This window comes from Chionomys nivalis, chromosome 2, assembly GCF_950005125.1.
Source record: "Chionomys nivalis chromosome 2, mChiNiv1.1, whole genome shotgun sequence".
In the NCBI taxonomy this organism is placed as follows: domain Eukaryota; kingdom Metazoa; phylum Chordata; class Mammalia; order Rodentia; family Cricetidae; genus Chionomys; species Chionomys nivalis.
Window position 1 is genome coordinate 72,691,315 of NC_080087.1, and position 115,791 is coordinate 72,807,105.

At 48.1% G+C, this 115,791-nt stretch overlaps 3 protein-coding genes and 1 pseudogene across 7 annotated transcripts; 2 read left to right on the forward strand and 2 right to left on the reverse strand.

Moving 5' to 3' along the window:
* Positions 1–974: 974 nt before the first annotated feature.
* Positions 975–24,962, forward strand: Znf787 (zinc finger protein 787). Of its 4 annotated transcripts, none has more exons than XM_057761857.1 (3): positions 975–1,181; positions 14,479–14,567; positions 23,285–24,962. In XM_057761857.1, exons 2-3 carry the CDS (start codon positions 14,489–14,491, stop codon positions 24,349–24,351), a joined length of 1,146 nt encoding a protein of 381 aa, XP_057617840.1. In that variant the 5' UTR covers positions 975–1,181; positions 14,479–14,488; the 3' UTR covers positions 24,352–24,962. The 4 variants fall into 4 exon arrangements, with proteins under 4 accessions (XP_057617840.1, XP_057617843.1, XP_057617842.1 ...); XM_057761860.1 differs by lacking the exon at positions 975–1,181 and adding an exon at positions 1,208–1,227; XM_057761859.1 differs by lacking the exon at positions 975–1,181 and adding an exon at positions 1,591–1,690.
* Positions 24,963–34,961: 9,999 nt separating this feature from the next.
* Positions 34,962–74,846, reverse strand: Nlrp5 (NLR family pyrin domain containing 5). 2 transcript variants are annotated; one of them, XM_057761796.1, is made up of 12 exons: positions 74,788–74,846; positions 60,981–61,058; positions 58,371–58,421; positions 56,365–57,931; positions 54,157–54,327; positions 49,790–49,957; positions 48,316–48,486; positions 45,762–45,932; positions 43,114–43,284; positions 41,813–41,983; positions 39,481–39,651; positions 34,962–35,184 (listed from the first exon to the last, which is right to left on the reverse strand). In XM_057761796.1, exons 1-12 carry the CDS (start codon positions 74,804–74,806, stop codon positions 35,052–35,054), a joined length of 3,042 nt encoding a protein of 1,013 aa, XP_057617779.1. In that variant the 5' UTR covers positions 74,807–74,846; the 3' UTR covers positions 34,962–35,051. The 2 variants fall into 2 exon arrangements, with proteins under 2 accessions (XP_057617779.1, XP_057617780.1); XM_057761797.1 differs by lacking the exon at positions 58,371–58,421.
* LOC130869588 (GTP-binding nuclear protein Ran-like) lies at positions 67,115–67,928 on the forward strand (annotated as a pseudogene).
* A 5,706-nt stretch (positions 74,847–80,552) lies between the features above and the next one.
* On the reverse strand, positions 80,553–108,894 carry Nlrp8 (NLR family pyrin domain containing 8). Its single transcript, XM_057760719.1, is given in 10 exon segments — positions 80,553–80,670; positions 85,683–85,853; positions 86,406–86,576; positions 89,136–89,306; positions 92,449–92,601; positions 93,607–93,771; positions 99,310–99,480; positions 101,911–103,501; positions 105,711–105,785; positions 108,525–108,894. Coding segments are annotated over 10 exon segments (3,156 nt in total).
* Positions 108,895–115,791: the final 6,897 nt, after the last annotated feature.

A 115,791-nucleotide genomic window follows, 5' to 3' on the forward strand; every position in this document is an offset into this window, starting at 1 on the left:
GATTTTCCGTTTCAGCGCTCGGCACAGGCCTCCTCCTGAATTTCCTAGTTCTCTACTCAGCTCAACAGACCCAGCAGCGAAGGCTGGGTGCTGCTTCTGGGGCACACAAAGTTGGCATCTTGCTAAGGGGACAGTTACGCTTTCCATTTTCTTAGTTTGTCCTCAGGTGTCATCTATCTTTTTGCCTTTGGGCTTTGTTTCTTTACGCTGTACAGGATTTTCTCTGGTGTGGGAGGGGTTGTTTCAAAAATGGTCCATCTCCCACTTAGTTTAAATTAAATACGGGCAGCACAGACGTCTGCTTTTTGTAAAGTTATAGAGCACTGATTATGCCATTTGTCTCAGAGAAGCTAACATTGACATTTTATGCTTCAAACTGTGCCTTGAAAGCACTAGCTACAGAGGATTCTTTCATTCCGTTTCTCCATCATCAGCATCCTTGCAAAGTTTAAGTCATAGAGAAACACTTAATTGGGTGGCATACTCCGCAGGTTCGAGCCCAGGCTCCGTCATTCTTGCTATGTCACTTAATCTGTATAACGGGGGCAGACCTCAAGATGAGGTAGTCTCAAAGTGCAACTCTCAATCGAGAAGATTCAGGATAGCAGATCTCAGGAACCGAGCTTTTCAAAAGACCAGAGTTGGCCTGGAGGCATCCCGGAGCGGAAGGGGTTACGATGATAGAGACGCCAGGAGGACCGGAGTGGCGGGAGCGTCCCCGCGAGCAGCTCACCACGCAGGCGCGAGTGGCGAGGCTGGGTTGGGGGGCCGCCCCGACACCCGGAAGTGTGCTCCTAACGGGTCGAGCCCGGCCTTCTGTCCTGGGAGGGGGCGGGGCCGGAGCCCCTCGGAGAGAGGCGCCATAGAGCAGGACGGAGGACCCGGGTCCTAGACACATCCGGAAGTGGCGTCCTAAGGCGCCTCTCTGTAACCAGAGAGCCGGAGGGGGGTGGCGGCCAGGGGTCGCGGAGTTTGCCTGCCTAGAGCGGCGAGGAAGCGGTGGCAGCCGGGCGGGGGAGGAGAGGGAGAGGCGCGAGCGGAAGCGGCCGGGAAGGTCACTTCCGGCCTGGGCGCCCGTCCCCCTGACCCCAGGGTCTGAGTCGCCGCTGCCGCTGCTGCCACCGTCCGCGAGGCAGGCGAGAGGGGGAAGAGTGCAGCGCGGCGGCCCCGGGGCCGAGGAGGTGAGGGCAGCTGCGGACTCAGGGGGGCGTGCGCCGAGGGGCTGAGGTGGGCGCGCGTCGGGAAGCCGGGCTTCGGACGGGGGTGGGTGGGGAGGCGGGAGGGCGAGCGCGGCAGAGCGGGCGAGTGCGCGTGCGCGTCGCGTTAGAGGTGGGGGTGGGCGTGAGCGGGCGCGCGGCCCGGGAGCGCGGGGGGAATGGGCGCCGCGAGCTGGGGCAGTGCGCGTGCGCGACGCAGGCGGCTCTGCGGGCTGACAGGCATCTCCGCTAGGCGGGCGGTGGGGTCCGGGACCCTCGGTCCGTGCTTGCCGCCGGCCATGGCCGGAAGTGCCGGGGACTTTGGGTGGGGGGGCAGATGGGGAAAGGAGCCCAGCCGCCTGGACCGGGCTGACCGGAAACGGCGGCCCAGGGACAGTTTAGGCCTCAGTTCTCTCATGCCCTTCCTTCCCCATTTCAAGTCGGCCTGGTCCGTTGCTGCCCCGGGCGCCATGCGCCGGTCTTTGATCCGGCGGGTAATTACGGGGATGCAGGCGGCGGGAGGCCCATTCATCTCTTTCCCCCGCGCGTGCTGACGGGCGGCAGGAAACAGGTCCCGGGAGAGGAAGCACCAGGCCAAGGTCAGCGCCGCGTGGGCCGTGCGGCCCAGCCTGGACAGTTGCCTTCCTCCCCCAGGGCGGCTTCGGGGCTGGGTCTCGCGCGGAGCCCCGCCCCTCAACAGCCCTCCCGCCTCCACCCCCAATCTGCACCAGAGCAGGTCACAGGGTGACCCCCAAATCCTAGGCATGAGTGCCCTAGCACCTGCAGAGGTCAGTCGGAAAAGTGATCTACAGATACAGAAGCGAGCGCGGAGCGTGAACCAACGCCTGTCTTAGTGCCAGGCCGGTGCTGGGCTCCAGGGTAGGAAGGTGAACGTAGGGGGTGGAAAGCAGAAGCTGAGAGCTGACCCAGCACAGGCCCAGGGAATTTTGTTCAGGGCGTTATTAAAAAGGCAGCGACTCGGGTTTTTGTTTGTTTTGTTTTCTTTTTTTTCCTTCTGTGTAGTGTGTGGTTCAGACTCCATGTCGGGCATTGTTGAGGTGTATAGCCTCAGCTCTGCTGAAAGCACAGGTGGGCCCTCAGCCTCTTGAGTCATGTGCAGTCAGCCTTCCCTGCCTGTCTCTCTGGGGTATTTGAGTGCTGTGCTGCCATAGCCCAGAGAACTTTCACATTGGGTTCTGATTCCGCTTATCTCATGTGTTTTCCCTCTAAGAGCTGATGATGGGATGGGAAGGGCATATCCTCCAGCTTGGCCCGTGGTGAAGTTTAAGACTGAGTTGCAGCCACTGGGAATATTCATCCCGATGGGCTTTGTAGCTCAAATCCGTGTTTCAGCTTCCTAAATTCTGTGGTAGAGAAGAAACTTCACTCTGTTCCCTTGAGGACATGATGGAGGTGATAACAGTATCCTCCCCAGTACAAGGCCTGTTGTACTTTCCTTTCAGTCAAAAGTTACTCAAAAGGTCTTTGAAGCCAGTGCCCCTGAGTCCCAGCTTTGGTTCTTTTACAGATCTGTGACCTTGCATGTGTAGCACTTCCCCTTTCCCAGGTGTTTCCTCCACAGTCTCCTTAAGTGGGGAGCATTGTTACAGTTCCCTGAGTAAGCCTAGCCCATCAAGACTACAGACACGGCTAACCCCAGGACATTGTTCTCTGGTGGGGACACCTCCTAGGTTGGAGAGAAGTTCTGAAGGTTTCTGTGGGCCAGACCTGCTGTTGGGTGACACTGGTCATCTTGACAATCTTGTAGTCCCTTTTTGGAGTTGTTCAGACCAAGAGGGAGATATGCCAGAGTGGCCATGGGCCTAGGGGCCTACAGGGAAAGGGACAGTGGCATTAGCATGGTGGGTCTTGGACAAAGCAACCCCAGGGCTTACGGGAGATGGCAGGATGCAGAGCTCAAGGCCACCAACAACTACGTAGTCACTGATGGGCACCCATTATTCTCGTGGTGGTGGTGGTGTGCCCAGATCCACTTCACAGGCTTTCCAAATCCATACTGGCGTTCTCTGACAACAGACTGTACCGGTTGTTGGGCCCCATATTTAGGAGAGACTGCAAATTTGATGACGAGCTTTGAGATCTTGGCAGGCACCTGGTGCTGACTTCTTTGAGGCCCTGGGACCAAGGTGGTCACCTCGGTTTGGGCAGACTAGGACAGATGCTTGTGCTAGTGCTCATGCTCCCTAGGCCCTAAAGTAGCTTCAGAGTATGGTCTCTGTAGGAGCCCAGAGCTGGCCCTGATTGTAGTGCCATCCCTACTGTTGGAACATTTCTTCTGGGCAAGCCTGGGTCTGGGATTACAGGCCTATTCTTAGGTGCTAGCCATTGGGTTGAGGTTCCTGGTTTCCCATTCTGTGGGTAAACTGTCAGGAAGACTCCTACATACAGGACTGCTGGCCAGAAGACTCTTGAGACCTAGTCTCTTATAGGGGACTTATAGCTTAGTGGGATAAGCAGAGGTGACTTCTACTGGTGACTGGGAAGGGTGGTGAGACTTGAGATCCCTGTCAGCTGTGGTGGAGGCCTCACTAGCCAGCAGGGTGAGTAGGAAGCTGAGCTGTCATGGTCTTAGTATCAATGGCCCTAAGGTGGAGTGCAAAGAACTGTAGAGGGATCATCTCAGCCCCTGTCCAGTGGGCTGGGTGACCCAGGTTGCTCGTGCCTCTGCTCCTCTGCCTTGGCCTCTTAGGCTCTCTTTTTGTGCTCCCAGAACAGTGGCTTTTCTGCTGTGCCCATGCTGGAGAGTGCCTGCCCTGACGTGGATAATGCTGGGAACTAGACATCCGATAAAATCTCAGTCTCAGGGCCAGGCTGCTCAGAGCATCGCTTTGTCTCTGTGTGCAGGGTCAGATGGTCAGAATAGTTCCTGGCCTCCTTTGAGGACTCAACCTGCTGGACATTACCAGTGATGTTAGGGGATGGGAAACCCATAGGAGGAGCTTTAGGGTTCGGATAGGAATCTCCCAGAGGACTGAGGACTCGGCCACAGGAACAGACATTAATTGAGAGCAGTGCCAGTGTCCTGAGGGGAAGTCTGGCCGACCCAGATTGGACCTGGAGTTTGCTCTGTGGCTGTATGACATTGTATTAGCCTCACAGTTGTCTAGATCTTGGCTTTCTCATCTCTGAACAGGAACAGCAGTTATAGAGTGCAGCAAAGGCTTCATTGCCTTGTCTGATGGCATAAAGTGCCTGCAGCTTGCTTGTTCAATACTAGGCTTGTATTATGATTTACTATTGACACAGGGTGGGATGAGGCACCTTGCCTCGGTCACATGGTTGGTCAGCAGCGGGGTAGGTTCTGACCCTGGCAGCTTGCCTGTAGGGATTGCCCTCTGGCCTCTCCCAGGGAGTTCAGGGGATCAGGATCTAAGTTTATGCTCTTAGAGCACCATGCACCCCACGGCTTGGGGTTTAATCTCCACTTGGTGAATGTGATGTTACTGTTGGCTAAGGAGGACAGTCGCGCAGAGGGAAGGCTTCCTGAGGGAGGACCTGTTGATGCTGGGCTTGGCAAATGGGCATGTTAACCTCAGCATATCTAGAAAGACATAAGACCAGGTGGTATCTGCACCTAGAAAACAGCCCAGTCCAGAGGGTGGGTCTGAGATGGCTCATGGGTCTTTCGTCTGTCTGTAATGCAAGATCTAGTTTTTAGAGAGTTTTAGGGTCACAGAAAAGTTGAGTAGGAGGCACACTTCCCTTGTGCCCCTCCTACCAATCCCAGGCTCCCCACTGTTGGAATCCCACTCCACCCCCATCCTGGGTTAACTTGCGGTTATTGATAAACCTGCACAGTGTATTCTTGAAGAGGATTTTGCTTTTGGCAGTTTGCAGTTATTTGCCAATGGTTAGGAGTCAGGTGCTTAGGAGTGACCCTGGAGATCTGTAGACATACTGAGTCTGAGAGCTAATGCTGCAGGTCCCCGTCTGACTTGGCTCCTACTTCCTGGCTGTGCTTGGCTAGGGTTGAGGAGGGTGCCCCTCAGGGACTGCTCCAGCTGAGTGCCAAGTGTGTCACAGATTTACAGTGGATTTAGAATCTAGAGGGCTCTCCTGCGGTAGGTGGGGTCAAGGTCCTTCTCTATCCTGACCTTGTTTACTTCTTTTCCTTGACCGTCAGGCCCTGCTAGCCCGGGTTGACAGTGTCCATGCCTGCTGAAGAGACTAGAGCCCACAGGAAGTGAGTGTACTAGACCAGTTAGGAGGCAGAGGCAGCTCATCAGCTAAAACACTGGAGAGGAGAGCATGAGGACCAGAAAGTTCTGCCTGGCTCCATGCCATGTCTAAATACACCCTCAGTTCCGGATGAGGTACAGACGGTGGTCTCAGATTGTCACTACTAAAACTGACTGGATGAGATGGAGTAGTCCCCACGAGTTCACCCCCGAAGGACAAGTGTAAGAGCCCAGTGGTGGCAAACAGTGGGATGCATCCCCTGGATGGTCAGGCCTTGTCCTAGGGCTGAGGAGATGAGGGTTTAGCTTTGGTCTGGTGTTGGATGCAGGGCTTGGTTAGAGAGGAAGCCAGAGGGCCTGGAGTGAGGGGAGAGGCCAGTCACAGACAGGAAAGCCAGAAGGGAGCTGCTAGGGAGGGAGAGCAGAGAGGTTGCTCTGTGGAACACCCTACTGAAGGACAGCAGGGCAGTGGGCTGATGACCACCTGCAGCAAGCATACTGTGGAATGGTAGGTACCTGGCACACTTAGTGATTGCCCTCAGGGAGCACAGAAGGAAATAGAAAGATGATTAGAGATAATGACACAGCTGGCATGTGATAGGAGGTGGGGCCCTGGCCATGGGGGCGGGGAGGCACTTGAGTCAGCTCTTGAGGAGCTGGAAGATCTGGGGCAGGATTCTCCAGAAGGGCCTGGTAGGGTAGATAGACTGGGGCTCTGGGAGAAAATGGGAGTTTGCAGAGCCTGGGCCAGACTGGGGTCCTGTGGGGGCTGGACGAATTTTGGTTTTGTGGCTACAGCATGGAACTGTGATGGGCTGTGTTAGGCAGGGTAATGTTTCTTGCCCGTGGAAGTTTTACTGAATTAGGGAATCCTTTCCATAAGGTACAGTTCACCCACAGAAAGCACACAAGTTTGCTGACTTTCAGTGTATTCACTGCTTTGTGTGTGCAAAACCACACAAGATTTTAGAAAATTTCCTTGTTACAAAAAGAAACTAATCCTCATGGTGATTCCCCCACCATAAAATTATTTTCCTTACTACTTAATAACTGTAATTTTGCTGCTATTATAAATCGTAATGTAAATATCTGATGTGTTATATATCTGCAACACCTGTGAAAGGGTTGCTCTCCCCTAAGGAATCACAGCACACAGGTTGAGAACTGCTCTTCTATGGGTTTGCTTATTTTAGGTGTCTTATATAGAACGCAGCAGTATGTGCGTCCCCAAATTAGGCTTGATTTACAAGCAGGAAGCCTTCGAGGTTCAACTTTGTTGTGTGTGTTAGTGCCTCACCGATTGTGGCTGAGTGCCATGCTTCTCTAGATGACCATTTTTATTGGCTCTTTTTTGTTTCTTGTTTTTCAAAACAGAGTTTCTCTGTGTAACGGCTGTCCTGGAACTCACTGTGTAGACCAGGCTGTCTTTGAACTCACAGAGATCTGCCTGCCTCTGCCTCGCAAGTGCTGGGATTAAAGGCGTGTGCTACCACCACTGCCTGGCTATATTGACTTTTTGGTTTTTGTGATTATATTTTCAGAACATTCACATCTAAATTTCCGTGTGGCAGAAGTTTTTCCCATGCACTGCTCTAGGGTATAGTCTGGAGTGGAATTGCTGCATTGATGACGATTGTTTGCTCAACCTTGAGGGACTGCCAGGTGTTTTCCAAAACAGGTGCACCCACCTTGCCCTCTCATTAGCCAGGCCTGAGGCTTTCTTTCTCGGCCTCATCACCAGCACTTATGAGAGTGGCCTGTAATGTGAAGTGGATCCTCTTTGTGACTGTGCTTGAATTTCTCCAGGGCAAGCATCATTTCATGTGCCCACTAGCCATCTGGATGTCTTCTTTGGAGAAAAGGGTATTTAGGCCTGATGCTTACAGCGGGGTTTGTGTGTGTGTGCTCTGACTGCACGTGTGCAGATACTAATGAGTGTGAGCACTCTTTTATTTGTTAGTTTTGGTTTTTTCGAGACAGGGTTTCTCTATGTAGCCTTGGCTGTCCTGGAACTAGCTCTTGTAGACCAGGCTGGTCTGGAACTCATTGATCCTCCTGCCTCTGCCTCCCAAGTGCTGGGAGGTGTGCACCACTTAATTTAAAGATTTATTTACTTATTTAACACGTATGTTCCTGTTTATATGTGCCATGTACATGCAAGTACTTGAGGCCAGAAGAGCATCAGCTCCTTTGAAACTGGATTTATAGGCAGTTGTGAACTGCCATATGGGTGCAGAGGACCAGATTTATGTTCTCTATAGCATCTCTCTAGCCTCTTTACCTTGGGTTTTGAGATGGGGGTCACACTGAGCTTGGAGCTCACTCTTTTGGGTAGATGAGTTAGTTGGCCTTGCAAATCCCCCTCCCCAAACTGTAATGGCGTAAATGAATGGCAGACAGAAATTATAGTAAAATATTCAGCTTTAATAAGGAAAAGACTTATAGAACCGAGGTTCCAGCGGAGAACAGGAAAGCAGAAGGGAAGGGGGGGACACACGCAATATTTATTAGTAAAAAATATCCTCAGGGGGACCCCATCCTACAAGCAAGGTGATTGGCTGGGGCTTCCCCTACACCAAACAGGCCTGGCTCTGCTTCCTGGCGCTGGGATTGCAGGTGTGGAGTGCTTTCCCTAGTGTTTTTTTTTTTTTTTTTTTTTTAAAGATTTTATTTATTTTTACAGTGTTCTGTCTGCATGTATGCCCACAGGCCAGAAGAGGGCACCAGATTTCATTATAGATGGTTGTGAGCCACCATGTGGTTGTTGGGAATTGAACTCAGGACCTCTGGAAGAGCAATCAGTGCTTTTAACCTCTGAGCCATCTCTCCAGCCCTCCCTAGTGTTTTTATGTGGGTGCTGGGGACGTGTACTTGGTTCTCACACTGTGCAGCCACTGAGCCATGTCTCAGCTTGTTTGCTCAGTTTTTATTTAGGTTATTTGAAATAAGTAACTTTTTTACAAAGACTAATTGGTTGTGGAGTGGAGAGGGGTCTTGAGAGGCACAGGCTGCATCCAGAACTGGAGTGCCAGTGAGGGAAGATACGCAGGAGCAGGTCCTGAGGTAGGTGGGTGGGTGGAGGGAGTAGAGGGAACAAACAGAGGAGGCAATGGCTTGCTTGGCGCCTTTGAAAAAAGAAGGGATGATAGTGGTGTTGGTATCTCTGCTGGTGACCCAGGGATTTGGGGAGGTGGGGGTAGGAGTGTTTGAGACTCAAAAGCAAATGTGGGCACTTGGTGACAGAAAAGTCAGAGAGTGTAGTTTGCTAATGAAAACAGAAGAGGACAGGTGGTTTGGAGATGAATGACAGGTAAGGTGCGTTGGGATGTCACCACTCTTGCCTGCTCCTGGGAGGAAAGGAGCAAAGAATGCTAGGCTGGAACAGGGAAGCAAGTGAGGGAGAGAGGATGAGGGGCAGGAGGGGCTGCTTCTGCACCCATTTCCAGCAGGCAGGGGGAGGAGGAGGTGAGATTGGCAGCAGAAGAAAGCAAGGGGATAATTGGTGGGCAGGCATCCAGAGGGGGTGGGTGGGACCTAATAACAACAATAATAACAATAATTTGTCTGGGCTTAATAGCCCTGTCAGATCCACACGCTAATTGAATTGCTTAAGGGCCCTGCTGGGAGGGGTGGGGGCCGAGGGGGTGCTCACTTGTCTACTTCTGCAAGGAGGCGGGGTGAACATCAGAAGCTGGAAGTACTGGCTGAGAAGGGGGAGGAGGAGGGAAGGCAGGAGTGGCCTACACCTGCAGGGCTCCTGGTCAGAAGCATCGTGTTGCTTGGACTGTTCGCTCCTATTTCTTCAGCGGTGCTGGAGCCTGACCCTATGACCCTCTGCCATATGCTGGGCATAAACTCCGCCACTGAACACCCTTGCACATCTTGGAGTTTTCTTGTGTTTAGGTGGGGCTCTTTTCCATGGATCTGGGCTTGTGGCTCCTAAGGTTCTCCTGGTTCCTCTGTGCCTCCCCTGCAGACGCAGCATCCTACTCCCCAGACTGAGATCTCAGGTGGGCCCTGCGCCTCAAGACCTAGAACAAGAGAGCCAGTAGCTAGCTCCATGAATGGGGGACCCAGTGGATAGAAGAGAACTGAATGACCTTCTTAAACCCTTTGCAAGAATCCCTGATTTATCCCTACAAGCTTGGTGCCACTGGGGGTGTCCCACAGCTCTGTGACTCGCTTGTCCTGAAACGACACAGCTGAGCCCTAAGAGCTTTTACTTGCTCAGGGTTACAGCATGAAGCTGTGGTAACACGTGGGTTGAGCTTCCAGACTGGGATTTGCCTGGCGAAGAGAGGTGTGTGCCCGACTGGTACTAGACCTGCTTCCAGCTTGTTTGCCGATGTCTGCCTGGTGTTTCAGCTCCTGGAGAGCACAGTGGACTGCCCCAGGCAGCCATCTAGATGCCCTGTAGCTCTGCTAACTAGAGGAGTCGGGACGTGAGAGTGGTGGGCACCTGTGAGGCTCGCTGAAGATCTGCCTTACCCCACACAGAAATTTAGGCTCTTGTGCCCAGGGGCCTGGGGCAAAACAAAAAGACTACAGCGAGGCAGGAAGAACAGAATGCTTTCCCTTCTGAAGTCTAAATCTTTCAGGACATTTTGTGTGGGTGTGGAGGCCAGGTTTTGATTGATGATGGCAAGTCTTTCCCAGTCATTTTCTTATTTTTTAAAATTGTCTTTCACTGAACCTGGAGTTCATCATTTTCCTAGACTACCTGGCCAGCAAGCCTCAGGAATCCTTGTGTGTCCCTTTCTCCAGCAGTGGGGCACATGTGCACTGTCAAATCCATCTTTTACGTAGGCGCTGGGATTGAACTCACTCTGTGTGCTAGTGTGGCAGGCGTCTATGAACCGGGCTATCCCATCTCCTCAAACCCTTCCGGGACATTCTGTGTGTTATTTCACCCGTGGGATAGGAGCCAACCCTTCCCGTACCCTGGGCCCAGCAGTGCTGTGGACTTGTGTGCTCCCTTGGTAAGGGGAACGTCCACATACAACTCGGCTTCACAGAGAGAAATCAACACAGCAGCACATGGCCTGAAACCTAAGTGAGGCTGCCTCCTGTCTATGCCCCCAACCCTCGCTCTCCCATAGCTCCCACGGTCCTTGGATTTGAAAGCTGTCCTTATTTTTGTATCTCTTGCTCTTTAACATTAGGAGTCAATGAAACTCTTTATTTGGCCAGGTATTAAATATGTTAGACTTTATGGATCACAGTGTGAACCAAAACTGTCATTCTTAATAGGTGACTAGGAACATATAAAATGTGGCCATTTGAGGGAAGTCATCGTGGTGTCAGTGTCAGGAGGAGGAATTTGGCTAGTCTGGCAAACATTTTCCAACTAGCACAGGTCACCCTGCCAATCCCCTTGAGGGTTGCCTCCCTGCCTGGTCAGAATAGCAAGGCTTCCTGGCTTTCAGGCGGTGGAGTCTGTCCTCGCCTGACCAGGGAAGGCCTGCCGCAGGGGTGAGGTGAGTAGAGAGCAGGCAGGAGTGCCCTGCCTCCCCTCCTGCCTGCAGGAAGTAGGCTGGAGACGGAATTCCCGGCTGCTTGAGCTCTGAGCTTCTTATTTAAGTGAGAACACAGTATCACACTGGCAGCAGCCTCTCGTAGGACAGCCCTCTTTCCACCTCTTTGACCCCTGCCAGTGCCTGTAGTTTGTCTGTTTTTTCTCCCCTTAGGTCCTTGTAATGTTGACAGTTTTATGGTCATTAGGCTTGTGTAGTTTTTAAAATTTTTCTTTGTATTAAAGATATTTGTGTGCTGATAATGCGCTGTTTTAAAGCACACGCTTGGGCTAGTTGCTCTGTCCAGAATTGCAGGGCAGTCGCTGCTGTCTGGTCCCACGTGTTTCACTCCGTGTCAGGAGCCCATGTCTTCGGTCATTTCCAACACTGTCACAGCACTGCAGTCACTAGTCTGCTGCTGCCTTGTTTGTTTTTAAACTATTTTTTCAAGACAGGGTTTCTCTGTGTAGCCCTGGCTGTCCTAGAATTTACTCTGTAGACCAGGCTGGCTTCGAACTCAGATCCACTTGCCTCTGCCTCCTGAGTGTTGGGATTAAAGGCGTGCACCACTTCCTCGCCTAGTCTTTTTGTCTGTGGGCTTCTCTAGAGAGCCCATACCCATGGAATCCTATGCCACGTGGCCATGGACTTAGTGACCTTGAGTAGTTCGTGAACACAGAATCTTACACCCTTCCACCACGTGACCCTGGCTTATTTGACCCAGAGTTTGGTGACCTTGGGCAGTTCACACACAAACCTACTCCTAGTGCCCTGGACTTTGTGACCTTGGCCAGCTTATTCACTGGAGCCACATACCTTGTAGCTCTGGGCTTAGTGACCTTGGCAGTTCATGCAACCATGTGGCCCTGCTCTCAGTGGGTCCATGACCTTGGGAAGTCCATGTTAGGCTTAGGCCTGTTTCTTTCCCTGGTATTTGCTGTCTGCTTTCTAGCTGGCATGCACAGCACTGCATGCTGTTCACTCACGCTGTCGTGCAGGTGCGTGTTTCTTCTCTGGTATATGCCAACAGTGCAACTGTAGGGCAACTCGGACACTCCTTCTGTTTGAGAAGTGGCTTGTTTTCCATGTGACAGTTCACCTGACACTTTCCCAGTGGACTTGCAAGTTCTCCTTGGAGTTGTTGGCTCACTTTTCCATCCTGAGACAAGATCTCACGTAACCCGGGATGGTCTTGGATGCCTTCTGTAGATAATGCTGGCCTGGAACTTTTGATCCTCCTGCCTCCACCTCTCAGTGCTGTTATTAACACATGGTCACCACCACACCTGGCTTCCTTTGGAGTTTTGGTGTGCATAGCGTGCCATCCGAGAACCCCGTAGTGTGTGTCCTGTGTAGGCGGGACAGAGCTTCCTCTCTCTCCGAGCTTTCCGCTCTGTCTGAGAAATAAGCTGCCACAAAGCCGATTACCCAGCAGAAAGTGCAGGTGCCTCCTTGTGTGTGGGATCATGTAAGAACAGTGCCCTTTGGGGCTTGTGTGCTGCTGAGAGAGTTGTGCCTGGGGAAGCTTGTTTGTTCCCAGATCCCTTGGCCTTGGCTCCCAGCCTTGATAAGGTAGTTTCCTCCCCTGGAACAGGGAGAGCCTGTCTCAAGAGGAAGCTGTGCTCTGGCTTTCAGGAGCGAAAGGGAGTCACTGATGTCCACACAGACCTTGGGGTGTGTGTTCTGATGTGTTTGTGCCCTCACCCCTGCCTGTTCTGTGTTATAGTCCTGAAGGTTTTCAGATGAGGGGAATGAAGAGAACAGAAGAGATTTGGACTCACTTCTGAGAGCTGGAGGACCCATTAGTGTCACAGCCCGTGACCCATGGCTCTTCCCGACCGTGCATGTGCTTGCCTGCAGCTGTTTGATGCCATTCTGTCCTGTCCATAGGCTGATGTCCTTCCAGGTTTCCCAGTTTAAACCTTGCTGCTCTTTTGAGACGCATCCTCAGGGTTTTGAGTTTTCTTTCAGTAGCTTCTGGAGAGGTCCTCACCCAGGGTTCCTATAGGCATTGCACCTAGCTCTTGGGCCACTTGGCCGCCTTGTGCAGTCACGGAACTGTTCAGACCTGGCTCCAGCGACTGGGGCCCTCTTGGGTCTTTGTGTCTGTTTCATGTGGTTCCCCCTCCTGAGCCAGACCTGGGGCAGGACCAAGTACTAGAATTCATTGGGTTTTTCTTTTAAACCTTTCCTTGGCCCAGTTTCATTCACCTATGTATTCATACTGTTGTTCTCTGAGGTACTTGGGCTGCCTGGCACTGTTGTAGGTGCTGGGATTCCTATGGGTAGTGCTGGCTTAGGAGTGGATGAATGAAGACAGACTAACCGGGTAACATGAAGGAGCCCTAGTGTGTAGCACGAATTCTAATTGGTATTAATAATAAAAACTCAGAGTCAGATACAGGGGTTAATGCTGAAGATCAGAAAAGCAGAACCGGCCACTAGAGTGTTCTTACCTCTACTGAATCCTCAGACCAAAGGGGTGATCCTGTTCTCAGACTGCTTTGAGCTCCTCTCTCTTCCTGTCTTACAGTCCTCTCTCCACCTAGCCCAGTCATAGTCACTCCTATCTCCACCTCCCTAGGGCTGAGATTAAAAGTGTGCGATCTTATGTGCTGGGTTCACCTTTGTGTGAGCTCTGTTTCTCTTTTAGACTGGATCAATTTCATGTAGCCCAGGGTGGTCATGAACTCACAAATATCTGTTTGCCTGTCTCCTGAGATTAAAGGTGTGCGCCACCACTGCCTGGCCTCTAGTTTAGCTCTGCACTCTGATCTACAGACAAACTTTATTTGTTAAGATAAAAACAAAATATTACTACAAGGGTGAGACGGAGAAAAGGCCGGGTGGGGGTAGAGGTGGGTAAACAGTTCTTCCAAGGAGGTGACTCTCACTTCAAACACAGCCTGGCAGGGACAATGACCATAGCAGTCATCACTTGCTCAAAGGCTTTCCAGAGCCAGGAGGAACACCACCTGAAGGGTCCCAGGTGGCTGTACTGGTAGGGGACCTGTGGTCCAGGGTTTTCCTGAGAGCTGGACCTAGCCCAGGCTTTCTATTGCCTGGCCTAGAAGACCCACGTGTTAGTGTTGTCTTGTGGAGCAGGCTTGTTGCTATGGTTCTAAACTTGGGCAGCCAATCGGTCCATGTTTGATACAGGAGGTACAGGCTTTCTGCCTCTGAAATTTCTTTTTGTTGCTCTTATCTTGATGTAGAAATTGACAGCATCTGTCACTGCTCTCTCCTCTCAGTTGTACCTGAATGTCACTGCCACAGTCTGGAGGCATATGAGTCTCTTCTACTAAATGTCAAATCTGCATGGTTGTGTAACCCCATGCACCTCTGCCCTCCATCTCGCCCATGAGGAAACTGAGTCATGGAGATGGGAAGGTGGCTGTGGCCTGTGTAGCTATGGGGACTGAAAGTCTTACCGCCTGAGTCAGGGTGCTGCAGCTTTAGCCTCCACTGTTTCAGTGCAGGCTCCCGTCTGCGGTGACTATGCCTGCCGTGCAGAGTCGTCAATTCCGTTCACATCTGTAATCTGTCTTCCTGTGTTATCCCTTCCTGCAGGGACCCTGATATGGAGCTGCGGGAAGAAGCTTGGTCTCCGGGGCCGCTGGATTCTGAGGATCAGCAGATGGCCAGTCATGAGAACCCAGGTGAGGTGGCCTCGGTGATTCTTCAGACAACCCCACTGCCTTACCACCAGGCCTGGGAACCATCCTTTTGACTTTGTGGTAGCCGAACCCCTGCCCCTTTCCCTCCAAGAGCCCCACACCCACAGCTAGAGTGAGAGGCTGATGTTCCAGTCCCTAAGGGTTCTTTTAACAGGCCCCTCCAGATCCATGGGGTCCACCTTTTGTCTCATGTCTCCAGCTGGCTATTGTTGAGCACCCCCTTTTGTGCCCTATGCTCTGTTCTGGTTCTAGGAGCACTATGGCTGCTTTACGGGCACTCCTCACATCAGGAGTGGCCCCCAAACTCATGTTCTGGAAGTTGTAATGAATGAGTGAAGTTCTAGGAAGGGGAATCTAGTCATGTGGTAAGATTGGGAAGGGCGGGCTGGGCTAAATATGAAGTCATTAATTTTTAAGTGTTGGCAACATGTGTTTTGTTTGTTTAATAAAGGATTATTGGGTGAATCAAAACTCCCCTGTGGGGTACGTGGTGCCTAGGTTTGTTGGGTAAGACCCATCCTGGCCTACGGTACCCTCGTCCCTCTCCTTGGTGACACCAGCGTGATGACAAGAAAGCTCATGATTCGGCACAGTGAACACTGCCGCTTGTGGCAGATGCGTTGGCTCCCTCCATTTTAATAAATCGGTGCTTACAACACATTGCTTCAGTGTTCCTTAGACTTTGCTGTCATGACCCAAGGTGGCTTGTCTCGTCACCTGCACCTGTACACAACCACAGATCCATGGGGGGAGGTGCGTTACAATAAAAGTTTGGCCCGACCCTGAGCGCCTGAAGTGCATGTAGACTGTCCCAGTTTCCTTTCTGTTGCAGTGATAAAATCACTCACCATGGAAACGTAGGGGAGAAAGGGCTGATCTGAACTTCTAATTCCAGGTTACAGTTCATCATGGCGTGAAGTCACAGGGGCAGGAGCTTGAAACATCTAGTCACAGACATCCACATTCGACAGCTGAGAGAAATAAATGCATGTTTGCTTGCGCGGGCCCAGTTTGCTTTCTTTTCCCTCATGTCAGTTTTGGATTCCCTGAGCAGTGACCTCCTCATAATGGGCTGGCTCTTCCCACGTCAGTTAGCGATGACAGCTCCCAACAGACATGCCCACAGGACAGCCAGTGTAGATGACCTTTACTGAGACCTCCCAGGTCATTCTGGCTTGTGTCAAGTTGACAGTTAAAGCTCTGCCTTGTCCAGGTGCTGGCCCGTTCATCACAGGCTTGACTCGTCTCTAAAGGTGGTCCTCAGTAGAGCCCTGGCTCTGGACAGCGGAAGCCATGTTGCCTCATTCTGCTGAGTGGTTGGCTGAGAAAATAAGAGGCATTCCAGAGAATTAGATCTCAGGGCTTTTTTTTTTTTTTTTTGGACTCTTGCATATCTCTGGGAAGCCTGTTCAAAGAGGCACTAATGCTGTTACTGAAAATGGCACTGCAGTCTGTCCACCATCATTGCCATCTCAGTGAGCATGCATAGAGCCTGGGAAGGTCAGGCTGCCTGCTGTTGATCTACCTTATTTCTGAAAGGTGGTGGGTGGGAGCCGAATTTGGGCGGAGATCCAAGCAGCTTGCTCAGGCATGGGGTGCACAGGTGAGCTAGAGCTCCCTAGGACTGAAGCGGTTTCACAGTCCCTGAAGCTCCTTTTCTCCTGATTGCTCCAGCTGCCATATGAGATGGGCAGTGGCCATGACGAGAGTGAGCCTTCTAGATTGTCTTAGTTCTTAGCCTGGCAACAGGATTTCCAGACAAAAAGTAGAGTAGTCCCAGTCGAAAGGGCTTTCATCCAGTATTGCAGTAGACTCCCACTGGGTGATGAGGCTCTATCCTCCCTGTGGAACATAGCGCTCACCCTGCCATGCACCTCCGTCACCTGGGAGAGCTCACTTCAACTGGAATGGTCCTTTAATTTTCCCAGGTCCCTATGTAGTAGTATACCAACACAGCCAAACCCCAAGCCATTAGACCACACTGGCAAGTGTCAGGCCTTGAGCATACCTGCTAGCTCTAGTAGACATTAAATGGGCTAAGCCACCTCAGCCTTGGTGTGTAGGGATGTCTTAGGGAAAGGAAGCAGAGGATATGGCTTTTGGGTGTTCATTGGGAAGCTTGGGGACAAGGACACACTTGAGGACTCATAGCTATAAAGTAGGTGTTGTATGCAGAACTGTGTGAGACATGAGAGGCCAGGGAGGCCAATGAGGAGCAGCCTGGGGTCTTGAACCAATGAACCTAGTCTTGTGTGGCATGGTCTAGGGAGCTAATTGTGAGCAGGGAGGGAGGAAAGAGAGAATGTTCTGATGGAAACGGGTGGCCATTTGTGTGACCACAGTATGAAAACAGCGGAGAATTCCATCCTATTGCTTCATGAGCCAGGACACCTGCCTGTACAAGTAGCCGTGGCCCGTGCCCTAGAAGGCTGTTAGGTTAATAAGGAAACAGGGCAGCCTCTTCACAGCCAGGTGACTGGGAATCCTCCCCTCCCCCCCAAAGTCCAGATTGCTTAGGTGTATTGAAAGAACACGGCGCACAGAAAAACCGTGTGATCATAGAACTCTTATATGGGGCAAACCATCTCAGAAAGGAAAGACTAGAAGGAACTCAAGTCAATAAGCACATTGTTCCCAGAGTATTAAAGGTGAGGGGCTAGAGATGACTCAGTGGTTAAGAGCGTGTATTTGCAGAAGAACCATCTGTAACTGCAGCTCCAGAGGGCCTGATAATTGGACTCTGGGCACCTGCGCCCACATACACAGCCCCTCAATAGTACATATAATTAAAATTATTTAAGAAGATGAGAAACAAGATACTTGTTAAAATGAAAACAAGTTATTTTTGTTTGTTTCAAGATGATTTCTTGGTAGTGCTGGCTGTCTTGGAACTGTAGACCAGGATGGCCTCAAACTCAGATCCATCTGCCTCCTGAGTGCTGGGATTAAAGGTATGTGCCACCGTCTCCCAGCAAAAATGAAATTTTAAAAAAAGATTACAATGAAGTAAAGAATATTGAAGTTAGACAAAGAAGGTGTGATACACATTTAGACTGAATCCTCGATACATGCAAAGCAAAGAAGTAAGATATATGGCAAAACTAATTCATGGGCTACATGGCACTTGCTGCTCTTGCTGTGGACCCAGATTCCGTTCCCAGCACCCATGTCTGGCAGCTCAACAACTGCCTGTAACTCCAGCTTCAGGGAATCCAATGCCTTCTTCTGACCTCTCCATTATCGTACACTTGTGGCACGCATTTACACAGACGCATGTGCACACAAACACAGATACATCCTAACAACTAATTCAAGTGAGAATCCCCACTATTGAGCTCTGTTGAGAACAAGTCACAAACACTGAGAGTAGCTGTTTGGAGCTGAGGGCCAGGATGTGGCTCAGTGTAGCGCACTCATTTCCCATGCCTGGACTTCAGCGCTTGATCCCACTTGTTACAAAACCAAAATCCAGCTTCCTGGCAGAAAGAATGAATAGCTTATAAGGAAAAATAAAGGGAAAAAGTAAAGTTAGACTTCCTGTCAGCAACATTTCAGCTCAACAAAACAATAGTGACGTAACCTTGACAACCAGGATGAGGGGTGAGCCGAGGTTTTGAAGGGTCTTGACAGAACTTGAGCCCATTTAAGCCCCTTAGCTGTGGTCCTTTCCCCAAAAATGTGATGGTGAATAAGCTTTGGACAACGCCAGTGACCAGAGAGAGGTAGCCACCCAGACACCTGCCTATGAAAATACCGTGAAAATGGAAAGGGACCCCTTATGGCACTTAGTGTGGCTGTCCTCAGAAGGCGGCATGGGTCACACCAGTAAGTGATTCCTGTGTTCTGCTTCCATCGTTGCCCACAGTGATGATGGGAGCCATCTCAAGTGGGAGGTACTAAATAGTTGAAATAAAAACTTTGGGTTGCTGAGAGTGCACGTGGCAGTTGCCAGTATGGATTCACAAGTTACTTGAAAACAAAACCCCAAACGGGCACTTTCGATTCTGCTCCTGAGTCCTGCTTTGGAAAGCTGTCCGTGGTGGGTGTGGGTAAGCAGCATATAGAACAAACGGGATGCTGTCCTGGACCCAGGGAGGACAGCAGCATTGAGGAGGCTCGCTCACACTGGAGATGGGCAGTTCCAGCCTGAGTGAATATAACAGAGTGCCTGTTTTTGCTGTGGTACTGGGGACCCAAGGGCCCTGCCTCAGAGCGACATTCCCAGCCCTGTTCTACTTTTTATGTGGTTACAAGATCTTGCTGAGTTGCCCATACTGACCTTGAGCAGGCCTTAGCCTCCCAGAAAGCAGATACTGCAGACCCTGCACCACCAGGACCAGCCTGTAGTCCTTGCATTTTATGGTGTTGGGAAGGGGGAAGACTCAGTTGGTCACTTTGGTGAAGAATAGGAAACCAACCTACACTCAAAAACTGGGCCAGTGTCCTGCCTACAACCTCCTGAAGTGGGCTCTTGAAGCACCAAGAGCTTACTTCTAATGTGTTGTCTTGAGATCATCACAGCTGCTATCCCACAAACAGAACAAATAGCTGCCCCTTCTGTGGCCAGTTGGTCCATGATCTGAATATCATCCCAGGAGCCTTTCTCTGGGGAGAGGACAGGACGGCATCTCGAGACTGTCTTTGGCAAGGCTGGGCTACAAAGGGGTGGTCTGTCAGTGCACTAGAGGTGGTGAGTGGACTGTAGCCAGCAGAGGCATGTGGGCCTGCCTCTTATATTTTTAAATTTTATGTGTTTTGCCTATATGCATGTCTGTATACCATGTGCCTGCCTGGTGCCTGTGGAGGCCAGGAGGGTGCCAGAGCCCCTGGAACTGGAGTTACAGGTGATTTTGAGGCACTGTGGGTGCTGGGAATCGAACCTGAGTTCTCTGCAAGGGCAACAATTGCCCTTAACAACTGAGTTAGCCCTGGAACTTCTACTTAATCACTTAACAGCCTGCCCGTTTATAAAACAGGCACACTTAACTGAATAATCAGACAACTTAGAAAAAGTTGGAGCCCCAGGAAGGAACACACATGACCAGAGTTCTTGTCCCTACTGCTTATCCACTTCCCTGGCTTGTCACTTAGCCTGTGATGGCCCTGAAGGGAGGTGGATGCATTTCCGCCCCCTGCAGGTCTCTGTCCTGAGCTCTCAGACTTCCTGCTGTATTCAACATTCAGATTCCATGTCATGGCTGCGAATACTGCTCAGAGATGCACAGACACGGTACACTGGCACTTTGAATCTTTAATGTTTTAAATTGTGTTTTGTATGTGCACAGGTGCAAATACGCCACCACACACATGTGGAGGCCAGAGGGAAACCTGAGGGGTTGGTGTTCTCCTTCCACCATGTGGGCATTGTGACTGAACTCAGATTGTCAGACTTAGGGCAAGCACATTTCCTTGCTGAGCCATCTCCCAGGCCCCATTAGGACACTTGAATACGTACGTGTCACTATTTTGTTTCTGCTTTCTTCTCTCATGTATTCCATTATTCTTGCATTTTGCCTGCCCATCTGCCCCCTTTAGACCTCTTCCTCCCCAGTCTCCTTTCTACCTCCCACATGTATGTTTGTGTGTTTATGTGTAGAGTGTGCATACATGTGTCTGCCCACTGTGTGTGCCCATCCACTAGTGTGCATAGGCTAGAGGCACATGCAGATTGTTTTAGCGTATTGATCTTCACACAGACCCTGAAGCTGCATGTGTTTGTTGCTAGGTCGCCTTGCCAGGGAGTCCATTTGTCTCTATCCACCAGCCAGCATTGGAGATTCAGGCCTGCACTTCCATGCCTGGCTTTTATATGGGTGCTAAGGATTTGAACTTGGGACCTCTTGCTTTCACAGCAAGTATTTTTACCCAGTAAGTCACACACCACCCAGCTCTATACATATATTTAAATCTTGCTGCTGTGTTTTTGTTTGTTTTTTTTTTGTTTTTTTTTTTTTTTGTGTGTGTGTGTGTTTCAAGACAGGGTTTCTCTGTAGCTTTGGCTGTTCTAGAACTCACTCTGTAGACTAGGCTGGACTCGAACTCACAGAGATCCACCTGCTTCTGCCTCCTGAATGCTGGGGTTAAAGGCTGTGCCACCACTCCCTGGCTTAAATCTAGCTTCTTAATATGAGGAAAAGTGATATTGTTGGAATCTGGCTTGTTTCATGTAATAATCTAGTTGCATCTATTTTCCTGCACATTTCATTCTTTACCACTGAATAAAATTGCATTGGATGCATGCATGATGTTTCCTTATCCATTCTTCTGGGGACGGGCTTCTCGGCTGCCTTAATTTCTAGACTGGCAGTGAGTATCTCTGTCCACTATGTGCCTGGATTTGCTCTCCACCCAGGCGATTCTCAAAGTCTTTAGATTAGTGTGTTACAGCCTTGAACCTGGAGAGTCACCTTGCTGGCCTTGTGACGGTACAGGTGAAGTTGGGGAATACAGTGAAGCTGGAAGGTGCTAGGGCTTCGGTGGGAGAGTGCCCTTGGCTACTCTAAGCTTGGAACTGCTGCAGGTGTGTTGGGCAGTGACCATTGGTGTGGCTGTTCAGATCTTGGCTTGGTCGATTTCTGGTTCTGTCACCACGAACTCTTACTTTAGTCCCTCATACCTGGAACTAGGAACATTTCTTCCAAGCAAAGAAGCGTAGCTGGGGCACTGAGCCTCCCTCCGCCCCCAAGGTTCTTGTTCTTGATCAAAGCATTCCCAGATGCCGAAGGGGACTTGAGGACAGACAGTTCGATCCATGCCAGAGGGAGAGAGATTACTGTGAGCATAAGGGTCACAGTATTGGGAGAAGGTAAAGAAGGGAGATAGCCACACCTGCAGTAGAGGTTCTTTTCTTTTAAATAGAGTTTGCGAGACACGAGGAAGACTAGGGCCAGAGGCCTGGTTCCTGGTTGAGGATGCACACTGTTTTCCCAGGGTGGTGTGGGTATTAGGTGAAAGAGCAGCTCTATTCTTTGGATCCACCGAGGAGGAAGTATTTAATCTTTATAGTCTTTGCCCTGATCTTTTGGCCAGCTAAGAGTTGCTTGTGTGGCCTGGAACTTGCCCTCGGAGGAAGCTCCACTTATCTTTTAGCTTTGGGCCCTGGCAGAATAGCCATGTTTACTCTCACCTGTCCAGCTTCACTAGTGGGGCCACTTTGAAGCATCTGTCCATTGCTTCCGCTTTAACCCCTTATCAGCCACCACAGCCTGTGATCGTTATCTCCTGAGTTTATTTTTTATCTAGCCCCTGAGAGACAGCGCCTGAACGGGAGCTCTGGGCTGCTTGGAGAGTTCTCTGTAACCTTTGACATAGAACACACGCACACACCCATGCACGCACACACCTACACACCTGTAGAGGTCTGCAGGCAGACATGGGCCCCTGGAGCATATGAAGTCCGTCTCTCTACTACAGAGACTGCATTTTCTTACCTCGTCTCCCTGTTTCCATCTGACTTTAGGCCACCTCCTTAGGTTATGACACTGGAAGCGTTTTCTTCAGTGTAGAAGTAGAAGGGACCTTGCCTCGAGTCCACTCTCCCCCAGTCCTGATGGGGGACAGGGGCTTCACACACCTGTCAGAGAGCTGACCTTGACAGTCATGTGTCCTTCCCTCCTACCTAGCTCTCATTACAAAGAAGCAGGTTGCACTGCAGCCACCAGATGTGGGTTTGACAGGCCTCAAGTGTGTCTTCTGGCCTAGTGGGCCAGTTACTCATTGCCAGCAGCGCCTCCGAGGCCGCATTTATGAGCACTTGGAGCTGGTGAGAGGAAGAGATCTTCAGTGGGCTGTGAGCCTGATTTTGAAGAGACTTCAGGGTGTTGCCTGAGCTGGTTGGCAGGATGTACCTGGTGAGGCCCTGGCATATGACCGTGGGCCTCGGCTCTGCTGTAAAGGGGTGGGGGGCTGGAGGAGTTTAAGAAGTGGGTAGACCCCTGGAGAAAGTGTAGTCCGCCTCAAGAGCAGGACAAGTTAGATTTGGACAGGAGGCAGGCTTCGAGGCAGCTGGATGTACGTGGAGTGAGTTGGGGCTACCCTGGGTGTTTTCAGTTGTTCAGAGCAAGACCCCTAGACTGTAGTTGTCCTTGATAGGTGGGGGTGTAATAGGCTAACTGTGGGGCTTGCATGCCCAGGCTAGTGCACATCACAAGCTGGTGTTTCATCCTGTTTGTCCAACTCCCTCCCCTGTTTGTTTCCTGCCCTGCAGCTAGGATTGTCCACATGTGACACCACTATGTCCTAGCTTGCAGACCTTCTGAGACCTATCTTTCCAGCGGCGTCAGGTCTGGCCCTCCCACCCACATTGATACTCAGGTGCCATTTGTGCTGGGGTTTCTCTTAGCATCTTTACCCTTGACCCTCTATAGCTCTGGTTGGTAGACCTTTATGGGAGCCCTGGTAGCCTTAGCCATTGGTCTACAGGTCCAGAGAAAGGCTAGCAGAGAAGTCCTCTCTGAGGGAAGAAGAGCAGGTCTTAGGGAGATGGGTTATGAATACCTCGAGTGATCAGTGCTCCATGGGATAAGGAGTGCGGGCTGCGAGCTGGCACAACCTAGCTGGCCCTGGGTTGTCGGAACCCTGAAAGGATGGGCCGCCCCCGGTTGCTCACTAAACTGAAATCAATCCATTGGCCACCTGCACGTGGATAGTCACTATGGGCTTGCCACCTCTGACTTGCCTCCTTCCCTCTTGCCTTATAGTGGACATCCTCATCATGGATGACGACGACGTCCCCAGCTGGCCCCCGACCAAGCTGTCCCCACCCCAGTCAGCGCCTCCGCCTGGGCCCCCGCCCCGGCCGCGGCCACCCGCACCCTACATCTGCAACGAGTGCGGCAAGAGCTTCAGCCACTGGTCGAAGCTGACCCGACACCAGCGCACGCACACAGGCGAGCGGCCCAACGCCTGTAGCGACTGCGGCAAGACCTTCTCGCAGAGCTCGCATCTGGTGCAACATCGGCGCATACACACAGGCGAGAAGCCGTACGCCTGCTCCGAGTGCGGCAAGCGCTTCAGTTGGAGCTCCAACCTCATGCAGCACCAGCGCATCCACACGGGCGAGAAGCCCTACACCTGCCCCGACTGCGGCCGCAGCTTCACACAGAGCAAGAGCCTGGCCAAGCACCGGCGCTCACACAGTGGCCTCAAGCCCTTCGTGTGCCCGCGCTGCGGCCGCGGCTTCAGCCAGCCCAAGAGCCTGGCGCGCCACCTGCGGCTGCACCCAGAGCTGTCAGGGCCCGGTGTGGCGGCCAAGGTGCTGGCGGCTAGTGTGCGGCGCGCCAAAGCGCCCGAGGAGGCTGCGGCGGTGGACGGCGAGATCGCCATCCCAGTGGGTGACGGCGAGGGCATCATCGTGGTGGGCGCACCGGGGGACGGTGCTGCCGCAGCCGCAGCCCTGGCCGGAGCAGGGCAGCGCGCAGCGGGGCCGCGGTCGCGGAGGGCTCCGGCGCCCAAGCCGTACGTGTGCATGGAGTGCGGGAAGGGCTTTGGGCACGGGGCCGGGCTGCTGGCCCACCAATGCGCGCAGCACGGGGACGGGCTGGGGGCAGCGGGTGGCGAGGAGCCTGCACACATCTGCGTGGAGTGTGGCGAGGGCTTCGTGCAGGGCGCTGCCCTGCGGAGACACAAGAAGATCCACGTGGTTGGGGCGCCGTCGGTCTGCAGCAGCTGCGGACAGAGTTTCTATCGGGCAGGTGGGGAGGACGATGGCGAGGATCAGTCGTCCGGTGCGCGGTGTGCGGAGTGTCGTGGTGGGGAGGCCCGGTAGGGACGGGGGTGCCCGAGGGGTGGGCAGGGCCCCTCGGGCTCAGTGGGGACTATCAGCGAGCAAGACCACGAGGCCCAGGGAGAACTGGACCGGGAGGAGCAGCAGCCTCCCTTCTTCCTTGGCCCATGCTGACCTGGGTGTGAGAGGTCCCGCAGTCATCAGGGCAGGTTCTCAGGACTGCCCACAGCCTCTCTGCTGACTCGCACCGGCCCTGTAGGTTCCCAGCCTGGGAATCAGAGACTGTGTGAGAGAACTGTGTAGATCAATCGGCACTAGACCCTCAATAGAGAGGCCATCCCCCACTGCAGGTGTGGGGCTGCGGTGTCCTAAGGAATGGAGGGATCCTGGCCTTGTGCACCAAGAGCGTCTTTCTTCCCTTCTAGAATTTTCTTTTAATCATACCTTTTTGGCCCCTCCCATTCATTAATTTTTCTGCCCCATGGGTCCTTGTCGATTTTCTAGCCCAAGTCGTTCCTCTCCCTCCTGGATTCGCAGTAGCAGAGGAGTGAAGTAGCCTCCTGTTCCCATCACGGTCTCATTGAGAGGACAGAGTCCTGTGTGCTCCCTGTCCTGACGGTGGAGAAGGGATGTGGGGGCAATAAATGGCACTATTCAATTGATCCAGCACTGCCTGGTTCTTGAGTTTGGGACGGAGAAGGGAAAGAGGTTAAATACAAGTGACAAGCGCCAGACCAGGGGTGACCATACTGGGCCAGACTGCCCTCACCCGGTTCCAGGAAAGAGGCCTGCTTGCTGAGGAGCTCCTGACTGACCTGGTGCAGGGTCACTGAAGGTCACTGAAGACGCTGACATCTCCATAGAAGGGTGCAGCTCCCAGAGACCCCCAGTGCTGTGACTCACCCAAGTGCTGGTTACTAGTAAGCCGTGTGTCTGCGCTCTCTGCAGAGCAAGCTATATCGTCATGACTGCTGCTGTCCAGGGAAGGGGATCTCAACGGAGGAAGATGAGTTTGGGGTAGACTGTCTCTGGATCCAGCACCCAAGTGAGGACAGGATGTTGGCATGTTCTGTTCAGGTTCTGCTCAGTGTCAGTCCAAGGCATCTCTCGGAACACTACACCCGCAGCATTAGAAGGCACCTTTAGTGTTAGGGTGTAGTTTCCTGGGCCCACAGTCCTCAGCTTAATGTCGCCTGTTCCTGAGCCTTGGAAGGCCGTATTGTGGACCCTGCCAGGGAGTCCTTTCAGCCTAGTCTGGGGAAGTGGGGGATGAGCTGCAGATTTCCTCCAGCTATCCCAAGGAGCAGAGAGGCTTCTTGTTAACGGGTGTTGGAAGAAGTATGAGTCCTGAGTGTGCCCATCTGTATCTGTCCATCCTGTCCCATCTGAAGGTTGAGAAGGTCAAAACCCAAGGTCACAGTGTACAACTGTCCTTTGGAAGATTTGTAGTTGTAGGTCAGGAAGATGCTCAGGTGTTCACTGCCTGGCTTGGGTGAGCGGCACTAGAATAGCTTATCTAGTAGGTACTATCACAAGGGAGAGCTAGGTGTGGAGCGGCCACAGGTTCCTAAAGACCACAGAAATGTTGCTTAAAAACCCTTCAGTTCTTTCTGCCAAATGCTGACCTAGGACGTTGTTGGAGGCCAGAGAGGGGAGACTCTGTCTTGAAGATGTAAGCCACCGCCAGGACATGGACATGTTCTGCTTCTTATAGGCTGTGCTACTCTGGGCAGGTGAACCAACCTCTCTGGTCCTTGACTGGCTTTCTTTTCTATAGAAGGAAAAGCTAGGCTGTCTCATGAACTGTTGAAGGTGATCTAAGCCAGATGTGGGGTCACGGGCCTCTGCACCTCTCCCAAGCAGGAGCTGAACACAATGGTGAGGAGCTGGTGCTTAAATTCTGACTCCACACTATGCATTTGGGCCTCAGGTGCTTAATGTAACTCAGTTAATAGGGAATTCACTGAGCAAATGTGTCTGTGCACTTAGGGCAGGGTGTCATGTCCCCTCTCCCCCAGTGCCAGGCCAGCCTCAGTCTTGTGAGGCATGCCTTCCCCTGGGAGTCACCACCTAGTCCTCAGCCTGAGGTGCAGCTGTTCCAGTGGACGAGTGGACGGATGGACAGACAAGGCTGGACAACCTTGACTTTGGGAAGACAGAGGTGGTGACAGCGGAAACACCATTTGCTGTTTGCTTCTGTGCACGCCATGCCACTCGGTGGCTCCGCATCCATGATGCTATCCATTCCTCTAACATTCTTTTATGTTGTATGTGTGCGTGCATATGGAGGACAAGCTACAACAGTCTGCTCACTTTCCACCACCTGGGTCCCGGGGATCGGAATCTGGTTGTGGCATGCTTAGCAGCAAGCATCTTTACCCACTGAACCACCTAAGTTCCCAGCTCTGCTTCCATGAGGAGCTGCTGCTGTTACAGCCAACATGGATAGTCTGACCCCGATCCCTGTGCAGATTGGAATACCCCTCTCCCAACCCACAGCTCCAACCCCACACTCTCCCGGTTGTATTTACTGAGCATGTGCTATACACAGGGGGCTCACCTGAGTTCCAGGAACATGGTGGTGACCTTGACAGCCACAGTCTGTGCCCTTGTGAGGCTTGTCCTCTGGGGTGAAGGGAGACACACCAGCAAGGCACGGTACAGTTGCTTAGAGAGGGTGCCAAGGGCGTATGGGACAGCCAGACACAGCAGAGAGGAAAGCACCCCCTTGGCCTCCTCCCATCCCTGAGTGCAGTGCACATCATCCGCTTCCCAGTGTGTCCTGGAAGGTGGCTGGGGGGACAGTGATGTGTGGAGAAAACTGGGCTCTCTGCGCCAGTAATTTGGGAGCGTGTCAGATTCAGTGGATGGCATGTGTCATGATGTCAGGTACCCTTCCCCCAAGCTTGCATCTCTTGGAAGACCTGAAAATGGCACACCCCTTCCCTGCCTGAACCCATTCCCAGCTAGTCATGAAGCCACATTCTCTGCAGAGCAGGCTGTAAGGGGTAGGCTGCTCCTGTCCAGTGATGAAGGGGGCCATGGGAGAAGAGGAAGAACAGGAGCAGGTACTGCTTGGGATGTCGTATCCAGTGTCTTCTGAACTTGATCAGTCAGGAAACCTTCCATTCATAGAGCATCTCGGGGCTGGGTGGTATGTTAAATCCCACCATGGTGTGATGTCAGCACCATGGACAGAGAGCCTGAGAGTGCCCGGCCCTAGGTTCTCCGGCACATGCCCGCCCCCCCAACCCCCCCAGTCCACAGCATCCTGGTCTGAGGGGAATAGATCGAATAGGGGAACAGTGTCGCATTTTCCAGCAAAGGAAACAGGTCCATGGAGGCCGAGTGCTGTGCTCCCTGTAGATGAATAGTGGAGGCTAGCCATCCAGACTCTAAGTCCATATACCATGCTTCACTGAAGCAGTCAATAGATTTCTTTAGCATCGATTCGATTGTGCGCACTCACTCACACGTGGCAGCCAGAGGCCAACTTGTAGGAGTCGTTTCTCTACTTCTGCCTGTGGGTTCTGGGCGTCAGACTCAGGCTATTGGTCTTGGAGGTAGGTGCCTCGGCTTGCGGAGCCTCCTCCTCAGCCTAGACTGTCTTGACAGGTATCATTATTTGGGCAGGCTGATGGGAACTACGCTGGAGGAGTTTGGGCAAGGAATTCATGTTTGGAAACAGATCTTTTGTTTTGGTTTTTGTTTTTTTACGAAACAGGGTTTCTCTGTGTATCTCAGACTGTCCTGAAACTCCCTCTGTAGACCAGGTTGACCTCAAACTCACAGAGATCCACCTGCCTCAGCCTCCCAAGTGCTGGGATTAAAGGTGTGCGCCACCACTACCTGGTGATTTTATTTTTTAAAGTCATGGATACTTGGAGGAAATACTAAGTCCCTCCTATACCATTTTCAAGACTCCTTACTCCATGTGTCATCCATAGGCAATACTTAGTACAAAACTAGGGCATATTTTTAGAGTTAACATAATGTATGTATGTATGTATGTATGTATGTATGTATGTATGTATGTATACACACACGCACACATGCACACTATATGGTGTCTTGTGGTCCAGGCTAACCTGGAAGCTGCTGTGTGAAGACGACCGTCAACCCATCCTCCTACCTCCACCTCCCCGTGTTGAGGCTGCAGATGTCTGCTGCCTCACACAGCTAAAAAATGATGTATTTCTGGGACCACAGAGATGGCTCCGTGGTTAAATGCACCTCTTGCTCTTGCGGAGGACCTGCGTTCAATTCCCAGCATCCACATCATGCAACTCACAATTGCTTGTAACTGCATGCCCTGTTATAGTCTCTGCAGGTGCCTGCACACACATTCACAATTTTAAACTACAACAAATGTGTTTATATGGTGCTCATGTCTGCCCCTCCCCCTACCTCCCTTCACCTCGCTCGTTAGTTCCTATGGCCCTATAAACACCCCCCCCCTTCTGCTTTTATGCCATATGCTCAGAGGAACACATCTGGTTTCTGCACCTGGGAAAATGTGCACTAGAGGGTTTAAAGAATTGCCTTTTCAGGGCCAGTGAGCTAACCCAGCGGGTGGAAGCGGTCGCCATAGAAGCCCGACAACCTTACTTTACTCCCTGGTTTCACGAGGTGGAAGGAGAGAACTGACTGCTCAAAGGTGTCCCTTGACTTCCACACATGTGCTGCACATACATGTGCCTGTGCCCACACCTTCACACTCGCAGAGATAAAATTCCTTTTACCGTGAGCATGCCCTGCACACCACCCTCCATTTACACACCTGTCAGCCACTAGCACCATCACCTCCTGTTAATAGATGACTTGTCATCAACAGGAACCACGTATCTCCCATCCACCTCTCTGTCACCCTCTCCCGATCACTGAGGATCCAACCCAGGGCCTTGTGCACACGCAGCAAGCACTCTGCCGCTGAGCTAGCCCCCCGGCTCCCGTTTGTCTCCATCAACTGTGTCTTTATCTGGGGTTCTCTCCCACTCACTCCTTTCCTCACCCTCTCTCTCCCTCTCTCCCTCTTTCCACTGGATCTCTCTTCCTCTCTTTCTCCCTGCCTTTCCCTTCCCCATCCCAACCTGGCCTCAAACTTGCTACACAGCCGAGAATAAGCTTGAACTTGTGATCATCCTGCCCGCTCCTCCGGATCACAAGCGTATGCCGCTATGATGGGTTACAAGTGCTGCTGGGGCTCAGATCCAGAGCTTCAAGCATGCTAGGCAAGTACTCTGTCAACTAAGCCACAGGCTTGGCCCCGTCTGTTTCTTTGAAGAGCAGCCACACATCTCCCTGCATGGACACAAGGGCTCCAGTTCATTCTTGACGGATGCAGTTTGTTTCTGGATCCCTGCTGGTCACCAATACCCCTGCAGGAATCTATGCTCATGAAAAAGGTGTGTGCACACATGTGCGTGCGTGCATACGTGTGTGTGGTGTGTGTGCACGCGTGCGTGCATGCACTCAAGTGTGTGTGAGCATGTGCATTTGCTCGATTCCGATGGCTACAGCTCTTTTGTGCATGTGTGTATGCATACGTGTGTGTAGTGTGTGCATGTGACCATGTGTGCGTGTGTGTGCATGTGAACATGTGTGCGTGTGTGTGCATGCATACGTGTGTGTGGTGTGTGCACGTGTGCGTGCATTCACTCGAGTGTGTGTGAGCATGCGCATTTGCTCTATTCCAACGGCTACAGCTGTTTCACTCCTGAGACATGAGACTAACTTAAGTACTCTTTAGCAAGTGGCGCACACGGTGGCTGCTGACCCCCACGGCCCACCTTCTCCAGTCAAGGCACTGTCATGGTGGATGCTTGATTCTAGGAAGGGGAGTTTAATGTCCACCAGCTTGGATCATTGTAGATGTCACTTCCCTTAGATGGAGAAGGCAGACCCAGAGAACTGAGGGACTGATCAGGGGCTTCTGAGGTGGCACAATAAGTCTAGCCTTGGCCAACAGTTTCCACTGTACTCTAAAGACCTGGCTGGGGCCAGCGAGGTGGCTCAGTAAGCAAAGGTGCCTGTCTCCAAACCTGGCAACCAAAGTTCCATCCCCAGGACTCACATGGTGGAAGGAGAGTCCTATGCTCAAAAATACTCCTCTTGATTTCATTTTCTCCCCCCCCCCCACCGACAGGATTTTTCTATGTAGCCTTGGCTGTTCTGAAATTTGCTCTCTGACCTTGAACTCAGAGATCTGCCCACCTCCCTAGTGCCATCATTAAAGTCACGTGCCACCACCACCCTGGCTAGTCCTCTCACTTTCGCATGTGCCTGTCATCCCTGCCCCCCAAAACAAAAACCAAAGATGTTAGAAAAAAGTCCTGGCTGCATCGTGTTCATCGCGGACCCAGCCCTGCTCAGAGAGGTCGTCTATCCTCACGTGATGGAATATCGTGAAACATACAACTTAGAGCATGGGTCAGCTTTGCTAAGGACAGGCACCCCAAAGGACTGTGACTTCCCCATCACAGAATCAGAAATTAGCAGACACCTTGGGACAGACCATGTCTTAATCAGTGTTTTGCAAGGGTAACGGGAAAGCCATTGGGTGCTACTGCGATTTCCATGAATAATGTAAGCCCCTGGCTCTCCAACCCTGGTCAGGGAGATTTGCCCCCTGCAACATCTAGTGACAATTCTGGTTGCTGCTCCTGGAGCGGGTGAGTCTTCCTGGCATGTGGTGTGTTGAAGACAGGCAGCTTTCCTGCATCCCGCAGTGTACAGGAAGTCCCTCAACACAGAAGTAGGCAGCCCCAATGTCAGGAGATGTACCAGGAAGGAAAGAGAGCCGTCCTTTCCTCCCGCTCCCGTTGAGACATGGTGCTCTACTGCCATCTGGTGTTCACTGAGAGAACATCAAGCGCTCAAGGGCCTTAGCGGCACACACCACAACTAAGGGTTCCCACCCGATGGCGGTGCTGCACGCCTTTAATCCCAGCATTCAGGGAGGCGGAAGCAGAGGCAGGCGGATCTCTGTGAGTTTCAGGACAGACTCCAAAGCTACAGCATAACCCTTTCTTGAAAGAAAAAACCAAACCAAACCAAATAAGGGCTGCCCACCTCGAGTCAGCCAAGACAAACTGAAATGTTGAAGGTTCTCAGCTGATAAATATTCATACTTGAGTAAGCCCCAAACGCTGTTTGTGAGGGTGGTTTTCGTTTCCAAGACCAAGCAACCTGAACTTGGGGGCTTTTCTGCTGAACCCCTCACTGCTCTCCACAGACAGGTGTGGGAGGAGCTCGGGTGCTGGACTCCTTGGCTGTCAGACTTATCTTACACAGCGGCTCTGTTGATCTTCCATTGTGTTTATATGTGTAGGCATTTTACCTCCATGCATGTCTGTGCACATGTACATGCCTGGTGCCCCTGCAGGCCAGAAAAGGGCAGCGGATCCCCTGGAACAGGAGTTGTAGACGCTTGTGCTGGGAATCAAACTCAGGTCCACTAGAAGAGCAGCTGGTGCTCCTGACCACTGAGCCATCTTTCTACCCCTGGAGGCTATTTTTGCATCCATCCTTGCAGGAGGGACAAGCTATAAAAGCTGCGACAGTTCAGGGCCTCCGCCTGCCCATGTAATGCATAGCTGTGGGGCTCATATGGATCAATCACTACCATATCATCTTCTACTTTCGGATTATTTTTTCAGATTTCTCATGTATCCCAGGCTGGCTTTGAACACCACACAACTGAAGTGCCCTTGACCTGATTCTCCTGCCTTTCCTGCTGGACGCTGAGATTCCAGGGCCTACCCCTGGCTAATAAGTGTTACTATTCAACACAAGCATGCATGGCCGCTGTGTACCCTATATCTGCACATCAGATGGTCGAGGTGGTCAACAGTGTTCTGAAGGACGGGCGCTTCCCAGGCCTGTGGGGAACTGCTATGGTCCCTTATACCCCCACCTATCCTCGCAGATCATGTGACACTGGCTAAATGCCGGGTGTTACATGATGCAAACTCTCCCAGGATGGGGGAAGCATTCTTGCAAAGACGCTCACATAGAGTCAATGCTAACGATATCAGCACAGAATAACTGCGTACTTCTGGAAAAATAAAAATACACGCGTGACCAGATGCGCTCATGTCAGAGTGCACGTGTGCAGCTCGGAGGGCAACTTGGGGACTCAGCTCCCGCTTTCCCTCGTTGAGTCTTAGGGATCTAACTCAGGTTGTCTTGGTGACAAGTGCCTGTGCCCACCGGGCCATCTTGCTCCCCCCTCCCAGAAATAAGCTTTTCATTTGTTCAAAGGGTTGGCGCGGGAGTCAGGCCAATCACCTTTTAGGCTTTTATTTTTCCTGTTCAAGACAGGGTCTCGTCGTTACGTAGCTGTCCTAGTCCTAGAACTCTGTAGACCAGGCTGGCTTCAAACCCACAGAGATCCGCCTGCCTCTGCCTCCTAAATACGGGGATTAGTGACATGCGTCACCATACCTGGCGACTTTAGGCTTTTTACAAGGAACAAGCCTAGACCATCGTCAGGCTTCAGAAATACTGCTTGAATAATGGGGCTACAAGCAAAGCAGTCTGAGGCACGTGGAAGGCTCTGAATGCTTCCTGAACGCTCCGGGTTTGACGATGGTGCCCAGTAGATTTACTGGTTTGAGTGACAGCTCTACCATCCACTCCACGGGAAGGATGGCACTGGTGTCTAAGGCACTGTGAAGGTCTGCAGAGAGATGAGATGTATATACACATCACGGGAGAGCAGCAGGGAGATCATCTAGGGGCAGCAGTTCTCAACCTGTGGTTCTCGACCCCTTTGGGGTCACACATCAGGTATCCTGCATGCCAGGTATTTACAATGTATAACATTAGCAAACTTAGTTAAGTGGCAGCGACAAAATGATGTTATGGTTGGGGACCTGTATTAAAGGATTGCACCATCAGGAAGGTTGGGAATCCCTGGTCACTTTCCATGCGTGGCGTGCGCATGTACATGGGCACACATGCTTGGGTGTGAACGTGCACGCTGAAGGCTGCAGGCTGATTTGGGAAATCATAGTCCATTGCTCTCCCACCTTGCTGAGACAGGGTCTCTTAGCCAAGCAAACTCATGGATACGGTTGGTTTTGCTAGGCAGCTTACCCTGAGGAGGTTGGGAAGGCGACCATGCCTAACCCTCATCCTGGTCTTCACATATGCGTGGCAAGAGCTTAACTGCTCAGCTAGCTCCCCAGTCCCAGATGAAGATTCTTAACAGGCAGGGGAAGGAAAGAAGCAGGGGTCGCAGGCACGCACCACTACCCTCTATGCATGGGTCATGCGGTGCTGAGGATGAGCCAGGTTTCCTGCGTGCTGGGCAGCTGCTCTGACCAACTGAGCTAGCTTCTTCCTGGCCCACTCATGCTCAGGATGTTTGTTCTATATTCCTGGCTACAAGGAGCTACCCAAACAGACTTAACTCTAGCCAACAGACACAGGACAACTTGCAGGTGAACATGCCTCTGCATGCCAACCAATGGGCTGCTCTTGGCTTTGGAAAGTCAGCCAATCAGGAAGGGAGTCACTGATGAACACAGTCTAGTGCCAACCATCCACCTCTGAATGAACTTTCTGGCAGAACACCTCTGGGACGCTAAGCATCAGTCTCTCTCAGGCTGTCTTGCTGCCCTCTCATAGGTGTGAGCTTCAGTCTGCACCTTCATTATCTGAAGGCTAAAATGGAGGCCAAGGTGGAGAGGCCTTCAGTCCTCCACCTCTGCTTTGAAGGTGTGTGTGGGGGTGTCAGAGGACAACCTCAGGTATCACTCCTCAGGTGCTGTCCACCTTTCTGTATCTTGTTCTGGAATTCTGAGGTGGTTAGGCCAGCCAGCCAGTGAGTGCCAGGGATCCTCTGTCCCCTCCACGTGAGGGTTAGTGTCACCAACTGAAATTCTGGTTGTGTAAGAAAGCCAACTGAGCAAGCCACAAGGAACAAGCCAGTAAAAGCGTTCCTTTACAGCCACGGCTCCAGTTCCTGCCCCGACTTTCCTTAGTCATGCACTGACATGGAAATGTTAGTCAAATAAACCCTTTCCTCTGTAAGTTGGTTTGGGTGGGGTTTCTGTTTTTGGTCCTCCCAAGACAGGGTTTTTCTGTTTAACAATCCTGGATGTCCTGGAACTCACTCTATTATAGACCAGGCTGGCCTCAAACTCACAGAGATCTGCCTGCCTCTGTCTCCCGTGTGCTGGGATTAAAGGCGTGCGCCACCACCGCCCGGCTTGGCTCAGGTGCTGTGTTACAGCAACACAAAGCTGATGACAGGGAAGACTCAGCCCCGCTGTAGGCGGCACAAATGGAAAAACGGGTGCAAAGCAGCAATATGCCTTCATCCCTCACTCTGGAGGTGTGACGGATGTGGCCCATCTTTCCCACCATGATGGGCTGTCTCCTCGTGAGCCATTAGCCAAAAATCAACCGTTTCTCCCTTCAGCGGATTTTGTCAGAATCTTTCCATCTCCCAGTGCCGGGATTACATGCATGCGCCAACACACTTGACTTTTTAACATAGGTTCTGTGTATCAAATTCAGGTCCTCATGCTGGCATGGAAAGCCCTGTCCACACTGAGCCATCTCCTGTTCCACCTCTGCCCTCACACCATACCCCGACTGATCAACACGACCACCTGGTGCTTTTCCACATGCTAAGTGTTTATTTTCATTCCCGCTACATCCTCCGAGGCAGGACAAACGTTTTCACAGTCACGGAGGTCCTAGGGCCTGAAGTGGGAGGGGGACTCATGTCTTCAGCTTTTCCACCAGTTCCGGTCATCTTCCTCTAAGGAATACCAGTCACCAGTGATCACCGTGTGGGGCCTGGTGAGCTGTATCTCCTCCAGCTGCCTTCTCACCTCGGCAGGGTACTGCTGCTTCCACAGGCTGGGAAGAAAGGACTGCCATGCTAGGACCCATCTTTGACCTGTCTCCACCGCCCCCCCCTTCTCAGATGTCCTGGAAGCCAAACCAAGGACTACAAACATTTGAGAACTCAATGAGAGCAGTACATCTGCCACGGTTTAAAGGCACGGGGGGGGGGGGGGGGGCGTGGCTCCTAAGGCCCCACCCCCAGTGGAAGAGGAAGAAGAATCACGAAGAATCACTTTCTTTCTTTGTGGTCGTGGCCACTGGCTCATTCCCCAACCCCGAGGAGGATTCCACACCTGTGTGCATGTCAGCTGCCCTAACAGGGGGGCGGTCAGCCAGTTATTAACTAACAAAAAAAAAGACAAGCCAGGCATGGTAGCCCAGGCCTTCAATCTCAGCAGCTAGATCTCCAGGACAGCCAGGATTGCACAGTGAGACCCTGTCTCAAACAGCACAACATCCCAGCCATTCTGGGGACTCCAATGCACAGATACACATAGGCATGTGAACCACATACACTCATACACACATGAATCCACACAGGTAAAAGTAAGTCCTAAATGTAAAGGAAATCTACTCTGTGTGCTGTGTTTGTCCCAGGTTTGAGGCACAGTGAGGAACTCAAGGCAAAGGCCTCATCCATCCCACTTGAGAAGAGGGCTATTTAAAACATTTCAATAGCTGCAGAGAAATCCCACTTGGCCTCTGGAAGATCAGCTGGTAAAACTGACTAGGTGGGACTGGTAGTGGTGAATGTGTGTGGGTGTGCTCCAGTATGTGTATGTGTGTGCATATGTGTATGTGTGGGCATGGGTGTATGTCTCGTGTGCTGTGCATGTGTGTGTATTGTGTGTGCGTGTGTGTATTGCATGTGTGCACGTGTGTGCACGTATGAGTGTATTGTGTGTTATGTATGTTTTTGTGTATGTGTTTGCGTGTTGTATATATTGCGTGCGTGTATTGTGTGTGCACATGTGTGAGTGTACTGTGTTTTTTGTGTGCATGGTATTGTGTGTACATGTGTGTATTGTATGTATTGTGTTTTTGTGTATATGTGTGCATGTGTGTTGTGTGTATGTGCATGTGTGAGTGCATTGTGTGTTGTATGTGTCTTTAGTGTGTGTATTGTGTGTACATGTGTGTAATTGTGTGTTGTGTGTTTTTTGAATGTGTGTGCATGCGTGTATGCACTGTGTGTTGTGCTGTGTTTTGTGTGTCTGCGCACACACATGCAAGTGTGCAAGTGGAGGATAGAGGTCAGCATCATTGCCATTTGTCTTCCTCACTCTTCACTTTGAGAAACTCCCTAAACCTAGAGCTTGCTGACTGGCTAGGCAGGCTGGCTGGCCAATGAACTCCAGATCTTCAGTTCTATCTCCCTAGCGCTAGGCTTGCAGGTGTGTGCACCACCACATCCAGCTTTTACAGGGGTTCTAGGGAGAACTCTCAAGCCCTCAGGCTTGTATGGGAAGCACTTTACAGACAGCCATCTCCCCAAGACTGCACCAACTACTAAGACCATACTCACCATCTGGGCCCTGTGGCTCATGGTAAAACTGACTCTCTTTTTTATTAAATTATCTTTTCCAAGACAGGATTTCTCTGTGTAACTTTGGAACCTGTCCTGGCACTGGCTTGTAGACCAGACTGGCCTCAAACACACAAAGATCCACCTGCCTTTGCCTCCCGAGTGCTGGGATCAAAGGTGTGTGCGCCACCACCTCCTGTCTCCAGTTGGTTCTTTAAACCAACATTCTGCCCTTTGGGCTTGTTTGCGCATGCACCTTGTGAGATGTTTATGTAAAGACTGCCAGCCTCACCCAGCCAGGGTTCCCTATCTACCGCCCCTTCCCTGTCACCGCCAATGGTACACTCCCTCCCTACAGTCACCCCTGGCTTTATGTGTTGATAGGCATGTGCTAAAACGTGTACTTTGGATACATCCCGTGGCTCTTATCTGGAGCAGTCACTCAACTGAGCCATTTCACCACCAACCTCATCTGGGCTGCCAGCCCTATCCTCCTCTTCAGACCAATTCTTTGTTTTTGTGGGCAGGGTCTTACTCAGAACATACTAGGTAGGCTAGCCTGGCGTCAAATGTGCAGCAATCCTCCTGCCTCTGCTTCCTTAGAGCTGTAGTTCCTTAGGGAACTACAGGCGTGTGCCATTTTGCTTGGAACTTTAGCCAAATTACTTTCTTGGATTCTAAGTACACTTGGGCACGTGAGATGGCTCAGTGGATAAAAATACTTGGCTGCTAACCTGTCAACCTGAATTTTATCCCAGGACCTTCATGATGGAATGAGAAAGCTGGCTTTTGCAAGTTGTTCTGACTTCCACACATGCACACAAAGAAATATTTTAAGAAATGGATGTGCATGTATCTGCATGCATTGTGCACGTGTCTGCATGCATCGTGCACGTGTCTGCATGCACTCTGCATGTGCAGGGCCCACAGAGGCCAGCAGAGAACACCGAGATACCAAAACTTGAGTTATAGGCTGTTGTGGGTTACCATGTGGGTTCTGGGGACAGAAATCATCCCTCTGCAAGAGCAGCAAATGCTTTCAAGCATCAAGCCATCGTTTGAGTCCTGCTCCATTTAATTATAGTTGCTTGCATGAATGGGGGTGTTATTTATTGGAACACAGGAACTTCTCAGTGGCTCCATTCAATATTTAACATGCAGGACAAACTTGTCTACTTTTGATTGAGAGAGTCTCAGGCTGTGGGCTATGCTGTTCCGGAACTCACTCTGTAGTCAAAGCTAACCCCATGTTTGTGACAATCTTCATCTCAGTCTCACAAGGGCTAGGATTGCAGGTTATGAGACTCAGCAAAATGAACCATTTTAGCCATCCTGGGCACATACGAGGCATCACACTAACAGCTATACTGTAGAGCAACCACGTCCGTCACCCAGAGAACTTTCTCATCATCCCAAACTGAAAAATCTGCAGACATTATATGGGAACTCTAAATGTTCCTTTCCCCTTGAAGTTATTTTGGCAGTGCCAGGTATGGAACCCAGGGCTTTACCTTTCTAAGAAAGATCTCTCCACACCACCCAGCCCTCTTTGTCTCATCCTTTAGTAACCTCCAGTCTTCCTGTCTTGAGTCTAAATCTAGGGCCCTCGTGTGCATGGTTACACAACAGCTGTCTTTGTGACTGACTTCTCTTAACAGAGTCCTTGTGTCTCAGCCATGATGAGCAGGCATCAAATTCCCTGTCTTGAAAAATGCCACTATAAACATGAGTGTACTAATTATCTCTGACATTTTTTCCCAAACAGGGCTTACTGCATAACCTTGGCTGTCCTGGAACTGTCAACGGTCTTCAACCTGTAGGTCATGACCCCTTTGAGGTCCCATACGATACATCCTGCATCCCAGATGTTTACATTACGATTCCTAATAGTAGCAGAATTACAGTTATGAAGTAGCAATGAAATAATTTATGGTTGGGGGTTCATCCCAACATGAGGGAGTGTATTAAAGGGTCGCAGCGTTAGGAAGGCTGAGAACCACTGCTCTGGGTAGACTAGGCTGACCTCAAGCTCAGATTCACCTGCCTCCAGCGGTTAAAGTGTGTGCTATCATGCCTGGTGCAGACGTCTCTGAGATCTTGTTTTCAATTGTTTTGATGACATATCCAGAAGTAAAATCGATGACCCTACATCAATTCTGCTTTTAGTGTGAGGGCAAACATGTGTGTTGCACTCCCTTCTGCTGCCCATTCAAAGGCCAGCTCCCTGAGTCATGCATCTTGTCTCTTACACCCATGTTCCCTTAGCTTGGCGTTCCACAAGGTGCCTGGAACTTAATGGGATTCACCCTTTAGATAAATGGTTATCAACCTATGGGTTGTATATCAGATATTTTCATCATGATTCCTAACAGTAGCAAAATCACAGTTATGAAGCAGCAATGAAAATACTCGAATGAGTTGGGCAGTTATAGTGCCCACTTTTAATCCCAGAACTTGGGAGGCAGAGATAGGTGAATCTCTGCATTTGAGATCAACCTGGTCTACAGAATGAGTTTCAGGATAGCTAGAACTACATAGAGAAACCCGGTTTCAAACCCCCAGCCCCCCAAAAAAGTCAGGAAAATAATTTAATGGTTGGGGGTCACCACAACATGAGGAACTGTACTGAGGGGTCACAGCATTAGGAAGGTTGAAAACCAAAGCTTTCGATAAAGAGAGTTGCCAAGCCAAGGATCCCAACCACTTTCAAGCGTTGCTGCTTCTCCGAATAACGTGTCAGAGAGTCAAGTTTACGTCTCAGGAGACGATCAGTAGGGACTTACCCAATTATACGCAGATTGGAGGTCAAATGGCGGAAGGCATAACACAGCTTCAACATCCCCGGCGTACTGAAGCTGTTCTTCACCAGGTTGAGGCTGGTGAGGCACTGGTTGCAAGCGAGGGTCGACGACAGGGCCTCACAGCTTTCGAAAGTCAGCCCGCATGCCTCCAGCCTACATGGAAGCCCAAGCAAGAATCTGTCACTCAGCCCAGAAGAGCTTCAATCTAATGTTTAAAAAAGGTGAGTGGGAAGCCAGGCAGTGGTGGTGGCCCATGCCTTTAATGCCAGCACTCAGGAGGCAGAGGCAGGCGGATCTCTGTGAGTTTGAGGCCAGCCTGGTCTACAAGAGCTAGTTTCAGGACAGGCTCCAAAGCCACAGAGAAACTATCTCAAAACCAAACCAAACAACAAAAAAAAAAATCTGAGTGGGGTTCTGTTCCCAGAGTTTGATTTAATTGCTCTTGGGAAGAGCCCAGATAGTCCCAACCCTTAAGTTCTTGTTCTGGATCTGAGAGCTTCTGGGGACACCTCAAACTGTCTTTGTGAAAGGGACCAGAGACACTGAAATGGGGAATACAAGGGACACAGGAACACAGAAATACTAGCTGATTAAGAAGTGATACCATGCCTGGTGGCACACATCTTTAAACCCAGAACTCAGGAGGCAGAGGCAGGTGGATCTCTAAGTTTGAGGCCAGCCTAGCTACAGAGCAAGTTCTAGGACAGCCAAGGCTACACAGAGAAACCCTGTCTAGAAACCCCTCTCCACCCAAAAGTGATATTGCTCCAGAGACTCAAAGGATGGGGAAGTGCGTGAAGGAGGCAGATGTCCAGACACGCACATCCATGGAAGCTGCGTGCACCCGCTCTAGTGGGAGGGACCTTAAGGTCAGAGCTCGGTCAGGGACTCTGTGGGACAGGGGAGGCTGAGAACTTCACAGTAAAGGGTTAGCATCCGAAGAAAATGGATAGACTGGAGATTAGCGTATTAATTGAATTAAGTCAGACTTGGAAAGACAATACTGCATTGTTTTCTGTTCTTGGAGCCTAGATTGTAAGTAGATACATAAAGTCATATATAAAGTAGCTGTGAAGCTGTCCAGGGCAATGGACGGGACTAGTGGGATTGGGAGGATGTGAGAGAAGGTTTGGGGGTGTGTGGGGGGGTCAAAAGGTGTATGACATGGTCGAAGTAACTATATATATTTGAATGAGAACGTCCCTGTGAAACCCAGTACTATCTAGGATAAATGCATGGCAATAAAAAATTTAGGGCTTTATTCTGAGAAGAGCAGCATGCCAGAGAATATCAGTGACAAGGGCATCGGAAAGACGCTTAGCTGTTAAGGGCATTTGCTGCTCTTGGAGAGGACTCGGGCTTGCTTCTCAGCACTCCCGTCAGATGGCTCACAGCAGCCTGGAACTCCAGCTCCAGGAGAGCATGCTCTCCTTCTGGCCTTGGTGGACACAGACAAGCATGTGGTGCAAATAAAGACAAGCAGGCACACACACCCGAGCACACAGGGCAAATTGTAAATAAAAAGATTAAGCAGCCATTGAGCTGGGCATGGGAGTGATTTCCTGTTTACCCGCAGACTCAAAAGGTTGAGACAGACACATAAGATCCAGGCCACTTGTGCTGAACAGAAAGCATCCACCTCCGAGGAAAGAAAATCAATGGATCATGGTCTATCAGTGTGTTCTGATATTTGAAAAGTCACACTGACTAGCTTTGTGTATGCACGCATGTGCGTGTTTGTTGTGCACATGCAGAGGTCAAGGGACAATCTACTACGGGTAGTTTTCTCCTCCTATGTGAACCCCAGTGTCGGAACTCTGATTGTTGGGCGCCTTTACCTACTGAACCCATAGTATTTTAAAAATTACTTTTATTTATGTGTATCGTGTGTGTCTGTGGGTGTGTATGTGTGCGCTAGGGTTTCACAGAACCTCACAATGTAACCCAGACTGGCCTCAAACTCAAGACGATTCTCCTAGAACAGGTGCGAGCCACCATATCTGGGTAGCACTCTGGTCAGGTGGTTGAGATGCTGAGAATAAAAGTCTTAACCACTGGTGTAACTGGTTGCTTTGGGTTCATTCTCCCCGCTAGATTCTATGTGCGGTGCCACCAAGGCTTTGTTGTCGCTATTTCCACCACACAATACCTAGTACCCAGCATTGTGCCAATCACAGAGGGGAGGCTCAGCGAGTATCTGAAAGCTCCCACCGCTAGACTCTGACACCCATCACACCACCTTGGGGTCATGGCTCGGGTCCCTCCCACCACCTCCTCTGAGCTCAGCCCCTCAAAGGTGACCCTAGGAGATTACCCGAGTCTCCTCAGGGAGCTGTTATTCTGTTTCAGCCCCTTGCATAGGGCTATGACTCCGTTGTCACCCAGGTTGTTGTAGCCGAGGTCCAAGCTCTTCAAGTGCTGGTTCATGGTGATCATGCTGGCCAGATCCACGCAGCAGTCCCCGGTGAGCCAGCACTCCACCAGTCTGCGAGGGACACGGGAAATCCACATCCTCAGTGGGGCGGACTAGTGCAGGAGCAATATTCAGGAACACTGGGAACGGCTGCCTTTATTTTCTCCTAAGAGGCTGTCTTGGATAAAGGGTCTCTGCCACCTGAGTGATGATCCTAAGCTTCATCCCCAGAGACTACATGAGAACTGCCTCCTGCAAGCTGTCTTCTGACCTCCATGTGGGCACTGCTGCCCATAAAGGCCCTCACTCCAAGTAAGAAAACAAACACTGCAATTTAAAGGGAGACAGCCTTTACTGTGCATGGAGTATGCACGTGTGCGTACGTGTGTAGGTGGGTAGGGGTGTATTCACACCTGTGCATGCCTGTGGAGAGTCCAGAGACTGACATCAGGTATATGCCTCTATTTTCCTAGGCTTTAAACTTGTCTTTTTAGAGAGATTTGCTGGCCAGTGATCCCCTGGGATCAGCTTGGCCACCTCCTCCCTTAGTGTGGGGGTTATAAGCACATGCAGGGGGCACCTAGATGAGTTCTGCAAATCTGAATGCAGGTTTTCATGTTTGCTAGGCAGGCCCCATCCCCAAGAGACAGCTTTTCTATCTGTTCTCATGAATGGCGCAGAGTGGGTGGCACGTTAGCCTCAGAGATGGGTAGCAGTGGAGGGGAACCTGCAGCAGGTATGGATGAGTGGCGGCATCTTTCGAAAAATAACTGTGCAGACTGGGAGGCATGGCTCAGTGGTAGACCCCTGCCTAGAATCCCCCAGTGAGGGCTGGGGGTGTGGCTCAGTGGTAGAGTGCACATACAAGGATTTTGGTTCCATTCCTGGAAACCAAACAATAAAACCAAAAATAACAAAAATACAAAACCCAAAACCAAACAGATAAAACAAAACCCAATCAACCAACCAAAAAATCACCAAACAAAATTATCTCTGAAGAAATGAACAAACTTCAAGGGATCAAGGGTGACCCTGAACGCGTATTCCTGCCTCGGGGCTCCATCGCTTTCCCCAGCCTGTGTGTGTGTGACTGCAGAGGGCTGAGTACTTGACCTTTAGACTAGTCTCATGTCTCCGTGTCCACCTCTCTTGCCGTCTACAGTGGGTGGCGAGACGACCCTTAGCCACCCCTGCCTACTCACTCCAGCTCTTGCAGGTGACAGGTCGGCTCCTTTAGAGCCTCGCAAAGAAACTTCACGCCGTCATCCACCACTGGGTTCTTGGTCAGGCTCAGGTGTGTCAGCGTTCTGTTGTTGATCAGCGTCAGCGCCAGGAAGCCACAGGCGTCTCCTTTGAGGTCGCACTGGTTCAGTCTACGGGGACACAAAGGGGAGGAGGATGGGAAGGGCTCCTCTCTGCCTCAGTTTACCCTGCTCTATGACGGGGCTCTTATTTACATTGACCACTGCTGTGAGCCTTACGTGGTGGGTGGTTAAAGACCCCGGCAGTTACTAGGATACTTATTAGCATTGGACACACTCGAAGCGAGAGCTCCAACCGGGCTGGCAGGATGGCTTAGCAGGTACAAGCGCTTGTCGTTAAGTCTGAGAACTTCAACCTAGATCCATTCTCTGGGAACTACTTGGTGGAAGATTACTGACTCCTAGCTTCTCCGCCACCCATATGTATGCTGTGGCTGGTGTGTGTGCGCGCGTGCGCGTATGTGTGTGCACGTGTGTGCACAGATTCTCCAAACCTATTTCCCCTGTATTTTAATAGAATTTCAAACATTTAAATCACATTTTACGTTTGTGTGGGAGACTGCACATATGCTACGGTGCGTGAATGGAGGTCAGGGGACAGCTGGTGAAGCTGGCTCTCTCCTTCCACCATAATAGGTCCCCGGGATCAAACTCACACCTTAGACTTGACAGCAGGCACCTCTACCTACTGAGGCATCTTGCTGGCACTAGTTTATATTTCCGAGACAGGGTCTTCAGCAGGCCAGGCTGGTTGGGAACTCCTTTTGTAGATGAGGATAGCCCAGAACATTCCTGCCTCTACGTCCTGAATATTGTAGTTATAAGGTAAACACCACCCCACCACACTCGGGTTATCTTAACACACCTCCTGGTTTATGACAGACACACGTATATATTTACTATGTGTGCCAGCGAGTTCAGATCGCAGAGTGTGTGTCTGTCAGAGGACAAACTGTGACACTTGGCGCTCTCTCCACCATGTGGGTCCTGGGTTATTGAACTCAAGCCATTAGGCATGGTGGCCAGCTCCTTCACCTGATGCCACACCCCGATATGTTTTATTCACAAGATGTTACCAGTGGACCAATTGTTCAAAGAGAATAACCAGCAAGAAGCCAGCCCCTAGTAACCAGAGTAAGCAAACGGCATTGATATGAGTAACAAGAACCTCTCACTCTGCCAGGCTAAGATTTCTGGCTGAAGATAGCAGAGGCTGACGAAACTACACGGAAACACGGCCTCACAGCAGCCAAGGGGAAGGCTGTTCCCACTGTAGCCCAAGCGTGTGTGGCCTTCCTAGGAGTCACCAGTCCCACACATCTACGACCTTAGCCCTGAGTCCTCTACACCCACCTAAAAATCTTTTCATGGGTGTGTCCACGCTCATGTATGTGCATGTGTGGCAGCCACTGAGCTTCTCCTCATGAGCTATCCACTTTCATTTCTAAAGACTTTTAGTTTGTATGTGGAAGTGTTTGGATGCAGTATGTATGCTTACTGTGTGCAGTACCCACGGAGGCCACAAGAGGGCATGAGATCCCTGGAATTGGAGTTAGGGATGGTTGTAAACCTCCACCTGGGTACTAGGAACTGAACCTGAGTCTTCTGCAAAATCAGCAAGTGCTCTTAACTGCTGAGCCATCTCTCGAGCCCAATCCTAGTTTGTTTTTTGAGCCAAGGCCTCTAACTGGCTGCTGATTCAGTGGGGCTGGCTGCCTAGCCAGCCCCAAGCTGTGCCTGTCTCCTGCTCCTGGCACTGGGATTAGAACGGTGCACCAAGCACCTGTTTTAATCATCAGGTGAGTTCAGGGGATCCGAACTGAGGTCTTCATGCATCTGTGGCAGGTGCTTTACCGCTGAGCTGTCCGCCCAGCTTCTCTGGAAACCTCAGTTCTCACACAGACTCAGCTCTGTAGAAACTGACAGCGCATGCCCTTTCAAACACTATGTTACCTGTAACTAACACCACCTGTGGCGTGACAAGATGGCTCAGCGGGTAAAGGTGCCGAGCACAAGTATGACGACTCTGACTTCCACCTGTGTGCGGTGGTGCACATGCTTGTCCCCTCCACCCCACACACAACAAACATAAAAACCTACGACTGTTTTCCTGATACACATAATCCTTCTGCGTCATCCATGTAGCAATAACAAGATGGTTTTTATACCAACGAGGGTCCTAGAACCAGAGTCCTACACATACTGGGTGTGGTGGGTTGAATTCAAAATATCTACCTAAGGATCCTGTCTGAACACTTGGTTCCCAATTGGAGGTGCTCTTTAGAGAGGTGGTGGCCTCACCGGAGGAAGCATGTGGTGGGCTGTGAGCCTCTCCTCACTTCCTGCTCTGCTTCCCATGAGCGTATAAAAACCTGCCCAGCTGCTTCCTGTTCCGTCATTTTCTTTTTCCTGATCTCTGCCAAACCTCCCCAACTATGCTAGACTCTATCCCTCTGGAACAGTAAGCTAAAATAAATTCCTTGAAGTTGCTTTCTGCCGGGGTGTTAGAACACACTCCCCGCCACACCCCATCTCTCTGGCCACCGCCCGTCACTCCCTTTGAGAACTGAGAAAGGAGCCAGACTCACATGAGCCGCTGGAGGGCACACCGCGGGCCTTTCATGAACCGGCACAGCAGTCTCACCTCTTCTGTTCTCAGACTGTTGTTGGACAGACACAGGTGGGTCAAGGTCATGTTGCCGGAAAGGGCTGAGACCAGACCATGGCAGCTGACCAGGCTGAGTTCACAGCTGTCCAGTCTGCAAGGAGAGCACCCCCCCCAAGAGGAAACAATGAGGCCCGTTCTTCCATTTTCCTCCCCGACACTCACCGACGTTTACCACAGCATTACCCAGGACTCCTAGCTATGGAACCAACGACAGTGTTCAGCCGCAGAGCAGCCGACACAGAAACCGTGCATGCAGGCAGCGAAGCATTTTCACCATAAAGAACGCAGTTGCGTCGTTTGTAGGTAAACGGAGGCAACCAGAGACAGGTGTACTAACTCAACCAATTTCATTGTGGTTCCTGGATCTAAATTTAAAAAACTTCAAAGTGTGTGTATGTGTGCATGTCTGTATATGTGCGTGCCATCTGGGTTCCCAAGGAGGCCAGAAGAAGGCATTAGATTCTCTGGAGCGGGAGTCAGAGGCACCTGAGAGATGCCCAGTGTGGGGCTGGAATGGAACGCAGGTCCTCTGGAAGAGCAATGCTGTTTAGCTGCTGAGCCATCTCTCCAGCCTCACATCTTGGTTGTTTGGAGACAGGGTTTCTCTGCCTGGCTGTCCTAGAACTCTGGAGACCAGGCTGGCCTTGAACTCACAGAGATCCACCTGCTTCTACCTCCCAAGTACTGGCAGCCTCACACTTTAAAATAATTTTAAAAATTACATATTTTTATGTGCAATAGTGTATTGCCTGCATGTATGTGTGAGGGTTCCAGATCCCCCTGGAACTGGAGTTACAGACAGCTGTCAGCTGACATGTGGGTGCTGGGAATTGAACCCAGGTCCTCTGTTAGAGCAGTCAGAGCTTTTAACCACCAAGCCATCTCTCCAGCCACCTCATACTTTTTAAAAGCACATTTTACTTATTTATTATGTGCATGTATGGGGGCACAGTGTGTTAGTGGGAAACTGAAGAGTCAGTTTACTCTTTTATCATGTGGCTTCAAGGACCTGGGCTAAGATCACCAAGGCTTGGTGGCAACCTCACCAGCCGGCCTAAGATTTTATGTAGATACATACAACTGAATATCATGGGAAGAGCAATGGCTGCGTCCAGGAGGATAGGGACCAGCGTCGGCTATGGGTGAGAGAGAATATGGGTGTCAGGGTGTAGAGCTGCTACACAGTGTATACAGGCGTGGGGTCTGGAGGACCAGCTCAGTGGTTAGAGCACTGCTCATCTTCCAGAGGACCCCAGCGCAGGCTCCAGCATCTGGATGGGATGGCTCCCAACCACCTGTAACTCCAGCTCCTGGGGATCCGATGCTCTCTCCTGTCCTCTGTAGGTACTGCCCTAACATGCAGATACCTACAAGATAAAGTAAATCGTAGTATATATATGTACAAAAAAATTAAAAAGGGCTAGAGAGATGGTTCAGTGGTTAAGAGCACTGCCTGCTCTTCCAGAGATCCTGAGTTCAATTCCCAGCAGCCACATGGTGGCTCATAACCATCTGTAATGAGATCTGGTGCCCTCTTCTGGCTTGCAGGCACACATGCAGGCGGAATACTGTATACATAATAAATAAAATCTTAAAAAAAAAATTAAAAATTTTCCTCTCCTCTCATCCCTTGGGTTTTGTCTACATGGGTGAGGGCATGTGTGTGCCACAGCTCCCCCTCATCCCTCAGGTTTTGTCTGTATGTGTGGGGCATGTGTGCGCCATGGCTTTCACGTGAAGTGCAGAGGACAACTTGGCGGCTGCCCATTTTCTTTCCGCTATATGGCTACTTGCTCTGGGGATGCTGTCTCTGCCTCCTTAGTGCTGTGTAATCCATCAGGTCTATCTGGATCTTTTTATTATTTATACAATATACTTATTATTTATACAATAAGTCTGGATCTACGTGGGGGTTCTGGGGAGCTGAACTCTGGTCCCCACGCTTGCTCTACATGCTCCTTACCCACAGATCCACCTGACCAGCACACCTATTTCCCGTGTGTGTGTGTGTGTGTGTGTGTGTGTGCGTGCGCGCGCGCGAAGAGCTCATTCTGTAGCTCAGGCCTCCCTGGACTTGTTATGGCCCTTCTGTCTTAGCCTCCTGAGTACTGGAATTACAGTCGTATACAACCAGACCCTGTGCCAACCATGCCCATGTTCTGTTTTGGACTTGGCCAAGCAAGAAGGATGTCACTAGTCACTGAACGAGATCATCTCTAACCGTGGAGTCAGGTGTGAACTAACCCACTTGGCTCATGTAAGCCTCACGCTCCAAAGGCACTGTCAGTACAGAGGTCTTGGGCTGATTCCTATTACTCTCCCTTTGCACAAGAAGGGCTATGAGTGAATGAGGGTTTCTCTGATTGATGCCCACACCAGGGCTTTCCTGGGAGGCCTCATTCTAGAGTGCAACATCTGCCACTCCCACCCGTCTTCCAGACACCTCAGCTTGACAGAGAGTGAGCGGGACTCACATCAGCTTCTGGAGTGTACACCTGGAGCTACTCAAAGCCCCACAGAGCTGCCCCATGCTCTTCTCTGTCACCCCATTTCTTGCCAGGCTGAGGGACTTCAGGCTGGTGGGTGAGAGAAGGAGCTCGGAGATCATACTGTAAGAAGCGGAGGTCAGCTCGCAGGAATCCAATCTGCAGAGACAGATAATAGCCTGAGACATTTTTCTCATCCCTCCTGGGTAACCCAGGGTAACACACTCTTGACTCAGCTACTTAGGAACTGGAGGTGGGTGCACACAAATAGTTTCCCCTTTCCTTTTCCTTATAGTAGCCCACCAACGCTTTTTCCCAGCGCCTCATATCCCATAGATACAATAAGTTATCTATGCTTTGCTAAAGGAAAGAAAGTGCTGGGCGGTGAGAACGCTTGCAGTCAAGGAGCTTACCGCCAAGACTGAGACCTGGGTTTGATTCCGGGACCCATGCGTTGGAAGGAGAGAACCCATTTCCACAAGTTGTTCTGACCACACACATATGCACACACGCACACACAACATTAGTAAACACAATCCAGTGCAAAAGAACAAAAGTGACAACTCCTCAGAGCATGACTTAACAAGTGGCCCATGTCAGTTCTAGCTCAGAAAGTTTGCCATGGTCACATGGCCACTCAAAGAAAATCCCGGAGGTTGCACATGACCCCTTCTTTTCCTCTGGAGACAAGGCCTCACATAGCCCAGGTTGGCCTCAAAATCGCTAAGTAGCCTAGAATGATCTTGAGCTTCTGCTTTTCCTGCCTCTACCTCTTGAGTGCTGGGATTTCAACGTACAAGTCCTGTGCTTGGTTTTGTGCAGTGATGGGAACTAAAGTGACATGTTTTGCATGTTAGACGGCCCCTGCACCAACTGAGCGACATCCCGAAGACTTCCCCACACCGCTTTTCTAGACGCAGGATCTTGCTAGGCAAACCAGACTGGCCTCTCAAGCTCACCATCCCCGGCTCAGCGACCACGGTTCCAGGTACATACTCCGCAGCATGCAGTGTTTGTTTTCAGTCTTTCCCCACATTTAATGTGTGTGTGCACACGTGTGACAGTGTGCATGTGGAGGTCAGGAGACAGTCATTTCTCTCCCCCCCCCCATCAACTAGGTTCTGGGGACGGACCTCAGGTCACCAGGCTAATGACAAACCCCTTTATCCACTGGGCCATCTCACTGATCCTGTTTAATTTTTACAAAACACTGAAGAGTTTCACCGTGGCACAACATTTATACCTTGAAATCTACTATTTGAGATGCTCCCTTTGCTGGCACGCAGTCCACTCTTTCTCAATTCTCCCGGCTCTCCCACTCCCAATGAGAGTGTTGCCAAATCAGTATGGCTGCCCTTCTCCGGGACGTCTCTCTAACCCTCTATTTATTGCAACTTTCTGGAGACTACTTCCAGCTTCTCAAGTGAAAGCCACACATTTGATAACCAGAACCGAAGCTCACCGCAAAGTCTCCAGGGAGCAGTTAGGGTGTCTCAGCGCTTCACAGACTAACTTGACGTCGTCATCCTTCAGATTATTATTCCCCAGGTTGAGGTATTTCAAGTTCCGGTTGCTAATGAGGGTCATCCAGAGATACTGAAGGCCAGCGGCTATCTCTGCATCCTTAAGCCTGCAGAAACGGAAGAGATGAGGAACACAGTCACATCCTTATCCTTTCTCTTTTAAACTATAGCATGTTTGCTCATTGTGTTAAGACAGATTACTGTGATTGGTTTAATAAAGAGTTGAATGGCTACTAGGAGGCTAGGCAGGAGGTATAGGCAGGCTTCCGGGCAGAAAGGAAGTAGATGAATCCAGGTGCTCACCAGACAGTAACAGGAGTCAGACATACAGAATGAAAAAAGTTAGAAAGTCACGAGGCAAAATGTAGACGACTAGAAATGGGTTAAGTTCTGGGAACTGGTGGGACAAGCCTAAGCTAAGGCCAAGCTTTCATCATCAGGAAGTCTCTGTGCTGTTATTTGGGAGCTGGCTGGTGGGATAGAGAGACTCACTGCAGCCTTACCCTTCTATGAAACTATTACATACCGTTTGTTTCTGAGAGTCTACACAGCCTTGTGCCGGCCTTCGACTCCTGGTCGTCCTGCCTCCACCTCTCAAGTTCTGGGATTACAGCCCTGTGCTATATCGCTCCATTTAATTTTTTTCTTTTTAGAGACGGGGTCTAATTTATCCCAAACTGATCTCACAAGCTCGCTCTGTAGCCTAGTTTCCTCAGAGATGCAGCTTCAAAGTTACAAAGTGAAACAATCTTTCTTCCCCACGGTGCTTTTGGTTGTCTCATTTGGGGTTTCTATTGCTGTGATAAAAATACCATGACCAGAAGCAGCTTTGGGAGGAAAGGGTTTAACTCATCTTACAGCTTGTAGATACCATCTAGGGAAGTCGGCACAGGAACTCAAGGCATTTGCTAGAACAGGAACTTGCCTCAAGTCGATGTCATGTGGCTTTTTCCTGGGTTGTGAGGTAAGTCGAGGAGTGGTTTTTTTGGGGGGTCTAAAGTAGAGCTGATGTTTCTTCTACCTCAAGATCTGTGGCATCTGTAGTAGGCTCTGAATTTTGTTATTGTGAGAGCATTTATTATGGAAGGCCAGACCCTACAGCCTGAGGCGCACGGGCCAGCCTCCCCACAGCTCTCACTGGGACAGTTAAGCTGTCTGGGTGGCAACAGCCTTCAGCTGAAGGTACCTGGCCCTGCAGGCTCCTGCTGAACTAAATCACCACAATGTGAAACTTTCTCACTTTCCTAACGGTTCACAAAGTCAGACCTTTCCTTTGTTCTGGGGATTTGCTGGAGAGGCACTGACAAAGGGCGCTTTCTGACTCAACCTAGCATTCCTCCTGTGACGGTTTGAGCTCTCTCTCTCTCTCTCTCTCTCTCTCTCTCTCTCTCTCTCACACACACACACACACACACACACACACACACACACACACCTTTTTGAGACAGGGTTCCTCTGTGTAGCCCTGGCTATCTTAGAACTCGCTTTGTAGACCAGGCTGGCCTTGAACTCAGGTCTGCCTGTCTCGCCTCCCGAGTGCTGGGATTAATAGTCACACTCTTAATTTTTTAAAAGACTTATTATTTATACAATGTTCTGCCTGTACATGTGTCTGCAGGCCAGAAGAGGGCACCAGATCTCATTATAAATGGTTGTGAGCCACCATGTGGGTGCTGGGAACTGAACTCGGGACCTCTGGAAGAGCTACTAGTGCTCTTAATCTCTGAGCCGTCTTTCCAGCCCCCTTAAAAAAAGATTTTAATGGTTATGTGTTGTGTTCCTGCATGAGTGTATGTACGCCACCAGGAGCCTGTGGAGGTGGCAGGAGAGGTTGGATCCCCCGGATCTGGGGTTACAGACGCCAGGAACAGAGCCCAAGTCCTCGGCAAGAGCAGCCCTCCAGCCCGCTGTCCTGCGCACTCTCAGCTGCTCTGCAGTCTCTGAAGGGACACCGGCTTCCCCACCACCACCTTTAAGGCCCCGTCATGCACAGATCTTTCTATACCATATCATTTCTATAAATTCTGCTTTTCCACCTCAAAGCCAATTTCTGAAGGGATTCCAAGTCCATTTCCTTCACAGACTGCTGTTACTCCTGGTATATTTAACAATAGCTGCTCCTAGATGTGCACCATATTCACTGGCTTAAAGGTATTAAAGAGTAATGTAAATATGTAAAGCATGCACCTTGACCTATTACTTCATATTCAATTACCAGCCCCCAAAGCCCTCTCATTCTTTCTTTACTATCCAACTCCTACGCATCCTTCAAAACCCACAGTAATTAAGCCTGCTTCAAAACTATGCACCTCCTGTGGTTGGGTGGTTGTTAGCAAGTCTTGCAGTGCACGGCTCAGCAGCAAAGGGGGGCGGTGGCACCGGTGGCTCCATTGTCTGCAGAGAGGCCAGTAGCCAGCAGCTTGGCTACATCTTGGCTGCACCCCTAGGTCCTCTTCCCTACCATTCCCTGGGTTCCTGGATCTGGATCTCACTGCTGATAGCCACCACAGTCTTCAAGGTCTTTCCTGGAAACACCACTGAGGATTACAATCTGATTGTTATTGAGCGTGGTGCTGCAGCAGCAGCAGCTGGTCAGGCTGGGACTGTACCCCCAGGAGCTCCTGGTGCCCTACCCCTGCCTGGCATGGCCATTGTCAAGGTGAGCCTGTCTTCCATTACAGGACGGTGACACCTCTTAGCACAGATTTGGTAACAGCACTTCAACTGTCTTACAGGAAGAGACAGAAGCTGCTATTGGAGCCCCACCTATTGCCACTGAGGGTCCTGAGACCAAGCCTGTGTTGATGACTCTGGCTGAAGGCCCTGGGACTGAGGGACCACGCCTGGCTTCACCTAGTGGCAGTACTAGCTCAGGCCTGGAAGTAGTGGCTCCTGAGGGTACCTCAGTCCCAGTAGGGGGATCAGGTATCCTGGATCCTCAGTCCCAGTAGGGGGATCAGGTATCCTGGATGACAGTGCCACTATCTGCCGCGTCTGCCAGAAGCCAGGTGACCTGGTCATGTGCAACCAGTGCGAGTTTTGCTTCCACCTGGATTGCCACCTCCCTGCCCTGCAGGATGTTCCAGGGTATGTGTGAAGTTGGGCAGGATCAAGATAGATCATGGAGAGCTGAGTGTTTGTCATCATTTACATCTACTCTTCGCCCTAGGGAAGAGTGGAGTTGCTCACTCTGCCACGTGGTCCCTGACCTAAAGGAGGAAGATGGAAGCCTTAGCCTGGATGGATCAGATAACACTGGTGTGGTAGCTAAGCTCTCACCAGTCAACCAGCGGGTAAGGGCCGAATGCTTAGATGTTGGGTGGCCCAGTGGCTGAAGCCCCCTCCATGCTTTAACTGCCATCTCTCGTGCCGTCTAGAAATGTGAGTGCGTCCTTCTGGCCCTGTTCTGCCATGAACCCTGCCGCCCCTTGCACCAGCTGGCTACTGATTCTACATTCTCTATGGTGAGTTCCAGAACGTAGGAGAGGTTGGGGATGTCAAGAAGTGGTGGTGTATCCCCTCATGCCAATGTTGTGTCTCCCTGCAGGAGCAGCCTGGTGGTACCCTAGACCTGACCCTGATACGTGCTCGCCTTCAAGAGAAGCTGTCACCCCCTTATAGTTCTCCCCAGGAGTTTGCCCAAGATGTGGGCCGCATGTTCAAGCAGTTCAACAAGCTGAGGTGAGCCTGCAGAATGAATGCTGGAGGGTGGGGGCGGGGGAGGAAGAAAAGCCAGGACCTACTCACCAATTGTACTCTTATATTGGTCCAGGACAAGGCGGATGTGCAGTCCATCATCGGCCTGCAGCGCTTCTTTGAGACGCGCATGAATGATGCCTTTGGTGACACCAAGTTTTCTGCTGTGCTGGTAGAACCACCACCGCTGAACCTTCCCAGTGCTAGCCTAAGTTCTCAGGAGCTGTCCGGTGGCCCTGGTGATGGTCCCTGAAGCTGGAGCTCTTGTGGTCAGCCCGGTCAAGCTCTGGTCTCTGTCCTTTTACCCCATACCCTCTCCTCCTTTGGTGGCCTGACTCCTGCTCTTGGTGGCCCTGTCCTCCAGTCCCTCTTCACAAAATGTTTACTTCTGTGGATTTAATAAAAACTTCACCAAAAACAAAACAAAACAAAAAAAAACCCTTATGCACCTCTGAGTTTTTTCCAGTCAGCTCCCATCCTGAGTTTCTGGGAACTTGCTTCATGCACCCTTTATAGTGCTCATCCTCTCAGGGTTTATAGATGGGCCCTGTCTAGGCAGGAGAAGCCTGCCAAGGGAAGTCCTGCCTTGTAGCCGGCTGGTGGTACTTACATTAGATTCTGTACATTACAGGCTGGATTCCTCAGTTTGAGACATAGTATCTTCATGGCCCATTCCTTCAGGACACTGCTACCCAGATCCAGCTTATTCAGTTTTGGATGTGTGCTGAGTACTGAGCAGAAGTCCTCCCACAGCTCCATGATGAGGGACTTACCCTGTGACCTGTGTCAGCGAGGAGAAAACAGAAGGACTGAACAGGTGGACATCCCCGGGGGTATGCTAGAGTGCTCAGGATCCTCACAGCCCTCCCTGTCACAGGCGACTTAAAGTCTAGCACCCCTAGTGGTCAAATGGTGCAGCTGTATTGTTATGCCATTAAAAAAATCTTATTTTAAAGGTTACATGCATGCATGCGTATGTATGCGTGTCTATGGGTGGGTATGTACATGCGTGCGTAGGTGTGCCCATGGAAGCCAGAAGATGGCATCAGATTTTCGTGGAGCTGGAGTTATCAGCAGTTATGAGCCACTCAGTGTGGGGCTAGGAAACAAGTTCAGGTCTGAAGAGCAGCAGGTGCTCTTTAACTGCTGAGCCATCTGTCCAGCCTAGATTTGTTTTAAAGTCTGGAGATGATACAATCATCATCTCATCTCTTGGATTAGAGATTTCCACTTCCAGTTAGCTATGGCAATTAACGGAACAGAACAAGATGCAACAGCCAGGTATATGGCAATGGAACTATTGATACTCCTTAGCAGCAGAGGAGGATTACAGGACCCTTGTCCTGAGGTGCAAGCCCAGCTCTTACTTCCTCTCCTCCCTCAGGTGCAAGGAATTTGGGAGGGTGCCAGACTATATGTGGAAATAAATGGCTAAAAACAACTCCATGACACAGTTTCCCATGAGGCCGTTATCTGCACGAGGGAGACTTTATTAGGATGCTGTTGCTTTGGGTTATCCAGGTTTCTCTAAGCAAACCCAATAAACTTGCTGCTTCACCAAAATAGTTTTGGTAGAACGATAACTCTAGGCTTTTGTTGGCTTCTTATGTGGGGCGAGTAGAGGTTTGCTTGTATCTCTCTAGGAAAACATTACAGAGCAAGCTACTATGAGAAATAAACAGGGACCTCTAGAAGGAAGACATGGTACAGGAGCCCCACGCTGGCGTATTGTTACAACATGGGTCTGTCCCTTTAAGACATTCTTGGGGACTCCAGACCTCACAGGTCTAAAGAGACCAGATGTGCCTTCCTGCACATATCTCTAGAAAAGTCATAGCCTGTGCTGTGACTCGCGCCAGCTCTCGACTTATGGTCCCTGGCTCCTCCAGGCTTTGTGCCACGTGTCTGTGGTAAGTGCAGTCAGCTGTATGCAGAAACAGACACAAAGAGGGCCATCAGCTGAAGCGGAGTGAGTGAGCACTGTGCCCCGCACTTCTCGTGCGTTTGTCTTTAGGTGGCAGAGAGTGATGTGTTTTCAGGTAACAGGAAGGCAAGAAGGATTATTGGAACAGACTGCGTGCAAATGGTGAATGGATCATGTAGGCATGCGGACTCGGAAACAGTCAAATGCCAGCTGGGAGAAGGAAAAGTCTGGAGCCTGGCACTAGTCTCCCAGAAAAAGATTTCACACAGAGCAACCCACCTTGTTGGAGAGACTGAGGCAAGGCCAGGAGTCAGCGGTGGGCAGGGATTACGCCATTTAGATGTGCATGGCCTGCACCTTTACCTCACTGCAGGATCCAAAGATGGGCTATGCGGAGGGGCATCAATAGAGACCTACTGATTTTTGTCCCTTTTTTCAATGTGGCAACCCTGAACAGATATTTTTTCTGCATTTTACTACAGTTTGGCTGTTCTAATTGGCTTACGGGTGGAAGCTAGCTTGATGCCGCTACCTCCTGATTGCTGGGTTTGTGGGTGTGCACCACATCCCACACAGTCTGTGCAGTGCTGGGGATCGAACCTTGGGCTTCATCCATGCTAGGCAAGCAGTCTCCCGAGATCTGTCTACCAACTGAGCTACATCCCCCCAGCATTGGACTCTGTTTTAAAGGGCTTATCTAGCAGCTAACGATGACCTAGACTTGTCAGGTCCTGTTAGTAAGTAAAAGACCAGGGGTCAGAACTGACCACCCCATGAGCCCAAATGGTGAGACCCTTTAAGATCCATCTGGTACCCTAAATATTTCTGAACGCCATGTCTAACCAGATAACATACAAAATTACTAACTTAGGACGAAAATCATCTGATACTCACTGCGGGAGAGCAACGGGGCACAGCTCAGCATTCTTATCCACTAAGATGTCTCTGACATCCACCCGGAGTGTCTTCAAGTTCTGACAGTGCTGGAGACAGTAGGAAGATACCATTAAGTCCATCTTCTGACTAACCTGAAGCCACACTTCTTGGAAGCTATTCAGAGCCCAGCAAACAAATTCTTCGTCCTGAGACTCAAAGAGATAGTAGAAGACATCCAGAACATCCGCTGGGCTGGTGGCGCTGACCTGCTGACCCACTTCAAAGACCCAGTGTTGGAGCCTCTGCTTCACAGCAGGGGACACAGAACATCCAAGCAGAGCCTCCAGGGTCCTCATCGTGTCCTTGTTCATGAGGCCAAATAGGAAACGCTTCATCCCAAGGAGGTGAGTGTTGAAGTTGGTTCGCTTCAGCGTCATGATGCTCCTCTTTGGGTTTTCAATGAACAGACAGTGCTGATTCCACTTCTTCAGCCCCTTTAAGAGGTAGTATAAGGCGGCACAGAAATCCTGCAGGCTGAGGTGGAAGAAAATGTAATACTGCTTGGTGCTGTCGTCAACCTGGAGAAGGATGTTCATGTGAAAGAGGGCCGAGATCGCAGCCTCCTTTAGGCCGTAGTTTTGCAGGTCATCATCGTAGAACACCGACCTCATGTTCCACACCCCCTCCGCCGCCATACTGCACAGACCCATTAAGGTAACTTGCTCTCTGTGACTGAGGCAACTCTGAAAAGGCTCTCTTGGGGTGAGCTGGTGGAACACCAAGGTGGCATACAAACTGGTAAGAGTCCAGCAGACTGGGGCGCATCTCTCTCCCAGTTTCTCCTGTAGCTTCAGAGCCTCACAGACCAGCGAGCATATGGCGGGGACTTGACACTGGTCAAATATCTGGTTGTTATCTATCACAGTACGGACCACGTGCTTTCTTTGCTGGTCATCGGAGATGTTCTCGAGGAGTAGCCGAGTCCTCCTCATTGCCGACAGTCCTCCAACCAATATGTAGAGGGGCGACACTGCCAATGACTTGAGCTTTTCTAGGTCCGTGTCTCTGGTGGTGATTATGAGACAGGATTGGGGTAGGAGGACCTTCATCAGGAGGCTGTACATCAGGATGTATATGGGCTGCTCATCTTCCCAGTCTCCAGAGGGCCTCATGTCATCCTGCAGGAGGGCCAAGTCCAGGTCGTCAAAACCATCCAGGACAAACAAGAGTCTTTCAGGTTTGGACATGATCGTTGCCACTGAAGCCTGCAAGTATGGCCACTCCTCGGAAATCAACTCTGCCAAACTGCTCTTCTCTGTCCATTTTATTTCTCTAACAGAGAAGAAGAAGGCATAGGACATGTCTTGGTAGAGTTTACCCTGTGCCCAGCCCAGAACGATACTTCTGGCCAAAGCTGACTTTCCAACGCCTGGTTTTCCATGTAGGATGACAGTATGAGGCCAGAAGGCTTTCTGGTACGACTTGAAAGCCTTGAGCAGCACCTGCATCTCTGGGCTGTCATAGTGTACTTCCACGCGTGTGTCAAACTTGGCTATCACGTGGGCCTTATAGCTATGCAGGCCATCTAGATGGTATGAGGTCAGGGAAGAGAGCAGAAGAAAAACAAAATTTGAAAAAACTTCTATGTAGTTGAAACTGACATGTATATCTTCAAGATAAGTCTAATTAACAATGGCCTACAACATCTCAAAAATAGAGGAGAGGAATCTGAAGGGACTTACAGTAAAAAAATCTCTAATTTTGATCAGGGTAGGTAATTACTCTCAGCTGTGTTTAGAACACATCAAATAAGCTTGTGCTTGTGTCCAGATTGCTGGAATTATGGGTTATTTTGAACGTCTTATAAATTACCACCCAACATAAATTGCTGTGAGCCACATGGCTCTGTCCATGATGTTCAACTCCAGGACTCACAAGGAAGGTTCAGGTGAACACACCAGTGACACCAGAACCCCACCTCCTCTCTGAATGCCCTTATCATTGGCCACAGACATTTTCTTCACCTTGTTCACTTTTGTCTGCCTCTGAATCTTGTTCCTCAGCTTGAAAGAACTCTGTAAAAGGGACAGAACAAAATTGATGCAGAATTCCCCTCTGTATGCCGTGATAATAAAGAACTGTTTTGAGCAGAGTAGGGCAGAACAGAGCTAGGCAGGGGAAACTAAACTGAATGCTGGGAAAAAGAAGGTGGAGTCAGTGAGAAACCATGTAGCCCCGCTGGAGACAGACGCTGGAACTTTACCCAATAAGCCACAGCCTCGTGGTGATACAGATTACTGGAGATGGGTTTAACTTAAGATATGCGTTATCCAGAAATACGCTTATGATGTGGGAGTCCCTCTGTGTGTTGCTTGTATTGGTTAATGAATAAAGAAAACTGCTTTGACCTGATAGGGAAGAACTTAGGTAGGTGGAGAAGACAGAACTGAATTCTGGGAGGAAGAAAGCAGACTCAGAGAGACACCATGGAGCCACCAGAATCAGACATGCTGAATCTTCCTGGTAAGATTAATAGAAATGGGCTAAATCAAGGTGTAAGAATTAGCCAATAAGATGTTAGAACTAATAGGCCAAGCAGTGATTTAACAAATACAATTTCTGTGTGATTATTTTGGGGCTAAGCTAGCTGGGCAGCAGGGACAAACAAGAGGCCCCTCCCTGCAAGGCGCTTAAGCTATTGGCCAAACAGTATTGCAAATAATATGGTTTCTGTTTGATTATTTCGGGGCTGAGCAGCTGGGAACAAACAAGTGGCCTCCTTACAACACAAAATTATCGAGATGCCATCTGTGTTGACTACCCAGACCCCAGGCTTAAGGTGCACAGAGGAAGACGGGCAGAAAGAACGTAAGAGCTGGAGGATGGGGAGGAGAGCTGTGAAATGCTGTGCTCTGCACACGCTACTGCTGCTGCACACATGAAGTCGTGCAGCTGTGGTCACCTGCATGGTGAAAATCCCTCCACAGATTGGGTGGGGGCTCTGGAGACTCTACTGATGGCTGTGGAAGTCTCGGCATTTGGAGTCACTTTTGTTTGGGGGTGTGTCCTCTGGTTGGTTGTCCATGTTCTATGTGTATGTGTACACACATGTGGGTAGGTTCATGTGCACATTCAAGGGCATATATGTGGACTGGACGCTGACTTTTTGTGTCTTTTGCAATCACTCTCATTCTAAATTTCTAAAGATGTATTTATTTTTATTTTATGACTATTTGGCCTGTATATATGCTTGTGCACCTTGTGCATGCTATGCCTGCTGAGGCCAGAAGGCAGCAGATACCCTAGAACTGGAGTTTCAGATGGCTGTGAGCTGGCACAGGGGTGCTGAACACTGAACCTGTTCCTCCGGAAGAGTGGCCAGTGCTCAGAACTGCTGAGCCATCTCTCTGGAACCCAGTCTATTTTTTGAGAGTTTCTTACTAAACCTCGATCTCACCAATATATCAAGACTTGCTGGCCAGCCGGCATCATAGATCCTCCTGTGTCTGCCTCCTCTGTGCTGGTATTACAGGCACATACCACTCCCACATGGCCCTTTAATATGGGTTCTGGGACTTGAACTCAGGTCCTTGTGCAGCAAACATTTTACGGACTGAACAATTTAAGCCTCAGGACTCAACCTTATTAATACAGCTGGTTATATACCCAAACACAGCTCCATGCAGCTTAATGCAATCTATATCAAGAGTCCAGCTGACTTCCAAGAAACTGTCAAAGTGATTTTAAAGTTTATGATAGAAGCCGGGCGGTGGTGGCGCACGCCTTTAATCCCAGCACTCGGGAGGCAGAGGCAGGCGGATCTCTGTGAATTCGAGACCAGCCTGGTCTACAGAGTAGTTCCAGGACAGGCTCCAAAGCCACAGAGAAACCCTGTCTCAAAAACCAAAAAAAAAAAAAAAAAGTTTATGATAGAATCAGTGGGACTGAGAATGGCCTCCAAATTTTGCAGATAAAATGGAGAGTATCTTAGATCCGGAAAGAAACAGCATTTCAGTCAGTGGGGGCAGTGATATAAGGACAGGCTCATAGGCCAGTCAGCTAGAACTGAGAAACCCCAGATCAACCCCCCGCACCTCTGTCTAGACAATTTAGTAGAATTTTGTGTGTGTGTTATGTGGAAAGTACAGGTTGAGTGTGGATGATGATGCCAGAGGTCAACCTTAGCTTTATTCCTCATAAAGAACTCCCTTTTTAAAAAGATGTTTAATTACATGTCTGTGTGGGTATGTGTGAGCACTTGTGCCCACAGAAGACAGACGTGTTGATCTCTTGGAGCTGGAGTTACCAGTGGTTATGAGCCACCTGATGAGGGGGCTGGGAGCCAGACTCCAATCCTGGATGTACACCTGTAAGAATTCAGGGGGCCTAGCTGGGCTGCGGTGGCACACACTTTTAGTCCCAGCACTCGGGAGGGCAGAGGCAGGCGGATCTCTGTGAGTTTAACACAATCTGATCTACAGAGCAAGTTCCAGGACAGCCAGGGCTACATAGAAAAAACCTTTCTCAAAAAACAAAACAATGACAAAAAGAATTCAGGGCTCTAATTCTTTAGTTAACTATATACCACGTGGCTTTAAGTGTATCCATGTTTACACCCAACCCTGCCTGCAAACCTGGTGGCCGTTCATCATCTGATCCTTCGTCATTCTGAACTGGTCCACTGCCTTCTTCCGGGTTACGCACTGAGCTTTCTGCAACAGAGAGGAAGAGAGAATGCTGTTGTGAGTCACAGTCTGATTGCCCCAGCTGGGGACGAGAACACTTCATACCCAAAGTACCGAGGGGAATGAGAACAAGCCTCGGCTCAGGTTATGACCGGAGTCGTCTGTCATAGGACACAGATGGGCCCTTCTGCCTCAGGAGCATAGAAAAACAGCTGACACATACAGGCAAGGATGCTCCAATCTGCACTTTAACATATGCATGTAGCTGAGATGACAGACAGGTAAGGATGCTCCAATCTGCACTTTACACATGCATTCTATACTCACTCTGCTGCGTAGCTTTGGGTGGGTGACCTAATGAGGTGCTGGGTCATAGGCATTAAATGTTCATTAGTCGTCCTCAGTGCCTTCAAATTTCAGACCTACATAGCGAGCAACTACCTTGATACGTGTGAATTACCTGATTAGAGGCTTCAACTGTGTGTGTGTGCGTGTGTGGGTGCACATGCACATCAAGCGTGGATGTCTTTACTCTGTAGACACCTGCCTGGTTTTTGAAAAAAATTATGAATTTTGTTTTATGTCTGTGCGCATGCAGTTGCCCCTGGAGGCCAGAAGAGGACATAGGATTCATGGAACTGGAGTTACAGGCAGCTGTGAGCCACTTGCTGTGGGTGTTTCGAGTGGAACACTGGTCCTCCGCAAGAGTAGCAGGTGCTCTTAACCACGGAGTCATTTATCCGAACTCTGTTGCATTGGTTTGAAAGAGCATGGTCCCCATAGGCTCATATATTTGAATGTTTGGTTCTGCAGTTTGAGAAGGATTAAGAGGTGTGAGCTTGTTGGAGGAGCTTTCAAAAGTCCACAGCCCACACCAGGCCCACCCTCCCTTCTGTGCGTCTATGGATCAGAGCTCTCACTACTGCTCCAGTTCATGCTGCCTGCCATGATGACCACGGACTAACTCTGATGCTGTAAGCAAGTCCCCCATTTAACGGCTTTCTTTTATAGTTTGCCTTGGTCATAATGTCTCTTTATGGCAATAGAAAACAAGACATCCACTCACCTATTTTCTTCCCAGACAGGTTTTCTACTAAATGTGGAGTTCACCTAAGCCAAGAATGACCTTGAACTCCAGCCTCTGCCTCCTAAGTGCTAAGATTATAGGTGTATGCCACCTTGTCCTATTTATTCAATGCTGGGGACTGAATCCAGCTGGGGCTTTGTGCTACCAATGAGCTGCGTTTTAACTTACAATCATCATTTTCATCCATTCAACATATTGTCCAAAAAAATCTAATGCATGATCAAAAACTCATTTTCTATGATTTTCTATGTATGTATGAGTGTGTATGGCTGATGTGGGATTCCCCTCTGTATGCTTTGATTATCACTGATTAATAAAGAAACTGCTTTGGACCTATAGCAAAAGCAGAACTTAGCTAGGTGGGGAAAAAACTGAATTCTGGGAGAAGCCACATAGCCCCTCCAGAGACAGGTGCCAGAACCTTACCTAGTAAGCCACAACATCATGGTGATACAGATTAATGGAGATGGGTTAGTTTAAGAAATGAGTTAAAATATGCTTAAGTTATTGGCCAAACAGTATTGCAAGTAATATGGTTTCTGTGTGATTATTTTGGGGCTGACCAGCCGGGAACAAACAAGCAGCCTCCTCCTAAGACATATGGCCATATATACAAATATGTATATGCAAATTATTATTTTATGTACATGAAGGTATCAGATTCCCTGGAACTGGGGTTAGACAGCTGTGAGCTGCCATGTGGGTGCTGGGAATTGAACCCGGGTTCTCTGGAAGAACAGCCAGTGCTCTTAACCACTCAACCATCTCTCCATCTCTGTATATTCTAATATATAAATTAAAAATAGTGCATCATTAATATACTAGCAGGCATCCATGAACGACCCAGATACTGTTTACCTACCCATAAGTGTATAAATGGTTACATTCTGTCTTCTGAAAGTTGCAGCTGAGCCAAGAAGCTCTCTCACCTGCCACCAAAACCTGAGTTCAATTCCTTACACCCACATGATGGGAGGAGAAAACCCAAACCAAGAGGGTAGTCTTCTGACCTTCACAGGCATGTCTCAGCTTCCTCAGACCTGAAATCATTCCCTCTAGGAGGGAGGAGGTGGCTAATGAGACTCAGGAGGCAAAGAAAAGATCAGATATCTAGGAGAACAGAAACCTGGAAGAGTCTGGAAGGCCAGTCTCCAGCAGTAAGAAAAGGAGTGTTAACAGCTGGGGGAGGAGAGCGCAACTGCAGAGAAGAGATTCCGGACCGCCCAGCTGTGCAGAGGGGAGAGATTCCGGACCGTCCAGCTGTGCAGAGGGGACAGATTCCGGACCGTCCAGCTGTGCAGAGAGGAGAGATTCTGGACCGTCCAGCTGTGCAGAGGGGACAGATTCCGGACCGTCTAGCTGTGCAGAGAGGAGAGATTCTGGACCGTCCAGCTGTGCAGAGAGCTTTCCAGCGATGCAGCTGTTTATGCATCATCCCTGCCCCTTGTGAGTTAATCCTCACCCACACTCGTTAGTAACCCCAAGAAAAATTCATTCACCCAGTTGGACATTGGCGTGATCACTTTGTCCTACGGGTAGGTTCCGTTTTTGCCGAATAGATATGTGTACTGCGTCTTTCCAGAAAGTCTGCCAACTGTTTTTCCCTCTCCCAAAGAACAAACTAAGTCACCATCCTTGTTTTAGTTCTGTCACAGATGCAGGGCCGTTCTCGACAAATCAGAGGAAGTTAACTGACTGATATGAATTGATCCACATTATTATTATTAGTTTTTTTTCAAGATAGGGTTTCTCTGTGTCCTGGCTGTCCTGGAACTCACTTTGTAGACCAGGCTGGCCTCAAACTCAGATCTGCCTGCCTCTGCCTTCCAAATGCTGGGATTAAAGGCGTGTATCACCACTGCCCGGCAATCCATCTTATTTTCTGAGGCAAGGTCTCACTGAAACTGGAGCTTGCCATTTTGGCTTAGCTGGCCAGCAAGCTCCCAGGACTCACTTGTTTTCCCCTGCCCCGAGATGGAATTACAAGCATGAGTTGTCACACCTGGATTTTTATATGGGTTCTGGTGATTTGAACTCAGGTCCTCATGCTTGTCCACAGAATCATCCTCAGCCCATCTACCCAAACGGTTAAAAGGCTTCACAGCACGACTACCTTCTGTTCAGAATGTTCATCTTTACCCAGTGCCTAATGAAGTTGCCTTATTTCTCTGTTTTCATCTGAGTATGAATCTCATTTCATGTAAAGTGATCCTGGACTTTTCATCCCTTTAGTGTGGTATAAGAACTTGCACAGTTCATTTGTACCACCATTTTGTCGCTTTTTGTGTCCAACATGACCCCAAAGATGACACGGTCCTCTTATCTCTACTCTCTAACTGTTGTGACTCTGGCGTGTGCCATCTCATCAGGGTTACACACCATTTTCGAGAATCAGACACTTTTGCCCCCCTTCCTATCACCTCTTTGGTAGCTGATACATGGAGAACTTTAAATATGTACTCACTGAATGTTAAATGACCAAATCTCACCTCTGATACATATTGTACGTTGGAAGATACCCTATTTTAGCACCCAGCATGGGGACCTCATTTCACCGAGTGGCTTTCAGGACCAACCACAGGGCTTAAGAAGGTGTCAGCATATCGGCAGTCCTACAGCTAGACCTACACCACAGACTCGGGAAACAGTATTTACATTTCATTGCCTTCCACATGGGGCTTCTTCAGAGCAAAAAGGTACTGCAGCTTCCTGATAAGGAGGACTGCAACTTAACCTAGGGTCTGTCTTGTGCAGACTAGGCAGGGGTTCTACCACTGAGCCACATCCCCAGCCTCTCACTGGGGGATTCTAGGCCAGGTGCTCTACTACTGGGTCATGCCCCCAGTCCTTCACTGGGGGAGTCTAGGCAAGAGTTCTACCACCGAGCCACACCCCCAGTCCCTCAGTGGGGGATAACACACACACCTCCAACTTCTTCACTGGTAATGTCAAAGCAAGTGCTTTACACCCGAGCCACATCTACAGCACCTCACTGATGAATTTTGGGTAAGTGTTCTACTCCAGTGCCCTGCCCCCACACTGCCTTTTACTTTGAGGCAATATGTAATATATAACGAAGTTATCCATTTGGGCTTTAAGCTTGTGATCCTTCTGCCTCAGCCTTCTCAGCTGAGATTATAGGCTTGAACTCCTATATTCCACAATTCCTACAGTTTCTATGACCAGTTTATCTGCCCAGCCATGATATTGTTATTCTAAGTCTTAAGTCTGTAGCTGAGAATTCATCTGATAAAATAATCTTTCTTATTCCTATCCCAACCATGTAACCTAATTTAAGTGATCAATAGGGAAAAATCATTCAAGCAGGGTTTTTTAATCGGGACCTTAAACTTCAGTTCTTCATCCTTGAGCCCAGAGGGTTACCCCCAACTAGGTAACAGTGTTCTCAATAACCAAACACCAGCCACTTTCTATACATGATTCCAAGAACCCTTTGCAACGGTCTGCATTCTGCATATGATCTCTAGGAGCTAGGATTCTGAGAGATGAACCCAAGGTTCTGAACAGGAAGATGCACAGACTCCTTCCAGTAACAAATCAACTCTCAAGCCCATGCTTAGCATTTATGATGCCATCCTGTCAATCTCAACTAATCCGTCCCGGGAGAGAAGTTCCTACCTACTTCTCTCCCCATACTTCCAAGTCCATGAGGGACACTTATGTCAATTTCTACCCAATGAAGATGCAATGGATCACATTTCTTGTGGCCCAGACTCACACAGAAGAGGTGAACCCAAAAGAGTATTGGTGTTCCATTCTCATTAAGAGTTGGGATTGACAGCCAGGCTGTGGTTGTGCACATTTTTAATCCCAGCATTTGGGAGGCAGAGGCAGATGGATCTCTGTGAGTTGGAGGCCATCCTGGTATACAATGCGAGTTCCAGAAGTCAGGGCTATATATAGAGATACTGTGTCTCAAACAAACAAACAACCCCCCCCCCCAAAAAAAAACCCAAAACCAGACTTGACCCTACCAATTCTTACTTTTTTCCATCTCATTCTTGGCTTTCTTAGAGAGCATGAAGAGTTTCATGTCTTCAACGATGCAAATGGTTATGCCCCAGAAGACAGGTCCTAGGTGATTCTCCAAGAGAGAGGCTAGGTGGTCCGCAACGGTGGCATTATCCACACCGACGCTCGTGTTCACCTGTGGTCAAGCCTGAGCATTTTTTCCTTCAGTAATTGCTTACACACCCCAAGTTCTTATCTAACTCCCCGAGAAACCACTGTAGAGTGTGGCTGGAGTAGAGGGAGGGTAGTGTGCCTCCTGTCAGAGCTCAGGCTTTGGGGGAGAAGCAGACCTTGTGGTAACACACTGTGAGATGTGGGAGGCTGGGCAGGCTCAGCAGAGAACTGTGAAAGCTTCAAGTTGAATGACTGACCTCAGTCACATGAACAACCATCGCCCTTCCTCCTGGGATGGGGGGGGGGCATCCCAAGCCAAGCCTATGTCACAGGGACAGGTCTCTGTAAATCTCACACCAGTTACCCATCTGTCTGTCACCGGAATATAGAATCTGGGGCATTCCAGGGGCTAGCTCCTTAGTTCCCTAAACAACACCCAGCACAGACTTGATTTAATGTCCTGCCCTCTTAGAGGTCTCGGCCACAGTACTGTACAGAGAAAGTAGCAATAGGTCCCCAGCAGTTGCTAACAACCAGGACCCACCTTTTCAGATCCGTTCCACTTGGGGACTGTTGATAAGTTACATAAAGTCTGTAAAGTTTGGCATTAAAAGGAACTCTAGCAGGGCAGTGGTGGCACATGCCTTTAATTCCAGTGCTCGGCAGGCAGAGGCAGGTGATCTCTGTGAACTTAAGGCCAGTCTGGCCTTCATAGAGAGTTCTAGGCCAGCCAGAGCTATACAGAGAAATCCTGTCTCAAAACTAAAATCATAGATTTTGAATCGTGCTTTTGCCATCTTTCCAGCTTTAGTCGGACAGGCGCGGAGAGTCTTTCGGAAGGATTGCCGCGATGGCCGCCCAGGGAGAGCCGCAGGTCCAGTTCAAGCTCGTCCTGGTGGGCGACGGCGGCACCGGGAAGACGACGTTCGTGAAGCGCCACTTGACGGGCGAGTTCGAGAAGAAGTATGTAGCCACCTTGGGCGTGGAGGTGCATCCGCTCATCTTCCATACCAACAGAGGACCCATCAAGTTCAACGTGTGGGACAAGCCGGCCAGGAGAAGTTCGGAGGCCTGCGCGATGGCTACTACATCCAAGCCCAGTGTGCCATTATAATGTTTGATGTAACATCAAGAGTTACTTACAAGAATGTACCTAACTGGCATAGAGATCTGGTACGTGTGTGTGAAAACATCCCCATTGTGTTGTGTGGCAACAAAGTGGATATTAAGGACAGAAAAGTGAAGGCAAAATCTATTGTCTTCCACCGAAAGAAGAACCTTCAGTACTATGACATTTCTGCCAAAAGTAACTACAACTTTGAAAAGCCTTTCCTCTGGCTTGCCAGAAAGCTCATTGGAGACCCTAATTTGGAGTTTGTTGCCATGTCTGCGCTTGCCCCACCTGAGGTGGTCATGGACCCAGCTCTGGCAGCATAGTACGAGCATGATTTAGAGGTTGCTCAAACGACTGCCCTCCCGGATGAGGATGATGACCTGTGAGAGAGTGAAGCTGGAGCCCCGCGTCAGAAGTCTAGTTTTATAGGCAACTGTCCTGTGACGTCAGCTGTGCAGCGTGTGTGCCACCTTATTTAGCTAAGCAGATCGTGTACTTCATTGGATGCTGAAGGAGATGAATGGGCTTCGGAGTGAATGTGGCAGTTAAAACATACTTTTTTTTTTTAACATACTTCATTTTTTTTGGACTTGCATATTTAGCTGTTTGGAACACAGTTGTTTCCTGAATTTCAAAAATAAGACTGCTACAGTCACATCGCACTACTCAGTCAGTGGTAAAATCTTGTTCCTGTCATTCCCATTCTTTTTGTTTAGAATCAGAATAAAGTTGTATTTCAAATAATCTAAAAAAAAATCATAAAAAGGAACTCAAAGGCTAGCAAGATGACTTGGTAGGTAATGGAGCTTGTAGCCACGCTTGCTGACCCAAGCTCGATCCATGAGACGTTCACGGTGGAAGGAGAGAACTGGCTCTGGTCAGTTGTCCTCTGACCTCTATAAGCATGCACACGTAAGATACAAATAAGCAAATATTAAAGCTATGTCCAATAAATGACCTAACTGTAGATAAAAAGACTCTAAGATCAGTAATAAGACCATGGCTCAGAGGGTAAAGGCCATTTGTCATAGAAGCCTTGTGTCCTGAGTTTGATCTCCAGAACCCATGTAAAGGGGTAGAAGGGCAGATTCTACTCCACAAAATCATTCTGATCTCCACATATATGACATGACATGTATAATACACAGAAAAATTAAAAACACCAATCAAGAGAATTTAAAACAGGATAAGGACCTGAACAGAAATCCCTCCGAAGTAGATGGGTAATGAACACACACAAATCCTGGTAACCGCCAGCAACCGCAGAACAGAAATGGTTTCTCATCTGGCACTAGCCCAATCTGTTTCAGAGCCATACAGTCTTACATTTCTTCTTCTCTATGTGGCCTTTGACAGAACAATGTAGCAATCCCAAGAAATGCCCTCTTTGGGGCTAGAAGATGGATCAGTGATTAAGAGCACTGGCTGCTCTTCCAGAGGACCCAGCTTCCATTCCCAGCACCCACACGGCAGCTCACAATTGTCTGTAATTCAAGTTCTAGTGGATCTGACACCCTCATATAGACATACAGACTAAACAACGATGCACATAAAATAGGTCATTTTGGCTAGTCTGGTTTTCCATAACTCTAGCTTTGTGGTATAAAGTAAACAATTGGAGAGATCCCATAAAACAAAGAGTTTAAAGATTCAAGGGCAAATTGAAATTGCCTTGAGGTCCCATCTCACCTCAGTCAGGATGACTGTCACCAAGAAAAAGAATGGCTAGTGAGGATCCAGGGGACAGGAGTCCTTATTCACTGCTGGTGGAAACAGATTGGTGCAGCCATCTGTGTGGAGATTCCTCCAAAAAGAAAATAGATCTGCTGTTTGATGTGTCTACATGGCAAGTAACTGAACCCATCCCCCAAGGCTGCATCTTCTCCTCTGAAAATGGAAACCAGAGCCCCCACCTCTCCTTGGCCATCATGACCACCAAGTGGCCAACAGGAGGGCTGTTGGGAGTCATTATAGACTATTTTGAGACAGGGTCTCTCTATAATTTTAGCTGGTCTAGAACTTGCTATGTAGACCAAGTTGGCCTTGAACTCAGATCTGCTGGTCTCTGCCTCCCAATCTAAGCATCAGGACTGAAGGTGTACATTACCATGACTGGCTAATCCCAAGACTCCTGCATGACTCAAAACTGACACCTATTCCTTACCTCAAAAGCAAAACAAAAAAGTGAATTAACAATCCACTTAAGTTTGCAGGTATGAAGGGTGAGGTTTGGGCAGTGTTAAAATAACTACTGAGGGACTGGAGAGACGGCTCAGAGGTTAAGAGCTCTGACTGCTCTTTCAGAGGATGTGGATTCAATTTCCAGCATCCATATGGCATCTCATAATTTCCTGTAGTGCCAAGATTGGACACCCCCATAAAGATACATGTGCAGGCAAAACACTAATGTACATAAAAATAAATAAATTAAAAAAAATCAACTACTTAGTTCTGAAATGCATGACAACATAGGATCTTTAAGACCAACAGAGTTCATTTTTATAAGATTATGACTTCATCAAAAAAGTCCAAGAGATTTTTGGAAGTGCTAGAGATGATTGAAGCCAGGGCCTCATGAACATGCTATCATTAGAGACTGATTGAAGCCAGGACTTCATGAATGCTAAGCAATACAACCACTAGGGACTGAAGGCAGGACCTCCTGACTGCTGTACACACACCACCACCAGAAGCCAAAGCATCATGCATGATATGTACACACTACCAGAGATGCCAGGGTATCACACATGCTAAGCACACACTACCACCAGAGACTGAAGTCAGAGCCTCGTGCATGCTTTGTATATACAGCCCTAAGGATCAAAGTCTAAGAGGCCAATGATAATGGCACTGGGATTTGTCCCTACTGCATGTACTGGCTTTGGGGATCCTAGTCTATTTGGATGCACACCTCCCTAAGCCTGGATGGAGGGGGGAGGGCCTTGGACTTCCCACAGGAAGTCCTTCTCTTAGGATTGGAGGGGGAGGGAGGGAGGGTGAGTGGGGGAGCTGGAGGGAAGTGGGAGCAGGGGAGGAAGTGGAAATTTTGATTGGTATTATTTATAAAGTAATAAAATAATCTGCTGAAAAAAATTCCAACTGAAAACTAGTTGTAAAAACGAGGACATCAAGTTGGAAGGGAGACAGGTTTGGGGCCTCAAGGTGACACGTGAGAGGCAGAAGGGAGTAAATATGATCACGGTACCCTGTAGGCATATGTGAAACAAAGAATAAAAGTATTAAAAAGAAAAAAAAAATCACTGTTTCCTAGAGCTGAGGAAAACAGATGCAGGAAAGGGTAAGATGTTTGTATGCACTAATCTCTTTTTTAAAATTTCATTTCAAATTCTACCCACAGTTCTCCCCCTCCTCTCACCCCTCACCTTCCCTCTAGCCTACCCCAGCACCCACTCCTCCCGACCGGTAAGGGATCCCACGGGGAGTCAACAAAGTCTGGCACATTAAGTTGGGGCAGGACAAAGCCCCTCCCTCCCACATTAAGGCTGAGCATGGCATCCCATGATAGAAAACGGACTCCAACAAGCTGGCTCATGCACCAGGGGCAGATCCTGGTCCCACTGCCAGGTGCCGCAGAGACAGTTCAAGTCACCACCGTTTCCCACATGCAGAGGGCCTAGTGCGGTCCCATGGAGGCTCCACAGCTGTCGGTCTAGAGTTCATGAGTTTCCACGAACTTGGTTCAGCTGTCTCTGTAGGTGTCTCCATGATCTTGACCTCCCTTGCTCATATATTCCCTCCTCTTTGAGTGGATTCCCAGAACACCAATTTCTTTATATCTAACCCCCAAATAACTCAGATGAAATACATCAGAATAGAATTTTTTTTCTAAAATAACTCAGATGAAATACATCAGAAGAGAATCTTTTCTTTAAAAGTATATCACATATCTTAGCTGGCTTGAAGTTACTATGTAGCAGAGATTACATTTTCGCTTTTGACCCTCCTGCTCAGTGCTGGAATTACAGGCAAGTGGTGCTGGGGATTTGAGGCAAACACTCTACCATCTTAATTATCACCAGCTCAGACACCTCCCTCTGCAGACCAGGCTGGCCTTGAACTCTCCTGTCTCTGTCTGATTAAAGGCGTGCGCCACCACCACTGAGCTCAAGTACCACGATCTAAAGTTATGAACAAGATAAGCAAAGTCAGAGGCTCTCAACTTGTGGGTCACAACCCCCTTTCAAGGTAAAATGACCCCTTCATAGGAGTCTTATCCGAAATCCTGCATGTCAGATATTTTCACTAGAATTCATAATAGTAGCAAAATTACAGTTATAAAGTTGCAAGGAAAATAATTTTATGGTTGGGGGTCACCACAACCTGAGAAGCTGTATTAAAGGGTCACAGCATTAGCAAGGTTGAGAACCGCTGAGCAAAATGAATCTAATTTACACCCTCTTCATTCTAAAAATATCAATAAAATAATTAGAGGTCACTAAATTTTTAAGTTACCTTGGGGTTGGGGAGAAGAGAAGTGTGGGGGCTGGTGAGATGGCTCAGCAGGTGAAGGTATTTTCAACCAGATGACTTGAGTTACACATGATGGAGAGAGAGCCAACTCCTCAAAGCGGTCTCTTTACCTCCACATGAACCACGTCACTTAGGTGCCCATCACACACACACACGCCAGCATGCAGTGGTGGTGCATGCCTTTAATCCCAGCACTTGGGAGGCAAAAGGTGTGATTTCGAGGCCAGCCTGGTCTACAGAGTGAGTTCCAGGACAGCCAGAGCTGTTAAATAGAATGTTGTCTAACCAAACCAAACAACAAAAAGACAAACCCCAAACAGCCAAACAAAGAAACGCTGGACCTGGAACTGGTAAATGTGAGACACAGTGTGAGTACTTTTCACAGTTCCCATCCACAAAGACCACCAGCAAGTTCAATTTTCTACAATAAGCAGAAGATTGAGCAAATCAGACAACGGTCTGTGGCTTCCGTCTACACCTGACGTCATTATTATTAACAGAATTAAGGATCACGGGGAGTGTGTTTCTTGCCATACTGAGCTGAGTATGTCTTCAATGCTGCATAAGACACGGCTGTTGTGGTCCCTGTGAAGAGGAGCCCCTACTCGGGGTAAAGGGAAACAGGTACCAGCCCCTTAGGGAACTGGGCAACACAGAACTTGTAAGGGCAAACATCATGAGCAAAGACCATTTAGGACTTGATCAATGCCACATGGGTTCCTTTAAGCCACGAGGCTCTGCACCCTTGGAACACACCCAGCTGGAAATCATCAGAAAAGGGATGCTAAACAGGGGTGCAGCAAAGCAGAGCACCTCTGGGAGGTGATTAACACCTGCTAAGGGGCGTGGAGAAAATGAGATGGGCCAAGGATAGGGAGAACTCACCCTCGTGTCTGTTAAGACACATACCGAAAGGCAATCCTAATTTAAACATCATTTTGGTAAAAGCTAAGAGAAATAAACACCATTTCACCAAGACGTATTATCCCTCAAAGCACTGATAATTTTTTTTTTTTTTTTTTTTTTTTTTGGTTTTTCGAGACAGGGTTTCTCTGTAGCTTTGGTGCCTGTCCTGGAACTAGCTCTTGTAGACCAGGCTGGCCTTGAACTCAGAGATCCGCCTGCCTCTGCCTCCCGAGTGCTGGGATCAAAGCACTGGTAATTATTGAACATTGGGGTTTATAGGACTGAATGCTCGCTGAGGTAGTAGCTCACACCTGTAATCCCAGAAACTCAGGAGGCTGAGGTGGGGTGAGGTAGGGGGTGGTGGAGGGGGTGGATGTTATGACTTTCACAGCAAGACCTTGTCTTTAAAAGTCAAGACAAACAGATGAGATCAAAGAAGAGACAAATGAAAACCCAACGGCCCCCTAGAAGGCTAGGAGAAGCAAGCGTTTTCTAGGCCTCACTCAGTAGGAAGAATGTTGATTACCAGGTTATTATTAAGGAAAAAAATTTAGCCAGGTGTGGTGGCGCATGCCTTTAATTTCAGCACTTGGGAGGCAGAGGCAGGTGGATCTCTGCGAGTTCCTGGTTTACATAGAGAGACCTGTCTCAAAAAAAATTATGAGCATAATTTAAATGGTTGTATTTCTAGTAAAATTAAGATTTTTTTCTAGAAATTAAAAAAATAGACATCAAGAAAGCTAACCAGGAGCAAACAAATCTCCCAACCACTGGGTGAAAAATTCAGTCTGAAGTCTAAACGTCACATTCACACAGCTTTAGTTGGCTATGCATATATCCTGCCTCTGGCCTTCCCTCTGAAGGGCTGAAGAGGCAGGAGACCTTGGGTAAACACATCAGCCGGCAGAAGGCATGGTAGCTTTACTTTTTAGAATGATCTGACCAGCAATGTCTTCTCCCAGGAACGGACTCTTTCCTGGCGTTTGTTTTTCTGCAGGTGGGGTGGGGGAGGGTTTTACAGTATCTCATTTAATTCCACATAAACACCTATCAAAATAGAATTCTGTCCTTCATTTAGGGTTCAAAGCCGATGTTCTGGGAAGTCAAATACTTTACATGACTTTATAGCTTGGGCTAATGTACTTGAAGACATTGCAGCTTTCCTAATAGATCAGACTCCTCCTCGAAGACACAGTAGAGGAAACAGATTTGGCTGAGAAACTTTTTGGGAAATATAGGGTGGGGGTCGGGAAGTATGGAGGGCTGCAAGCTGCTGCGGCTTTCTGCAGAGTGAAGACTCTTAAACAAACAAATCCAAACAATCCAGCACATTTCTTTAGCCTGTATTTCCACTCTCATTCCTGCCTCCCAGACACACCCATTCGTTCCCAACTGTCTGGAATGATTTGATGGAAGCAGCGAAGACTTATGCCTACCGCCAAGCCTGAGGACCCAACTTTGACTCCAGAACCCACATCGTGGAAGGAAGAAGCAAATCTCGCATGCTGTCCCCTGACCTCCACATGGGTGCCGTGATGCGTGTATCCACAGAAAATAAAGAGCTTCAAACTGCTTTCTAACTGGTCAGTTTGCCACTTGCTTACCTTTGACTCAGTTTCCTCACTTGGCACCGCAGCAAACAACACTCCTGCTCACACGGCATCTCACGGACCATAAGTCGCAGTAGTTCCCAAGTCACCCCGTTAACCCAGCAACACCTCACACTCCTGCAAAGTGTGGCCCAGACATCACCCCCCGCCCGGGGCATGTCTCCAGTTAACAACCAGGTCTGGGAATGGCGAGGGACCTTCCTAAATGTCCCCTCTCCAGGTTAACTTTTTTGAAAAACAAACTTGGGGTGACACTATCTTCTTTTCTAATGAGACCCTTTGGCCTCTTAGCTCTCCCCGGCCTAAAGACAGAAGGGGAGGGTTCGTGCATACTAACTGGCCCTAGAGCAAAGATGGCAATGCAGAGACCCGGCTGGGACTAAGAAGTTACCCAGAGCTCACCTTCAGGCACAGAGTCCATTTTCTGCAAACTGGCAACCCTCGCAAAAAGAGAGCCAACTCTGTCTCCACTCCACACCCAGGTGGTGACAGCCTTTGAAGAGTCTTACGCCAGCACGTGCTTAATGCCCATTGGCTGCAAGTTCTGACTGCCCTTCCTGAAGTAGATTCGGAAAAGCTGCGCGAGCTGCATGGGGCGTGGGGCGAGCATTGGCCTCCGCCCACTCTTGCCCAGCAGCTGCTCAGGGAAGGGCTCATTCCCCTACCCCATTAGATTGTACTCAATATTTTTAAGATTAAAAAAAAAAACCCTTAAATTATGTGTGTAAGTACGGAGGCCTGGGATCCCTTAGAGTTGGATCAGGCAGTTTTGAGTTGTCTAATTTGGGGGCCGGGCACCAAGCTCAAGGACTCTGCTAGACCCAGGGCTCATAACTATTGATCCATCTCTCCAGACAAGGACTTGTTCTTACATGCAGCAGGACCTGAGATATGCTCAACTCCCACTGGGTGTTTCTGAGCAGCGTATATTCAGGGTCCTCACCTTTTAAAAATGTAGTACTTGGCATTTATTTATTTTTTTAAATTTTACTATAGGCTGACCAATCATAATTCTGTGTATGTATGAAGTACAAAATGACATTAAATATATCCATTGTGGAATGACTACATTAAGCTAAATATCATTTTTGAATACTTATGTTTTAGGGGTGAATTTGACGTTTATCTTTAGCAAGTTTTGAAATCTTTTTTGGGGGTGGTAGAGGTTTCAAGACAGGGTTTTGCTGTGTAGCTCTGGCTGTCCTGGAACTCACTCGGTAGACCTGGATGGTCTTGAATTTAGAGATCTGCCTGCCTCTGCCTCCTGAGCCCTGGTGTGTGTGTGTGTGTGTGTGTGTGTGTGTGTGTATACGTATACTTGAAGGTGCCTGTAGAGGCAGTGATCAGCCTTGGGTGTCATTCCCCAGGTACTATTTTTTTTTAAGAATTTATTTTTATTTTATGTGTATGAATGTATTCTGCCTGCATGTACATCTGTGTACTCTCTTTGTGTGTATGGTGCCCAGGGAGGCCAGAAGAGGGAATTAAATCCCCTGGAATTGTAGTTATAGGTGCTTGTGATCTGCCACATGGGTGATGGGAACTGAACCCAAGTAAGGGCTCTTAACCACTGAGCCATCTTTGTAGCCCCCATATATTTTTTCTTTTGGACCTAGGGCCTTGGGCTTCCAACCACTGAACTAAATCTCCAACCCTCCCTCATATTTCTTCAATGATAGTGTCTCTGATTGGCTTGGAGTTCACAACCCTCTTCTTTTTTTTTTTTTCATGGGTTATGGGGCTTGAACTCAGGTCCTCAGTCTTGTACAGTGAGTACTATGCAGTTGAACCATTTCCACAGCCCCCTACAATTTATTATTCTTAATTTTTAAAAATTTACATTTATTTATCATGTTTGTGTGCATGTGCCTGTGTGTCACTGTGTGCATGTGTATATGTGTGTGCTTGTGCATATGTGTAGTGATATTTCATTTGTATTTTAATAAATAAAGCTTGCCTTAAGATCAGAAAGCAAAACAGCTAGTCACTAGCTCTTACCTCTCTCTACCTCAGTCTGAAAGAGCGATCCTGCCTCCATGACCGTTTCTGAGAGTTTCCTCCTCCCTTCTTATAATCCTCTCTAGTGCTGGGACTAAAGGCATACATCACTACTGCCTGCTTCCTATGGCAGACAAGTGTGGCTACTGGGATTAAAGGTGTGTGTCACCACTGCCTTGTCTGTAAGGCTGACCAGTGGGGCTGTTTTACTCTCTGGTCTTCAGGCAAGCTTTAGTCATTAAAAATACAAATGAAATATCACTACGTATGTGTGCATGCATGTGAGTGTATGTATGTATGTCAGATGACAGTTTGTGGAATTTGATTCTCATTCTCTCCTTCCACCATGTGAGACCCAGGGATTGAACTGAGGTCATCAGGTTTGACAGCAAGCACCTTTAACCCACAAAGCCATCTTGTCAGCCCAAATTATACCTAAATACGATTGCTTTTTTGTGCAACAGACCTCCTACTTACTTGAAACATTACACCTTCTGCGTTCAAATTCCTTTCTCCCTAGCCTCTGCTAACTCCATTCTGCTTCTAAGCCCAACTTTCTTGATGACATGCATTGTTGTCTTTCTGTGCCTATTATACTTCATTTAGTATCATGTTTTCTATAAACAGTTCATCCATGCCAGGCAGTGGTGGCACACACCTTTAATCCGAGCACTCAGGGAGGCAGAGGCAGGCAGATCTCTGTGAGTTCGAGACCAGCCTGGTCTACAGAGTGAGATCCAGGACAGCCAAAGATACACAGAGAAACCCTGTCTCGAAAAACCAAGGGAAAAAAAAAAACCCCACCATCACCACCAGGAACAAAAGAATAAGTTCATCCACATTGTTGCAAATTACAGGGTTTCTTTCTTTGTTATATGTACCACAATTTATCTGTCCACCCAGCTACTGATGGAGACTTAGGTTAATCCCACTTCTTGGCTATTATGAATAATGCTTAGCTATTAACGTACAAGATATTATATATCATTATGTCATTAAAATTTTAAAGATGTACTTATATGCATATGAATGTGCCCGCACTAGCCTATATGTACTGTGTGAATGCATGTGTCTCTGGAAGCCAGAGAGGGTGTCAGATCCTCAGAGCTGGAGTTAAAAGCATTTGTGACTCCTGATGTGGGTTCTGGGAGCCAAACTTGGGTTCTCTTAAGAGAGGCAAATGCCCTTAACCTCTGGGTCACCACTCAGCCCTCAGTGCCCTTACTGAGCAGAGTACTTTAGTAGATTCTCTTTCTCTTTTCTGCCTTTATTTAGTATGACATATTGATTATCTTGACTTAATCACTGCACAGTGAATTTATAGAACATTACACTCGTGCCGTACATGCCGACCATAGTGACATCTGGTGCCTTTAATATGCTAATAGCGGCTTGACAGCAACAGCTCAAAGGAACTCAGAATAATCAATAAAAATAAGGGAAAAAGTTACTTCAATTATTTAGCTAAACTAATGTCAAAACTTTCTGTATTTCCTTTATGTTGTGTGGTCATATGGGATAAGTGAAATGTGTGTTCTGTTTTGAAAAGGGGCTGGGGAGATGGTTCAGTGCTTGCTACTCTTGCAGAAGATTTGTGTTCTGTTCCCAGAACCCACACAGGGTGTCTCACAATCACTAGAAACTCCAGGGGGAACTGGACACCTTCTTCTGGCCTCTGTCAGTACTCATATACACAACCCCCCGCATGCACATACACACACACACATACACACACACATACACACACACACACACACACACACACACACACAATTAAGAATAAAAAAGTACCAGGTGGTGGTGGCGCACCCCTTTAATCCCAGAGGCAGAGGCAGACAGAAGTCTGTGAGTTTGAGGATGGCCCAGTCTACAATTCTAGTTCCAAGACAGCTAGAGATGTTATACAGAGAAACCCTGTCTCAAAAAATAAAACAACATCAACAATAACAACAGAAAGAATAAAAAAGTCAAAACTAGATTGCTTTATACTAATGAAGCAATTGGCAGTGGTAGCGGGCTAGTCCAGCATACATGAAGGCCCCTGTTTGATCCCCAGCACCTCATACAACCAGGCATGGTAGCACAGAATCATAATCCCAGCACTTAGTTCATAGAAGGAGAAAGATCAGTAGTTCAAGGCTAGCCTGGTCTAAATGAGCAGGTGGTCAAACTGCCTTTGACATTTATTTACCTATTCATTCATCGATTGGTTATGTGTGGGTGTGCCCATGCCATGTGTGCCCATGGAGGTCAAAGGGTAATTTTTGGGAGTTCTCTCCTTCCACCATCTTGGGGATGGAACTCAGATCATCAGGTGGCAAGCACTTTGACCCACTGAGTCATTTTGCTGACCCAGACAACTCTACTTAAAAAATAATTGCTATGCCAAGTGGTGTTGGCACACTCCTTTAATCCCACCACTCGGGAGGCAGAGGCAGGTGGATCTCTGTGAGTATGAGGCTAGCCTGGTCTACACAGTGAGTTCTACGATATCCAAGCCTACACAGAGAAACCCTGTCTCAAAAACAAAAACAAAAAAAATAATTGCTAGTAAATTAGTGGCTAGCCCAGTTTAGTCATCAGAGAGGTTTCCTCTGGCAGCTGATGGTAGCAGATGAAGAGACCTCAGCTAAACATTAGGTAGAGAAAGCCCAAATAGGAGATCTCCATGGGCTCCCTCTCCTCAGAACTCAGGGGACCCTATGGAAGAGGGGGAGGAAGAACTTTAGGAGCCAGAGGGGTTAAGGAGAACAGAATCAACTAAGCAGGGCTCGTAGGGACTGACAGAGACTGAAGCAGGAATCATGGAGCCTGCATGGGCCTGTGCTAGGGCCTCTGCTTATATGTTATGGTTGTTGGCTTGGTGTTTTTTTGCAAGGTTCCTGACAGTGGGAGTTAGGGGTGTCTCTGACTCTTTTGCCTGCTCTTGGGACCCTTTTCCTCCTACTGGGTTGCCTCACCCAGCCTTGATATGAGGTTTGTGCTTAGTCTTACTGTAACTTGTTCTGCCACGTTAGGTTGTTATTCCTGGGAGGCCTGCTCTTTCTGAAGGGAAACAGAGGAGGAGTGGATCTGGGGTTGAGAGAAAGGGGGACTGGGAGGACTGGAAGGAGGGGAAACTGCAGTTGGGATGTATTGTTTGAGAGAATGGAAAAAAAAAAGGAAGAAAAAAATGCTAGATCATTTTACTGTGGCAGTTCATGAGCCAGGTCATGGGATCAACCTTGGTGCCTGGCAACAGATGTATGATACCAATAGATCTTGTCTATCTGTTTTCTTTATCTGTACATAAGTATGGGTGAAGGGTCCTCAAAGAATAAACTACACTATGATGTAATTGCACTACTTCTGAGTACATAAACCTGGGACCCAGGAGGAGGCTGAGGCAGGAGAATGGCGAGATGGAGACCAGCAGGCACTTTACCCTCTGAGCCATCTCGGCAGCCCCATGATGGAGTTCAGTGGCCATCAACATGGACACACAGGTGTCTCGCTGTTTGCTGGCTTTGTTAATGTCTCAGGTAGGTCACACACAGTAGTGACATATCACTTTTGTGGAAGCCCTTGGCCCTGTGTATCTCTGCCTCTGTGGGTGCCCGTGTCTTTTATGGGTGTGTCTGTCTGTGTCTTCTACTTTTTTCTTTCTCCTCATGTGTCTTTGTCTCCCTATCTCTGCCTCCTCACTTGTAAGTCTTTCTGTTGTGTCTCTTTACATGTCTTCCATTTTCTTGGTTCTTTTGAGTCTTTTTAGTTTTCTGACTCTGTATCTCTTTGCTTCTGTAGCTCTATATCTCTCTGTTTCTGTGACCTTCTTAAACACCCTGGAGTCACTTCCCTTGGAAATCTCCTATAGCAGCCACTTTCAGACAAGGAACAGGTTTCTTTCTTCTGAATAGCGCATGTGCCAGGCAACTGGTAAATGAACACTTGCTCACACTGCATCATTGCACACACGTTTAATTTATTTCTCCCAGCGGGTAAAACAGGCATTTCCCAACCCTCCTAACCACCTGGTCCCACTTAAGTGTCTGATCTGCTTATGAACATAGTGATAGCCCCTAACCTGGAGGGCCACACACGCCCCAGCACAAACTGGGCTGTTCCAGACAAAGGCCCTGCAAACCAGGCACTGCTTCCATTTTAATTAGAAAGAATGTGTCCCGAGGGCCTCATAGCATCTTGAGGTAGCAAGAGTTCCAGTCTTCCACGATCTTCAGATGGTCACTCTCTACCTCTGGGCCCTTTAGTCTTGTGTACATGTCTAGGCTTTTATTTGATTTCTTCTTCCTGGGAAGGGCACAGAAAACAAGGCTTGGTATTTGACATTTAAGACTGCAAAGTAGGTAGGTGGTGATGGTGCACGCCTTTAATCCCAGCACTTGGGAGGCAGAGGCAGGTGGATCTCTGTGAGTTCCAGGCCAGCCTGGTCTACAGAGTGAGTTCCAGGACAGGCTCCAAAACCACAGAGAAACCCTGTCTCAAAAAAACAAAACAAACAAACAAACAAACAAAGATTGTGAAGCAATCCCAGAAAAGCCACAAAAAACTCTAGCACAGGAAGTTGCCACGCAGGAGACCAGTGTGAGGCTGGAGCTAAATAAACACCTACAGAGACTTGGCTTTTGTAGTGGCCTGGGCCTTTCGTCCTGTCACCTGGAATGGGGGGTGGGCAGAGGGGAAGATCTCTGTAAGTCGTTCTCGGCCTGAAGTCCTGTGCAGTGACCCACCTGCTTGGGACACATAGTAAGCAGTGTCCCATCTTGTGCCCTCCGCCCCCCATAGCCCAGGGACTATCCTGCCATTCACGTCCTGGTAGACCAGGGCTGGCCTGAATGACCAATAGAATAAAGCAGATGTACAGGGTGCACACTGAAAGTTATAAAGGTCTGTTGCCTTCTGGCTTTTTGCCTAGCTGTGTCTGTCTCGTCTCTTTTCTAGCTCCATATCTGTGTGTCTGTCTCCCTGCGTCTCTGTCTCCATGTGGCTGTCTCTCTCTGTGTCTCTGTGTATATACATGTTCCCATCTCTGTCTGTCACTATATATGTGTCTCTATCTCCCTGCCTCTGTGTCTTCCTCTGTGTGTTGAGTTTTACGTGCCGCATGCCTTTTAGCTCTCAGCCACTCTCTTTGTCTCTATGCATCTGTTTCTCTGTCCTTGTCAATCTGTCTCTCTGTGTGTACCTTTGTGAGTCTATACAGGTCTCACTCTGGCCATATGTTTCTATGCATATCTATACCACCTCTTTATGTCTTTGTGTTTCTCTGTGGCCATCTCTGGCTTTTTCCCATGTTTCTCTGTGTCTCTTTCTCTATGACTCTTTATGCACACCTGTGAGTCTCTACCTTCATGGGTCTCTTTCTTTGTGTCTCTGCGTCCCTGTATCCATGTTTTTGTCTCCCTGTGTGTCTCTCTGCGTGTTTCTCTGTCTCAGCTCCATCCATCTTTCCCCGTGTCTCTCTACATCTCTATCCCTGTGTGTCTTCCTCTATGCGGGAGCTCATGTGTGACTCAGTTTCCATTTGGAGTCAGTTTTGACTTATAAGTCATTTGAGTTCAAGCTTGCCTGCTCTGCTTTCCCCAATAATCTCAAGGACTGTGAGAGATTTCTGATTTAGCTCATGGGAAAGAGCATTTTGCCCACAAGGAAAGAACATTCTATCTAGTAGAAAGAACACGGCTGACACCAAACCTCAGGAACATCAAGTTAGAAAGTGAGGCTGAGGGCTGGAGAGGTGGCCCAGTGGTTAAGAGCACTGACTGTTCTTCCAGAGGTCCTGAGTTTGGTTCCCAGCAACCACATGGTGGCTCACAACCATCTGCAATGAGATCTGGTGTCCAATTCTGACCTTCAGGGATACATGCCAGCAGAACATTGTATTCATAATAAATAAATTAATTAATTAAAAAAAAAAGAAAGTGAGGCTGCTTCCGAACAGCAAGCACATGTTAGCTGGAAGACTGCTCACCCACGGGCAGGAATAGTCTTGTGGATAGACACTGACTGACCATCTGTGCTGTGCTTTGTTCTGCCTTTGTATATAAGCAAGTTCTAAAACAAACTTCGACCTGTTCGGCTGTTTTGGCAATGACCAAGCAGCCTCCCGGTCCCGTCCTTTGTTTTCTGTCTCAGTTTCTTTCATCTGGCATTTTCTTTTTTTTTTTTTTTTTTTTTTTTTTTTGGTTTTTCGAGACAAGGTTTCTCTGTGGCTTTGGAGCCTGTCCTGGAACTAGCTCTGTAGACCAGGCTGGTCTCGAACTCACAGAGATCCGCCTGCCTCTGCCTCCCGAGTGCTGGGATTAAAGGCATGCGCCACCATCGCCCGGCATTCATCTGGCATTTTCTTAGTCTTTGCGTTCCCCCAGTCCAGGAACCCTGGGAGCAGGCTCCTGCACATGCCCCGTCTCTGCTTGTCTCCTTCCGTGTCTCTGTATGCATGTCTGTCTTTCTATCTCTGCCTCACGTGTCTCTGTTAAATGTCTTTCTCTGTGTCTATCTCTTGGTTTCTGTGTCTCTTTGCATCTCTCTGTTTCTCTCTGCTGTCTATCTCTGCCTCTGTGTTTCTCTCTGTCTTTCTTGGTATCTTCCTCCCTCCCTCTCTCTCTCTCTCTCTCTCTCTCTCCATGTTTCTCCGAATCTGTTTCCATGTGTCTGTCTCGCTATGTTTCTGTACATCTCTCTTGTCATGCATTCTGGAAGAAACTAGCTAATGTCATGAGTTACCCTATAGAACAGCACAGGCCTCTGGCCAATGGCCACACGTGTGAACAGCAGATTCCTGGCCTCTGGCCAATGGCACATGTGCCAATAGCAAATTCCCGGCTCCCATCACATCCTAGGCAACAGCCTCACTGAGACCCAGTGAGACACCCTGATCTGAATGGCTGGTCAGACAGCTCTGTGGCTTTGCCCATCTGAAGGCGAAGGCGTAAGTCACAAACAATCCCACGCTAGTTTGGAATTATGATTAATATAGTGGTTATTTATTTAAAGGGGAAAAAACTTACAGATCACCGTCCCAGACAACAGCCCTCTGTGCAATCAGGAAGGGAGTCTAGTCGCCGGAAGCGGAGCAGGAAGTAAGAGAGCGGGAGGAGGGAAGTGGCTTCTTTTTTAAAGGGAGAGAGACCACGCCCCAATGGGCTGGTATCTCAGCGGCTATTGGCTGGAGGAGCGGAAGGACCTCCCGCAACACCCATCAAAAAGTCTGCTTACTTCTTTAGGTGAAAACATATTGAGGTAATTTGCTGCACAGTATGGGCGCTGAAGGCATCGGTTGCAATGACACCTGCGCCCACATCCACCCCTGGATGACAACATGTCAGTGCTTGGTCTCTCGCATGTACACTCCCCATAATAATCCTGAAATCTCATGGATGAAGAACCCACTCAAATCCTACCTACAGACAGGGAAACTGAGGCACAAAGGCAGACAAGGTGATTGACAGTCACTCAGCTGGTGAACAGTATAAGTAATAAAATAATAACAACTCAGTCTAAAACTTGGGATGAAGAGAGGGGCATGTTAACTCATGACATATCAACCTGGTGCTCAGGGTGCTTGAGGCAGGGGAATATGAGGCTAAATCCACCCAGGGATACATAGAAACAAAAGGGGGCAAAAACCAGAAAAAAATGAAAGAAACAGAAAGGAAAGGATGAAAAGAGAGAGCATAGCAATCAGGAGAACACAGACCCCTTTCCCATCACACAGGAGGCTGGTTTAAATGGCACATGAAGGGGGCTGGGAGTTCCCAGGAACCGGTCAGTCTTCCAGCCACACCCATGGTGCATCTCACCCTACACAGGAGATGTTGAGTTGTGTTTGTGCATAGGAGACCTACTAAGGCCTGTAAGAAACAGGGCATTACAGTCCATTTGTTTAGCAAGAGCTCATGAGAGAAGCAGATAAAGGGGCCCCGATGCCCCGCCTTCGTTAGCTGGCAGCAGGTACCTGCTTGCTGTCTAGGTGCTCTCAGTTCATCCTAGGGTTGGGAAATCGGCCGTCTGCCTAACCGGACATCAGAAAAGGAGGATGTACATTAGAGGAGGCCCTGTGCCCTGAACCAATAGGATTGGGAAATTTAGGGAGGAAGCTCCACTAGACATTGGGAAGAGAGCTCCCTGGAGAATCCAGCCACTGAGGAACTCAGGGAAATGAGATCAGAACACTGTTTTGTGACAAAATGACATATTAGCTTTCTGAATTTTCTTTAAAGTCAAAAAAAAAAAGAAAAAGAAAAAAAGAAAAGGAAAAAAAGGAAAAAAAACACCCAACAAACTCAAGGCCAGTCTGGTCTACAGAGTGAGTTCCCAGACAGGCTCCAAAGCCACCAAGAAACCCCATCTTGACATACATGGATCCCTCAGGGAAGGGTAAATAGACAAGATCTCCTGGGAAAATTGGGAGCGTGGGGTGGGGGAAGGGAGGGTGGAAGAGGAGGAGAAGAGAGAAGGGGAGGGGGAAAGAGAACTTGAGGGAACAGGATGGTCAACATGGGGGAAGGACAAAGAGGGAGAGCAAGGAAAGAGATATCTTGACTGAGGAAGCCAATATGAGGCCAGTGGGAAACCTGGCACTAGGGAAATTCCCAGGAATCCACAAGGATGGCCCCAGATAAGATTCTAAGCAAGAGTGGAGAGGGTGCCTGAACTGGCCTTTCCCTGTAATCAGATTGATGACTACCTTAATTGTCACCATAGAAACTGATGGAAGCAGAGGCAGAGATTCACAGGGAAGCACTGGGCTGAGCTCCCAGAGACCAGCCCAAGAGGAAGGAGCAATAACAAGACCAAAGGGGTCAAGACCATGATATGGATACCCACAGAAATACCTGACCTGAGCTAGTGGGAGCTCAATGACTCTGGACTGACAGCGGGGACTTGCATAGGACCCTCTGAATGTGGGTGAAAGACGTGTGGTTGGGGCAGTCTTTGAGGTCACTGGCGGTGGGATCAGGATTTATCCCTAGTTCTTGAACTGGCTTTTTGGAGCCCATTCATTTTGGAGGGATATCTTGTTCAGCCTAACTATAGAGGGGAGGGCCCTCGTTCTGCCTCAAAGTGATGCGTCAGAAGGCAGGGGGGTGGGAGGAGGGAAGGGAGTGGCACTGGGCTAGGTATGTTAATGAGAAAAGATCGTTTTAAAAAACAAATAAATTAAAAAAGAAACCCTGTCTCAAAAAACCAAACCAAGCCAAACAACAACAACAAAACACCCCCCAAAACAAGCAAACAAACAAACAAAAAAAACCTCTTCCCAATGGCTACTGAGTCTCTTTGGTTCCCATGGAACTTACAGTACGACCTCTTCTGCCCGCCCCTGTCTGAAGAACTCCAGGGCCAAGGTCAGCATGCCATTGATTCTGATAATGTTCTTGCTCAGGTCCAGGTACCTCAGCTTCCTGTTCCTACAGAGCATGGATGCCAGAGTGTGGCAAGAGGCGGAGGTGAACCAACACTGTTCCAGCCTGTGGGGCAGAAATAGAAGGGCTGGGCGGTGCTGGCGCACGCCTTTAATCCCAGCACTCAGGGAGACAGAGATGGGCAATTTCTGTGAGTTTTGGCCAGCCTGGTCTACAGCGAGTTCCAGGACAGGCTCCAAAGACACAGAGAAACCCTGTCTCAAAAATACAACAACAAAAAAAAACCCAGCAACAAAACACACACACACACGCACACACACACACACACACACACACCAAAGCAAAACCCAGAAATAGACAGAAGGGAAGTCACTATGTCCTCAGATGTCTAAGGGCTCATCTCACACAGAGCACACAGACCTGAATCCCACCGCAGCTGAAGCAGGCTGCACATCCCTGCTATGCACTAGGGTCCGCAGGGCGATTATTCAGGGGAGGGAATGAGGGTCTAGTGAGATGGCTCAGGGAGTTGAGACTTTGCTGGGAAAGAGTCAGACCCTTAGCAGCTGTTATCTTACAACAGACATGGCTGCAGAAGTTCCTAACCTCAGGGCTAGGGGTAGAGACGGAGATGCTGGGAAAATCGAGACAACTTACTCCAGGACCAACAAGTTGCAGTCGGCATCTGCCAGAGCTTCACAGAGTAGGATGATCCCGTCGTCCATCAGCCTGTTGAAACTCAGGTCCAGACTTTGCAGGCTTTTATTGTTCTTGAGAGGTGACGTCATATATTTACAGCATGCTGAAGTCAAAGAACACTGCCTCAGCCTGTCAGGAAACACCATCCAAATCACTCTTGGACTGTACTTATTTCTTCCATGGTTTCAGTAATTAGGACATCTTGGTTAACTTCTCAGAGAACATGGTGGAAGGGGGGGCAGAAAACGCCAAGTAAGAACCGGAAGATGGGAGGGGTGTCTGCCCTCTGGCCACGGCACAATGACTGTTCTCCTGAACTCACAGCCGCTGTGGTGGCCCGCACAAGATCAAGCTAGAAATTCAGCACAGAGTAGGGAGGGGCTCACACAACCCCACCAACCAAAGAGCTAGTGGCAGTTGATGGCAGAGCGAGGGAGAGGGAGAATCATTTTTCTTTGGGTGTGTGGTCGCTAGAAGGTTGCCAGTGTTCTAATGGAGGGCCACACACTTATGTGTTTAAATAGCACTCAATGGAGGCAGTTGGTGTGTGTGTGTGTGTGTGTGTGTGTGTGTGTGTGTGTTGTGTGTGGCAATGACATAATGCACATGTAGCGAGGTCAAAGGACAATTTGCAAGACTTGGTTATCTCCTCTAACCACGTTGGTCCCTGGGCTCAAACTCATGTTGACAGGCTTGCCATCTTGCCAGCTGAATCGTAAGGTTTTAGAGCCCCATTTCCTGTCAGCTCTGTGGTTCCTGCCTACAGACCCAATGTGCCCAGCCGCCTCATGCGCCTGATGCTATGCCTTTTCCGTCAGGTCAGAAAAGAATGTAGATTCCCCTCACTCATGAGCCACAATGAACTCTTGTCCACTCAAGTATCTTCTTGTTGGGAATTTGGTCACATCAACACATCAAGGAGAAAATGACCAATATGAACTCTGAGGAAAGCCATCTAAGGAACCCATGCTTGCTTGTGTGAAATAAATGGCCAACAGACTATCATTTAGAATACATTCTGGCTGGGTGATTGGGGCACATGCCTTTAATCCCATCACTTGGGAGGCAGAGGAAGGTGGTTCTCTGTGAGTTCGAGGCCAGGCTGGTCTACAGAGTGAATTCCAGGGCAGCTGGACCACACAGAGAACCCTGTCTCAATGCCCCCCCCCAAAGAAATGCATTCTGGTCCCCAGCAGTGTGCCAGAAACAAGACATTCTTCCTACGGTCTCATGGCACCATTCTGGTCTTAGAGGCAGACAGAGCACTCACTCAGACTACAGGAGATGGGGAACACAAGTTCAAAGGTTCCTAAACATTCTTGGTTGGCGCCAACCTTAACACTTGGTCACTATTTTCAGGACGTACCTTTTCCCTCATTTAATCTGTAAGATCCCTGTTGCCATGACATCACCACAGAAAACACAGCTTTGCAAATACATGATATCACCAAGGGGAATTGAATGCAATCTAGTTTTCAGACTCAGTGACCTCCAGCTAGCAACTCCTCCAGCGGTAAATATCTGATACTCCTCCATGTCCCTCAAATCTGAGAATTTCCACTCTGTGGCTTCACCTCAGAGAACTGGGTTAAGGACTAGATAATTTGCCTCCACAATGGAAATAGTAACAACTTTGCTCTCTACTGGGAACTCAGGTACCATCTCACAGCAGCCATGGTTGCTTGCATAAGTTTAGCACAAGGTCAAGCCAGCCAACACTCCAGCACGCTAGCCAGCATCACCCTCTGAGTGAGTACGGTGCCCATGCTGTGTTCACTCCCCTCAGTTGTGCTTCAGTGAAAATCTAAGTAGCTGGAACCTGAAGCAGCTAGTCAATGCACAGTCAAGAAGAGAGAGAGAGAGAGAGAGAGAGAGAGAGAGAGAGAGAGAGAGAGAGAGAGAGAATAAATGCATTATAGTGGCATATTGTTTTTGTTTTAATAAATAAAGCTTGCCTGAAGATCAGAACACAAAACAGCCATACAGGTCAGGCCGTGGTTGCACACACCTTTAATCCCAGCAGTCATACTAGTTGGCCATAGAGGCTTCGCCACGGTGGTGCTTGCCTTTAATCCCAGTACTAGAGAGGAATATAAGACGGGAGAGGATAGGTCTCAGTATGAGGATTTGTGGAGGCAGGACTGCCCATTTTGGTCTGAGGTAGTGGTAAGAGCCAGTGGCTGGCTGCTTTGCTTTTCTGATCTTCATCTTGAACCCCAGTATCTGTCTCTGGATTTTTATTATTCATGCTATGTAGCATGCTTGTATTCAGCTCACTTTCTTAGAGACAGAGACAGACAGACAGACAGACAGACACATACACACGCACACACACACACAGAATATAAATGCATGCTTGTATTCAGCACGCTTTCTCTTCTTTCATAGAGTCCAGGACCCAAGTCAAGGGAATGGTAATACCCATTTTCAGTCTGAGTCTTCCTAAATCAATGGGCTCAATCAGACAATCTCCCACAGACATGCCCAAAGGCCCACTATGCCCAAAGGCCCACTATCTGATCTAGACAGTCACTCATTGAGAGTCTCTTCTCAGCTGACTACACATTATAGAAAAACTAAATCATCACAATACTTAACATACCGCATAAATGAATCCATAATAGAGTCTCCTGATCACCCCCTCCTAATCCCCCCAGAGTTTCAGGAAGAAAATCCTTGCAGACTTACACCAGTCTTTGCAAAGGACACATTAAATGTTCTAGAGCATTCCAGATATGCCTCGATCCTTCATCCTTCAAGTCGTTCTCTGCCAGACTCAGGTGGGTCAGCAGCTTACTGTAGCTGAGAGAGAGGGCAATTTCTTGACAAGAGTCCTCAGTGAGGTTGCAGTTCTCCAGCCTGTGAAGAGAAATGCACAGGCAAGGGACAGTTTTTAATGTACAAGCATATAAAATATATTATATATGTATCCATATATACACATATAAACATAAATTTATTTATTTATTTTACTTCCTGGCCAAAGTTTCCCTTCTCTCTTCTCCTCCCTGTCTCTCTCCCACCCCCCTATGTTTCTACTCTCCCATCAACTTCTCCCCCGTTTCTGTTTAGAAAAGGACAGGTCTCCCATGAGTACCAACAAAACATGGTATATCAAGCTACAGTAAGACTAAGCACCTCCTGTGTATTGAGGCTGAACAAGGTGACCCAGTATGAGGAGCAGGATCCTAAAAGTCAGGAAAGGAGACAGCCTCTGTTCCCATTATTAGAAGTCCCACAAGAAGACCAAGCTACATGACTGTAACATATATACAGAGGGCCTAGGTCAGTGCAGGCTCCCTGGTTGTTGGTTCAGTCTCTGTGAGCTCCAATGAGCCCAGGTTAGTTGATTCTGTGAGATTTCTCGTGGTATCCTTGATCAGTCTGGCTCCTACAATTGACAAGGGACCGTTTAAATTCATTTCCACAACTAGCTTTTTTTTTTTTGTTTTGATTGTGTGTGTGTGCATGCATGCATTCATGTGTGTGTGTGTGTGTGTGTGTGTGCTATGCTGAGAAACAGTCACTTTAACCTGAGCTTTCCTCCTAGAAGCAGAAAGCTTCTTACGGCTCTGTCACCAGCTCTTAGGATTTCCAGGTTTTGTGGAAGAGAGGATAACAGATTGAAGGAATAACGGGGTCAGGAAAACTGTATGACAGAGAGGGAAATAGAGAGAGGGCTCAGTAAGTCAAGCACACTGGCTGGTCTTCCCGAAGACCTAAGTTTGGTTCCTAGCACCCACATGGTGGCTCACAACCATTAACTCCACATCCAGGGAATTCACTGCTGCTTTCTGACATGCATGGTGCATGCAGACATATATGCAGGCAAACACTCAAGCATGTAAAATAAAACTAAGCAAATCTTTACAAAGAGGACAGCAAAGGTGACCGACTCAATGAGAGTTGACCCAGGAAGAGACACAATTCCAGACATTAGAAATGGAAAGACATGCCAAGTGCAGAGATCAGGGCTAACACGACGAATAGCAAGAGCATCAGGCCAATGCGATGGTTGGGAGGCAAAGGTTCTTGCTGTCAAGCTCAATTAGTTGAGTTAGACTTTGGAATCAGCATAGTGTTGGGAGAGAACTGACTCTTGCAAGTTGTTGCCAAACCTTCATGTGTGCCATGATATGCGTGTGCGTGGGTACATACATATGCATTGGAAATACACATATAAAAATAATTGAAAATAAGATCATTCAGAAAAATGACAGAAATATCAATTAAAACAATAAAGTGCCATTTGCTGCTCAACAGGTTGACAAAACCTGACTAGAGTCAACTGAGAATTTCAAGTCCTGGGAACTTTGCTATGCATTGACGATAGGACTGGAAATGGGCATAGCCAGCCAAAAAACCTTGCAGACTGAAGACAAGCCCTCGTCAACTCTGAAATTCTGCTTCTAAAATGTCCATTTAAAACCTGCTTGTTGGAGCCAGGCTTTTAATCCCAGCACTCAGGAGGCAGAGGCAGGCGGATCTCTGTGAGTTCGAGGCCAGCTTGGTCTACAAGAGCTAGTTTAAGGATAGGCTCCAAAGCTACAGAAAAACCCAGTTTCGAAAAACCAAACCAACCAACCAAACAAACAAACAAAAACGGCAAACCAAAAAACCCCAAACCCAAAAACCTACTGATTAAAAAGGAAGGACAGCAGATGCCACCGTCTATGTAAAATGTTAGATAATAGAAACCCGTGTGTCTGTGTGCCATCCTGTTTAAGGATAAGTGTGTATAGTTCTGCCATGGAGTTAAAAGATTCTAGCCTGTTCAGTTGTATTCAAGACAGTTGATAGGCACAGAGAGGGGAGAACACAGTAATGATAATACTGTTACGTTCATTGGATGGAGGACACACAGAGCTCATAATGATATGGTCTAGGGTATTAGGTATAAGTATATACCTGTCTCAGGGGTTCTATCACCCTGAAGAAACACCATGATCACGGCAAGCATTTAATTGGGGCTGGCTTATAGTTCAGAGGTTCGGCCAATTATCATCATGTTGGGGAGCACAGCAGTGTGCAGGCAGTTATGGTACTGGAGAAGGAGCTGAGAGTTCTGCATCTTGATCCACAGCAGGAAACAACTGGCTTGAACTTCTGAGACCTCAAAGCTAGTGACACACCTCCTCCATCAAAGCCACATCTATTCTAACAATGCCACACTCCCTATTGGCCTATGGGGGACATTTTATTCAAACCACTGCAATACCCTTAAAAGATTAATTTTATTTTTAAATTATGCATATATGTCTGCATGGAGGGGATGTGTACAAGAGTTCAGGTGACCATACTGGCCAGAAAAGGTTATTTGATCCTCTGGAGTTGGAGTTAAAGGCTCTTCTACATTGGTAGCTAGAGGCTGATCTTGGCTCTTCTGCTAGAATGGCAAGTTCTCTTAACTGTTGAGCCCTATAATCAACAGGGTAGGTTTCTATCACTTTGATAAATTCCTGTATCCAAAAGCAACTTGGGGAGGGAAGGGCTTATTTCACCTTATACCCTCCAGCCCATCATCCAGGCAAGTCAGGGAGGGAACACAAAGCATGTTGGAATGTTGCTTACTGGCTTGCTTCCCATGGCTTGTTCAGTCTGCTTTCTTATAGATCCCAGGACCATCTGCTCAGGGTTGGGCATAGTGGAGTGGGATCACACATCAATCACTAATCAAGAAAGTGCCCTACAGACTTGCCTATGGAACAATCTGATGAGGGCATTTTTTTTCTTCCCGGAGATGTCTAGATTTGTGTCAAGTTGACAAAATCAGCCAGCACAGGTATTCCTTATCTTGTGCTCCCTCCCTCTGCCACACTTCTTCAATTCTCATGAACGCTCATTTGTATTCCCACACAATCGCATCAACCATAAGACTTAAATAAGATTTAAACATAAGACCTGTTAAATACATCTACCTTCTACCATTGTGGCACAGGATTTCTTTAGGGATGCCCTGGAGCTACCAACTGATAACAACAGGAAGAGAATTTAAACTTACATCAGTTCTCTGAGGTAACTCAGCAGCAGGTACTTCACCCCAAAAATATTTGGGGGGCCTCCTGTCAGTAGCACAGCCTTCAGGTGTGTGTTCCTTTGAAGAGTGCTGGTAAGCAGAATCCAGTCTCTAAAGGTGGCCTCACAGTTCTTCAACCTAGAGATGACACATAGAGATGGCAAGCCTTACTCCTGAAGGAAATGGTACTCCCAAAGACCCTTCCCTCTACCTCAGATTCTTCTTCAAGGAAGGATAACTCTAGAAGTTAGTTCTAGCGACTCAGCCGTAAACTGGAGGAGACTCCAACCAGCCGAGCAGCCTGGAAGGGAACTCTCTAGAGCACTGAGTTCCTAGGAGCTGTGCAGTGAGGTCTAAGGTGCCAGTTTCTGTGAGCCCATGCAAGGTGGGCTTTCAGTGATAAAACTGGCTTTGAGACGTCTTGCTCCTGTAAGCAGCCCCTCACCTACACAACTGTAAGTAACTCCGATAAGCTCATTGGCTCACTGAGTTGGACTTCAGTGCTATTGTTATTTTGGTTTGCTGTCAGTTTCCTGTTTGGGGTAAATGGACATTTGTTCATCACTACCAGGAGCAGGGTCATATAGCAGAGGAGCCAAGGAGGAAATGTGCAGAAAGCATATTACATGCTATGTGAAAATGTAGAATCCAGCATCGTGGACAGCAAATGCATGTCAGTAAGAACTTAGGAAAAGAAGTCAGAGAGATGCCACAGTGGTTAAGAGCACTGCCTGCTCTTGCACAGAACCTGGGTTCAGTTCCCAGCACCCACATGGCTCACTACCATCTGTAACTGTAGTGCCAAGAGAGCTGATGCCCTCTTCTGGTTCCTAAGGGTACTGCCTGCGGTGCACATATACATATGCAGATAAAACATCCAAACACATAAGCAAATCTAAACATTTTTTACAAAAGAAAAAAATCTAATAATATGCAAAAAATGAACAACAGAGCTAATGTGAGCCAGTGATTCCATTTCTGGGCATTATCCAAAGTAAATCTCATCAGATTATACTGTCAAAGTTGAATAAAGCTAACAGTAGCTGGACATGAGGAAGCCAAGCTGGCACAGAGCACCTGACCATTCATTCTGCAGAGACCACTTATCCATGTGCTACCACTAATTCCAGCCTCTGCCTTTACCTTACACACTGCAGAAGACACCGGGGTGATTTCGGTGCTATACACAGGGATTTCAGGGCCTCCTCCCCCAGGTTTGTGTGCTCTGCTCCCAGCTGTCTCAGATGCTAGTTTTCACTCAAAACACGGAATAAGTTTTTATGCAACATGCGACTCACATGCCTCAAACTGGATGACGAAGCAGTACCCCGTTACCAAGGGACTTCAGTGATCTTCGTGTGTGTGTGTGTGTGTGTGTGTGTGCAGCACTGGATGCCTCCCTCAATTACTCTCTACCTTATTTTCATAAAGATTTTATTTTCAATCATGTAAGAATGTGTGTGGTTATGGGTACGTTCATGCAGGGATCCCAGGAGGCCACCAGGGAGCATCGGATTCTCCATGCAGCTAGAGCTCCTGGCACTGTGAGTCACCAGTGTGGGTGCTGACAACTGAACTTCAGTCCTCTGCGAGAAGCAAGCATTCTTAACTGCTGACCCACTGCTCCAGCCCTTCTAACTGATTTGTTTCTTTGTTTTTGTTTTGGACTTTTTTTCCAGACAGAGTTTTTCTGTGTAGCCCTGGCTGTCTTGGAACTCACTCTGTAGACCAGGCTGGTCTCAGATTCACAGAGATCCACCTGCCATTGCCTCCTGAGTGCTGGGATTTCAGAGGTGCATCACCACCACCCAGCCTAACTTTTTTTTTTTTTTTTTTTTGAGACAGTGTCTTTCATCGAACCTAGAGTTCACCAGTTGGTGCAGACAGACTGGTCATTGAGCTCCAAGGATCTCTGGGATTATTTTTTAATACTAATAATAATATATAATAATCCTACGGGTGCCAGGGATTTGAACTCAGGTAGTCATGCTTTCAGGATAGGCACGTTACAGACAGATCTCTCTCCCCAGTCCCCTCCTATACCATTTCTGTGGTCATCAGACCCAAAAACATGCCAGCTGATGCGACAGGAAGGGTCTTGGGAGGCAAACAGGTGATTTAGAACAGAGTCACTTAAGACCGGCACAAAGGCAGTCACTCAGTGCCGTGACTGAAAACGGTGAGCAGGAACGAATGAGCAGCTTAGAGAAAGCATGTAAGATGCTTCCTGCACCTGTTCTCATCTCTTCCTCCAACCTCCTCAGTGGGAGAACCTTGCATAAGTTGTTCAGTGAGCATGGGACATTTTCTCCTTGTGATACGTGTGCAAATTGACCTATGTGATCCCAGCAAAGCACCCAGCATCCTTTTGTGTGTTTGCCTGTGTGAGCACCTGTGTATGGAGGCCAGAGATTGATGCTGAGTGGTGTCCTTGATCATGATCCATTTTTTTTTTCAGACAGGGTTTCTCTGTGTAGCCCTGGCTGTCCTGGAACTCATTCTGTAGACCAGGCTGGTCTCGGACTCATAGAGATCGGCATGTCTCTGCCTCCCTCAGTGCTGGTATTAAAGGTGTGCGCCATCACTGCCTGGTGCCATATTTTTGAAACATAGAACCCTTTACTAAGCCTGGAGTTTACTGATTGGCTAGATTAGCTTCCCAGAGGGCCTAGTGAACCTTTTTGTCTTGCTTCTGTTTTCCAGTGCTGGGATTATAGGCATGCCTGGCCCTGCCTGTTTTTTATGTCAGAGCTGGGACTCGGAACTGAGATCTTTGTGGTTGTGTAGCTAACACTTTCCTGACTGAGCCAGCTCCCCAGCTCCCCAGCTCCCCAACTCCCTCAGCATCCTTCTTGTGCTATGGTAGGCACTTAGTTCATGGGAGCCAATAATAGCGATTGTAACAGAAGAAAAGGCAGATACTGGCCAAGGCCTACGTGAGGCTTAATGTTTTATTTTAAGGAAGAATCAGTGGTTTGTTTATATGATAAATGATTAGTTTTCTGGATCTTAAAATCAGCAGGGATTGGGTGTACAGTTTAACAGATAAAAGAACTGGCTATGGGGTTAGGTCTTTTTGATTAAAAAATACTCTTTGTGTGTGTATGTGTGTATGCCGACAGAGGCCAAAAGGGGGTGTTGGATTCTCAGGAGCAAGAGTGACAGCCTGTTTTGAGGGCTCAACACGGGTGTTGGAAATCAAACTCAGGTCCTTTGCAAGAGCAGCAAGTACTCTTAACCATTGCGTCTTCTCTTCAACCCCAGAGTTAGATTTTTTTTAAAAATTTTATTCTTAGAGACAAGGTCTCATAAATCTCAGGTTGGCCTTGAACTTACTATGTAGTCAAAAATGACTTTTAACTCCTCCTCCTCCTGCTGATACCCTCCAAGTGCTACAATTACAGTGTGTGCTGCCCAGTCTTGAGTGTGTGCAGAGTTTGCTGCCCAATCTTGAGTGTGTGCAGTGCATGCTGCCCAGTCTTGAGTGTGTGCAGCTCTAATACAGTTCTCGATACCCATAGCTCTGCAACTCCACGCCTTGTCTTTTATTTTCATCCGTGAAATGGGGTTCCAATTTAGTGTAGTTGTGAGTTTTAGGAGTGCTCCAGACAGGCAGGAACTATGCCATAAAACTTGGCTGCTACAGTTTGTGTGAGTGAGGGCTGATGTGATTGTTCAGTAAAGGCGCTTGCTGCCAAACTTGATGAGCTGAGTTTGAACCCAGATCAGAGATGGGGAAGGAGAGAACTGTCTTCAACAGGCTGCTCTCTGTCCTCCATATGTGCACATGCATGTGCACACTTACACACACACATATCTTGCACATACACACACTCTCTAACACATGCACACACACAGCATAGTTTGTATGACTGAAAATGAAGTCATGGTGATGCTCCTGCCCATTTCCCTGGTTGTCTATGTATGGATTTATATAGGATGAAATGAAAGATGAAACTTTGGGGGCCAGGGATACATTTCCCATTATAACAGCTTGCTAAGCTGTAACCATGATCTATTTCATCCTATCTCCTCCTCTGGGACGATCTCATGCTTGCCAGTGCAGCTCCTTGGCGACCACATGCGGGCAGCTGCGGCTGCTGGTGCAGAAAAGGCAGGGTGTAGGGATGGGAGATGAGCTCTTCAACTGCTAGGGGGCAGCAGTGTTCTCTAAAGCTTATGGGTAGTTGATCTCAGACTTGAAATTCTTCATTTGTGTGTGTGCATGTGGGTGTGTTGTGACAGTAAATGCACATAAGGGTGTGCTCACAGAGGACAGAAGGGGCACTGGCCTCTCTGGAGCTAGTGTTACAGGCATAACAAGTTCTAGAATGATACACTCCTTCTCTTGGGCATGGTTCTGAGGGCTCTACTGTGTAACTATTTTAACCTTCTCATCGTTATATCATTATTAGCCTTGAAAATGCATTACTATTATTAAAATGTATATAATAGCAGTAGTAGTAGTAGTAGTAATTTTTGTTTTTTGAGGTAGGATCTCACTCCCCTGGCTGGTCTGTAATTGATCATGCAGAACAGGCTGGCCTCTAGCCAATAGAGATCCACCTGCCTATACATCTTGAATGCTGAAATTAAAAGTATGTACTACCACACCTAGCTTTTGTTATTATTTTATTATTATGATGTATGTTTGCATTCATGTGTGTTGAGAGTGCCAGTGTGTGCATGCTTGTGTTGAGTGTGTGAGTCTGTGTGCATGCTTGTGTTGAGTATGTGTGTGTTGAATGTGTGTGCTTATGTGTTGAGCATTTGTGTGTGGTGCCTGTGTGTTGAGTGTGTGTGTGTTGAGTGAGTGTGTGATGCATGTATGCACAAATGCAGGTACCCACAGAGGCCAGGAAAGGACATCTAATTCCTTGGTGCTGGAATTGTAAGTAGTTGTGAACTGTCTGATATGGGTTCTGGGGACTAAACTCAGGTCTTCTGTAAGATCAGTACAGCTCTTTCCTGTCACAAGCCCACAAGCCTATATAGTGAATGCACAGTGGACAGACCAATAGACAGATAGGTATATACGGGAATATACATACATACATACACACACACACACACATACACATCTATATATATGGAGTGTACAGACACTCCATACGGAGAACCCAATGGAAGAGCTTTGGGAACACTTATCTTTTGGATAAGTTGCTGTCAATTCTGTAAAAACAGAGTTGTGAAGCCTTGACTCTTCTCCCCTTCAAAATGGAATTCATTCCCAAAATACCTCAGCCTAGTAACTTCCTCCTGTACAGGCAATGGAGTGACTGGGCCTTAGAGTGATGACATTCACTTTTTGTTCTAAATAGTCAAATCTACATAAAGTCAACCCCCCACAATTACCTTTGCTAATAGATCACGTAGAAATTTCAAAAAGAGAGGAAGACAGGGTGCCCGCCCTTACTGACAAACAGGAGATTGGAGGGAGGGGAGTGGGTGAGTCCAGGGTTCAGGGATGAATGTCAGCTATTTCCCCAAGGATGCTGGCCCTTCCTGGGTGGTGTCACCTTTTCCTGGAGCTGCTTTGCCAGATTCTATTTGTTATTTTGTGATTCTGAAATGCATGTTGATGAAATTTTTTAAACTATTTAAAAACCAGGTGGATATCACCCCTTCTCTCTGTGTCTTCACCCAAAGAATAAAGAACATGCAGAGGTAACATGCTTGAGTTAATTTATTTACCCTGAGACCTTAGGAGACAGATTTTCACTTGCTGTACATGTCCTGCTCCGAGCCCTGAGGTGGTGCTGAGGCTGGTACTAAGACCCCTGACACTTCCCCACTGAGCCACTGCTCCAGCCCCCATTATCATCCTTTGATGGATGTGGGCACACTGGCACACAACAGAGTATATTAGCAGAAACCCAGTATTCCACTGTACCATCTGTGCCCTGGGCATTCATGGACCCAGTCACTGGCAAGATAGGAACTGATGTGACTTCTGGCTCCCGAGTATGTGGTTTCATTCACCCACCAGCTCAAATTCACTTTCTGAACACAGTAATCATCCCACCGAAAGCTGAACATGGCACACCCTTCATACATGAACGAGTGAAAAGAAATGGCACACGTACAACTGCAGGCTACTCAGCCTTCAAGAGGGGCGTCAGGGCTGGGGAGATGACCCAAGCATAAGACCTGAGTTCAGATCCCCAGCACTTGAATGGGAAGTAGGGTATTTATAACCCCAGTGCTTTAGAGAAAGAAACAGGAGGATCTCTGGGACTTTTGGCAAGCCAGTCTAGATGGAATGAGTGAGATCTATGTTCGGCAAGAGACCCTGCTTCAAAAAAGAGGGAGGAAACAAAAAAAGATTCACCATTGACCTCTGGTCTTCACATTCATATACACACACAAACACACTCACATATATACACATACACAATTTACGCATACAACAACAACAAAAGAAAATATGCATGAAAATGCTATAATGAATCACACTAAAAATATAAAGCATTGAGAGCCACTAAAAATGATGCAATTATGTAACAAAATAGCTCAGTGTGTGTATTTCTTGCCCATAGAGTGGGAAATAGAAGAAGGAATAAGGAAGTTAAATGAAAATAAATATTTCCACGGGCTTCCTTCCAGCCAGGAAGTATGTCATTGGGGGCGGACTTTAAGGTTTCATAGCCCAGACCCTCTTGTTCTCTTGCTCTTTCCTGTGTGTGTGGTTGAAATGTGGACACCCTTCTTCCTGCTCCTGTACTGTGCCCTTCCTCTATGTTGCCCAGTCTTCCCCAGCATGATGGGCTCCAGGCTGGCTTTGTGTCCGTGCATTTTGTTGCCATAGTAACAGAAGAGTAAACAAACATGGAATACAGTACTCACTGTAACCTTTGCACTTTACACTGGGGCTTCTGCAGGACAGTGGTGACTATCTGTATGAACAGGGCCTCCAGGACGCTGTCAGTCACCGTCAGCACTTCCAGGTCTTTGTTTGTTTCAAACACAGAGCAGATATCTTCCCACCAGCTGAAGATGATCTTATTCTCTCTCAGTCTGAGTGAAAGCAAGGAAAAAAAAAACAAAAACGACAAAAAAAAAAAAAAAAAGAAGGGTAAGGGCCCAAGGAAACTCAAGGAAAATTCGAGTTTAAAGTTGAATAAGCAGCCTGGGAGCCTGCAGGCCGCTCCAGTCGGGGAAGCAGGTAAGCTAACTGCAGACCTTTACCTCCCCTTCAGCTCCTCCAAAACCAGTTCCCCAGTCTTATCCACGGCTCCGTAGCAGACACCTGCTCCAGCCTCCTGCTCCAATTCTAAGTGGCTCAAACAGATCTCCCTCCAAACTCACCCGCTCCCGTTCAATGCTTCATGCCAGCTTCCAGCTCCAGCAGGCAGGCAGGCAGGCAGGCATTCTCAGGGACTCCGCAGACTACTCTGGCCAGCGAAGCCACCTCTCTCTCCATTCCTTCAAGTTCAAACCCCTAGTTTCATCCACAGCCCTAGAGCAGACCTGCCGTGACTCCGCCTCACTCTCTGCCCCCATTTCCAGAGGACCCACTTTCTCCCCACTGCTCCCTCACATGCTCCCCTTCCTTCCCTAACCCCATCCTTAAGCATCAGCTCCAGACACCTAGAAATGCATTCTACCTGGGACTCCCAGTGGCCACAGTGGCCCAGATGAATTTTCTACTAAGCAACACACAGCCACTATATTCTCCTAAGAACCCGAGAAAGCAACCAGAAACCAGGAACAAAACACCCACCTGATAAAGACAAGAACAGATATTAGCATCTAGAATTACAGTCTTCTCAACCCTAGATGCCTAGATGCCAGCATAAAAATACAACCGTAACAACCAAGACAGTATGTCTTCACCAGAGCCCAGCAAGCCCTGAATATTCTAACATGGCTAAAGAACAATCAAAAGATCTTAACACAGCCTGCCTGAAGATGGTGCTGATCTTTAAAGAAGAAATAAAAAGAAATTCCTTAAAGAAATCTACCAAAACACAAAAACACCATGGAAGGAGATGAATAAAACATTTTAAGGCCTGAAAATAGAAATAGAATCAATAAAAAAAATAGAACCAAGGAAAATCTAAAATAAAAACTATGGGAACTAATACAGGAACCCTAAAGGCATGCTTCACTGATGTGGGAAAGTCACATAAGTCAGCCAGGTGGCCAGGAGCCGGGTGGCAGGAAGCAGCCCGCTGCTCCTTCTACACTTCACCTAGAACACAAGAGATGGAAGACGGAATCACAGGCATTGAAGAGGCGACAGAAGAAATGAAGACATCAGTCAAAAATGCTAAATCTAAAAGAATTCTGTCACAAGGCATTCAGGAAAACTGGGACACTATGAAAAGAAAAATCTATGAATAACAGGGATAGAGAAAAGAGAAGAAACCAAGTCAAAGGCAAAGAAAATATGTTAAAAAAATCATAGAAGAAACTTTCCTAACCTAAAGAAAAAGATGATTATCAAGATACAAGAAACATATAGAGCACAAAATAGAATGTACCAGAAAAGAAAGTTTCTTGGCACATAAAGGAAAAAATGAGACACTCCAAGATAAAGCCAAATTTAAGCAATATCTATCTACAAATCTAGTTCTCCAGAAGGTGCTAGAAGGAACACTCCAACCTAAAGAGTTAACTACACCCCAAAAAACACAAGGAATAAATAATACCAGACCAACAAATGAAAAGAAGGGAAGTGTGTGTGTGTGCACACGCATACCTGCACACCCGCACACACACCCACACACCACACTACACCAAAATAAAAACAGGGATCAACAAACATTGCTCACTAATATTGTTGTGATCCAGCTGCCCTCATTCTCCCTGACCAGCAGGGGAACTTCCTTGTGGTCTGTAATTGACAAGGTTGTTTGTGTTCTTTCTGGCCGGTGAGTCTCCACAGAAGGAGTAGAGGTATAAAAGGTTGCTGGGCAAAATAAAGGTTGCTGTTCTTCTACCTGAAAAGAAGCCTCCGTGTCTCAATCCCTGCACACACCCCCCCTCCCCCCCGCCAGTCTCGGCTATCCAGGTTGCGCTGGCCGCAGCAGATATCTCTCATCATCAATGGCCTCCACCCATGCACCCTGGTAGGCATGCACCCATCTCTACATTCAATAAATAAAACATAATTTAAAAACTACCCAAGTAGCTGTAAAGGGTGTCTCAGAGAATTTGCTGCTCTTATAAAGGACCAAGTTTCGCTTCCCAGAATCCACATGTTGGTCCACAATCAACCCTAACCCCAGTTCCAGGGGATCCAGTGCTCTCTTTTGGCCTCTTAGGGCACCAGACACATGTGGTGCACAGACATACACGTAGGTAAAGCATTCACATGCACCCAATAAAACCTAAATGAAAACAGGACAATAACCACAAGATCAGAACTCAACTGCTTTCCGCATTCCCAGGAGGTAGAAACCCTAGAGCCCAGCAGGCTACTACCAAAGACTAAACACTCACTGAGTACTCTGGGTAGGATCTGCTGAGTCCGGCCGAAGGTCCTGGTAGAAGGCTCTCGACAGAGTCAGTTCTACTTTCTCTAAACCTCGGCAGTGCCTAAGACAAAATGCAGACAGCTGAAGGTCCTTCAGGCTCCTGAGTTTCAAAAAGACTTTCTGGTAGCTTTCCAGGGCACTGTAGACAAAGCTCTCCTCCCCGATTTCGGTCAGGCAGGGGAAGAGCTGGGAGCAGTCATAGCACCCATAGTCATTCAAATGGGTTATCACACTTATGGCCTTCAACTTGTTACCCAAGGCTATTCTGCACTTGAAGGACCTCATCACGATGCCAGCACATGCTTCATTTAAAAGACCAAATAAGAAAAGCCCCATCTGAGTCTCACAGTTTTCTCTGGATCGCGACATTGCGATCAGATCCTGGATGTTCACTTGGCTCAGTGGGTGATAATATATAATTCTTTGGGGGAAAAAGAGAACATAAAACAGGGCGCCAAAAAACTCCTGGAAGATAAACAAGGCAAACACGTAACGGTCTTCTTGGTCTTTTAGCTTTCGAAGAATGTTCACTTGAAGGAAAGTGTCTATGGTGGCCTCCTCCACCTTGACATGCTGAAAGTCCGTCTTATCAAACACACTCTTCAGGTCCCATACACCCTGGGCAGCCAGACGGCACACACCTTCCAATTGCTTTTGGTAATTACTGCCGGAAAGTTTCTTATATATGGTTGGGAACAGGGTAGCCAGATACAACATACACACAGATGTTGCATTTGGACAAGTCTCTGTGAGATTTACCATTTTCTGTATCAGTTTTCTTAGACAACGGCACACTATCCAGCACACCACAGGGACCCGACAAATGGACAAGAGAATGGTGTTTTTCATGGCGAAATCCACAACTTGATTCCTTATCATTCTGTCTCTGAAATATGACCTGAGATATTCGAGCGTTTCCGTCCTCCTAAATCCAGTCAGGATGACATGGGAGGGACGCTTGACTAAGACTTTAACTTCTCTCCAGGAGGTCGGTCTCACCATGATCAAGAGTGTGGCTTCTGGAAGCATCCTTTTGCTTAACAAGCTGCTCAGGAGAACAGCCCCAGGCAACTTCTGGTTCCAGTCTTCCATCAGATCAGCTGGTCTTGTGATGAGGGAAGATGTGAGCTCCTCAAAGCCATCCAACAGGAGCAGAAGTTGATCTGGTCTGGATAAAATCTTAGACACGAGAGCCTGAGACCTAAGCCCTTGGCCCCCAATCAGCTCCGAGAAGCTGCGCTCTCCCACCCAGTTCAGCTCCCGGCAGTGGAAATAGAAAGCAAACTTGAATTTGTGTGCATAGAACTCGTTTTGCGCCCACATCATCATCGTCTTTCTGGCCAGCGTTGTTTTTCCGATACCAGGAATTCCATGGATGACCACTATCTTAGGCTGTCTCCCCTGGGGACTCCTGGGTAGGAAGAGACATGGCAAGATTGCATCGTGGTTTCTCACATTGATGTACAAAAAGTCTGCTTGGTTTCCAGGCCAGATGGTGCTGTCCCACACAGGGAAGTTCTTTTCTGTCACGTGCTGTTTGTACTCCCGTATTTTATCTAGAATCATGAAGAAACACAGAAACTCCTTTAGAGTTGCTTAGAGCATTGGTTAAAAAAATACAGCTGTGTAAGTCTATGCCAGCCTTCATGGGATGTTTCAATTTCCTCTGGGAACCTGTCTTCCCACCCTCAAGCCCTTGAACTAGATTGTAAGTCACATAACACAGAGATACAGCCACATGGCTATTCTTGACAGTGTTGTTCACAATAGTTCCATGATGGAACCACCCAAGCTAGGGTCTAGCTACAGCAGGCATCTTAATTCATTCTTTCATTCCTCAGATTCTAGAGATATCTGAAAGAGGATTCTGGTAGGGGAAACAAAACAAAACAAATTACGTTAATGGGTAACAGATTCTCTCAATCAAATTGTATGAGGACATAGACACGGAGGGAACTAAGGGCCAAAGAAAAGCATCTGATAGAGGTAGTCAGGCTACCACAATCTGTGGTTTCTGCAATATATATTCAATTAGCTATTGATTGAAAATACTTTTGAAAGTTGCGTTTGTGCTGAACATGTACCTCCTTTTAAAGAATCAGCATTCCCAAACAATTCAACATAATGGTGATTGGCAGGTCTGGCAAGACAGCTCAGTGGGGACAGTCTCATGCTGCCAAAGGTGATGACCTGAGCGTGATACCTGGGAGAGAAGGGACGCCAGCAAATTGTCTTCTAACCTCCACATGCATGCTGCAGCATGCTCATGTGTGTGTGTGTGTGTGTGTGTGTGTGTCTGTGCCCACACACCACAACATAAATAAAAGAGAAACTCAATTAGTTATTTATAGAATTGACATTACAGTAGGTACCAAATGGGACATCTGAAGCACATTCCCTTATTCCAGGGCTCAGAGATCATTAAAGAAGATGAGGCAGAAGATTATAAGAGGAAGAGGTAGTGGATATCTGTAGGGGAAACATGTTTGCATGGTTATATCAGGGCCATTGCACTCATCTGCTCGCAAGAGACTGTGAGAGCACTCACAGGGCCTGCATGAGATCAAGCCAGCTCAAAATCTCAGCATGGAAGGGGGAGGGGCTCATAAAATCCCACCCCTAGTCGAGAACTATTGGCACCTGATGGCTGCTGGTGGAGGAGAGCCAATTTTCTTCGGGCGTGGCGCCCGAGACACACAGGCGTCTGCCTGTGTTCTGGTAGACGGCTCTTGTCTACCAGAGGATTTTTATTGCTGTGAAAAGATACCATGCCCATGGCAACTCTTCAATGGAAACCTTTAATTGAGGTGACTTGCTTACAGTTCAGAGGTTCAGTCCATTATCATAGGGATGGGGAGCACGGCAGCAATGCAGGCAGATGTGGTGCTGGAGCTGAGAGTCCTCTATCTGACTCAGAGGCAACAGGAAGTCGATCTGACTGTCATAATGAGTGAAGCTTGAGAAGAGAGACCGCCCCCACAGTGACACACTTCCTCCAACCAGGTCACACCTCCGATTAGTGCCACTCCCTTTGGGGGCCACTTTCTTTTAAGTCACCACAGCTCTCTAGCAATGGACATATCAGAAGCACTAAGTGTACCCAGTGAGTTTGAAAAACGAGCAACTGAAGTTGGGAGAGAAAAGTGACGTGAGGTTTGGGAGGACTGGAAGGGAGGTAGATCTGATAAGACCACAACACATGCGTGTATGAAATTCTCAAGCAGCAAGAAAAGAAACAATCAGCTGACAATTTTAAGTGCACGGGAGGGATGTGTGGAAGTTAAGTGCAGGTACTGTATCATTGCATATAAGAGACTTTAGCATCTGTGCATGCTGACAAACTCCCCTAAGATAGCGAGGTTTATTTATTTATTTTTTTTATTTTTTCAGCTAATACGTCCTTTTTTGTCCACTGGCCCCAATTTGAGGAGTTTTGATGGAAGCATTGGAAAATATACCCTTAAACCGGTGTTCTTTAAATTAGCTGGGAATGAAGGTGGCTACTGTCAATGGAGAGACTGTTCAGAATCAGCCTCTACAGAAGGCTGACCCATAAAGAAGGCAGAAAAGCATCTCTGATGATGGGTTTAGAGCTCCTGCATCCAGGTGGCCACGTGAGTCCACGAACACTATTTTTGCCTAAATTTTGATGAGTAGAAGAGAGACTACCCACTTTCACATACAGTGTACGCTGACGAGGCATCCGAGCTTCTGGCTCCAGCCCATACCCCACTTTCACCAGACTGGCACAGTGCTAGCACATACCGCATTCTTCTTTCGTCAGACTCAGCGGTGTTTTCCTTAGATAGGAGTCCATTGGTTCCAAGGTAGGAAGAAGGTCTGCAATGGATGAGAAAAGTGACTAGCCCATCAGAATGAACTCCCACAACAAGGTCTAATGGACATTATACTGGTAAACTGTCACGTGCGATTTAAGGTGACTGAGAAGTTGGCTCTGAAAGTGGGGTCCCTTTCTCTACATTTGAGACCTAAGCATATGTATGTCAGGTGCTCTCCAGTACCCTTTTTCTGTGGGAGGGGCTTTTTACTCTAATTCCATGACAGGGAGAGGATAAAGCAGCTCGAGAATAAACACGCTACGTCCTCAAGAAGAGCTAGAAGGTGAGTCCCATTCAACAGAAGTTTATTGTTTTTCCCAGGATATTAAAGTGTCCGCAGTGGGAAATAGAAGTCTGGAATTCAGCCATCGGTGGCTCAATTATGGAGAAAAGGCACCGGTATGAACCCCAGCTGACTGTGTTAACATCTCCAGTGGGTTTCTGCTGGATGTTGTAAGCTCCCGATTCGATGACATCATCTCTATCTATTACTATTTTTCTTTTTGCTTGGAAGCCTCACCCAAGCGGGTTCTCTGCTAGAGACTTGATTTCTGTCAGGAAGTCCAGCTGACTGCCTTTTTACTCATTAATATTTCCTAAGCACCTTATATACAATCTAAAGGTAGTTTTAAAAAATGAGAGGGGGTGGGAGGGCATGAGTTACAGCACAAGTGTGGAAGCCTTTTGAGAGTCAGGGTTCTCCCCTCTGTGTTATTTTTGAGGCAGGGTCTCTCTCTGTATCTCTGTATCTGTGCTGGATGCACCAGGCTATCTGGCTCAGAAGCTATTGTCCAATTCTCCCAGCTCTGCCTCCCAAGCTGCTGTAAGAATGGTGGGATTTCATATGGATGCCGCCACATTTACCTTTTATAAAAGTCTGGGTTCTGGAGGTCAAACTCAGGTTGTCAGGCTTACTCTGCAAGGGCATTTTCTGACCCCCCAAACCACTTCCCATCCCTGAAGACACAATGATTTTAGTGTGCCTATATCTTATCTATGACTTATCACATGAGTTCAGAAGTGGAATTTTCCACTTGTGGCATCATGTTGGTGACCCAAATGTTTCATATTCTCAAGCGTTTCATATGGGTTGTTGGGTTAGGATGGTCAGCCTAACCCAGTATGATATACACATTCTAGCTGGTGAGATGGCTGTGGGTACAGGTGCCCACATGGTGAGAGATCACTGACCCCCAAGTGTTGTCCTTTGACTACCCCTTGTGCATGAGCATGTGTTCACCCCACTTACAAATACAATAAAAACTGTACTAAGATAACCGAAGCACAGCACATACATCCATATATGTGCAATGCATGCACATATCTATGCATATGTATGAATGTGCACACACTATGTGTGTTTATATATGTAATATGCACACATATTTACAGTCATTGGGTTATCTACTACCCACAGCTGCTATGTTCTCTAGAATCACCATAAACACTGTGTTAGCCAGTACCATGGTTCCCATGAGAATTCAGAGTGAAGATTAATTTTTTGCTTTTTTGAGACAGGGTCTCAATGTAGCCCTGGCTGTCCTGGAACTTGCTACAAAGACCAGGCTGGCGCCAAACTCACAGAGAGCCATCTGCCTCTGATTCCCAGGTATTAGGATTAAAGACGTGTGCCACCACACTGAGCTTAGTAAGCTAGTTTCTTATGAGTTTCTGGTCACTATGTTTTCATCAATTGATTAAGATACAACATTGTTTTGCATATATCTTACATATATCATATTTAGAGGCATTTTATTCAGCATACTATTCAAATATATTTGCTCAATACATTGTATAAATGTTTTATCAGATATATTTCATTTGCTGTATTATATTTAGATCTCGGTGATTCATTAACACTGGACTCACTGACAACAATGTTACAAGTCATATCTCTTCAGTTCTCTGACATGAAGAATATCTTCACAAGAGCACAGTCACCTCGTGCTCAGGATCACTGGATGATTATACACTACCTTTTGAACAAGAAAATCAACTAAAGCACAGAGATGTGGTATAGCCTGGACTGGAGAGACTCGTGCATAGGACAGGAACTTAATGCATTGCCTCGCATGAGCTCAGCTGGGAACCATAGCTCAGCTTGCTGCTCTGCTCAGGTCTGCGAATGACCCAGAATCCTCGTCTTTTGAGATAGGGTCGCATGTATTTATGACCTGAGACTCACAATGTAGCCAAAGATGAATTACACATCTCATCTTCTTGAGCCACCTCCCTAGTGCTGGGATTGCAGATGTGCACCACCCCATCTGGCACATGTGGTCCTAGAGATTGTCCATGCTGTGCACGCCCTCCACCAACTGAACTATACCCTAAGTTTTCGGTGTTTTTAATCACAGACTATCTCTTATAAATAGTATCTGGTTAAGGTTTTAAAAAGATGAAATATAGGGGAAAGAGAGATGGCTCAGTGGTTAAGAGCACTTACTGCTCTTGCAGAGGACCTGGGTTCAGTTCCTAGCACCCACACTGGCTCCCCACAACTGCCTGTAACTCTATATCGAATGCCCACTTCTGGCCTGTGTGGGCCCCCACACACATGTACATGTGTACATGCACACACATGACAGAAAAATGAAAGTCTTAAAAATTTACAAAGGCAACAAAGTAGATTTTGCCGGGAGGTTCGACCCACCGTCTGACTTCACTCTGTTTTCCTTTGCAGGCAGCCACTCTCTAGTTCCTCAGCCTCTGCCCATCTGTGTGCTGTACCATCACTTACCCTCTAACTCTTTCTGTAGCAGGGAATAAATCCTTCTCTGGTTCATTTTCTCGAGGATTTCACGAGCCACATTCCAGGCCAGTGCTCCAGGCAGGTACTCTACTAAGAGATGAACCGTCTCTGCCCAGTTGGCTCTGTTTAGCTGCTGCCAGGTGATGCCGAGAGAGTCCGGCAGGAGCTTCTTTTCCATCAACAGCTCCTTGAACGTTTTTAAGTCCGTCTTGCTTAAATAACTCATGTACACCATGACCCCATTAGCACACGGGGAGTCAAGGGAGTGAGTGTGTGTCCAAGTTTGGGTAGAAGTCAGATCGCTAGAGTTGGAAGGGGGGTTGAGGTGCAGGCAGGATCTCTGATTTACCTCACTCATCCTCATGCAAGGTGAACAACACTTCTCTGTCAGTGAATTGAGTAGGAGGGAACAAACACGACCTGTGAAGACATGGCACGGTCATCAGCGGTAGAATCCAGACCACCCTACAGTCAGAGAACTTCAATATCTCACGAGAAGTCCGCCACCATGGTTCAGCACTCCTCCTGAGTCTCACTTTGGGTCTCATGCTGCAGATGGAACCCAAGGCCTTGTGTGTGCTAGTCAAGCTCCAAATCTTGATCCTTTATTATTTTAAAAAGTATTTATTTTTTGTTTTATATATTTGCCTTCATGGTTGTGTATCATGCATGTGAAATGCCCAAGGAGGACAGAGAAGAGCCCCTGGAAGCGGAGATACAGGCAGTTATGAGGCACCATGTGGGTGCTGGGAATTGAACCCATGTCCCCTGCAAGGGCTACGAGCACTCTTAGCTGCTGAGTCACCGCTCCAGGTCCTAATCCTTTATTTTTAATTGTACAAAGAATGCCATTGTTTTTTTCAGCAAACACTTTTATTTTTATTTACTTTATCAGTATATACTCATTGCATAAAATTATAAATTTGATTATGACTTTCAGATGCATGTCTCACATGCATTGATCTTCTTAGGCCCTTCATTATCATCTCTTGTCTATATTTTTCCCAGATAATTCCTCTTCTGCTTTCACATATAAAGTCAGTTTTTAATTTTTAACATTAATTTTTCCTTAGCACACAAATGATGAGTTTCGTTATGATCTTTGCATATATGTGTATTATTGTTCTTAGCTACTATTTGGCCACCTGAATGCTCTTGTTTATCTGTTTCCCAATTGTTCACTTCCTCCCTTTATAATCTTTTTTTCTGCTTTAATACCATATACATATTTTTTGAGGCTCTTTCCATGAAGCCTTGAATTCACATCAATCCTCTAGCATCAGTCTCTAGAGTTCTGAGATTATAGGGATATATCACCATGCCTGGCTTCATCTATCTCTTTAAATCTAGGTCCACATGTAAGGGGAAGTGTGTACTATTTGTGGAGTATTTATGTCTTCCCTTACCCTCTCCTGTTATATCCTCCTCTATAATGGCCCCCTTCTCCTGTCCTGCCATCTGAAGTCATACGTACTCTGTCATCTACCTACCTACCCACCTGTTTACCATCCCATAGCTATACACCCTATACACCACCTACCACCCATGGTCTAGCTACATATCTATCACCACCTCTATCCCTTCTATCCATCTGTCATTTATCTATCAATTTTCTATACTCTGTCTATTGCCTGACATCTTCATCTAGTATTCATCTATCAACCATCTATCAAGTATATATATCAATCATCTATCACCTACCTACCAGTCAATCATTTTTATTTATCTACATATCACCTACCTAACCATCCCCTACTTATTTATCAGCAATCTATTATTTATTTATCTACTTATCACTTTCCCATTAGCTATATATCTACCTACCTACTTCTCTATTAATCATGAATATCTGTCATCTATTTTTATCATTTATTATTTTACCTACCGCCTATCTAGGTCTATTTATCAACTATTACCTATTTATTATATATGTATATCATTTGTATCCTGCTGTCTTTCTATCCATCATCTGTTGCTCTATCCATCAAATATTATCTATCATCTGTCTGTCTGTCTATATATCTATCTATTTAGATTCTTCATATGATAGAAAATGTGGTATTTGTGTTTCTGAGTCAGATTTAATTCACTTAACATACAAAACTGTTTTGACTTTCAGGCAACAGCTGAGCAGTAGAAGCAGCAGCTGAAGCCTGGCTAATGCCCAAAGGCTGAGCCTGGGGAGAAACTAACACTTTCCTTAGCTAAGGAGGAGTAGTGTAGGGAGGGGGTGTGAAAGTCCGCGTTTCTCAAGCCTCTGCTCCCTGCTCTTTGCCTAACTCCCGTCCTGTCAATAACATTTGATTTTTCTTAGCACATGTGCCAGTGGTTAGCCTAACTCCCTTCCTGCCTATAGCGTTTGCTTTACCCTAACACATATGCCAGTGGTTAACCTGGACCTCTGAGCCATGAGGGAAGATGGCCTCTTTGGGGCTTTAGGGGGTTGTCAGCTTTGGCCAGTCTTTTGGAGCCCAGGCCTCAGAACTAGAATTTAGGACATTATGTCAGAAATGGGGATAATTGGGGAGGCCGGGAAGGATTTTATCTATGAGAACTGTTGAGTTCAGAGATGAGTCTCTGGTTGTGCTTTGTATTTTTCAATACAAATTTTCATCTGGGTTGGGTGAACTCTGTCAATAGAACTAAAAAATTGAGATGATGAGAAAAATTCGAACGCTCACCTCTGAAATGGATCAGACTTCTAATCTCCTTCTAGCAAAACATATCTTCCCAAGCAGATAGAACAAACCTTTCTTGGCTCCTTCCCAATCCCTTATAGGCTCTGGGAACCCAAGCCAATTGTATCCTTCTTTCCATTGGCTGGGACTGGCTCAGGCTCCTTTCCCACAGTACCGATTGGTAAGCACTTAGTATATCACCTCCCGCCTAGCCCCACCCCCACCAAGTACACTGTCTTCAAGGCTTGCTCTTCCAGATGCATCCAATGGGAGGCAGACTTCTCCCCAATCACTTCTGCAGTGGAACAAGCTGCACGAAGTTACCTCCGGAGAACTGCATCTACCCCATTTGCACTACTTACCCTGGCAATTGTTTTGAGACATTCTCAAGGTGATCTTTCTTCACTTGTCCTCTGCCTTTACACAAAGAATAATGGTGTTGAGTGGAAGAAGGGTTTCACAGTCCCCAGGGGTGGCAAGATGGATCTGTGGGTCAGGGCACTTGCTACCAATCCTGATGACCTGAGTTCAATCCCTGGAGCCCACCTGGTAGAGGGGGAACACTGACTCGCGGATGTTGTTCTCTGACCTCCCTGCACAGGAACACTGAGGCATACAGTGCCCCCTCCAAATAAATAAGTGCAAAAGGACATGAAATATGATTATATGCAAATAGGTTACACTTTATAATACTCTTTTTTTTTAACGTTTTCTGATACACCGCTTAAATATAAAGTTCCGTTGAGAGGGTGTAGATATTCGCAGTTGTCATTTAGAGAAACGTGCCTTCCTTCCCAAGAAGCTCACAAAGTGGTTGACATACAGGGTCAAAAATATTTTAGAAATCATGTAGTTTTCAGATCCTCCCACCCTCAAATTGAAAGGGACACTACGGTGGGTAAGAAGGGGGCGGTGACGGATCTGAAAGGAAGCGGGGAGGAGATGAATACGGTCAAAATGCATGATAGAAAATTCTCAAAGAATTAACAAAAATGAGAAAAAGATGGTAACATTATTCAGCTGAAATATTTGAATATGCGAAATAGTGAAATATTTCTTGTCCAGGAATGGGAACCCATGCCTAAGATCCCAGAACTTGGGAGGCTGAGGCAGGGAGATCTTGAATTTTGGCCAACCTGCCTTGGTTGCACGGCAACACCCTATCTCAAAATAATTCTTGGGCCAGAAAAATAGTTCATTGGTAGTGCTTGCTGGACGAGCATGAACGCACGAGTTTGAGCCCCAGAACCCACATAAAATTGTGAGCTTATCAGATCATGCTTGTAATCCAAGTTCTGAGGAAGCCGAGAAGTGTCGCTCCCTGGGGGTGGCTGGCCAGGGAGCCTAGGCGAATTCCAAGGCAATGAGACCCTGCCTCCACAAGACTGGCACAAGTTGAAGCCAGTCAAACTTCAGTACCGGTGGGGTGGGTGCAGGGCGGGGCTCCAAAAGCCTTCTCGCTAGTGATAGGGCTCTTTCAGAAGCTCTTGGTGAGGGAGAGAGAATCATCTTTGGGAAAAGGAACTGCTGGTAGGGCAGCTCATACCCTACATAGCGCCTGGCTCCATGCTTACGCGCACCTATACACACATGGGTCAGCACTAATTGGACTCTGGGAGAATTGATAATAAAAATGAAAAAAAAAAAAAAGTCATGAAGTCCTTAGGGAGAGCTGCAACCAATTTCTGTCATTCCATCGTGTCCCAGTGAAAGTGTACGTCTGCGTCCCTTTTGTATAGTGTGCGCATGCGTGTGTATGCCGGCGTCTGCACCCATGCTCTCGGAGGCCGGAGGAAGACGCTGAGAGTTTTCTCTTACTGCTCTCCTTTATTGCCGAGACAGGATCTCTCCAAATCCGAAGTTCACTGTTTCTGCTAGGCTGGATGGCCAGAGAGCTTCTGATGAGGGGACACTGGTCCACACGAGCATGTGGTTTTGGCGGCCTTATCGCTCTCCCCTATCCCCTCTGTCTTACTGAAAACCATTAGATCACATTCCTAAAGCAGGCCACCACAGTCTGTTCCCTTATTTGGCTACTTCCTCCTTCTGAGGTTGACTACCAAGGTTCAGCTATGGAAGCATTGAAGCCCAGCAATCAAAGATCCTCCTTTGGCTCGCCTAATTAACATGCCCAATTAAAATCGAACACCTTATTCTAACACAGGTGTTTCCCCTTCTACCTTTATAAACTGCAACTCGCCTATAGGCCACATCTGTCTCCTCTCTTTCCAGAGGCAGCCCTTTGTTCCTTTGGGACAAACACCCCTCCCCCTCCCTTGTTCCCGTCCCTTTCTCTCACCCTCCTTCTCCTGTCTTTGTCTCTTATTCCCTGTCCTCTGTTCCTCTGGGGCAAATAAATCTTCTTTGTGCTGAGAACTTAGTCTTGGGGTGTTCTGGGCCAATACTTTTCCTTTCGTGTGGCTGTCTTCGCTCCGCAGCACTGTACAACATGCCATGCCAATTTTTATGCGAGTTCCCGGGATTTGAACTCACATTCTCCCGTTTTCACACTGTGTGCTATTACCCCTGGTCCCTGCTCCCCTTTTCTAGAGACCTCTGCCTTGGAGGTGGAGAAACTTGTTAGATGTTATTGTTCCCTGCAGGGGTTGGAGCAGCCATCTCCTCAGGACATCTGCCTTCTGCCACCTCAAACCCCTAATGCTCTAATCTTTGGTTGCCTTGGAAGATGTTTATTTTGTGTCTGTGAGTGTAAGTGTAATGCTCACAGACACCAGAAGGTGGCAGCAGATCCATGGAACTGGAGTTATGGGCAGGTTGTGAGGTACCTGATGTGGCTGGTGGGAATCGAACCCCCTTCCTCTCTGAGGGGCTGAGCCATTTCTCTTGCCACATTGGTTGTCTCTGAATTAAGTATATCTTAGGGAAATTCACATGTCAGAAGTTTGCAGGGCTGTAAACTGCAGTGATATGCATAATGCTAAATATTAGAAACGACCTGACCACTTTGGAAAATAGATACAAAAACCAAGCATCTGCATTCATCTGCACTCTACATTCTAGGTTAACAAAATAAGGGGTAATACACATATCAACATTTTTCTCATTTATTAGCTCTTTGAATAGTTTGTACAATGTATTTTGATCATATCCGCTTCCCCTCCACCTCTCCCAGCTCCATCTCCCCTTCCCCACGGTTGTGAAGCAGATTCCTGAAGCTGAAGCCTGCCATCTTGGAGTGAAACTTCCTACGACCCAGGATGTGAAAGTGAGGTGAAAACAGGATATTTTAGGACAGTTTTTTTTTTTAAACAAAGAAGAAAGTGTTCTAAGAGGAGTTGAAACCACTCCACCCAGTAGGAATTCCTTAAAATGGGAAGCAAGCCAGGTACTGCAGAACTGCCTAGAGGAGACAGAGCAGCTGGCTGCCTGGAAGGACTCTCCAACCTCCTCAGGCTGTGCCGTGTGTGCTCAGTGATTGTGAGCTGTCACCAGTGCTGTGTGGGCTTCAGTGATACTCAGACTGAGTCATTTCTGCTGCTGTAAGTAACCTCAATAAAACGTACTGGTTCACCGGGCAGTGTGGCACACACTTTTAATCCTAGTACTTGGGAGGCAGAGGTGGGAGGATCTCTGTGAGTTTGACGCCAGCCTGGTCTACAGAGTAAATTCCAGAACAGCCAGGGCTACACAGAGAAAGTGTCTTGAAAAATGAAGGAACTGGACCAGTGTTGGACTCTGCTGGTGTATATTTTGTTCTCTCCTTGATTCCCATCTGGAGCGGACAGAACTTGCTCACGTCTTCCTAGGAATAGTGTCACACTTTGCCACTAAATTTTTTTTAAAAAATATCCTGAAGTACAATTTGTGCTGTCCACATTCTCTTGGATGCTTGCAGATGGTAGCCTCACCAGTGCCCATACCCATAAAATCGACTCTCCCTCAGGAGGTATCGGTCGCCGATGGCTCTTTAGCTTGAGACAGGGTCTCATGTTGCCCAGACTAGCCTTAAACTCTCTTATGCAGCCAAGGATAGATAACCTTGAACTCCTGCATTGTGCGTCTCTACCTCCAGAGTACTGGGATCATGGAGTTGTTGACACCATACCTGATCTCACAAAGAGTTTTTGTACACTTATTTTGTGTGTCTGTGTGGCCAGAGGACTACTTCTGGGGGCCCGTTTTTCCCTTCCACCATCAGAGATGGAGCTGAGGTTATCCGTGCTGGTGGCACTTACCTGCTAAGCCATCTTACCAATCGTACATAAACATTTAAAAACACCACTAAAGATGGCATTATGGGTGTGTATATATATATTCTTCATACTTTTACGTTTAGTCTGACCAGAGATAGATATATGCACATATGTATATACACATTTAAATGTGTTGTCTGTTTTTTCTCACTATATCTGTGCTCTTAGGCACATACAAGTAGCTACAAAGCCAGACTAACAATATTGACAACTTGAAGAACGGTATCTTCAACATAATGAAAAAAAAAACCCACCTCAATGTTTGAAGTCATTGAAAGACTTGGTCAAGTATATATGAGCGATGCTGTAAGATCATCCACTTGCCTTATGACAGGGCTACTTAGGAAGAGAGGAATAAGATAA

Coding starts and splice junctions, on each gene's coding strand:
- Znf787 (XM_057761857.1), top strand. CDS start 14,489: ATGGAGCTGCGGGAAGAAGCTTGGTCTCCGGGGCCGCTGGATTCTGAG. Junction 14,568..23,284: donor GGCCAGTCATGAGAACCCAG/GTGAGGTGGCCT, acceptor CTTGCCTTATAG/TGGACATCCTCATCATGGAT.
- Nlrp5 (XM_057761796.1), bottom strand. Junction 49,958..54,156: donor TGTAATGTACAGAATCTAAT/GTAAGTACCACC, acceptor CCGTTTCTGCAG/GCTTAAGGATGCAGAGATAG. Junction 48,487..49,789: donor TGCTCCCTGGAGACTTTGCG/GTGAGCTTCGGT, acceptor CTGTCTCTGCAG/ATTGGATTCCTGCGAGCTGA.